At 43.2% G+C, this 129,664-nt stretch overlaps 1 protein-coding gene across 1 annotated transcript; it reads left to right on the top strand.

Moving 5' to 3' along the window:
• Positions 1–9,083: 9,083 nt before the first annotated feature.
• LOC306919559 (uncharacterized protein) lies at positions 9,084–93,954 on the top strand (the record flags this gene model as incomplete). Its single annotated transcript, XM_079532321.1, has 4 exons — positions 9,084–9,438; positions 9,587–9,889; positions 23,255–23,350; positions 93,860–93,954. Exons 1-4 carry the CDS (start codon positions 9,144–9,146, stop codon positions 93,952–93,954), a joined length of 789 nt encoding a protein of 262 aa, XP_079388447.1. The 5' UTR covers positions 9,084–9,143.
• Between the last annotated feature and the right edge of the window lie 35,710 nt (positions 93,955–129,664).

The following is a 129,664-nucleotide window of genomic DNA, read 5'->3' as shown; positions in this document are numbered from 1 at the left end:
TTATATACAATATATATATATTGTTATATTCGTATCATTTGTGGTCAGAAAAAAACAACTTAAGAAACAAACATGGCTATGAGTGACCAAAGATATGTCTAAGTACCCCTATTAATTAATTAATCACTTGCAACAATGAACTTAAGACCTAATTTAAACTTTCGCATGGTGAAAATAGCCGATCGTTGCTTGCATGAAGTAAGAGGTAAGTAAATCTAAAAAATATAAATTGAGGTTAAATTCAAGGTTATGGTAAGTACCATATATGTAAATATTTGTCTCCACCAGGCCGAAGGCATGGGGAGAGAGTATGTTTTGCACTCCGTCCGTCCGTGTGTCCGTCCGTCTGTGAACAGCTAATCTCCGGCACCATTAACCCGGTCGATGCCAAATTTTGCACACACACTCCCTGGGTGCCAACGATGAACCTCTGCCCCAGAATTTCCAGAACGGCCGGTTATAGCGCCACCAGGAGGCCGCTTTGTGCAAAACAAGTTTTTGGACAGTACACCTACAGATTTTGTTCAAACATCACGCAAATTGGTACACAGTCTCTAGAGCCATTCAACGAAACAGGTCTTTCAGATTTCTCAGACACCATCCTGATTGGCTAAGATTGGCTTCCAAAGTTCGCAGGAGTGTTCAGTTTCAAACAAGATACTGCAAATCATGAACACATCGTGTGATTTCCGTGAATTTGTGCACGCACATTCCCACTAGGACGAGGAAGAAATGCCACGTGAACATTTTCAATTCAGCCTCATGGTGGCGCTATAACTGACCGAAAAGTGTTTTTACCTCCAACTGCACAGATCTGTCTAAAACTTTGTATGCACACTCCCTAGAGGCCAAGGAAAAACCTTTGCCTGGAATTTTTCACATCTGCTCTTTTTAGCGCCACCAGGAGGCCGACATATGTAAAACACATTTTCTAATATTACTCCTTCAGATTGTATCCAAATGTCACGCAAATCGGTACACATGCTCTCCATAGTCATGTGATCAAGACGGGTTTGTTTGCTTCTAAACTTTTCAGGAGTAGCCCGCTTTGTACCCGTTTTGTACAAATACTACTCAACGCAGCATCCGATTGCGTTGAAACGGTGCATGCATATTCCCACTAGGCTGAGGAAGAAATGCCACTTGACAGTTTTCAAATCAGCCTCATGGTGGCGCTACAACAGGCCAAGCCGCGTCTCACACACACACACACACACACAGTCACACACACAAAACATGATTATATATTACTCCTAAACATTTTGCCAAACATCACACACACTCCTATCCTCCTGGTGGAGACCTGTGCACTTTTTCTAGTTCACTATGAACTGCACCAAATCCCATGCAACAATAATCTATAAAGACTCACAGCACTGATTAAACCGCTACAGTAAGACGCCTGAGGGAGAGAAGTGACCTCACCCTTGCACGCATCCGCCTCGTTGACGGCAGACTGCTGGGCGAGTGCTGGCGTTTTGGCATGGGGGGTGCCGTGGCACCCTAGAGTGCACTCTAGGGTGCCAAGGCACCCACTTTGAGAAGCCCTGCTTTAGAGCTTGTAGACGGGCTGTTATCCACTTTGAGAAGCCCTGCTTTAGAGCTTGTAGACGGGCTGTTTTCCACTTTGAGAAGCCCTCCTATAGAGCTTGTAGACGGGCTGTTTTCCACTTTGAGAAGCCCTGCTTTAGAGCTTGTAGGCGGGCTGTTTTCCACTTTGAGAAGCCCTCCTTTTAGAGCATGTAGATGGGCTGTTTTCCACTTTGAGAACCCTTTAGAGCTTGTAGATGGGCTGTTTTCCACTTTGAGAAGCCCTGCTTTAGAGCTTGTAGACGGGCTGTTTTCCACTTTGAGAACCCTTTAGAGCTTGTAGATGGGCTGTTTTCCACTTTGAGAAGCCCTGCTTTAGAGCTTGTAGACGGGCTGTTTTCCACTTTGAGAAGCCCTGCTTTAGAGCTTGTAGACAGGCTGTTTTCCAGTGTGCGTGACGGCCGCGCGGCGCGTTGCATAATGCAGCTTTTTCTGCCGTTCTCACTCCATGACCACCATGTTCAACTGACGTCTCTTCTTCATCGTGGCGATGGTCGTTTTACCCAAACGAACCCATAACGCCAGCCTGCTCTGAGAAGGTGGACTCGTTTTACCCCCAAACTCAAATCGGGACTCGAGTCGGGATGCCAACCTGCTCTGAAGGTGGACTTGGGATGCACGCCAAAACAGCAGACTTAAACTCTGACTGAAATGAAGTCGAGGGAGTGGGATCTGCATGGCTAAAATCTGGCCAAAATGTTCAATGAAAGGAGAGAGAGGCGGTCGACGAAATTGTGAACTAAAGAAGCTCGCTCTGCGAGGCAGAGAAAGAGGCAGTGCCGTAAAGGATGTCTATGTTACTGCGTTGGCGCCTTAGAGTATATATGAATAGAGACGGCACCCGGAGGAAACCCTGAGGCGCAATGGACATAGTGGCCGAATTTGGTATTGCAGCATGGGCCAAACTCATGAACGCGCTGGTCCGTTGACTATCATTGCGCACGTTCATGATGACACGTGAACGCGGTTTCAGTGCAATGGCAGCGCGTTCATGAGTTTGGCCCAATCAATCCCAGAATGCACTCTGTTCCTACAAGGAAGGAGGAGTGAAATCGCCTCATGCGCTTTTGAGCAACTTACTGCAAGTGGATGGGAGGAGAACTCGGGTGACGTCTCTATTCATATATACTCTAAAGGTTGGCGCCTCAGCTTTGTCACCTCAGATGTTGCATGACGATACATATCATAGCGTGCTATTTAAGTTTACAACAGGAACATGAACGTGAGCTATAAGTGGTTTTCGACCAGTGGTCCTTGAGAGGGTTCCAGGTGGTCCCCAGCTGACCGATGGAGAGTTTGTAACCAAATGGACCCTTATAGATTTTTAACTCTTGAGAATGTCAAATTAAACCAAATGGTCCATTTTGTGTCACTTTACGCTCTCAAGAGTTACATTATTGTTAAACATCTGCATTACTTCATTTACAAGAAGTCTACACAATTAGAGAATGTAGAAGAATTGTTATTTTGATAAACGTTTGCCAAAAGCATGGAATTGTAGACATAATCTAATCCAACGACAACAAAATATTCTTTAGTTTTGGGTCTGAGAGGCTAAATGTAATCAAATGGTGGGCCTTGGCTCAAAAGCAGAATAAATAATGGGCCTTGAAATGAAAAGGGTTGAAAACCACGACACAGGTGAATGAAACCACGATTGATTCATGGATTTATCCATATATAAATGCATTAAACAATCACACCTGTGTGAAGTGAGTGGTGCAACTCCGTGTGGGGGTCCCCGGGGCGTCCGCGGAAGTTCCAGACCCACAGGAACGCGGCCAAGGTGCCGGCCCGGTTCTGGCGAGCCGCCCCACGTCCGAAAAGGTCAAGAAATGACAGAATTACCATGTGGGGGTCCCCGGGGGGTACCCGGAACATCCAGACCACCAGGAACGTGCCCAGGGGGCTGGGCGGCTGGCCCGGTTCTGGCGAGCCGCACCGGATCCGAAACGGTCGAGAAATGAGAGATATTATGTGGGGGTCCCCGGAACATCCAGGCCACCAGGAACGTGCCTAGGGGGCTGGCCCGGTTCCGGAGAGCCGCCCCACGTTCGAAATGGTTGAGAAATGACAGTTACCGTGTGGGGGTCCCGGCGGTCCCTGGGGGGTCCCTGGAACATCCAGACCCCCAGAAATGCGGCCAGGGGGCCGGGCCGTTTCCGGCGAGCCACCCCGCGTTCCGAAACTGTCGAGAAATTACAGAGTTACCAACCAACAAGCTATTTTCGTGCTTGGACAGACCCAGGGAGGGAGGGACGGAGGGACGGACGGACGGACGGACGGACGGATGGAGACACACACACACACACACACACACACACACACACACAAAATTAAAATCAGTATCTCCTCTCCTGAACAGTTAGGGTCCATTTGGTTTCATTTTACTCTCCATCATTTAACTGCAGGACGCTCTATAGCAGCGGTTTTCAACCAGTGGTCCTTCAGGGCGTTGCAGGTGGTCCCCAGCTAAATGATGGAGAGTTGGTAACCAAATGGACCCTTCTAGATCTTTAACTCTTGAGAGTTCTACACAATTAGAGAATGTAGAAGAATTGTTATTTTGATCAACGACAACAAAATATTCTTTAGTTTTGGTCTGAGAGGCTAAATGGTCCGTGGCTCAAATGCAGAGTATATTTAACGGGCCTTGATATGAAAAAGGTTGAAAAGCACTGCTCAATAAGTTGTGAACCACTTGATTATTGGTCGACAACAGTGTAATTACTCCGTGGCATTTTGTTTTCCGACAGTAAATTGCTCAGGCTTAACCCTGATGGTTAATGGTTGATTCTACAAACATGTCTTCTAAATCCTAAACGTTTTCTGAAAAACCTATGTTTCTATGTCAGTGGTGCTCAAACTATTTCATGTCAAGGACCCCCAGAATTGTCTGTATTTGGCCGTGGTCCAGAAAGATTTGAGTTAAAAGCTCTGAAAGAATATTATATTAAAAGATTTGCACCACATTTTCAAGATTTTAATAAAATAGCAGAAATAATCTACAAGCTCACAGTGCGCCACTATCTATATAAGCTAAAGTAAAACATACTGCTTAAAACACCAAAAGGGGTTCCCGTCCCTTTTTTGTTCTCCTCATGTTGTGAATTTAGTTGTATAATTTCCGGGTATAAATGTGGCTCACATTGGCGTCCATGTTCTTTGTTATATTTGTTGTTGTTTTACTATAAAGTGGATGATAATATGTGAACATTAGTTCATGGTTTACACACGCACACGACACGTGCTGTTACAGGCATACGTAGGTACACGCACGCACGCACACAATGTACAGTATGACTATTATTGTGATCACGGACATTTTATGTCCGTGATTTTATTAATTCCATTTTAACCCTTTCTGTTTTGTTTTTAAGACTAACCGTGAAGCTAGCCTATAGACACTCGGCCAGCTAGCTGCTCTGAGAGACTCCGTCTCAACAGCACTGCTGCTGATTTTTGAGCGGTGCCTCCATTACGCAGCTATGTGTGCGTGCGTGAGTGCTTGCCAGCAACATGGTATAAAACTCTGTCATTTCTCGACCGTTTTGGACGCAGGATTAAGGCTCGCGGGAACTGGGCCGGCCCCCTGGGCGTGTTCCTTGGAGTCAGGATGTTCAGGGGACCCCCACACGGTAGTCATTTCAACTGTTTTGGACGCGGGAAGGCTCGCGGGAACTGGGCCGGCCCCCTGGGCGTGTTCCTTGGGGTCAGGATGTTCAGGGGACCCCCACACGGTAGTCATTTCAACTGTTTTTGAATCCACTTGCTGGCCAGCTGTCGGTATTGAGCAATTTGTTTTATATGGTTTATTTGTGACCATACCATTGACATCCTATATAAGTCAAAAATGTCAAAGTTTCATTATTCTGAATCCATTAGTTTTGCACAAAAAACACTCCTTGGGCTAAAAACGGCAATGTGTCCAATTTGGTCAACAGTCCTATGCAGTCAAGTCCGAGACCCTACCCAAAACCCTAACCTAACCCTAACCGCACGCTGACGACACAGTGATATTTAACCCGCCACGGGTTACTTTTAACCTGCAACACATGTCAGGAGCCACGGGTGATTTTAAACCCACAGCACAGGTTACTTTTAACATGCAGCGCATGTCGGGGAGCGACGGTGTTGTCGGACTAATGACTGTAGGACTGTTGGTGTGTCTAATCAACGCATGCACCCCACGGGCAAGTGGCACGCGGGTGTGTTAGCTAGCTGAGGGGTGATTTCACCCAACACCCGGCAAGCGCCTCTGACACCAGGCTGTTTAGGCCACTGTCGTGTATTTTCACACAACTAACTACCTAAAGTCCTAAACCATAGAGAAGAATGGAGCTCTCTAAAACAAACTGTAGATTAGAGTAGTGAAAACCTTGTCATCAACGCATCAGTCAGATGAAGAAACGCAGGCAGAGAGAGAGAGATTTCCTCGGAGTGTGATGTACCATTATTCAATCAAAGACAGAGTCCAGAATGACAAAATAGCATAGCTTCCCCGTAGGCCCTGGTCGGCCCACGGGAGCACAAGCAAAGCTGACCGTGTGGCCAGCCAGCCCAAGATCCCTTAACATTGCAGTAACGCGACAAAATATACTTTCACATCAAACAGTTGAATTCTCGGTGGAGTTACAGACTTCACATACAGATCAACATATGGTGGTCTCAACAAGTGGTCTCTCAGAAACATCCAGAAGGTTCCTTGTGACAATAGAATGCTAACCCCCTTTCTGAAACCAGCTCCTCGCCACTCGCTCTACACACTTGCCCTCGATATGCGCGTTCACGCGAGGCTGCGCCATATTAAGTGTCGTCCGAAACCAAGTAGCCTTGAGTGGAAGTGGCTTATAAAGCCCTCAAGAGCGAGTCTGTGCCGATCTAGACTTGATTGCCTTGTGCAGCCCTGCTCTGTGTCCGCATGGAAACGCGACCTACAAATGTAAGAACCACCACAAATAAATGATAAATAAACTCCTCCTAAACAATCGTCATCTGATGCAGAATAGACAATGCTCCAACTGATGTTCTCTTTATTTACCCCACCGTGAAAAAACTATAAATGAAACCACACAAACAAAACAACTTTTAACACAATGATTTATAAACACCATGTATGCACTGTATATGTCATTTTTGACAGTCACGCTGTATTTCCTTTTTCCATATTAATGAAATCCACATGTCACACAAACCTACACGATGCAATGCAATATAACTGTACAAACAAAATAACAGGTAACACAATTGCATGATGGTAACCATGGCAACGAATGGTGTCTGTTTCCTGTTTCTGCACAAGGAGGGCGAGTGTATTTCCAAACAGTTTTTTATACCCATGCACCCTAATCAAGGGAACTTGATTCAGCTGGAGGGGAACTTCCTGACGAGGGAACCTCCTGGTCCTCATTCACAACGGCGTTTACGCCAGAGTGTAACGGAAGCGTATACAGATACTAAATATCATCGTATTTCTCTGTCCGATCACGCTGCGATTTGCTCCCGTCTTATTCAGGGAAGCTGGTGTAATCACTTCATTTGTGCGGATCGCAGAGTGTAGCCTTTCCGCATTTTTCCCAAGCGATTCGCCTGGTGTCGCCTGGTTAGAACGCCCATCCCACACCATATAAGGCAACAGGAAATATCGAAATACGTCATCATAGCCTGCACCGGGCTTTAAATTATATACAACAGCCGCGATGAGCTTGTAGAGCAGTTAATTTTGACAGGCGGGTCTCTGCACGGACAGATCTTCAAGCAAACAGCGCGAGTTTTGTATATAATTATAAACGAAACTTGCCAACTTGGCACGCATTGCTTCACTCCTTGTTAAATGTCAGAACGTTAATAAGTTAACTTATATGTTACAGTTACTTTCACATAATGAGAAAGAAGTTAATTTGTACTGTTCACCACACAACCAAATGCTATATTAAAACTCGGCAATGATAAAAGGCCCTATTGATTAGTCTACTGCGGTGATTGATTCCCTGCCCTGCACTGTCGGATTTGGAAAGCAAATATATGGACATGCATGGACACAGGACATATTTTCTTTCTTTTTTTTCTTGTGGGATTTGGACTTAAGGCTATATTTCATCCGATCCAACTACGTTGTATGTTTCCTCAGCTGCAGGTAAGAGTTGGCTATTCTGTGTGGCGTCCGCATGTGATCAATATACATATTATAAATTAATACCACGACGCAAATGGAGGCAGATAGGTGCTTGCAGCAAATGCATTTAGGCCTACGTGAAACTCGAGTCTCTGTCAACATGCTGATCAGCGAGTTACAGTGGTAATAATAATCATCATCAACAGCCTTTCTTGTCTGTCTGTCCGTCATGTTTGTGAACAAGCGCGAGTGGAGGTGAGCTGGCTTAAAACTATGATATGATGACTGAGTGTATGTTCTTATTATAATTGTGAGTTTGTTTTTTAACATGCAGCGCGAGTCCGCGAGACTGCGAGAGCCGATCTACAAGCTCACAGCGCGTTGCACTGCGAGTAGAAAGCTGTCAAGTGAGCAGCGCAATCGCGCATGCTAGAAATATCCTAATAAATAAATAAAAAAGGTGCCGGGCTTGCAGGGGCAGTTTCTGTAAGGCACTCTAGGCTAACCTGCCTATAGAATGCATGCATTTAGGCATACAAGTGATACCTGGCTTTTATTATAGGCTATAATTTTTTTATGTGCGACCAATGTTGGGGACACATGCCTACATATTTTATCTGAGATTTGGGGACTTTTAATTGATTCAGAATGAAGACTAAAGCCTTCTTAATAAATCTACGCAAGCCGTACACGACCATGAGAGGTGGCGCAGCTTTCAGCGGAATTTCCGACCAACCCACGTCACCGTCAAGTTCACGTTCAAGTTCATGAATTCCCACGTAATGTGGCAATCCACGTAAATGCCTGTCCGCTCACGCTCCGCTCACGTAACGTCACTTTATGAGCGTAAACGCCGTTGTGAATGAGGACCACCTCCTGAGAGCACTTCAAGTCAAGGGACTGGTTTCAGAAAGGGCCTAAATGTCTCTCACACCATCCTCACAGAGCCTCAAAGGGTTTATAACAATGGAATTCTCTAGGGTACTTGGCTGAGAACCTCTAGTGAAGGAAGACCCTCAATAAGCACAGAAATTTAGTTGACCATTTGACATAGACATAGCATAATTATGAATATTATGGATTATGGACACCACAGGATCTATTACATCGCTGTACCCACACACTGTACATAATTTGGTGTTCATATATTTGAACGGGTAAGGACTAGTTAGGCCTATCATATTTTTTGAGCAGTGCCATAACCACGTATTGGTTGGAAGAGGGATTTGATATAGCCTAGTAGTAAAGATAGATTTTAGGTTGATCCAAGATTTGGGTCACAAGGTGGCGGTAATGCACCAAAAACTGGTTGCTATGGTTGCCATCTGCCGTAAAGCAAAGAAGAAGCTGCTGCTATTGCGCATGCGTGAACCACGTTGTTGTGCGTGCGTGCGTGTTGTTTTTCATGGCGGCGAGGAACAAATCAGCGTGGTGAAAAATGTCTTACAAACGAGGTCGAGTGTGTCAAACGGACTCTCTAACGCTGAGGCTGTCGATAAATGAACATCTGACGTCGGTGGGAGAGGAGATATTGTGTGTTTTGGAAAAACAGCCGAGTGATGCTGGTCAGCTGAAGCTTGTTAGAGTGTTTGTGTTGGAGCGCCTCGGCACTGCAGCAGGATTCATGTTCAGCCTCTTCCAGAGAGAGATGGAGACACTAGAAACTCTGCTGAAGAGACAAGACAAACTTCTGGACGTCCTTTTACAGCCACAAGTCATATTATACAGACCAGGTTTGTTAAGCTGACAAATCAACAAATGGGAGAATAAATGTCATACGTTTAGAAAAGCACTTTGAGTAGTTATGCTATAGCTCTTCTCTCCTCCTTGTGTCTGTGTGTAAAGAGGTTTCTTCTATCCTCCTTGTGTCTGTGTGTAAAGAGGTTTCCCCTGAACATGAGGAGTGGAGGTCCAGTCTGGTCAAGGAGGAACCACAACCCTCACAACATGAGGAGAGGAGGTCCAGTCTGGTCAAGGAGGAACCACAACCCTCACAACATGAGGAGAGGAGGTCCAGTCTGGTCAAGGAGGAACCACAATCCTCACAACATGAGGAGAGGAGGTCCAGTCTGGTCAAGGAGGAACCACAACCTACACACATTAAAGAGGAAAACATGGAAGAGGAGGTTGATGTGTCAACATTGACATTACTACATGGGAAGACAAGGTGCCACACTCTCTCAGGTAAGAAATAAAAATCACACCCGTGTGAAGTGAGGGGCGCTAATATAATTAAAGTCTAACTCATGTTGATTAGGTGATGTATGTAATGGTGATGTAAAACAAACGGTGCCAACACAAGCATTAAATGCCATTAACAAGAGACAATATGACGTAATGAGGGACAATATGATGTACATTTTCCCTTCATTTTCAATGGCGTTTTTAAAACAAACATTTAACTAAAAACAAACATTAAACCTGTATATAGCGCTCCTCAAAAATAAGCATCACTAATTAATCCAAGTCTAAAAGTCATACTATAGCAGCCCATTCAGTATTTTAGCCATGACGTGAGCGCCCCCTCCAGAGATACTTCCGGGTCCGACTTTTGTGTCGCTTTTGTGTCCCCATAGAGTTATACTGTGATGCTCCGTCGGACTAAATCTGAGACAAACAACCACAAGTCTAATTTTACCGCTTTCCTCGCAAAAACAACAAAGCTGCTGCTCTCCCAAATCTGTCTGCCCCACACGGAATACTATCGCCATTTTATTTCATTGTGTCAACTAAATCATTAATGCAAACTAGATTCAACATACTCAAGCCTGCACACATTCTAAATATGCCACCGAAATATTGTACTGCGCAAATGGACTGTTACCACCTTCAATAATAATGATAAATATAGCTGCAAGCAGCGATAAAGCGGGACCAAGATAGAAGAAGAACAATGCGCAATTAGAACAACATGCACGAATGAGACTGACGAACTGAGTTGTCGGTACCGGGATTTGAACTCACAACCTTGTGGACCGAAGACGGGAGCTTTACTGACTGAGCTACACAGAGACAATCAGTGACTACATTGTATACTGTAAAACCATTCAGTGATTTGGTAACAAGAAGGTGTGTCCTCATTTTGGGCATGTCTTTCCATTACTACAGTGTGTTTTCACGCACAGTTAAAGTGTGTGTGTGTGTGTGTGTGTGTGTGTGTGTGTGTGTGTGTGTGTGTGTGTGTGTGTGTGTGTGTGTGTGTGTGTGTGTGTGTGTGTGTGTGTGTGTGTGTGTGTGTGTGTGTGTGTGTGTGTGTGTGTGTGTGTGTGTGTGTGTGCGCGCGCGCGCGTGCGTGGCATGCGTGGCTGCATGCGTGTGTGTGTGTGCGCGTGCGTGGCATGCGTGGCTGCATGTGTGTGTGTGTGTGCGTGCGCGTGCGTGCGTGCTTGCGTGTGTGCGTGGCTGCATGCGTGTGTGTGCGTGCCTGCCTGCCTGCGTGCGTGCGTGTGTGCGTGGCTGCATGCGTGTGTGTGTTAGGCAGACAATCGTTCATAACCATGGATTTGGATTGAAGATCATCTCTTTAGTTTTTGTGGTGTTTAACATAAGGTGGCTATTATCACACCAGTCTTTAAAGTTATTGATCTCACTGATATAGCCCACAGGGCGTTCAACAATATGTACAAATATGACTGACAAGCTGAGTTGTCAGTAGCTGGATTTGAACACACAACCTTGCGGTCCAAGGGCAAGAGCTCGACTGACTGACCTACACAGAGACAATCAGTGACTATATTGTAAACAGTAAAACCATTCAGTGATTTGGTAACAAGAAGGTGTGTCCTCATTTTGGGCATGTCTTTATCCATTACTACAGTGTGTTTTCACGCTAAGGCTGTCCCCAAACATTCAAGGTTCGAATGTTCGCTCGTTAGGGTTGGCACTCGAATCTTAATTAATGGGCTTGAACCATTCGTTTTTTTTATTTTTATTTTTTTATTAAATAAAAAATATTATTATTTTTTCCCTTTTTTTATTAACTCGAAAATATATCTCGGCGAGAATGCGATATGAGCATGTAAAAAGTAAGTTTCTAGTGCATTCCTGTCAGAAGTTGTGATTTTTTTTAAAGAAATATCTCCTAGTTCTGCTGTCCCATCTCCCGTGCTTGTAATTCGGTGATTGGCCTGCAGCTGAGGTGAATTGAATGGAATGTCTGACGCGTCTCTCTCACACACACACACACACACACACACACACACACACACCAGCATGATCGCTGACAGGGGCCATGATATATTAGCATATGCTCTCTAGAATAACATCACAAAAAGCAGGGAACTCTGATCATTGTTAAGCAAAACGGTCACGGAGGATCTGCTTTTGCCCTGTGCCCACTTCACTTCAATGCGCCTCCCAGAATACACAGGTGGAACAAATAACGAGGTGTGTGTGTGTGTGTGTGTGTGTGTGTGTGTGTGTGTGTGTGTGTGTGTGTGTGTGTGTTGGGAGAGACGAGAGAGATTGATAAAGAGCAGGGGAGACGCGCTGCGCTCTGATCGAGACGGATATCTCAAAGGTTATTTTTTAAATGAATTGGAAACAAATGGTCCGGATGTTCGCTCGGGAATTCCTGCCGAAGTTCGAGTCCAAAAAAAAGGGCTAAGGTACAGCCTTATTTCACGCACAGTTAAAGTGTGTGTGTGTGCGTGCGTGCGTGCGTACAAACTTCTCTTTGTACGCTTTCAGTGCTATTTGGCATGACCCTCTACTATATTACACTATTACACTAAATACACTATTACATTACTATTACACTATTACACTAATTACACTATTACACTTATTACACTATTACACTACTATTACACTATTGCAAAATTAGACTTATTACACTATTTCAGTTACTAGTATCTCCATTATTGTGATGCCATGTCCTAGTGCCTGATGGGTCAAATGTAATCTACTTCAATATTTTTATAGTTGAGTCATCACAAATCTTGCAGCACACAATGCATACACTGAGTTGGATTTGAACACACAACCTTGTGGTCCAACGGCGACAGCTGTACCAACTGAGCTATGCAGACACAGTCAGTTGACTCATTCTAAACAGTAACATCATTCAGTATTAACTTTAGTGTGTGTGTGTGTGTGTGTGTGTGTGTGTGTGTGTGTGTGTGCGTGCGCGCGCAATTTTCATTGGCTCATAAAAAGTTCATTTTTCACTTAGAAAAAATGTGCTACGATTATTTGTCCGTATAAGTCCAAAGTTCATGTGTAGAAGTTTTCGTGCATTTTGAGCAAAGATTCTGGGAGGAGTTACATTTGAACTGTTTTTCATATAATTCAAAATGGCGGGTGATCTAAAGGTCAGGTCAAAAGTCAGAACACGAAAGTTGTTCGGCATGAGGAGACACATATGTGTATCAAAGTGTCATTGCCAACGGTCAAACGGTTCATGAGATATGCACGTTCAAAGTTTGCAAGTTTGCAAGTTTTGCATCAATTGAGTGCTATAGCGCCACCATTTGGCCAATCGTGATGGGCTTCGCATAGTAAAGTGACATAAGCATATGTATTAGAGGCAGAAGAATAATTTTCACAAAACAGCAATTTTCATTGGTTCATAAAAACTTCCTTTTTTCACTTAGAAAAAATGTGCTACGCTTATTTGTCCGTATAGGTCCAAAGTTCACGTGTAGAAGTTTTCGTGCATTTTGAGCAAAGATTCTGGGAGGAGTTACATTTGAACTGTTTTTCATATAATTCAAAATGGCGGGTGATCTAAAGGTCAGAGGTCATAAGTCGGAACACGAAAGTTGTTCGGCATGAGGAGACACATATGTGTATCAAAGTGTCATTGCCAACGGTCAAACGGTTCATGAGATATGCACGTTCAAAGTTTGCAAGTTTTGCAAGTTTTGCATCAATTGAGTGCTATAGCGCCACCATTTGGCCAATCATGATGGGCTTCGCATAGTCACCGTTTGGCATGGTCCTCTATCATGTTGACAAGTTTTGCGAAAACCGACTGCACGGTTCAGTCAGAACAGCTATTTTTGGCGGAAGGAGAAGGAGAAGAAGTACTGATCATATAATTCAAAATGGCGGGTGATCTAAAGGTCAGAGGTCAAAAGTCAGAACTCGGAAGTTGTTCGGCATGAGGAGACACATATGTGTATCAAAGTGTCATTGCCAACGGTCAAACGGTTCATGAGATATGCACGTTCAAAGTTTGCAAGTTTTGCAAGTTTTGCATCAATTGAGTGCTATAGCGCCACCATTTGGCCAATCATGATGGGCTTCACATAGTCACCGTTTGGCATGGTCCTCTATCATGTTGACAAGTTTTGCGCAAACCGACTGCACGGTTCAGTCAGAACAGCTATTTTTGGCAGAAGGAGAAACAAATAAAGTACTGATCATATAATTCAAAATGGCGGGTGATCTAAAGGTCAGAGGTCAAAAGTCAGAACACGAAAGTTGTTCAGCATGAGGAGACGCATATGGGTATCAAAGTGTCATTGCCAACGGTCAAACATATCATGAGCTATGCACGTTCAAAGTTAGCATTTTAAATTGAGCGCTATAGCGCCACCATTTGGCCAATCGTCTTGGGCGTCGCATATTCACCGTTTGGCATGGCCCTCTACCAGATTACCGCGTTTCGCGAAAACCGACTGCACCATTCAGTCAGAACAGCTATTTTTGGCGGAAGAAGGAGAAGAAGAAGGAGAAGAAGAAAAATAAACACAAAAACAAAGAGTGACCAAAGTCACTGCGTGACTTCTTGGTCCCTAATAAACACAAAAACAATAAGTGACCAAATAATAGTCTTTATTGTCTCCACATCATATATTTTTTGTCATGGACACAAAACATTAATAATTCTACTCGAGTTGGAAGCATTAAGACCCATTTTAACCCTCAATGGCTTCCTTTCTGGAAAAATAACATCATTGTAAAAAGATTCACACGTTTAGATATTCTATTTACAATGAGATGCGGACAGGAGCTGGTGCCACTTGGACCCGGACGTAACGTAGCACTACAAAATGACGTCGGACTTAAATACTGAATACATTCTTCTAGGTCAGATGGGGGTGGGTTCAGAAACAAAACAAAATGTTTTGGAGTGAGTGAGTGGCAATGTGAGTTTAATGCAATCCGATGGGACTTTTCTTTTTGGATGTATGGGCTGTCAAGGCCAGAACGTATTTTTTTGCCACTTGTTTCTTCTCACGATCGACCGATACCGATCTTATGCGTAAGGGGAACATTTGAATATTTCTAAAATTACTATATGTCAAAACCCACGTCCAAACGGTTCCTGTGTGTGTGGGGAGGAAGGGGAGAATGTTTAGGCCTGTCACAAAGATGCAAATCGATATTATTGTGACTGCAGGTCGCAAATGGGAAGAAGGCAATAACTAGTGATCGACCGATATGGTTTTTGGCCGATATATCCGATCACCGATTAGTGGACAATCAAAAAGCCCGATAGCTGATATTATGAGCAGATATGAATTTATGTTACTTTTTACAGTAAAATAAATTCCAACACAAGAATTCCGTTAAATGCATTGGAGAATATTTATCGCTTATAAAAAGGAAGTGCAAGAAGCACCAACATCGTTTCATTAACACCCCCCCCCCCCCCCCCTCCATCAAATGCAGCAAACATGTACTGTAGCAGCATATGGAACATAGTCAGGGGTGCACACAACTTTTTTTGGTCTAGTACTCACAGGAGTACCTGGAGGAGTTACTTGGTCCTCCTAAAATGCGGCGACCCGTCTCGCCGGATGGATAAAAGAGGGATGCATGAATAACTTATAGCAAAACGATATTTATTGGATGAGTGGGGAGTCAATAGATTTTTTTTATAATGGGATGAATCTAGAGTTGCAATACCCTCCGTATTGCAACTCTAGATTCATCCCATTATTAAAAAAATCTAGAGTTGCAAATTGCCTCTAGGTCCATGTGTGGTCCAGCCCTATGGAATGCATATTCTAATCAAAACAACTTAATACTAATATTTGGATACATTTTTTATTTAAATAACCGATCTACTAGCTCACCGCGTGTTGCGGAGGCGACACGTTGTGAGCTTCCAGATCAGCTATTTTTTTAAACATGCGACACATCGTACGGCGAAGCATACGTCAGGCTTCCCTTTCGTTTTTAGCCGAGGTGACGTACAGTCAGACAGTCGGACACACATGGATCCTCAGTGCAAAAATAAACAGTGTACACTACCCGACTTTACGATAATAAGGAACAGTATGTCGGGACACGGTGTTGATAAGCTTCATGTTGTGCAGGAGCAGTGCCAGTCCGCAATACTTTAAACCAGGGGTGCCCACACTTTTTTGACTTGAGGTCTACTTTTAAAATTGCCAGCTCAAGGTGATCTACCAACCAAAAAATAATTATCCCATTGCTTAAAATACTCAAAATATGTACCTATATGGCAAAATAAATAACATTAAGGCATTAGGACTGTTTCAAAATCAATTCTATTTATTTACCTTTTCAGTTACCCCACATTGCAATGTTTTGTTAAAGTTACTCTTTGAAATAACATATTGCTCATAGAATGTTACAAATATTAAAAGTATCACACAAAAAAAGCATACACAATCACATGAAGCAATAAGGCACCACTCAACTCAAAGAGCACACTGAATAAAACAGCTCAGTTCTCAGTTGTAAGAACAGTCTCTTACTTCACTCAAGTGACTCATTACCACCAGTCGTCCGTCCGGATGACCAGTTTCTGTCAAATTATTATTCCTGCCTTATATAAACAAGTTTTGGCACTGATTGCTTGAAGCTCTCTGTCTTTCCCACTCTCTCTCTCTCTCTCTTGTTGACTGTCCCTGTGAAAACGACAAAAAGAAAGCAAGGCTAAGAAACCAAATCATATACACAACACATGCATCTTTAAACAACATTTCATTGCTCACTATCTTAAATAGCAGCGCTATTCAGGACACACACACACACACGCGCTCAGATTCCTACCTTAATCAGATGACTGCTTGCACTGAATGGAGTCCGTCAGCGCTGAGTAATCCGGACAGTCACTGCTGACAGCTAGTCTTAAACAGGCCTCCAAATGATCGTCCGTCAACGTGGAACGATATTTGGACTTGATTATCTTCATGTGGGAAAACGCTGATTCACATAAATATGTGGAGCCAAATAACGCTGTGAGCGAGGCTGCACAAGTCCTGATGTTTGGGTACTTTTCCTCCACAAGTAAGTTCCAAAACTCTCCATCGCGGGCGCGCGACTTTAACTGTATGTCAGCCTGCAGTGCCATGATCTCATTCTCCGACGCTTGAATCTTGAAGAGTTCATGTTAAAAAGTGTTGATATTTTCGAGGCAATGGAATCGACAACATCAGTGTCTTCTCTGAAGCTATGCTATGCTATATGAACAATGATGGATAGATATCCCTTTAGTTTGTTTAACAACAGAACAGACCCGACGTTCCCCACACTTGAAAACAAGGCACTGTATTGTGGGGGGTTTTAAAGCCGCCGGCGCGCCGCCGCCTGCCCGAGGCGAGGATTGTTTTTTTGTTTTGTTTTTCATGGCAGGGCCAAGCGGTCTACCTGCGCAGCGCTTGCGATCGACTGGTCGACCGCGATCGACGTAATGGGCACCCCTGCTTTAAACTCTTCCCATTCCACTACGTCGGAACTAAAACCTGTACCCGTAAAAAGTAGGTGGCCGGTGCCTAGGCTGTGAGAGACGGCATCGCACACGAGCAACCATGCTGCTCCAGCACCCGGAAAACAAACACAAGCACAGCGGCGAATGGGAAGAGTGCAAAGCATCCACCAGCATGCCATTTTACACCGGGGACTACAGTAGTTTGCTATCTGAAACGGAGAAGCCGAAACATTTGTGCCAGGTTTTCTCCGTAGTAAACTCCTGTCGTCCTTCTCCTCCCAGCAGCGAGCAGAGCAGCATGGAATCCTCCCTCGTTTGAGTAAGGACCTGCTGTGATTGGCCACAATGGCCAGTGCACTAGTGCAAGACGTGCTGTGATTGGCCAGTAGCCACTTTGAGTGGCAGTCGGTGGGAAATTCTCTCGCCACAGAATGTACTAGTATTCTGGCCATAATAATCATTCTGGGCGGCCCCAGCCCCCAGGTACGCAGAAGCGCTTCCCGGCGCTTGATTGACAGCGCAGAATGAATTTTGACGACGCATGCGCACTGGCGTACCGCTTGTGTGCACCCCTGAACATAGTGCTGTATGCAGTGCAGGCACAGGCTTCAAAAATAAAAAATAAAATTGGGGGGATTAATTTTTTCAATGTCTGTCTGTCTGTCTGTCTGTCTGTCTGTCTGTGTGTAATTGTCCAGAACCGCCCCAAAAAGGCCTCTTTCCGGGCTCTGGACCGGGCCCATGCCCAGCATCCATATATGGAGCTGGCCTGTTCTGACCTCACAGCACTCCATATTTGGGCATGCCTGACACAGAAGACAGAACTCCACAAGCTGGCTGCATATACTCCCTATTTGGGCATGCCTTACAAAGAACTCCATATATGGGCATAAAAGGGAGACAGACATATCTGGGTGGGGCATTCATTTCCAACTTGCATCGTTCCAAGTAGGTCAGTGCCCAATGGGCTGTAGAGGCCCTACGAGCACCGTTCTAGTTTATCAAAATTGGTGATCTACAAGCCCACAGCACATTGCAGCATGACATGTTGAGAGCTTGTAGATCTGCTGCCCAAACTCTCCAAAGCCATGTTGTTTTTACTCCACCACTGAAATTTGCCACTTTCAAGATCACTGGCCACTTTTTTAATGCATGTAGAATTTGTTTTTACCATTCATTGTATAGCAATACGACAATATGTCTCAAAACACTGGCCAACAGTAAAATTATTGGCAACTAAATTAATATGAATTAGAAATTAAGACTGACAATGCTACTGTTCATGCTACTGTTCATTCTTCATTGGCTTGCAGTTAGTTATTGCATATAGCCAACATGCAATAATCATATTAGGATGGTCAGGATGGGGAAAAAAGTTGTCCTTCAGTTGGCTGGCGCATGCACACACACACACACACACACACACACACTAAGGCTGTACCCTAGCCCTTTTTTTAGGACTGTAACTTCGGCAGGAATTTTCGAGCGAACATCCGGACCATTTGTTTCTAATTAATTAAAAAAATAACCTTTGAGATATCAGTCTCGATCAGAGCGCAGCACGTCTCCCCCGCTCTTTATCAATCTCTCTCGTCTCTCCCAACACACACACACACACACACACACACACACACACACACACACACACCTGCAAGCTCATGTGAGCTTGCTGGCAGGCAGCTAAGACGACAGCGTAGCTTGCTCGTTAGCTGTCACTCATTAATTTGTTCCACCTGTGTATTCTCAGAAGCGCATTGAAGTGGGCACAGGGCAAAAGCAGAACCTCCGTGACCGTTTTGCTTAACAATGAGTTCACTGCTTTTTGGCAATAGGCTATGTGATGCTAGAAAGCAAGCATATGCTAATATATCATGGCTGTGTGTGTGTGAGAGACGCGTCAGACATTCCATTCAATGGAACTCTTTTGTTCTCACAGAACAAGGTGAGAAAGGTCATTCACCTCAGCTGCAGGCCAATCACCAAATTAATGTGCACGGGAGATTTTGGAGAAGGACAGAACAAGGAGATATTTTTACATGCTCATATCGCATTCTCGCCAAGATATATTTTCGAGTTAATAAAAAAGGGAAAAAAATATATTTTTTATTTAATAAAAAAACAAATGGTTCAAGCCCATTAATTAAGATTCGAGTGCCAACCCTAACGAGCGAACATTCAAACCTTGAATGTTTGGGGACAGCCTACACACACACACACACACACACACACACACACACACACACACACACACACACACGACAGGCAATCAATAGACAACTTGTTACCAGTGGCGTATCCAGGAATTACGTTTTGGGCAGGCAAGATAAGTGTTAATTGTCGTCTCCCCGGGCACAATCGTAGCACTAAAGGTTTTCAAAGAGATATACCTGCCAGACGAGTAGGATACAAAGGCTGAAAGGCATGCATTTACATTCCAATTGGTGATTGAGGGTCGCGCTCTACCGCAACGGCCAATCGGCTGTCCATTAATAGTTCTCAGGTCTTGTTTTTGTCGTCTTTTTTTCTCATTGTATGGATTTTGGCCAGGCCAGAAATGGATTTGGACAGGCGGACGCCTGCCCTCGCCTTATTGTAGATACGCCTCTGCTTGTTACAGCTGTTGTTTGCAGCGCTAGCAGGCAGCAGCTAGCTTGGCTAACGTAGTTCTACCACTGCTCTCTGTGACTCTGTCCCTCTCACGTGTGGATTTTATTTTGGTTAATTGAAGATGAAAACAGCAAAGCTTTTTATGGTTACAAGGTTAGTAGCCTATAATCCTTTCTCTGCACCCTGCTGTGTGTGTGTGTGTGTGTGTGTGTGTGTGTGTGTGTGTGTGTGTGTGTGTGTGTGTGTGTGTGTGTGTGTGTGTGTGTGTGTGTGTGTGTGTGTCAGTGCAGAGTGTGTGCATCAGTGCAGAGTGTGTCTGTAGAGCCGCGGAGCCGTGTCTACTCTACTCTTCCGGGGGTGGAGCACTGGGAGAGTCAGACACGCAGCTATACATCTCCTTACAACCATACTCTACCGGATTTTCAATGAAAGTGGTTGTTTCACCACGTTTGCGCTTTTTTTTTAGAAATATAATAATCGGCCGTTTTTTTCTCGATTATTTGTTTTTAGCACGATACCGATATTAATTAAAATCATGAATATCGAGATCGATAATCGGCCGTGGCAGATTATCGGTCGATCACTAGCAATAACGGGAGGGCGATACGTTTTTTTTATTTTTTTTACTTTGAAAGGCAAATGGCAACCCATGATGTTTTCATATACATCATGCATGGAAAGTGCAAACTTAGCAACCTGGCTGAGTGGCCCTATTTTTTGATTTGTTTTGATATCCGTATGAAAGCAAGAATGGAGTGGCAATGTTTCTATATACCAAGTTGCTTGGATGTCGCAAATGTGGCAACCTAGCGTGAATAGTGTGTGCTGTACTGTACTTACCTGTGCTGTACTGTACTACTCTAGTCTGTGCTCTACGCTACTGTACTGTACTGCAATCATCTGTACTGTACTGCAGTCCTCTGTACTGTGCTGTACTCCACTGTACTGTACTGTACTGTACTGTACTGTACTGCAGTCCTCTGTACTGTGCTGTACTGTACTGTACTGTACTGTACTGTACTCCTTTGTATGCTACACAACGCTATGCTACTGTACTGTACTGCACTCCTCTGTACTGCAGTCCTGTACTGTACTGTACTCCGCTATGCTGTACTGTATTGCACTGAACCATACTGTACCATACTGTATCATACTGAACTGTGCCATAATGTACGGTACTGTACTGTAGCCTACTGTACTATAACATGCTGTGCTTTACTGTACTGTATTGCAGCATACTGTACGGTACTGTACCTAACCATACTGTACTGTCCTATACTGTACCATACTGTACTCTACTGTAGCCTACTGCACTGTACCATACTGTACTGTGCTGTACTGTATAATACTGTACCGTACTGTACCATACTGTGCCATACTGTACTGTAGCGAACTGTACTGTACTTACCTGTACTGTACTGTACTCATTTGTGCTGTATTGTACTACTCTGTGCTGTACTCTACGCTACTGTAATTACTGTACTGCAATCCCCTGTACTGTACTGTACTGTACTGTAGCAAACTGTACAGTACTGTGCTATTCATTTTAGCTGCCCCGCCCCCTCCCTAACTTAAAACTCCATTTTAACCATGATAGATTCATCGAAAACACCCGACCTATTTTCTGTTGACTGATAATTTCCTTCTAATACGTGAGGGGGCCGTGGTTTGTCATTTACTGTTTTTATTTAGTTTTTTATAATTATTTTTCATTTTGTGAGCAGGAGCTGGAGCTGCGGGCAGCAGGAGGTTCTTTTCCAAAATAATTATTACAAATAAATTAAAACAGTAAATGACAAACCACTGCCCCTCATATTAGAAGGACAATATCAGTCAACAGATAAAAGTTTAGGTGATTTTGATGAATCTATCATGATTTTTAAAACAAATTAAGTTTGTTATAATTTGTATAGGAAGGGGGCGGGGCAGTTAAAATGAATATCAAATATCTAAATACTGAATCAAGCAACTTAGGAACTGCCCGGGGTGTTCACATAAGACTGAGTAGATGATGAAATGACAAAGTTTTTTTGAAAGTGAAATATCCCTAGCCTGAGCCAACGCTAGACATTTCTGGCCTAGATGGGAGGATTTGCGCACACCCTGGATTGGTTCACCGGTCTGTCCCACCCCCCACCCCCCCCCCCCCCCCCGTGCAGCACTGTTATTGTGTCGACCAGAAGCAGAAACCACTGGTTGCTGGAGTATACCATTCTAACGGACTGTCAAAGTTATTTCCACAGAGTCGGCACACAATGGTTTTTTTCTTAGACGGTGTGGTGGGTTCTTCAGCCATTGTCCTCATTTTCCTCGCATAGCCTCGTTTGAAGTTCCACTGGTAATGATTTCCTCACAGTGTTATTTTGAGGGGTGCACACCGCTCAGAGCCCTGACGTCACATCATTTGAAGCGACGCATACGCAGAAAGGTTTAGGCCAGTGCAGCCCATGCCTAAATCCAGGCTTTCATTTTTCGCGCAGACGAAATGAAAGCCTGGGTATCGAGGCTAAAATATCCCTTTAAGTAGCATGTGACATGTCAGACTAAGGGGGTTTCATCATTCTGAATCCATTCCAAGCATTCGTTTTCCACAAATAAACACTCCTTGGGCTAAAATCGGCAAATGTGATGAGGTCAGCACATTTGGGCTATGGCTTGAGCTTGTAGATCGGCTATTTTCAGCATGCAACCAAGTGTAAAATGACTTGTCTGACTTACAGTATACTGGATCTTTTGTCCACTAGTCCCTTTTTGCAGTGAATTGATGTTACATAAATAACTGTAGTCTCACAGAGAAGCTAGTTCAGGTTTTGTATTTTGCATTGACGTCATAGTTCATTAGCACAATCGGTGCCGGGATTCCTTCAAAATAGAAGCTCTGGGGAAAAAGACATGGCCGCTTTGACTTCTGAATTCAGAATATTCTTCTCTCGCCTGATATCATTGAGGATGCACGCGTCGATTGTGTTCCCCCACGTCCTAGGGATGGAAACGGTTCATTGTATATCATATTTGTCAGTTAAGATTATGACATGATTCCATGTTTTGACATGTTTTCACACTTTTGATTCTTAATAAATGGACGTAACGGTTTGTGTTCAAATTAAGAGGATGAGTGGTTGTGCTGTCTGGTGATGCGTACACATACACGTGCTCAGGTGCCATAATGATTATAAATTATCTGCAGCTGCTATTATTACACCATATCACAAGATGACACTATTATACATAATAAAGGCTATTTCCTAGGCATTCCACGTTTCATATTTTTACTTTCTTTATGTTTAAGTCCTTCAATTCCTTCATTCCAGACCAGTGTGTGGAGTCCAGCCTGCAGGTGAACATGAGTTCTCCACAACCAGCCTGCACTGTACAGAAACAGGAACCTGACGACCACCTGGAAACCAGTACGTTTTATTTTATTCTGCTATGTTGTAGGTGTAGGACTAGATCCTTGCCTGGTTTGGCACTTGAAATATTATGTTTATAACAAAGGTGTTTGTGTTTATAACTATTAGAATGGTGCGTTTAGACAGAGTATTTTACTCTTTACAGTTACTGTACTGATTTCTATTGACTGTATTGTATGACAGACAGCTGGAAGTAGTATTCAGATCAGTGCAGTAAAATAAACGTAAATGTGTTGCACCACATTGAAGAACCTCCTTCATTACTTAAAGGATAATTCCATGCTAGAAGGCTTTCTTACCTTTCGTTGCAGTTGTTAGGTCTGCACCAAAGTGGTCCAGGTGTTCTCTCCGAGAGCCTTGTATAGTACAGTGTAGTGTACAGTACAGTGCAGAGCACAGTACAGTACAGAGTACAGTCAAATACAGAGTAGTACAGCACAGAGTACAGTAGAATTGTGGATAAATGAGAATGACGTTTAAGTTGATCGAGTTGATTTTGTTTCTCCTAGCCCTGAAACGTGACTGTCATGACGCTACTGCAGCCTGTTTTGGGCACCTTGCTACATTTACAAAATTTAAGTCTACATAAACATTCAGATTTCAAATATAAAGTGCTCACCCCGGGGCCACGGATGTTAGAATTTTGCTCGGGTGGGTTTTAGCAACTTTGCATTATGCGTTGTTCAATAATTAATATATTTTTTCCCACCGCCGGCAACCATGCTTTCAACTACGCACCCCTATAGGTTGGGAGGTGTATTGCACTCTGATACATAACTTGAGAAAATGGCCACACATCGGATTAAAATGCTTTTTATTGAAGAACACAGGATGCACGGGTGCTAATACCCACCTGAGCACTTAAGATTTTAAATCTGAACGCTCATATACACGTTAGCATTGTAAATGTAGCAAGGCGCTCAAAACAGTGGGAAGGTCTGCCATCATGCTTGTTAAAAACGAGCATCACCATGGCTAATATTTCCTCTGGTAGTTGGAGGAAATGTTTGTCTGAAGTGTTTACTTCCTTGTAGTACAACAGAGGAGCAAGCACGGGAGCAGACACTAGTCCGACATGCGGATGAATGTCGGACTAATGCCCTGTCTGAAAAGCGTCCACCTCCCCTTTTTTGAGGTTTGGGTTGTGTAGTTAACTTGCCATGATGTAACTCCAAATGTGGACAAGAAATTAAAACAAAAAATGTTCCAATGATTAGAAATTCAAAATATGCCCCTCATTGACTTACATTGTACGCTAAAACAGCTCTCAAAGTCACTCTTTTAGTACGTAAACAAACACAAAGTTGATTCAGACAATATAGAGCATCACCAAAACTCATTCTTTCGTTTTATTTTTTCATAAAAATGTTAACTTCCTGTTGATTTTACTATTTGAAGATCTGGATCCGGATCCACGGATCCAGTCCGGGGTTTCTTCCTAATAAAATGGACAAATCAACAGGAAGTTAACATTTTTTATGAAAAAATAAATCCACATAAATGTTTGTTTACATACTAAAATAGTGACTTTGAGAGCTGTTTTAGCATACAATGTAAGTCAATGAGGAGCATAATTATTTTGTAATCACTGGAGCAATTATTTTGTATTTATTGTCCACATTTGGAGTTACATCAAGGTAACTACACAACCCAAACCTCAAAAAAGTGTGGTCTTACCCTTTAAGTTCAACATTTAATGGATTTCTTTCATTTTATCTTTTGCCTAAAGAAGAGCTTTCCCCTGAACATCAGGAGAGGAGGTCCAGTCTGGTCCAGGAGGAACCAGAGTCTTTACAGATTAAACAGAAGCTACTTCAAAGATCAGTGGAGGATGACGGGTCAACATTGACATTACTTGCAGTGCAAAGTGATGATGATGATGATGATGGTGAAGGCAGAGAGACAGAGCCTCTAGCCAGCACTTCAACTCAACACATGAATACACAAGTCGATGTAGAAGACTCATGTGGAACATCACAACCAACTGGTGATAACCAGCTCCTCTCTTTACACTCTTCTGAATCAGACAATGCATCTGACAGTGAGTGGGAGCCAACTAGTGATAACCAGCTCCTCTCTTTAAACTCTTCTGAATCAGACAATAAATCTGACACTGAAGACAGTGATGAGTTAGTGGAGACCAGGGAAGATCCATCAGATTTAAACACACCGACATCACACAAGACACAAAATGTGAAAGGTCAAGCCTGGTCGTTGAGCAACAAGCTGTCCCAGGACCTGAAAACAACAAAACAAACTGATTCCATTAGGAGTCACACAGGGAAGAAAAGGTTTAGTTGTACAGAGTGTGGCAAAATGTGTAATTCGAAGGCACATCTTAACGAGCACATGAGGACTCATACAGGGGAAAAGCCCTTTACTTGTGAAGTTTGTAGCAAAGGCTTTAGTCAAAAGGGTCCTCTAACTTACCACATGAGGACTCATACAGGGGAAAAACCATTTACTTGTAAAGTTTGTAGCAAAGGCTTTAGTCGAAAAAGTAATCTAAAAGTTCACATGAGGACACATACAGGAGAAAATCCCTTTACTTGTAATGTTTGTAGCAAAGGCTTTGGTATTAATCGTTCTCTAACTTACCACATGATGACTCATACAGGACAAAAGCCCTTTACATGTGAAGTTTGTGGCAAAGGCATGTCTCAAATGAAAAGTCTAAAAGTGCACATGAGGACTCATACAGGAGAAAAGCCCTTTACATGTGATGTTTGTAGCAAAGTCTTTGGTGTAGTGCACCATTTAAAAGAGCACATGAGGACTCATACAGGGGAAAAGCCATTTACTTGTAAAGTTTGTAGCAAAGGCTTTGGTTCTAAGCATGGTTTAACTTACCACATGACCACTCATATGAGGGAAATGGAAAAACCATTTACTTGTAAAGTTTGTATCAAAGGCTTTGGTTCTAAAGCTAATCTAAAAGTGCACATGATTACTCATACAGGGGAAAAGCCCTTTGCTTGTAACGTTTGTAGCAAAGGCTTTGGTTATGTGAACCATCTAAGAGATCACATGAGGACGCATACAGGGGAAAAGCCATTTACTTGTAAAGTTTGTAGCAAAGGCTTTGGTACTAAAGGTAATCTAAAAGTGCACATGAGGACTCATACAGGAGAATAGCCCTTTACATGTGACGTTTGTGGGAAAGGCTTTGGTTCTTTGCAAAATCTAAGAAGTCACATGAGGACTCATACAGGGGAAAAGCCCTTTGCTTGTAAAGTTTGTAACAAAAGCTTTTCTGTAGTGCGTACTCTTAAGACACACATGAAGATGCATACAGGGGACATGCCCTTTACTGTAACGTTTGTCGCAAAGGCTTTAGGATAAAGAGTCGTCTAACTTACCACATGAGGACTCGTACAGGGGAAAAGCCCGTTACTCGTAAAGTTTGTAGCAAATGCGTTAGTAAAGTAAATACTTATCACACATGAGCAGTCACACAGGGGAAAAAAAACTTTAGTTAGAGCTTTTGGCAAATGCATTGGTCAATATTACCTGAAACATACAGGTGAGACACTGTCAGTAACAGTAATACTGTTTTGTTTCTCTCCTTTCAAGTACGCCACATGTTTATGATAAATATAGATACTGAAGCATATACAGGTAGGAGTCACACAATATGACAATTACCACATGTTAAACTATGTCAATTTACAATTGTAATTTACCAATTAGTCATTTAGCAGACAATCTTATCCAGAGCTAATTAAAATAAGCAAGGTAAATACTCACTTAGAATGGAGAGAGATGGTGTAGGTAGGGCCTCAATGAACTAGGACACCAGGTGAACCATGAACCTGGCATCTGTCTAAATAACACTGTTGTTGGACACCGGGTAATGGTGGTCCTCCACTGCTGGCCTGATTGATGTGCCTAAAAAAGTGGCAACTAAAAAACAAGGTGAAGCCGCTTTCTGCTTCTACAGGCCAACGGCGTGGAACAAACTCCCACTATACCTTCGACAGGCAGCCTCTGTAGACATTATTGCTCAAGACGTACTTCTACACTCTTGCTTTCACTTGAGCTTTTAACATTAAAAGTTGTTATTCATGTCCTCACTGTATTGCATGCATAACTGCATGCTATTATTTTAATGTTTTATGTCTTTACTTTTCTTTATTTCTCTTGCTTTGTAAAGCATTTCATCCTGAAAAGATGCTCAAATATACAAATAAAGTTTATTTACTTTATTATTATTTTATTGTCATATACAATATATATATATTGTTATATTCGTATCATTTTGTGGTCAGGAAAAAAACAACTTAAGAAACAAACATGGCTATGTGTGACCAAAGATATGTCTAAGTACCCCTATCTTGGTCAATCACTTGCAACAATGAACTTAAGACCTAATTTAAACTTTCGCATGGTGAAAATAGCCGATAGTTGCTTGCATGAAGTAAGAGGTAAGTAAATCTAAAAAATATAAATGGAGGTTAAATTCAAGGTTATGGTAAGTACCATATATGTAAATATATTATTTTGCACTCCGTCCGTCCGTGAGTCCGTGCGTCTGTGAACAGCTAATCTCCGGCACCATTAACCCGGTCGATGCCAAATTTTGCACACACACTCCCTGGGTGCCAACGATGAACCTCTGCCCCAGAATTTCTAGAACGGCCGGTTATAGCGCCACCAGGAGGCCGCTTTGTGCAAAACAAGTTTTTGGACAGTACACCTACAGATTTTGTCCAAACATCACGCAAATTGGTACACAGTCTCTAGAGCCATTCAACGAAACAGGTCTTTCAGATTTCTCAGACGCCATCCTGATTGGCTAAGATTGGCTTCCAAAGTTCGCAGGAGTGCTCAGTTTCAAACAAGATACTGCAAATCATGAACACATCGTGTGATTTCCGTGAATTTGTGCACGCACATTCCCACTAGGACGAGGAAGAAATGCCACATGAACATTTTCAATTCAGCCTCATGGTGGCGCTATAACTGACCGAAAAGTGTTTTTACCTCCAACTGCACAGATCTGTCTAAAACTTTGTATGCACACTCCCTAGAGGCCAAGGAAAAACCTTTGCCTGGAATTTTTCACATCTGCTCTTTTTAGCGCCACCAGGAGGCCGACATATGTAAAACACATTTTCTAATATTACTCCTTCAGATTGTATCCAAATTTCACGCAAATCGGTACACATGCTCTCCATAGTCATGTGATCAATGTTTATGTTTATGTTTATTACGGATCCCCATTAGTCCTCACTACAGTGAAGACTACTCTTCCTGGGGTCCGAACACTCATACAATCAATTTAAAACGTAATACAATGTATTTTTTCATTACATAGTTAAAAACAAAACAAAAGAAAAATAATTGAAGCTTTCTGTCTTCATACATTCTAGAAAATATATTACATTACAACAAATTTATACAACAATTTTACAAACATTGTATATCCTATTAATTGAATCAAACACTCACCAATCTAACTAAACATTATTTCTTTATCACTGCTGCCTTCAATTTCTTTTTAAAGCTTGATTTATTCTCTATATTAATAATATGTGGCGGGAGCTCATTCCAATGGGCTCCTGCTCTATACATTGCTGTTCTCTTAAGTGCATTTGTTCTAGGTATCAAAGGTGGAGTAAAGTGACGACCAACAGCCTGTCTGGTGGCATAGCTATGTCTAGTATTGGTGGGTTGTATCTGTAGAAACAACTGTGTAGGTTTACCAGAATGATATATATTAAACAGAAATGTCACAAGGCTACAAGCCAACCTTTGATCCACTCTCATCCATGACAGGGCAGCATGCATCCACTCAACACTAGTTCTCCCAGAACAGTGCAGAGCGAGGCGTGCTGCCCTGTTCTGAGTGAGCTGAAGTTTTTCCAAATCCTTTTTTTCAAATCAAGACGGGTTTGTTTGATTTCTCATCCACCTTCATTGCCTAAGATTAGCTTCTAAACTTTTCAGGAGTAGCCCGCTTTGTACCCGTTTTGTACAAATCGCCACAACTACTCAACGCAGCATCCGATCGCGTTGAAACGGTGCATGCATATTCCCACTAGGCTGAGGAAGAAATGCCACTTTACAGTTTTCAAATCAGCCTCATGGTGGCGCTACAACAGGCCAAGCCGCGTCTCTCTCTCTCTCTCACACACACACACACACACACACAGTCACACACACAAAACATGATTATATATTACTCCTTACATTTTGCCAAACATCACACACACTCCTGGTGGGAGACCTGTGCCCAGAAGGGCACTTTTTCTAGTTCACTATGAACTGTACCAAATCCCATGCAACAATAATCTATAAAGACTCACAGCACTGATTAAACAGCTACAGTAAGACGCCTGAGGGCGAGAAGTGACCTCACCCTTGTACGCATCCGCCTCGTTGACGGCAGACTGCTGGGCGAGCGCTGGCGTTTTGGCATGGGGGGTGCCGTGGCACCCTAGACTAGAGTGCCAAGGCACCCACTTTGAGAAGCCCGTCTACAAGCTTTAGAGCTTGTAGACGGGCTGTTTTCCACTTTGAGAAGCCCTGCTTTAGAGCTTGTAGACAGGCTGTTTTCCACTTTGAGAAGCCCTGCTTTAGAGCTTGTAGACAGGCTGTTTTCCAGTGTGCGTGACGGCCGCGCGGCGCGTTGCATAATGCAGCTTTTTCTGCCGTTCTCACTCCATGACCACCATGTTCAACTGACGTCTCTTCTTCATCGCGGCGATGGTCGTTTTACCCAAACGAACCCATAATGCCAGCCTGCTCTGAGAAGGTGGACTCGTTTTACCCCAAACTCAAAACGCCACCCTTCTCTGAGAAGGTGGACTCGAGTCGGGATGCCAACCTGCTCTGAAGGTGGACTTGGGATGCACGCCAAAACAGCAGACTTAAACTCTGACTGAAATGAAGTCGAGGGAGTGGGATCTGCATGGCTAAAATCTGGCCAAAATGTTCAGTGAAAGGAGAGAGAGGCGGTCGACGAAATTGTGAACTAAAGGAGCTCGCTCTGCGAGGCAGAGAAAGAGGCAGTGCCGTAAAGGATGTCTATGTTACTGCGTTGGTGCCTTAGAGTATATATGAATAGAGACGGCACCCGGAGGAAACCCTGAGGCGCAATGGACATAGTGGCCGAATTTGGTATTGCAGCGTGGGCCAAACTCATGAACGCGCTGGTCCGTTGACTATCATTGCGCACGTTCATGATGACACGTGAACGCGGTTTCAGTGCAATGGCAGCGCGTTCATGAGTTTGGCCCAATCAATCCCAGAATGCACTCTGTTCCTACAAGGAAGGAGGAGTGAAATCGCCTTATGCGCTTTTGAGCAACTTACTGCAAGTGGATGGGAGGAGAACTCGGGTGACGTCTCTATTCATATATACTCTAAAGGTTGGCGCCTCAGATTTGTCACCTCAGATGTTGCATGACGATACATATCATAGCGTGCTATTTAAGTTTACAACAGGAACATGAACGTGAGCTATAAGTGGTTTTCGACCAGTGGTCCTTGAGAGGGTTCCAGGTGGTCCCCAGCTGACCGATGGAGAGTTTGTAACCAAATGGACCCTTATAGATTTTTAACTCTTGAGAATGTAAAATTAAACCAAATGGTCCATTTTGTGTCACTTTACGCTCTCAAGAGTTACATTATTGTTAAACATCTGCATTACTTCATTTACAAGAAGTCTACACAATTAGAGAATGTAGAAGAATTGTTATTTTGATAAACGTTTGCCAAAAGCATGGAATTGTAGACATAATCTAATCCAACGACAACAAAATATTCTTTAGTTTTACAATTTACAATTTACAATTTAGGCATTTAGCAGACGCTCTTAATCCAGAGCGACTTACATTAAGCAATAACAAAAGCATGGCATACATCACATATATAAAAAGTAGTTATCATGAATCATGCGTAGACTAAGAACGTAACAGTGGAGTATCTATGTAAACTATACATACTATACTATATAATATATTATACATGTGTACTATAAAGTGCTATGACTACATAAAGTGCAATTCTAGAGCTGTCTACGTAACAAGCTATAAGTCTGTTTAAAATACTATCTAAGTCTACATAATGTGCTATCTAAGGGGCTAGGCTAGGGCAAGTGCTACGGGCCATGGTGGAGTCTGAAGAGGTGGGTTTTCAGACTACGGCGGAAGATTGGGAGTGAGGCTGCAGTTCTGACTGTGATGGGAAGTGCATTCCATAGTTTTGGAGCCAGAAGGGAGAAGAGTTTGGGACGTGTGGAGCGCTGTCCCGGCGTTTTTAGTGAAGGTACCTCCAGCTTCCCTGCGTTGGCTGATCTGAGTGCGCGGGAGGGTTTGTAGGGTACGATCATACTTGTGAGATATGGGGGGGCCATGCCTTTGGTTGCTTTGAATGCCAGCATCAGAGTTTTGTATTCTGTGCGGGCAGCGACCGGGAGCCAATGGAGGGAGCGGAGAAGGGGGGTGACGTGTGAGAATTTTAGTTTTGGGTCTGAGAGGCTAAATGTAATCAAATGGTGGGCCTTGGCTCAAAAGCAGAATAAATAATGGGCCTTGAAATGAAAAGGGTTGAAAACCACGTACACGGGTGAATGAAACCACGATTGATTCATGGATTTATCCATATAAATGCATTAAACAATCACACCTGTGTGAAGTGAGTGGTGCAATTCCGTGTGGGGGTCCCCGGGGCGTCCGCGGAAGTTCCAGACCCACAGGAACGCGGCCAAGGTGCCGGCCCGGTTCTGGCGAGCCGCCCCACGTTCGAAACGGTCAAGAAATGACAGAATTACCATGTGGGGGTCCCCGGGGGGTACCCGGAACATCCAGACCACCAGGAACGTGCCCAGGGGGCTGGGCGGCTGGCCCGGTTCTGGCAAGCCGCACCGGATCCGAAACGGTCGAGAAATGAGAGATATTATGTGGGGGTCCCCGGAACATCCAGGCCACCAGGAACGTGCCCAGGGGGCTGGCCCGGTTCCGGAGAGCCGCCCCACGTTCGAAATGGTTGAGAAATGACAGTTACCGTGTGGGGGTCCCGGCGGTCCCTGGGGGGTCCCTGGAACATCCAGACCCCCAGAAATGCGGCCAGGGGGCCGGGCCGTTTCCGGCGAGCCACCCCGCGTTCCGAAACTGTCGAGAAATTACAGAGTTACCAACCAAGCTATTTTCGTGCTTGGACAGACCCAGGGAGGGAGGGAGGGAGGGAGGGACGGACGGACGGACGGACGGACGGACGGATGGAGACACACACACACACACACACACAAAATTTAAATCAGTATCTCCTCTCCTGAACAGTTAGGGTCCATTTGGTTTCATTTTACTCTCCATCATTTAACCGCAGGACGCTCTATAGCAGCGGTTTTCTACCAGTGGTCCTTCAGGGAGTTGCAGGTGGTCCCCAGCTAAATGATGGAGAGTTGGTAACCAAATGGACCCTTCTAGATCTTTAACTCTTGAGAGTTCTACACAATTAGAGAATGTAGAAGAATTGTTATTTTGATCAACGACAACAAAATATTCTTTAGTTTTGGTCTGAGAGGCTAAATGGTCCGTGGCTCAAATGCAGAGTATATTTAACGGGCCTTGATATGAAAAAGGTTGAAAAGCACTGCTCAATAAGTTGTGAACCACTGGATTATTGGTCGACAACAGTGTAATTACTCCGTGGGCTTAACCCAGGCTTAACCCATTTGGATGATTCTACAAACATGTCTTCTAAATCCTAAAAGTTTTCTGAAAAACCTATGTTTCTATGTCAGTGGTGCTCAAACTATTTCATGTCAAGGACCCCCAGAATTGTCTGTATTTGGCCGTGGTCCAGAAAGATTTGAGTTAAAAGCTCTGAAAGAATATTATATTAAAAGATTTGCACCACATTTTCAAGATTTTAATAAAATAGCAGAAATAATCTACAAGCTCACAGTGTGCCACTATCTATATAAGCTAAAGTAAAACATACTGCTTAAAACACCAAAAGGGGTTCCCGTCCCTTTTTTGTTCTCCTCATGTTGTGAATTTAGTTGTATAATTTCCGGGTATAAATGTGGCTCACATTGGCGTCCATGTTCTTTGTTATATTTGTTGTTGTTTTACTATAAAGTGGATGATAATATGTGAACATTAGTTCATGGTTTACACACATACACGACACGTGCTGTTACAGGCATACGTAGGTACACGCACGCACGCACGCACACAATGTACAGTATGACTATTATTGTGAGAACCTCAACATTTTATGTCCGTGATTTTATTAATTCCATTTTAACCCTTTCTGTTTTGTTTTTAAGACTAACGGTGAAGCTAGCCTATAGACACTCGGCCAGCTAGCTGCTCTGAGAGACTCCGTCTCAACAGCACTGCTGCTGATTTTTGAGCGGTGCCTCCATTACGCAGCTATGTGTGCGTGCGTGAGTGCTTGCCAGCAACACGGTATAAAACTCTGTCATTTCTCGACCGTTTTGGACGCAGGATTAAGGCTCGCGGGAACTGGGCCGGCCCCCTGGGCGTGTTCCTTGGGGTCAGGATGTTCAGGGGACCCCCACACGGTAGTCATTTCAACTGTTTTTGAATCCACTTGCTGGCCAGCTGTCGGTATTGAGCAATTTGTTTTATATGGTTTATTTGTGACCATACCATTGACATCCTAGATAAGTCAAAAATGTCAGTTTCATTATTCTGAATCCATTAGTTTTGCACAAAAAACACTCCTTGGGCTAAAAACGGCAATGTGTCCAATTTGGTCAACAGTCCTATGCAGTCAAGTCCGAGACCCTACCCAAAACCCTAACCTAACCCTAACCGCACGCTGACGACACAGTGATATTTAACCCGCCACGGGTTACTTTTAACCTGCAACACATGTCGGGAGCCACGGGTGATTTTAAACCCGCAGCACAGGTTACTTTTAACATGCAGCGCATGTCGGGGAGCGACGGTGTTGTCGGACTAATGACTGCAGGACTGTTGGTATGTCTAATCAACGCATGCACCCCACGGGCAAGTGGCACGCGGGTGTGTTAGCTAGCTGAGGGGTGATTTCACCCAACACCCGGCAAGCGCCTCTGACACCAGGCTGATTAGGCCACTGTCGTGTATTTTCACACAACTAACTACCTAAAGTCCTAAACCATAGAGAAGAATGGAGCTCTCTAAAACAAACTGTAGATTAGAGTAGTGAAAACCTTGTCATCAACGCATCAGTCAGATGAAGAAACGCAGGCAGAGAGAGAGAGATTTCCTCGGAGTGTGATGTACCATTATTCAATCAAAGACAGAGTCCAGAATGACAAAATAGCATAGCTTCCCCGTAGGCCCTGGTCGGCCCATGGGAGCACAAGCAAAGCTGACCGTGTGGCCAGCCAGCCCAAGATCCCTTAACATTGCAGTAACGAGACAAAATATACTTTCACATCAAACAGTTGAATTCTGGGTGGAGTTACAGACTTTACATACAGATCAACATATGGTGGTCTCAACAAGTGGTCTCTCAGAAACATCCAGAAGGTTCCTTGTGACAATAGAATGCTAACCACCTTTCTGAAACCAGCTCCTCGCCACTCGCTCTACACACTTGCCCTCGATATGCGCGTTCACGCGAGGCTGCGCCATATTAAGTGTCGTCCGAAATCAAGCAGCCTTGAGTGGAAGTGGCTTATAAAGCCCTCAAGAGCGAGTCTGTGCCGATCTAGACTTGATTGCCTTGTGCAGCCCTGTCCACATGGAAACGCGACCTACAAATGTAAGAACCACCACAAATAAATTATAAATAAACTCCTCCTAAACAATCGTCATCTGATGCAGAATAGACAATGCTCCAACTGATGTTCACAAGGGCTCTTTATTTACCCCACCGTGAAAAAACTATAAATGAAACCACACAAACAAAACAACTTTTAACACAATGATTTATAAACACCATGTATGCACTGTATATGACATGTCATTTTTGACAGTCACGCTGTATTTCCTTTTTCCATATTAATGAAATCCACATGTCACACAAACCTACACGATGCAATGCAATATAACTGTACAAACAAAATAACAGGTAACACAATTGCATGATGGTAACCATGGCAACGAATGGTGTCTGTTTCCTGTTTCTGCACAAGGAGGGCGAGTGTATTTCCAAACAGTTTTTTATACCCATGCACCCTAATCAAGGGAACTTGATTCAGCTGGAGGGGAACTTCCTGACGAGGGAACCTCCTGAGAGCACTTCAAGTCAAGGGACTGGTTTCAGAAAGGGCCTAAATGTCTCTCACACCATCCTCACAGAGCCTCAAAGGGTTTATAACAATGGAATTCTCTAGGGTACTTGGCTGAGAACCTCTAGTGAAGGAAGACCCTCAATAAGCACAGAAATGTAGTTGACCATTTGACATAGACATAGCATAATTATGAATATTATGGATTATGGACACCACAGGATCTATTACATCGCTGTACCCACACACTGTACATAATTTGGTGTTCATATATTTGAACGGGTAAGGACTAGTTAGGCCTATCATATTTTTTGAGCAGTGCCATAACCACGTATTGGTTGGAAGAGGGATTTGATATAGCCTAGTAGTAAAGATAGATTTTAGGTTGATCCAAGATTTGGGTCACAAGGTGGCGGTAATGCACCAAAAACTGGTTGCTATGGTTGCCATCTGCCGTAAAGCAAAGAAGACGCTGCTGCTATTGCGCATGCGTGAAATGAAATGAAATGAAATCTATATTTACCCAGGGTATCTGGGCTAAGCTCAAGAACTTGTTTCCAGCCAGGCCCTGCTCATAGAACACATTTCATCGTAGTGGTTGATGCCTTGTTCAAGGGCATTTCAGCGGTGGTAATTTTAACGTGTCGGACGGCTGATTCGAACTGGGAACCTTCCGGTATCTAGACCGCGCCGCTATCCGTTCGGCCACCGCTGCCACCGCGTGAACCACGTTGTTGTGCGTGCGTGCGTGTTTTTCATGGCGGCGAGGAACAAATCAGCGTGGTGAAAAATGTCTTACAAACGAGGTCGAGTGTGTCAAACGGACTCTCTAACGCTGAGGCTGTCGATAAATGAACATCTGACGTCGGTGGGAGAGGAGATATTGTGTGTTTTGGAAAAACAGCCGAGTGATGCTGGTCAGCTGAAGCTTGTTAGAGTGTTTGTGTTGGAGCGCCTCGGCACTGCAGCAGGATTCATGTTCAGCCTCTTCCAGAGAGAGATGGAGACACTAGAAACTCTGCTGAAGAGACAAGACAAACTTCTGGACGTCCTTTTACAGCCACAAGTCATATTATACAGACCAGGTTTGTTAAGCTGACAAATCAACAAATGGGAGAATAAATGTCATACGTTTAGAAAAGCACTTTGAGTAGTTGTGCTGATGCTATAGCTCTTCTCTCCTCCTTGTGTCTGTGTGTAAAGAGGTTTCTTCTATCCTCCTTGTGTCTGTGTGTAAAGAGGTTTCCCCTGAACATGAGGAGAGGAGGTCCAGTCTGGTCAAGGAGGAACCACAACCCTCACAACATGAGGAGAGGAGGTCCAGTCTGGTCAAGGAGGAACCACAACCCTCACAACATGAGGAGAGGAGGTCCAGTCTGGTCAAGGAGGAACCACAATCCTCACAACATGAGGAGAGGAGGTCCAGTCTGGTCAAGGAGGAACCACAACCTACACACATTAAAGAGGAAAACATGGAAGAGGAGGTTGATGTGTCAACATTGACATTACTACATGGGAAGACAAGGTGCCACACTCTCTCAGGTAAGAAATAAAAATCACACCCGTGTGAAGTGAGGGGCGCTAATATAATTAAAGTCTAACTCATGTTGATTAGGTGATGTATGTAATGGTAATGTAAAACAAACGGTGCCAACACAAGCATTAAATGCCATTAACAAGAGACAATATGACGTAATGAGGGACAATATGATGTACATTTTCCCTTCATTTTCAATGGCGTTTTTAAAACAAACATTTAACTAAAAACAAACATTAAACCTGTATATAGCGCTCCTCAAAAATAAGCATCACTAATTAATCCAAGTCTAAAAGTCATACTATAGCAACCCATTCAGTATTTTAGCCATGACGTGAGCGCCCCCTCCAGAGATACTTCCGGGTCCGACTTTTGTGTCGCTTTTGTGTCCCCATAGAGTTATACTGTGATGCTCCGTCGGACTAAATCTGAGACAAACAACCACAAGTCTAATTTTACCGCTTTCCTCGCAAAAACAACAAAGCTGCTGCTCTCCCAAATCTGTCTGCCCCACACGGAATACTATCGCCATTTTATTTCATTGTGTCAACTAAATCATTAATGCAAACTAGATTCAACATACTCAAGCCTGCACACATTCTAAATATGCCACCGAAATATTGTACTGCGCAAATGGACTGTTACCACCTTCAATAATAATGATAAATATAGCTGCAAGCAGCGATAAAGCGGGACCAAGATAGAAGAAGAACAATGCGCAATTAGAACAACATGCACGAATGAGACTGACGAACTGAGTTGTCTGTGCCGGGATTTGAACTCACAACCTTGTGGACCGAAGACGGGAGCTTTACTGACTGAGCTACACAGAGACAATCAGTGACTACATTGTAAACTTTAAAACCATTCAGTGATTTGGTAACAAGAAGGTGTGTCCTCATTTTGGGCATGTCTTTCCATTACTACAGTGTGTTTTCACGCACAGTTAAAGTGTGTGTGTGTGTGTGTGTGTGCGTGGCATGCGTGGCTGCATGCGTGTGTGTGTGTGCGCGTGCGTGCGTGCGTGGCATGCGTGGCTGCATGTGTGTATGTGTGTGCGTGCGTGCGTGCGTGCGTGCGCGCGCGCGCGCGCGGCTGCATGCGTGTGTGTGCGTGTGTGCGTGCCTGCCTGCCTGCGTGTGTGCGTGCGTGTGTGCGTGGCTGCATGCGTGTGTGTGTTAGGCAGACAATCGTTCATAACCATGGATTTGGATTGAAGATCATCTCTTTAGTTTTTGTGGTGTTTAACATAAGGTGGCTATTATCACACCAGTCTTTAAAGTTATTGATCTCACTGATATAGCCCACAGGGCGTTCAACAATATGTACAAATATGACTGACAAGCTGAGTTGTCAGTAGCTGGATTTGAACACAACCTTGCGGTCCAAGGGCAAGAGCTCGACTGACTGACCTACACAGAGACAATCAGTGACTATATTGTAAACAGTAAAACCATTCAGTGATTTGGTAACAAGGTGTGTCCTCATTTTGGGCATGTCTTTATCCATTACTACAGTGTGTTTTCACGCTAAGGCTGTCCCCAAACATTCAAGGTTCGAATGTTCGCTCGTTAGGGTTGGCACTCGAATCTTAATTAATGGGCTTGAACCATTCGTTTTTTTTATTTTTATTTTTTTATTAAATAAAAAATATTTTTTCCCTTTTTTTTATTAACTCGAAAATATATCTCGGCGAGAATGCGATATGAGCATGTAAAAAGTAAGTTTCTAGTGCATTCCTGTCAGAAGTTGTGATTTTTTTAAAAGAAATATCTCCTAGTTCTGCTGTCCCATCTCCCGTGCTTGTAATTCGGTGATTGGCCTGCAGCTGAGGTGAATTGAATGGAATGTCTGACGCGTCTCTCTCACACACACACACACACACACACACACACACACACACACACACCAGCATGATCACTGACAGGGGCCATGATATATTAGCATATGCTCTCTAGAATCACATCACAAAAAGCAGGGAACTCTGATCATTGTTAAGCAAAACGGTCACGGAGGATCTGCTTTTGCCCTGTGCCCACTTCACTTCAATGCGCCTCCCAGAATACACAGGTGGAACAAATAACGAGCAATATACGCTGTCTTAGCTGCCTGCCAGCAAGCTCACGTGAGCTTGCAGATCAGCTGTTTTCGCGGAGCCACTTGACTGTGTGTGTGTGTGTGTGTGTGTGTGTGTGTGTGTGTGTGTGTGTGTGTGTGTGTGTGTGTGTGTGTGTGTGTGTGTGTGTGTGTGTGTGTGTGTGTGTGTGTGTGTGTGTGTGTGTGTGTGTGTGTGTTAAGGCTGTCCCCAAACATTCAAGGTTCGAATGTTCGCTCGTTAGGGTTGGCACTCGAATCTTAATTAATGGGCTTGAACCATTCGTTTTTTTTTATTTTTATATATTATTAAAAAATATATTTTTTTTTCCTTTTTTATTAACTCGAAAATATATCTCGGCGAGAATGCGATATGAGCATGTAAAAAAAAGTAAGTTTCTAGTGCATTCCTGTCAGAAGTTATGATATTTTAAAGAAATATCTCCTTGTTCTGCTGTCCCCCAATTTGGTGATTGGCCTGCAGCTGAGGTGATTGACCTTTTTCACCTTGTTCTGTGAGAACAAAAGAGTTCCATTGAATGGAATGTCTGACGTGTCGTGTCTCACACACACACACACACACACACAATGCGCTTCTGAGTAGCTACCGAGCAAGCTCTCGTTTTAGCTGCCTGCCAGCAAGCTTAACAGAGACATTGGAAAGGATTTTTGGTCTGACAAAAAATATGGACAGTCGTACAGGTACTCACAATTACCATGTTTTGGGGGCTGCTTGAGAAATCATGGCTCATTTTTTATGGAATGATGAGCTCGGAGATCAGCTGTTTTCGCGGAGCACATGTCAGAGCCACTTGACGCTCTCTGTGTGTGTGTGTGTGTGTGTGTGTGTGTGTGTGTGTGTGTGTGTGTGTGTGTGTGTGTGTGTGTGTGTGTGTGTGTGTGTGTGTGTGCGTGCATGTGTGCAGCATGTGTGTGTGTTGGGAGAGACGAGAGAGATTCATAAAGAGAGGGCGCTGCGCTCTCTTCAGCGCTGTGCTAATCATGTTCAAGTCGGATATATCGTATTGAATTGCAGCCTGGTTAAAAGCACTCGGAGAAATTAATTAATTGGAAACAAATGGTTCGGATGTTCGCTCGAAAATTCCTGCCGAAGTTCGAGTCCTAAAAACAGGGCTTGGGTACAGCCTTAGTGTGTGTGTGTGTGTGTGTGTGTGTGTGTGTGTGTGTGTGTGTGTGTGTGTGTGTGTGTGTGTGTGTGTGTGTGTGTGTGTGTGTGTGTGTGTGTGTGTGTGTGTGTGTGTGTGTGTGTGTGTGTGTTGGGAGAGACGAGAGAGATTGATAAAGAGCAGGGGAGACGCGCTGCGCTCTGATCGAGACGGATATCTCAAAGGTTATTTTTTAAATGAATTGGAAACAAATGGTCCGGATGTTCGCTCGGGAATTCCTGCCGAAGTTCGAGTCCAAAAAAAAGGGCTAAGGTACAGCCTTATTTCACGCACAGTTAAAGTGTGTGTGTGTGCGTACAAACTTCTCTTTGTACGCTTTCAGTGCTATTTGGCATGACCCTCTACTATATTACACTATTACACTATTACACTAAATACACTATTACACTAATTACACTATTACACTTATTACACTATTACACTACTATTACACTATTACAAAATTAGACTTATTACACTATTTCAGTTACTAGTATCTCCATTATTGTGATGCCATGTCCTAGTGCCTGATGGGTCAAATGTAATCTACTTCAATATTTTTATAGTTGAGTCATCACAAATCTTGCAGCACACAATGCATACACTGAGTTGGATTTGAACACACAACCTTGTGGTCCAACGGCGACAGCTGTACCAACTGAGCTATGCAGACACAGTCAGTTGACTCATTCTAAACAGTAACATCATTCAGTATTAACTTTAGTGTGTGTGTGTGTGTGTGTGTGTGTGTGTGTGTGTGTGTGTGTGTGTGTGTGTGTGCGCGCGCGCGCAATTTTCATTGGCTCATAAAAAGTTCATTTTTCACTTAGAAAAAATGTGCTACGATTATTTGTCCGTATAAGTCCAAAGTTCATGTGTAGAAGTTTTCGTGCATTTTGAGCAAAGATTCTGGGAGGAGTTACATTTGAACTGTTTTTCATATAATTCAAAATGGCGGGTGATCTAAAGGTCAGAGGTCAAAAGTCAGAACACGAAAGTTGTTCGGCATGAGGAGACACATATGTGTATCAAAGTGTCATTGCCAACGGTCAAACGGTTCATGAGATATGCACGTTCAAAGTTTGCAAGTTTTGCATCAATTGAGTGCTATAGCGCCACCATTTGGCCAATCGTGATGGGCTTCGCATAGTAAAGTGACATAAGCATATGTGTGTATTAGAGGCAGAAGAATAATTTTCACAAAACAGCAATTTTCATTGGTTCATAAAAACTTCATTTTTTCACTTAGAAAAAATGTGCTACGATTCTTTGTCCGTATAGGTCCAAAGTTCACGTGTAGAAGTTTTCGTGCATTTTGAGCAAAGATTCTGGGAGGAGTTACATTTGAACTGTTTTTCATATAATTCAAAATGGCGGGTGATCTAAAGGTCAGAGGTCAAAAGTCAGAACACGAAAGTTGTTCGGCATGAGGAGACACATATGCGTATCAAAGTGTCATTGCCAACGGTCAAACGGTTCATGAGATATGCACGTTCAAAGTTTGCAAGTTTGCAAGTTTTGCATCAATTGAGTGCTATAGCGACACCATTTGGCCAATCATGATGGGCTTCGCATAGTCACTGTTTGGCATGGTCCTCTATCATGTTGACAAGTTTTGCGAAAACCGACTGCACGGTTCAGTCAGAACAGCTATTTTTGGCGGAAGGAGAAGAAGTACTGATCATATAATTCAAAATGGCGGGTGATCTAAAGGTCAGAGGTCAAAAGTCAGAACACGAAAGTGGTTCAGCATGTGGAGACGCATATGGGTATCAAAGTGTCATTGCCAACGGTCAAACGGTTCATGAGCTATGCACGTTCAAAGTTAGCATTTTCAATTGAGCGCTATAGCGCCACCATTTGGCCAATCGTCTTGGGCTTCGCATATTCACCGTTTGGCATGGCCCTCTACCAGATTACCACGTTTCGCGAAAACCGACTGCACCATTCAGTCAGAACAGCTATTTTTGGCGGAAGGAGAAGAAGGAGAAGGAGAAGAAAAATAAACACAAAAACAATAAGTGACCAAAGTCACTGCGTGACTTCTTGGTCCCTAAAAAGTGCCCTTCTGGGCACAGGTCTCCACCAGGAGGATAGGAGTGTGTGTGTGATGTTTGGCAAAATGTTTAGGAGCAATATAAACGTGTGTGTGTGTGTGTGTGTGTGTGTGTGTGTGTGTGTGTGTGTGTGTGTGTGTGTGTGTGTGTGTGTGTGTGTGTGTGTGTGTGTGTGTGTGTGTGTGTGTGTGTGTGTGTGTGTGTGTGTGTGTGTGTGTGTGTGTGTGTGTGTGTGTGTGGGTGGGTGGCATTTCTTCCAAAGCCTAGTGGGAATATGCATGCACAATTTCACCACAATTGGACGCTGCGTTGAGTAGTTGTGGCAATTTGTACAAAACGGGTACAAAGCGGGCTACTCCTGAAAAGTTTAGAAGCCAATTGTAGCCAATGAGGGTGGATTATGAGAATTCCAACAAACCCGTCTTGATCACATGACTATGGAGAGCATGTGTACAAATTTGGATAAAATCTGAAGGAGTAATATTAGAAAATGTGTTTTACATTATGTCGGCCTCCTGGTGGCGCTATAAAGAGCAGATGTGAAAAATTCCAGGCAAAGGTTTTTCCTTGGCCTCTAGGGAGTTGGCATACAAAGTTATCCACAGATCCGTGCAGTTGGAGGTAAAAACACTTTTCGGCCAGTTATAGCGCCACCATGAGGCTGAGTTGAAAATGTTCATGTGGCATTTCTTCCTCGGCCTAGTGGGAATGTGCGTGCACAATTTCACGGATATCACACGATGTGTTCATGATTTGCAGCATTTTGTTTGAAACTGAGCACTCCTGCGAACTTTGGAAGCCAATCTTAGCCAATCAGGATGGCGTCTGAGAAATCTGAAAGACCTGTTTCGTTGAATGGCTCTAGAGAGACTGTGTACCATTTCGCGTGATATTTGGACAAAATCTGTAGGTGTACTGTCCAAAAACCTGTTTTGCACAAAGCGGCCTCCTGGTGGCGCTATAACAGGCCGTTCTGGAAATTTTGGGGCAGAGGTTCATCGTTGGCATCCAGGGAGTGTGTGTGCAAAATTTGGCATCGACCGGGTTAACGGTGCCGGAGATTAGCTGTTCACAGACGGAAGGACGGACGGACACACACACGGACACACACACACACGGACACACGGACGGACGGACGGAGTGCAAAACATACTCTCTCCCCATGCCTTCGGCCTGGTGGAGACAATAAGTGACCAAATAATAGTCTTTACTCTTTATTGTCTCCACATCATATATTTTTTGTCATGGACACAAAACATTAATAATTCTACTCGAGTTGGAAGCATTAAGACCCATTTTAACCCTCAATGGCTTCCTTTCTGGAAAAATAACATCATTGTAAAAAGATTCACACGTTTAGATATTCTATTTACAATGAGATGCGGACAGGAGCTGGTGCCACTTGGACCCGGACGTAACGTAGCACTACAAAATGACGTCGGACTTAAATACTGAATACATTATTCTAGGTCAGATGGGGGTGGGTTCAGAAACAAAACAAAATGTTTTGGAGTGAGTGAGTGGCAATGTGAGTTTAATGCAATCCGATGGGACTTTTCTTTTTGGATGTATGGGCTGTCAAGGCCAGAACGTTTTTTTTTGCCACTTGTTTCTTCTCACGATCGACCGATACCGATCTTATGCGTAAGGGGAACATTTGAATATTTCTAAAATGACTATATGTCAAAACCCACATCCAAACGGTTCCTGTGTGTGTGGGGAGGAAGGGGAGAATGTTTAGGCCTGTCACAAAGATGCAAATCGATATTATTGTGACTGCAGGTCGCATTTACTAATGAAAACGTACATTTTCCGTCAGTTAGTTAGTAGATTGTCACCCCAGGCATGACCATTACTAGAATTCCGCGGGCCTCATCCTAGCACCACGCGTCGCAAATGGGAAGAAGGCAATAACTAGTGATCGACCGATATGGTTTTTGGCCGATATATCCGATCACCGATTAGTGGACAATCAAAAAGCCCGATAGCCGATATTATGAGCAGATATGAATTTGTTACTTTTTTACAGTAAAATAAATTCCAACACAAGAATTCCTTTAAATGCATTGGAGAATATTTATCGCTTATAAAAAGGAAGTGCAAGAAGCACCAACATCGTTTCAGTAACACTCCCCCCTCCATCAAATGCAGCAAACATGTACTGTAGCAGCATATGAAACATAGTCAGGCGTGCACACAACTTTTTTGGTCTAGTACTCACAGGAGTACCTGGAGGAGTTACTTGGTCCTCCTAAAATGTGGCGACCCGTCTCGCCGGATGGATAAAAGAGGGATGCATGAATAACTTATAGCAAAACGATATTTATTGGATGAGTGGGGAGTCAATAGATTTTTTTTATAATGGGATGAATCTAGAGTTGCAATACCCTCCGTATTGCAACTCTAGATTCATCCCATTATAAAAAAAATCTAGAGTTGCAAATTGCCTCTAGGTCCATGTGTGGTCCAGCCCTATGGAATGCATATTCTAATCAAAACAACTTAATACTTAATACTAATATTTAGATACATTTTTTATTTAAATAACCGATCTACTAGCTCACCGCGTGTTGCGGAGGCGACACGTTGTGAGCTTGCAGATCAGCTATTTTTTTAAACATGCGACACATCGTACGGCGAAGCATACGTCAGGCTTCCCTTTCGTTTTTAGCCGAGGTGACGTACAGTCAGACACACATGGATCCTCAGTGCAAAAATAAACAGTGTACACTACCCGACTTTACGATAATAAGGGACAGTATGTCGGGACACGGTGTTGATAAGCTTCATGTTGTGCAGGAGCAGTGCCAGTCCGCAATGCTTTAAACTCTTCCCATTCCACTACGTCGGAACTAAAACCTGTACCCGTAAAAAGTAGGTGGCCGGTGCCTAGGCTGTGAGAGACGGCATCGCACACGAGCAACCATGCTGCTCCAGCACCCGGAAAACAAACACAAGCACAGCGGCGAATGGCGGCGAATCCACCAGCATGCCATTTTACACCGGGGACTACAGTAGTTTGCTATCTGAAACGGAGAAGCCGAAACATTTGTGCCAGGTTTTCTCCGTAGTAAACTCCTGTCGTCCTTCTCCCAGCAGCGAGCAGAGCAGCATGGAATCCTCCCTCGTTTGAGTAAGGACCTGCTGTGATTGGCCACAATGGCCAGTGCACTAGTGCAAGACGTGCTGTGATTGGCCAGTAGCCACTTTGAGTGGCAGTCGGTGGGAAATGCTCTCGCCACAGAATGTACTAGTATTCTGGCCATAATAATCATTCTGGGCGGCCCCAGGTACGCAGAAGCGCTTCCCGGCGCTTGATTGACAGCGCAGAATGAATTTTGACGACGCATGCGCACTGGCGTACCGCTTGTGTGCACCCCTGAACATAGTGCTGTATGCAGTGCAGGCACAGGCTTCAAAAATAAAAATAAAATTGGGGGGGTTAATTTTTTCAATGTCTGTCTGTCTGTCTGTGTGTAATTGTCCAGAACCGCCCCAAAAAGGCCTCTTTCCGGGCTCTGGACCGGGCCCATGCCCAGCATCCATATATGGAGCTGGCCTGTTCTGACCTCACAGCACTCCATATTTGGGCATGCCTGACACAGAAGACAGAACTCCACAAGCTGGCTGCATATACTCCCTATTTGGGCATGCCTTACAAAGAACTCCATATATGGGCATAAAAGGGAGACAGACATATCTGGGTGGGGCATTCATTTCCAACTTGCATCGTTCCAAGTAGGTCAGTGCCCAATGGGCTGTAGAGGCCCTACGAGCACCGTTCTAGTTTATCAAAATTGGTGATCTACAAGCCCACAGCACATTGCAGCATGACATGTTGAGAGCTTGTAGATCTGCTGCCCAAACTCTCCAAAGCCATGTTGTTTTTACTCCACCACTGAAATTTCCCACTTTCAAGATCACTGGCCACTTTTTTTAATGCATGTAGAATTTGTTTTTACCATTAATTTTATAGCAATACGACAATATGTCTCAAAACACTGGCCAACAGTAAAATTATTGGCAACTAAATTAATATGAATTAGAAATTAAGACTGACAATGCTACTGTTCATGCTACTGTTCATTCTTCATTGGCTTGCAGTTAGTTATTGCATATAGCCAACATGCAATAGTCATATTAGGATGGTCAGGATGGGGAAAAAAGTTGTCTTTCAGTTGGCTGGCGCACACACACACACACACACACACACACACACACACACACTAAGGCTCTACCTTAGCCCTTTTTTTAGGACTCGAACTTCGGCAGGAATTTTCGAGCGTACATCTGGACCATTTGTTTCTAATTAATTTAAAAAATAACCTTTGAGATATCCGTCTCGATCAGAGCGCAGCACGTCTCCCCCGCTCTTTATCAATCTCTCTCGTCTCTCCCAACACACACACACACACACACACACACACACACACACACACACACACACACACACACACACACACATCTGCAAGCTCATGTGCGCTTGCTGGCAGGCAGCTAAGACGACAGCGTAGCTTGCTCGTTAGCTGTCACTCATTAATTTGTTCCACCTGTGTATTCTCAGAAGCGCATTGAAGTGGGCACAGGGCAAAAGCAGAACCTCCGTGACCGTTTTGCTTAACAATGATCAGAGTTCACTGCTTTTTGGCAATAGGCTATGTGATGCTAGAGAGCAAGCATATGCTAATATATCATGGCTGTGTGTGTGTGAGAGACGCGTCAGACATTCCATTCAATGGAACTATTTTGTTCTCACAGAACAAGGTGAGAAAGGTCAATCACCTCAGCTGCAGGCCAATCACCAAATTAATGTGCACGGGAGATTTTGGAGAAGGACAGAACAAGGAGATATTTTTACATGCTCATATCGCATTCTCGCCGAGATATATTTTCGAGTTAATAAAAAGGAAAAAAAAAAAGGGGATAGTTCAGAGTTTTTGAACTTAAGTTGTATGAAATACTTGCCATTAATATAGTGGTTGCAGCTGTATTAATTGATTGCCCGAGTCCTGTGGTGGGAGTTCTGCTCTGGTTTTGGTGAAATATCAAGTAGTTCCGGTCATTTTGTGGGGGGCACTGGGGGCCACGCAGTAAAAGTAAATTAATCCACAAAACTAACGTAATTTGTATTGTTGACCTATTTCTAAAATATTAGTGCAACTTCCGTTCTTTTTTTACCCCTCTATCACACAGAACTATGTTTTTTGTGTCCATATCGCTACGCCCAAAAAATAGTTCCATGTGATAGAGGGGTCAAAGTTGAACGGAAGTCTCGCTAATATTTTAGAAATAGGTCAACAATACAAATTAGGTTCGTTTTGTGGATTAATTTACTTTTACTGCGTGGCCCCAGTGCCCCCCACAAAATGACCGGAACTACTTAATATTGACCAAAACCAGAGCAGAACTCCCACCATGGGACTCGGGCAATCAATTAATACAGTTGCAACTACTATATTAATGGCAAGTTGTCACGTGGACTGCGGTCACGTGTGTGTTATGATTTGTTATGATTAGTTTTGTTTAATATGATGTAGTATAGATATATATATTTATTGTTAATATTATGTATATATCTATATGAGGTAACTGGGGGTATTGTTATAGTTATATTGTATATATATGTTTGGACCTATCTTTGATATCTCTTATTATATATATCTATGGCTATACATCCAGTAGACTTGTTATGAACACATATGGGGATAGAAAGCGCTTTCTATATTATATGTGTTCTATATTCCACTCCAGGTTGGATTGGCTGTTTACTGCCTTGTAGTACACCAACGAGGGGCCGGCTCTAGCCAGGCGTCTGATCAACGCCTGACTCCCTGATTGGCTGCCGGTCGCGCGCATTCCTTGGCCAGGAATGCGCCGTGCTCTATATAGCCAGTCTGCATCCGACAGCTCGGGGGGAACGTCGCTAGGACCTTCTCCCGATCCGCTACCACCAATGTGTCACCGCTGACTATTGAAATATCTACCTTATTGTTTATTTGTTAAATGTGTTTCCGCACACCCTTCGGAAAGGTGTTTTCTTTATTGTATCTTTTGTTTTGGTGAGCCATTATTGTATAATACGTTGTTTGATTTATTATATATATATTTATTATAATAAATACTCGTATTTTGATCCTGGTGTCTGTTCCCCCTTCGTATGTTACCCACTCATTTACCCCTAGACTTATGATTTGTAACATAAATGGGATCTCGTCCGGTCTTTAAATAACAAGGTTTTTTTTCTTTTCAGTTGGTTATGTGGTTTGGCTGGCTACTATTTTTGGTAGCAGACCTGTGCGGGTCGGTGGAGGCTGCGGCCGATGGTAAGTGTATTGCTCGCTTTCGCGTTGGTTTGAGTATAAGACTTCGTCGCAATGTTATGGCATCTGATTCTGATAGTGCTTGTACGGATATCCTGAAGCTTAGTGAGTTAGAACAGTGTGATTATTGGCAGTTGTGGGCCTTGGCAAAAATATATCACGTTCCTTTCCCGCAACGCACCAGAAAGAAGGATAAAGTGTTTGCTGCTGTAGTGAAGGAGTTGACTAAGCGTGGTATCATTGAGATGAGTGCACGCGATGAGACAGTGGAGGACCTCACTATGACAGAGGCTAATGTCAGTGAAGACGAGGCCCTCAATGGGTCGGATGATGATGAGCCCAAGGCGGCTCCGTCTCAAGTTCATGTTCAAGACCTAGGGCAACACACCAGCCGCGAGCCCACGGGGGCTCAGGCCCAGAGGCGAGGGCATGATGCTAATGTTGGGGGGAGTCCTAACGGGGGAGAGGGGACTCTGCGCCTCCGGGAACTAGAGTTGCAACGGGAGATTGAAAGACTTCGCTTAAGTAGCGAGGAGTGCAAGCTAGAACAGCAGACTATTCAATCGTGCCCGCCCGGATGGACAGGTCTACTTCGAAGGGGGGTCCACAGTGGCGCCCGCCTCCCAGCAGCAGCATCGGCAAGGTGGTGTGTTCAGCCCGAGTTCCAGAGATGTCATCGTTTGATGTGAGCAGACAGATAGCCCTGGTGCCTGCGTTTAAGGAAGGTGAGTTGGACAATTATTTCGCTGCTTTTGAGAGGATTGCTAAAGTAGTTAATTGGCCAAAAGAGTTCTGGAGTCTATTACTCCAATGTAAATTGACAGGGAGAGCCCAGGATATTTGTGGTGCGCTATCAGTTGATGAGAGCTTGGATTATGATGTGGTGAAGGCTGCTATTCTTAGTGGATTCGAGAAAGTGCCGGAGCATTATCGGCAGAAATTTAGATTCGCTGAGAAGTCTGCTACTCAAACTTATGTGGAGTTCGGCCGTGTTCAAAGGCGAACAGTCCACCGAGGGGCGCTGGTGGAGCGTCAGATAACCGTGCATGTTTCTACTGCCATGAAGTAGGCCATTTGGTTTCACGGTGTCCAAAGGCGCCGCCCCGTCAACAAAAGGAATGTGTTGTGAATTCAAGGAAATCAAAAGGTGTAGCTTTTGTACGTTCTGTGCCTCGGTCTGCTCCCCAGACAGTAGTGACTGTCAGGGAGGAGACAGAAGCGTGTTTTGGGCCTTTCATGTTGGAAGGATCAGTGTGTCTGTCAGACGGGGAAGAGGGACGGGTACCTGTCACAATTTTACGCGACACGGGTGCCTCTCAATCCCTCGTTTTACAGAGCACACTGCCTTTCTCGGAGAAATCGTTTTGTGGAGCTGATGTATTGGTGTTGGGAGTTGAGATGCAATCCTCCCGAACGCCACTGCATAAGATCCATTTACGTTCTCCCTTGGTATCTGGCTTTGTGCAAATCGGCCTACGGAAAAGTTTACCGATCGAGGGCGTGATGTTAATTCTGGGGAATGATATCGCCGGGGAGAAAGTGTTTCCTTCACTCGAGGTGGTTGAAAAGCCTGTAGCTGCCTGTGTGCGTGCAGAGCCTGCCGTTGTTTTTCCTGCTTGTGTGGTGACGCGGGCACAAGCGAGAAAATTTGGTGACATAGTTACGTTGAGTGACACGTTGTTGTGTGCCGAGACGCCGCCGGCGGGCGGTGCTTCACGCAGACAGCAGAAGAAGGCTAGACAAAGTTTTCTGCCGGTAAAGGCTGACTTTGATTTCAACGTCGACAGGGGCACGTTTGTAAACGCACAGAAAGGCGACCCCTCGCTTGCTATGTGTTGGGAAGCGGCTGAAAACAAGAATGCTGCTGCGCCCAGCGCATACGGGCTAGAGGACGGTCTTCTGGTGCGTAGATGGTTCCCTGTCGCTGTTGGGGATCTAGGGTGGAATGTCGTAAGCCAAATCGTTGTGCCAAAGGGTTTTCGTTCCCAGATCCTCAGTTTGGCTCATGACAACATCGCTGGTCATTTGGGAATTCGGAAAACGTTTGAGCGTATCCTTCAGTACTTCTATTGGCCTGGGTTGAAATCATTTGTGGTGGAGTTCTGCCGTACCTGTCATGTGTGTCAGATGGCGGGCAAGCCAAACCAAATGATTCCGCCTGCGCCATTGAAACCAATACCTGCTGTAGGAGAGCCATTTGAGCATATAATGATCGATTGTGTTGGACCGTTGCCGAAGACAAAATCTGGTAACGAGTACATTCTGACTGTCATGTGCGTAGCGACACGCTACGTGGAGGCATTTCCTCTGCGCACATTGAAAGTGAAATGTGTTATTAAAGCGCTCACTAACTTTTTTTCTACTTTCGGGTTTGGTCGGTATCTCCAGAGCGATCGTGGCTCTAATTTCATGTCGAAGATTTTTGCGCAAGTTGTCTCTGTGCTGGGCGTTGAGCACAGACAGTCGAGCGCGTACCACCCTGAATCTCAAGGCGCGCTCGAGCGTTTTCATCAGACTCTTAAGGCAATGATGAAGAAGTACTGTCACGAAACAGCACGGTCGTGGGACGAGGGCTTGCCATTTCTCATGCTGGCAATAAGAGAATGTGTGCAAGAGTCGTTGGGCTTTAGCCCTGCCGAGTTAGTGTTTGGCCATACGGTTCGCGGGCCGCTGCGCGCGTTCAGAGAGGGATTGTTGGCCAAGGCTAGTTTGCCTATTACTAACATGTTGGATTACGTTTCTGCGTTTCGCGAGCGCTTGCACAAAGCCAGAGAGCTGGCTAGTCTTTTCTTACGGGAGGCCCAAGGGAAAATGAAAGAGAGATTTGACAGGAAGGCTGTGCAGCGAGAGTTCGCAGTGGGTGAGCTGGTGTTGGTGCTACTCCCACTGCAAGGCTCAGCCTTTCATGCCAAATTCACTGGGCCTTATGCCATTGAGAAGAAGTTAAGTGAAACGGATTATGTGGTTACGACGCCAGATCGTCGTAACAAATCAAGGGTTTGCCATATTAATATGCTCAAGCCCTATCTGACTCGTGGTGACGGCTCAGATACGGCTAGTGTTCCCACGGTTGTCGCCTGCTCTGTATCTCAAACAGCGCCCTCACTCTATTCCCCCGAGAGTGACGGACTGCGTGTTAAATATGCATCTGGGTCACGTTTGCAGAATTCCGAAATTTTGTCTGATTTGGCTGAATACCTAGAGCATTTGGATCCGCTAGCGCGAGCAGACATTATTTCTTTGATTACTGGTAATGCTGATCTGTTTTCAGATACACCATCATGCACTCCAGCCTTTTCTCATGATATTGTGGTGACCAAACGCGACCAACCTCCGATTAAACAACACGCTTATCGGGTTAATCCCACAAAGCGTGCTTTGTTAAAGAAAGAGGTTGACTATCTGCTTGAGAACGGGCTGGCTGTCCAAAGCAGCAGTGCATGGTCGAGTCCGTGTCTGCTCGTGCCCAAATCCGATGGGAGTCAGCGTTTTTGCACTGACTATCGGAAAGTGAATAATATCACACAAGCGGATGGTTATCCACTTCCGCTTATGCTGGATTGTGTTGACAAGGTTGGGGCGGCTAAATTTGTGACAAAGCTGGATATGTTAAAGGGATACTGGCAAATTCCATTAAGTGAGCGTGCCTCGGAGATCAGCGCATTCGTGACACCAGACGGTTTGTACCAATATACCGTAATGCCATTTGGTTTGAGAAATGCGCCAGCGACATTTCAGAGGATGATGAATACAATACTAAGAGGCGTGGACAACTGTGAAATATATCTGGATGACATTGTGGCATTTAATGATACGTGGGATGATCACATCCACACGTTAAGACAAATTTTCGAGCGGTTAGCTGAGGCTAAGTTGACGTTGAATCTATCGAAGTGCGAATTTGGGTGCGCGACTGTCACCTACCTCGGTAAAGAGGTTGGTCAAGGGCAAGTGCGTGCCCTGAATGCAAAAATTGAAGCCATTCTTAATTATCCTGCACCTAGAACTAGGCGTGAGCTCCGCCGTTTTCTAGGCATGGCAGGTTATTATAGGGGGTTCTGTAAGAACTTTGCTGCCGTGGCTGCACCACTGACTACGTTGACTAGTGTGAAGAGGGTGTACAATTGGTCGCCTGCATGTCAACAAGCTTTCCTGTCCTGTAAAGCTTTGCTTTGCAGTACACCGGTGCTGGCTGCTCCTAACTTCGCCAGGCCCTTCAAGCTGGAAGTGGATGCCAGTGCGTGTGGTGCCGGAGCTGCCCTCCTGCAGGAAGACGACGAGGGGATAGACCATCCTGTCTGCTATTATTCTAAAAAATTTAGTTCAGCCCAGGGTAACTACAGTACTGTAGAGAAGGAGGCGCTTGCGTTGCTCCTTGCTTTGCAGTACTTTGAGGTTTATGTGGGATCAAGCACGTTGCCTGTGGTTGTGTTCACTGACCATAACCCTCTTGTTTTTCTTATGCAGATGCAAAATTCTAACCAGAGACTGATGAGATGGTCATTGTTGCTCCAGGATTTTAATGTGGAGATCCGCCACAAGAGGGGTTTGGATAACCTCCTGGCAGATGCATTGTCCAGGATTTAGGTTTTTTTTTTTTGTTTACTTCTCCTGGTGAAGAAGTCATTTGGGGGAATGACTTCTTTTTGGGTGGGGGAGTGTCACGTGGACTGCGGTCACGTGTGTGTTATGATTTGTTATGATTAGTTTTGTTTAATATGATGTAGTATAGATATATATATTTATTGTTAATATTATGTATATATCTATATGAGGTAACTGGGGGTATTGTTATAGTTATATTGTATATATATGTTTGGACCTATCTTTGATATCTCTTATTATATATATCTATGGCTATACATCCAGTAGACTTGTTATGAACACATATGGGGATAGAAAGCGCTTTCTATATTATATGTGTTCTATATTCCACTCCAGGTTGGATTGGCTGTTTACTGCCTTGTAGTACACCAACGAGGGGCCGGCTCTAGCCAGGCGTCTGATCAACGCCTGACTCCCTGATTGGCTGCCGGTCGCGCGCATTCCTTGGCCAGGAATGCGCCGTGCTCTATATAGCCAGTCTGCATCCGACAGCTCGGGGGGAACGTCGCTAGGACCTTCTCCCGATCCGCTACCACCAATGTGTCACCGCTGACTATTGAAATATCTACCTTATTGTTTATTTGTTAAATGTGTTTCCGCACACCCTTCGGAAAGGTGTTTTCTTTATTGTATATTTTGTTTTGGTGAGCCATTATTGTATAATACGTTGTTTGATTTATTATATATATATTTATTATAATAAATACTCGTATTTTGATCCTGGTGTCTGTTCCCCCTTCGTATGTTACCCACTCATTTACCCCTAGACTTATGATTTTTAACATTTCATACAACTTAAGTTCAAAAAATCAGAACTATCCCTTTAATAAAAAAAACGAATGGTTCAAGCCCATTAATTAAGATTTGAGTGCCAACCCTAACGAGCGAACAGTCAAACCTTGAATGTTTGGGGACAGCCTTAACACACACACACACACACACACACACACACACACGACAGGCAATCAATAGACAACTTGTTACCAGTGGCGTATCCAGGAATTACGTTTTGGGCAGGCAAGATAAGTGTTAATTGTCGTCTCCCTCACAATCGTAGCACTAAAGGTTTTCAAAGAGATATACCTGCCAGACGAGTAGGATACAAAGGCTGAAAGGCATGCATTTACATTCCAATTGGTGATTGAGGCTCGCGCTCTACCGCAACGGCCAATCGGCTGTCCATTAATAGTTCTCAGGTCTTGTTTTTGTCGTCTTTTTTTCTCATTGTATGGATTTTGGCCAGGCCAGAAATGGATTTGGACAGGCGGACGCCTGCCCTCGCCTTATTGTAGATACGCCTCTGCTTGTTACAGCTGTTGTTTGCAGCGCTAGCAGGCAGCAGCTAGCTTGGCTAACGTAGTTCTACCACTGCTCTCTGTGACTCTGTCCCTCTCACGTGTGGATTTTATTTTGGTTAATTGAAGATGAAAACAGCAAAGCTTTTTATGGTTACAAGGTTAGTAGCCTATAATCCTTTCTCTGCACCCTGCTGTGTGTGTGTGTGTGTGTGTGTGTGTGTGTGTGTGTGTGTGTGTGTGTGTGTCAGTGCAGAGTGTGTGCATCAGTGCAGAGTGTGTCTGTAGAGCCGCGGAGCCGTGTCTACTCTACTCTTCCGGGGGTGGAGCACTGGGAGAGTCAGACACGCAGCTATACATCTCCTTACAACCATACTCTACCGGATTTTCAATGAAAGTGGTTGTTTCACCACGTTTGCGCTTTTTTTTTAGAAATATAATAATCGGCCGTTTTTTTTCTCGATTATTTGTTTTTAGCACCGATACCGATATTAACTAGAAAGCAGTTCCTGTAGAAACTGCGTGGGCTCGCTAAAAACGCAATGTATAAAGTTATAGCTGTGTCTGTGGGACCACCCACCAAGTCTGAACACTGGAAAAAAGTACAAAAAGTATAAAATTTAAAAAATAATAATAATATAAGCATAAATAACTGCATAAAGCGGAACATATATTTCTAGCATAACGTATGTGGAAGTAGTATGATGCCCAAAAAGTGGCAGAATAAAGTAAGTAAAGTTATAACTGTGTCCACTAATGATTTGTAATGTATGAATAATGCTTTACAATGTATTCTTGATTAATTAAGAAAAGGTAAAAAGAAGCATTAATGAGCAGAAATGGTATTAAATAGCATACTTTTACATGTAAAAAAAAGGGTCAAATAGCATATAGGCCTATCTTTAAAAGCATAAACACAATGATTATTGATAATGGTCTAAGATTTTTCTTTCATTTTTGTGTTTTTAAAAGTTCTTTTAAGTTTTTGTTTTAAGTTTTTGTTTTAAGTTTTTTTAAGTATTTTTTATGTTTTTCTTTAAGTTTTTCATTTTCAAGTTTTCTTTTTGAAGTTTTTTATTTAAGTTTTCTTTTTGAAGTTTTTTATTTTTAAGTTTTTCTTTTGAAGTTTATTTTAAAGTTTTTTTGAAGTTCTTTTTTTAAAAAAAATTAAAGGTTTTTTATTTAAGTTTTTTTTTTAAAGTTTTCTTTTTTAAGTTTATATTAGAGTATTCCTATTGGTGGTGTAAGTCCATAAACAAATTTTCAGGACTGTATCATGCTGCAAACAAGAGTTATAGCTGTGTAAAGGCCAGCCAATAGGAATACAGAGGGGCGGGGCTTAAGCAATTAAGCCATTGCAGCTTGTTCCTCTTGATGGTCTACGTCCATGTAACAAAGTTTGAGGCTGTAGCATGCTGCAAACAAAAGTTAAGAGCTGTGTAAAGGCCAGCCAATGGAAAGACAGAGGGGCGGGGCTTAAGCAATTAATTAAGTACAGCGTGCTCCTATTGGTGGTCTAAGCCCATGGAGCAAATTGCAAGACTGTAGCATGCTGCAAGCAAAAGACTGTGTGTGTGTGTGTGTGTGTGTGTGTGTGTGTGTGTGTGTGTGTGTGTGTGTGTGTGTGTGTGTGTGTGTGTGTGTGTGTGTGTGTGTGTGTGTGTGTGTGTGTGTGTGTGTGTAGCCTAATTGCACAAATAGATCTACAAGCTGCGTGCGTGCGTGGGCATGCATGCATGTGTCTGTGACTCTGTGTGTAGAGCCTAATTGCACAAATAGCAGACCTACAAGCTCACAAGATTTCGCAGAGCAACTCATTGAGATCTTGTAACTCTAATGTCAGCCCTGTAATTAAGCCCTTATGTCTCAGCTGTGGGAGAGTAAAACCATGCCAGCACTATGACTGGGAGATTTCAATGGGCCTGAATAGGGAAAAACCTATGCCCGAACAAATTGCTCTGTCGCAAAAAGTAAAAGTCGAATGCAAATATTTATTTTGCTGTGAGTGGCCTTGAGGTACAACATGTACGATTGTGAAATGAAATGAAATGAAATCTATATTTACCCAGGGTATCTGGGCTAAGCTCAAGAACTTGTTTCCAGCCAGGCCCTGCTCATAGAACACATTTCATCGTAGTGGTTGATGCCTTGTTCAAGGGCATTTCAGCGGTGGTAATTTTAACGTGTCGGACGGCTGATTCGAACTGGGAACCTTCCGGTATCTAGACCGCGCCGCTATCCGTTCGGCCACCGCTGCCACCGCTGTGGTGTTGGTACGATCGAAAATGTGGTTATAAGAGCGAGTTAAGAATGTCTTCATGATAATTTCCTTGTAAGAATTATACAATGGAGGTCAATGGGCAGCTTGACTGTATTTGTGTCACTTAAAAGGCCGTAGTTCACATTCTGTATGTATCTGTGCTTTGGTGGTTACATTGTGTGAAAGAGGACATGTGTGTCAAGTTAATTTCCTGTTCAACTCCAAAGGACTAGAGACAACTCGAGATTTCCAACACAATCCAACTTTTTATTTTCCAACTTTGTTGCTTTTGAACTGTTGGCTTCATTTTGTTGATTGGTTGTTAATCAAGTAGGTTGTAAACCTTTGAAGACAGAAAAACAAAGGTTACAACAATGCCAAACAGATAATATTCTTTTTAAACAGCTCATCACTCATAGGTTACTTTTAACCACTTGTTTTTAAACAATAACATATTTTAAGCAAGCAAATGTCTTTTTAACAATTACATGTATTTTAAACAATTCAATGTTAAATTAAATGACTTAACCTCCAAGCCAATACAATATTTGACAATTAAAGTCAACATTTTAAATGAAACACTTCAAATTAACCATTTAAATGGAAACGATATTTCAAATCAAGTAACTATTTAAGCACTTGGAATAAATAGCTGCTCCTTGAGCTTGTAGATCAGCTCTTTTCTAAATAGGCATTTTAAACCTTTTAACATGTGAACCATGAATTGTCCACATTTTTAGTAGTCTTTTAAATTCTTAAAGTAGTGTAAATTCTTTTAACAGTTTGTCTTATTCTTTTGTAATTTATACTTAAACACAAATTAATTAACTTCCAAAACACTGTGTGAAGTTGTGAACACAGAAGGGTGCCCAATTAATACACACAATGAATGTGTTCTAATGTGTTCCTTAAACCAACTTAAGTCAAACCATGAACACATTAAAGCAGCATTTCAAACAAGTAAATAAACATTTCAACAGACCATTGGCATCTTTGTGCTGAACTCCTGAAATAACTTGTAGTGTCTTCTCTGCCTCCGATTGTTTGAATGGCCTTTTATAGTCTCCAGGTGCTCCTAATGAGCAGCGGCCATCTTTTGTGTTGCACTCTGGGAAGGGTAGTTTTTTTAGATTCCCAGCAAAGGTTCATTACCGAGTTTTGACTCGACAATGTGTGGCTACAAAATGACCAAAGAACATCCGTGTAAAGTGAATATTTTGGCCAGGACGACAATTTGTTTGGTAGATTTCCGAGGGAAGCATTTCAGTTTCCACACTCTACTCAAGGAGGCCCCGCACTCTAAGGGCGCACTAATTAGGCGATACGGCCTGCGATTGAACTGCGATTTCGGAAAAAACATGTAACATATTCGAATACGGTTTGAACCACGAAAAAGTCCACAGTCGTGTGAGCTAGCTAAAGTTTAAATCACGTTTCTACGACAAAGTATGCCAGAGTAATGAGGCTGCAAAAGTGAGGTTGATTTAGAGATTAAATCCCATACATTGTCTATGAGAGAAACATTTTATAAATAAAGTTAAATATTTTAAAAAGTATAAACTTTTTCAAAACAACGTTTTCACCAATGAAAATTCAAAGATAGATGAACATTTTAAAGTTTGAATGGAGTTTCAAAGTGAAAGTATGACTGAGTAATTAGAGCACAAAAAAGTCAACTGTGAAAAATGGGACCTTTCTTCCATCGACTCTCATTATAAAGCATGTAAAACAAAAAGTTAAAAAGTTAAAAAAGTAATAACAATTGTGAAAATAAAAATACAAGCATAAATAACTGCAAAGAGCTGAACAGTTTGAAGTTTGAACAAAATTTCTAGCATAAAGTGTGTGAAAGTAGTAGCAATTCGAAGAAATGAAATCTGTGGATAACAATAGTGTGCTCGCTGAGGCGAGCCCACAATTAAAATCATGAATATCGAGATCGATAATCGGCCGTGGCCGATTATCGGTCGATCACTAGCAATAACGGGAGGGCGATACTTTTTTTTTTTTTTTTTTTTTTTGGAAAGGCAAATGGCAACCCATGATGTTTTCATATACATCATGCTTGGAAAGTGTAAACTTAGCAACCTGGCTGAGTGGCCCTATTTTTTGATTTGTTTTGATTTCCGTATGAAAGCAAGAATGGAGTGGCAATGTTTCTATATACCAAGTTGCTTGGATGTCGCAAATGTGGCAACCTAGCGTGAATAGTGTGTGCTGTACTGTACTTACCTGTGCTGTACTGTACTACTCTAGTCTGTGCTCTACGCTACTGTACTGTACTGCAATCATCTGTACTGTACTGCAGTCCTCTGTACTGTGCTGTACTCCACTGTACTGTACTGTACTGTACTCCTTTGTATGCTACACAACGCTATGCTACTGTACTGTACTGCACTCCTCTGTACTGCAGTCCTGTACTGTACTGTACTCCGCTATGCTGTACTGTATTGTACTGAACCATACTGTATCATACTGAACTGTGCCATACTGTACGGTACTGTGCCATACTGTACTGTAGCCTACTGTACTGTAACATGCTGTGCTTTACTGTATTGCAGCATACTGTACGGTACTGTACCTAACCATACTGTACTGTACAATACTGTCCTATACTGTACCGTACTGTACTCTACTGTAGCCTACTGTACTGTACCATACTGTACTGTGCTGTACTGTACAATACTGTACCGTACTGTACCATACTGTGCCATACTGTACTGTAGCGAACTGTACTGTACTTACCTGTACTGTACTGTACTCATTTGTGCTGTATTGTACTACTCTGTGCTGTACTCTACGCTACTGTAATTACTGTACTGCAATCCTCTGTACTGTACTGTACTGTACTGTAGCAAACTGTACAGTACTGTGCTATTCATTTTAGCTGCCCCGCCCCCTCCCTAACTTAAAACTCCATTTTAACCATGATAGATTCATCGAAAACACCCGACCTGTTTTCTGTTGACTGATAATTTCCTTCTAATACGTGAGGGGGCCGTGGTTTGTCATTTACTGTTTTCATTTAGTTTTTTATAATTATTTTTCATTTTGTGAGCAGGAGCTGGAGCTGCGGGCAGCAGGAGGTTCTTTTCCAAAATAATTATTACAAATAAATTAAAACAGTAAATGACAAACCACTGCCCCTCATATTAGAAGGACAATATCAGTCAACAGATAAAAGTTTAGGTGATTTTGATGAATCTATCATGATTTTTAAAACAAATTAAGTTTGTTATAATTTGTATAGGAAGGGGGCGGGGCAGTTAAAATGAATATCAAATATCTAAATAGTGAATCAAGCAACTTAGGAACTGCCCGGGGTGTTCACATAAGACTGAGTAGATGATGAAATGACAACGTTTTTTTGAAAGTGAAATATCCCTAGCCTGAGCCAACGCTAGACATTTCTTGTGTCGACCAAAGCAGAAACCACTGGTTGCTGGAGTATACCATTCTAACGGACTGTCAAAGTTATTTCCACAGAGTCGGCACACAATGGTTTTTTTCTTAGACGGTGTGGTGGGTTCTTCAGCCATTGTCCTCATTTTCCTCGCATAGCCTCGTTTGAAGTTCCACTGGTAATGATTTCCTCACAGTGTTATTTTGAGGGGTGCACACCGCTCAGAGCCCTGACGTCACATCATTTGAAGCGACGCATACGCAGAAAGGTTTAGGCCAGTGCAGCCCATGCCTAAATCCAGGCTTTCATTTTTCGCGCAGACGAAATGAAAGCCTGGGTATCGAGGCTAAAATATCCCTTTAAGTAGCATGTGACATGTCAGACTAAGGGGGTTTCATCATTCTGAATCCATTCCAAGCATTCGTTTTCCACAAATAAACACTCCTTGGGCTAAAATCGGCAAATGTGATGAGGTCAGCACATTTGGGCTATGGCTTGAGCTTGTAGATCGGCTATTTTCAGCATGCAACCAAGTGTAAAATGACTTGTCTGACTTACAGTATACTGGATCTTTTGTCCACTAGTCCCTTTTTGCAGTGAATTGATGTTACATAAATAACTGTAGTCTCACAGAGAAGCTAGTTCAGGTTTTGTATTTTGCATTGACGTCATAGTTCATTAGCACAATCGGTGCCGGGATTCCTTCAAAATAGAAGCTCTGGGGAAAAAGACATGGCCGCTTTGACTTCTGAATTCAGAATATTCTTCTCTCGCCTGATATCATTGAGGATGCGCTAGGACGTCTACACACGTCCTACGTACGTGTCGATTGTGTTCCCCCACGTCCTAGGGATGGAAACGGTTCATTGTATATCATATTTGTCAGTTAAGATTATGACATGATTCCATGTTTTGACATGTTTTCACACTTTTGATTCTTAATAAATGGACGTAACGGTTTGTGTTCAAATTAAGAAGATGAGTGGTTGTGCTGTCTGGTGATGCGTACACATACACGTGCTCAGGTGCCATAATGATTATAAATTATCTGCAGCTGCTATTATCACACCATATCACAAGATGACACTATTATACATAATAAAGGCTATTTCCTAGGCATTCCACGTTTCATATTTTTACTTTCTTTATGTTTAAGTCCTTCAATTCCTTCATTCCAGACCAGTGTGTGGAGTCCAGCCTGCAGGTGAACATGAGTTCTCCACAACCAGCCTGCACTGTACAGAAACAGGAACCTGACGACCACCTGGAAACCAGTACGTTTTATTTTATTCTGCTATGTTGTAGGTGTAGGACTAGATCCTTGCCTGGTTTGGCACTTGAAATATTATGTTTATAACAAAGGTGTTTGTGTTTATAACTATTAGAATGGTGCGTTTAGACAGAGTATTTTACTCTTTACAGTTACTGTACTGATTTCTATTGACTGTATTGTATGACAGACAGCTGGAAGTAGTATTCAGATCAGTGCAGTAAAATAAACATAAATGTGTTGCACCGCATTGAAGAACCTCCTTCATTACTTAAAGGATAATTCCATGCTAGAAGGCTTTCTTACCTTTCATTGCAGTTGTTAGGTCTGCACCAAAGTGGTCCAGGTGTTCTCTCCGAGAGCCCTGTATAGTACAGTGTAGTGTACAGTACAGAGTACAGTGCAGAGCACAGTACAGTACAGAGTACAGTCAAATACAGAGTAGTACAGCACAGAGTACAGTAGAATTGTGGATAAATGAGAATGACGTTTAAGTTGATCGAGTTGATTTTGTTTCTCCTAGCCCTGAAACGTGACTGTCATGACGCTACTGCAGCCTGTTTTGGGCACCTTGCTACATTTACAAAATTTAAGTCTACATAAACATTCAGATTTCAAATATAAAGTGCTCACCCCGGGGCCACGGATGTTAGAGTTTTGCTCGGGTGGGTTTTAGCAACTTTGCATTATGCGTTGTTCAATAATTAATATATTTTTTCCCACCGCCGGCAACCATGCTTTCAACTACGCACCCCTATAGGTTGGGAGGTGTATTGCACTCTGATACATAACTTGAGAAAATGGCCACACATCGGATTAAAATGCTTTTTATTGAAGAACACAGGATGCACGGGTGCTAATACCCACCTGAGCACTTAAGATTTTAAATCTGAACGCTCATATACACGTTAGCATTGTAAATGTAGCAAGGCGCTCAAAACAGTGGGAAGGTCTGCCATCATGCTTGTTAAAAACGAGCATCACCATGGCTAATATTTCCTCTGGTAGTTGGAGGAAATGTTTGTCTGAAGTGTTTACTTCCTTGTAGTACAACAGAGGAGCAAGCACGGGAGCAGACACTAGTCCGACATGCGGATGAATGTCGGACTAATGCCCTGTCTGAAAAGCGTCCACCTCCCCTTTTTTGAGGTTTGGGTTGTGTAGTTAACTTGCCATGATGTAACTCCAAATGTGGACAAGAAATTAAAACAAAAAATGTTCCAATGATTAGAAATTCAAAATATGCCCCTCATTGACTTACATTGTACGCTAAAACAGCTCTCAAAGTCACTCTTTTAGTACGTAAACAAACACAAAGTTGATTCAGACAATATAGAGCATCACCAAAACTCATTCTTTCGTTTTATTTTTTCATAAAAATGTTAACTTCCTGTTGATTTTACTATTTGAAGATCTGGATCCGGATCCACGGATCCAGTCCGGGGTTTCTTCCTAATAAAATGGACAAATCAACAGGAAGTTAACATTTTTTATGAAAAAATAAATCCACATAAATGTTTGTTTACATACTAAAATAGTGACTTTGAGAGCTGTTTTAGCATACAATGTAAGTCAATGAGGAGCATAATTATTTTGTAATCACTGGAGCAATTATTTTGTATTTATTGTCCACATTTGGAGTTACATCAAGGTAACTACACAACCCAAACCTCAAAAAAGTGTGGTCTTACCCTTTAAGTTCAACATTTAATGGATTTCTTTCATTTTATCTTTTGCCTAAAGAAGAGCTTTCCCCTGAACATCAGGAGAGGAGGTCCAGTCTGGTCCAGGAGGAACCAGAGTCTTTACAGATTAAACAGAAGCTACTTCAAAGATCAGTGGAGGATGACGGGTCAACATTGACATTACTTGCAGTGCAAAGTGATGATGATGATGATGATGGTGAAGGCAGAGAGACAGAGCCTCTAGCCAGCACTTCAACTCAACACATGAATACACAAGTCGATGTAGAAGACTCATGTGGAACATCACAACCAACTGGTGATAACCAGCTCCTCTCTTTACACTCTTCTGAATCAGACAATGCATCTGACAGTGAGTGGGAGCCAACTAGTGATAACCAGCTCCTCTCTTTAAACTCTTCTGAATCAGACAATAAATCTGACACTGAAGACAGTGATGAGTTAGTGGAGACCAGGGAAGATCCATCAGATTTAAACACACCGACATCACACAAGACACAAAATGTGAAAGGTCAAGCCTGGTCGTTGAGCAACAAGCTGTCCCAGGACCTGAAAACAACAAAACAAACTGATTCCATTAGGAGTCACACAGGGAAGAAAAGGTTTAGTTGTACAGAGTGTGGCAAAATGTGTAATTCGAAGGCACATCTTAACGAGCACATGAGGACTCATACAGGGGAAAAGCCCTTTACTTGTGAAGTTTGTAGCAAAGGCTTTAGTCAAAAGGGTCCTCTAACTTACCACATGAGGACTCATACAGGGGAAAAACCATTTACTTGTAAAGTTTGTAGCAAAGGCTTTAGTCGAAAAAGTAATCTAAAAGTTCACATGAGGACACATACAGGAGAAAATCCCTTTACTTGTAATGTTTGTAGCAAAGGCTTTGGTATTAAGCGTTCTCTAACTTACCACATGATGACTCATACAGGACAAAAGCCCTTTACATGTGAAGTTTGTGGCAAAGGCATGTCTCAAATGAAAAGTCTAAAAGTGCACATGAGGACTCATACAGGAGAAAAGCCCTTTACATGTGACGTTTGTAGCAAAGTCTTTGGTGTAGTGCACCATTTAAAAGAGCACATGAGGACTCATACAGGGGAAAAGCCATTTACTTGTAAAGTTTGTAGCAAAGGCTTTGGTTCTAAGCATGGTTTAACTTACCACATGACCACTCATATGAGGGAAATGGAAAAACCATTTACTTGTAAAGTTTGTATCAAAGGCTTTGGTTCTAAAGCTAATCTAAAAGTGCACATGAGGACTCATACAGGGGAAAAGCCCTTTGCTTGTAACGTTTGTAGCAAAGGCTTTGGTTATGTGAACCATCTAAGAGATCACATGACGCATACAGGGGAAAAGCCATTTACTTGTAAAGTTTGTAGCAAAGGCTTTGGTACTAAAGGTAATCTAAAAGTGCACATGAGGACTCATACAGGAGAATAGCCCTTTACATGTGACGTTTGTGGGAAAGGCTTTGGTTCTTTGCAAAATCTAAGAAGTCACATGAGGACTCATACAGGGGAAAAGCCCTTTGCTTGTAAAGTTTGTAACAAAAGCTTTTCTGTAGTGCGTACTCTTAAGACACACATGAAGATGCATACAGGGGACATGCCCTTTACTGTAACGTTTGTCGCAAAGGCTTTAGGATAAAGAGTCGTCTAACTTACCACATGAGGACTCGTACAGGGGAAAAGCCCGTTACTCGTAAAGTTTGTAGCAAATGCGTTAGTAAAGTAAATACTTATCACACATGAGGAGTCACACAGGGGAAAAAAAACTTTAGTTAGAGCTTTTGGCAAATGCATTGGTCAATATTACCTGAAACATACAGGTGAGACACTGTCAGTAACAGTAATACTGTTTTGTTTCTCTCCTTTCAAGTACGCCACATGATAAATATAGATACTGAAGCATATACAGGTAGGAGTCACACAATATGACAATTACCACATGTTAAACTATGTCAATTTACAATTGTAATTTACCAATTAGTCATTTAGCAGACAATCTTATCCAGAGCTAATTAAAATAAGCAAGGTAAATACTCACTTAGAATGGAGAGAGATGGTGTAGGTAGGGCCTCAATGAACTAGGACACCAGGTGAACCATGAACCTGGCATCTGTCTAAATAACACTGTTGTTGGACACCGGGTAATGGTGGTCCTCCACTGCTGGCCTGATTGATGTGCCTAAAAAAGTGGCAACTAAAAAACAAGGTGAAGCCGCTTTCTGCTTCTACAGGCCAACGGCGTGGAACAAACTCCCACTATACCTTCGACAGGCAGCCTCTGTAGACATTATTGCTCAAGACGTACTTCTACACTCTTGCTTTCACTTGAGCTTTTAACATTAAAAGTTGTTATTCATGTCCTCACTGTATTGCATGCATAACTGCATGCTATTATTTTAATGTTTTATGTCTTTACTTTTCTTTATTTCTCTTGCTTTGTAAAGCATTTCATCCTGAAAAGATGCTCAAATATACAAATAAAGTTTATTTACTTTATTATTATTTTATTGTCATATACAATATATATATATTGTTATATTCGTATCATTTGTGGTCAGGAAAAAAACAACTTAAGAAACAAACATGGCTATGTGTGACCAAAGATATGTCTAAGTACCCCTATCTTGGTCAATCACTTGCAACAATGAACTTAAGACCTAATTTAAACTTTCGCATGGTGAAAATAGCCGATAGTTGCTTGCATGAAGTAAGAGGTAAGTAAATCTAAAAAATATAAATGGAGGTTAAATTCAAGGTTATGGTAAGTACCATATATGTAAATATATTATTTTGCACTCCGTCCGTCCGTGAGTCCGTGCGTCTGTGAACAGCTAATCTCCGGCACCATTAACCCGGTCGATGCCAAATTTTGCACACACACTCCCTGGGTGCCAACGATGAACCTCTGCCCCAGAATTTCTAGAACGGCCGGTTATAGCGCCACCAGGAGGCCGCTTTGTGCAAAACAAGTTTTTGGACAGTACACCTACAGATTTTGTCCAAACATCACGCAAATTGGTACACAGTCTCTAGAGCCATTCAACGAAACAGGTCTTTCAGATTTCTCAGACGCCATCCTGATTGGCTAAGATTGGCTTCCAAAGTTCGCAGGAGTGCTCAGTTTCAAACAAGATACTGCAAATCATGAACACATCGTGTGATTTCCGTGAATTTGTGCACGCACATTCCCACTAGGACGAGGAAGAAATGCCACATGAACATTTTCAATTCAGCCTCATGGTGGCGCTATAACTGACCGAAAAGTGTTTTTACCTCCAACTGCACAGATCTGTCTAAAACTTTGTATGCACACTCCCTAGAGGCCAAGGAAAAACCTTTGCCTGGAATTTTTCACATCTGCTCTTTTTAGTGCCACCAGGAGGCCGACATATGTAAAACACATTTTCTAATATTACTCCTTCAGATTGTATCCAAATTTCACGCAAATCGGTACACATGCTCTCCATAGTCATGTGATCAATGTTTATGTTTATGTTTATTACGGATCCCCATTAGTCCTCACTACAGTGAAGACTACTCTTCCTGGGGTCCGAACACTCATACAATCAATTTAAAACGTAATACAATGTATTTTTTCATTACATAGTTAAAAACAAAACAAAAGAAAAATAATTGAAGCTTTCTGTCTTCATACATTCTAGAAAATATATTACATTACAACAAATTTATACAACAATTTTACAAACATTGTATATCCTATTAATTGAATCAAACACTCACCAATCTAACTAAACATTATTTCTTTATCACTGCTGCCTTCAATTTATTTTTAAAGCTTGATTTATTCTCTATATTAATAATATGTGGCGGGAGCTCATTCCAATGGGCTCCTGCTCTATACATTGCTGTTCTCTTAAGTGCATTTGTTCTAGGTATCAAAGGTGGAGTAAAGTGACGACCAACAGCCTGTCTGGTGGCATAGCTATGTCTAGTATTGGTGGGTTGTATCTGTAGAAACAACTGTGTAGGTTTACCAGAATGATATATATTAAACAGAAATGTCACAAGGCTACAAGCCAACCTTTGATCCACTCTCATCCATGACAGGGCAGCATGCATCCACTCAACACTAGTTCTCCCAGAACAGTGCAGAGCGAGGCGTGCTGCCCTGTTCTGAGTGAGCTGAAGTTTTTCCAAATCCTTTTTTTCAAATCAAGACGGGTTTGTTTGATTTCTCATCCACCTTCATTGCCTAAGATTAGCTTCTAAACTTTTCAGGAGTAGCCCGCTTTGTACCCGTTTTGTACAAATCGCCACAACTACTCAACGCAGCATCCGATCGCGTTGAAACGGTGCATGCATATTCCCACTAGGCTGAGGAAGAAATGCCACTTTACAGTTTTCAAATCAGCCTCATGGTGGCGCTACAACAGGCCAAGCCGCGTCTCTCTCTCTCTCTCTCTCTCACACACACACACACACACACACACACACACACACAGTCACACACACAAAACATGATTATATATTACTCCTTACATTTTGCCAAACATCACACACACTCCTGGTGGGAGACCTGTGCCCAGAAGGGCACTTTTTCTAGTTCACTATGAACTGTACCAAATCCCATGCAACAATAATCTATAAAGACTCACAGCACTGATTAAACAGCTACAGTAAGACGCCTGAGGGCGAGAAGTGACCTCACCCTTGTACGCATCCGCCTCGTTGACGGCAGACTGCTGGGCGAGCGCTGGCGTTTTGGCATGGGGGGTGCCGTGGCACCCTAGACTAGAGTGCCAAGGCACCCACTTTGAGAAGCCCGTCTACAAGCTTTAGAGCTTGTAGACGGGCTGTTTTCCACTTTGAGAAGCCCTGCTTTAGAGCTTGTAGACAGGCTGTTTTCCACTTTGAGAAGCCCTGCTTTAGAGCTTGTAGACAGGCTGTTTTCCAGTGTGCGTGACGGCCGCGCGGCGCGTTGCATAATGCAGCTTTTTCTGCCGTTCTCACTCCATGACCACCATGTTCAACTGACGTCTCTTCTTCATCGCGGCGATGGTCGTTTTACCCAAACGAACCCATAATGCCAGCCTGCTCTGAGAAGGTGGACTCGTTTTACCCCAAACTCAAAACGCCACCCTTCTCTGAGAAGGTGGACTCGAGTCGGGATGCCAACCTGCTCTGAAGGTGGACTTGGGATGCACGCCAAAACAGCAGACTTAAACTCTGACTGAAATGAAGTCGAGGGAGTGGGATCTGCATGGCTAAAATCTGGCCAAAATGTTCAGTGAAAGGAGAGAGAGGCGGTCGACGAAATTGTGAACTAAAGGAGCTCGCTCTGCGAGGCAGAGAAAGAGGCAGTGCCGTAAAGGATGTCTATGTTACTGCGTTGGTGCCTTAGAGTATATATGAATAGAGACGGCACCCGGAGGAAACCCTGAGGCGCAATGGACATAGTGGCCGAATTTGGTATTGCAGCGTGGGCCAAACTCATGAACGCGCTGGTCCGTTGACTATCATTGCGCACGTTCATGATGACACGTGAACGCGGTTTCAGTGCAATGGCAGCGCGTTCATGAGTTTGGCCCAATCAATCCCAGAATGCAGAATGTTCCTACAAGGAAGGAGGAGTGAAATCGCCTTATGCGCTTTTGAGCAACTTACTGCAAGTGGATGGGAGGAGAACTCGGGTGACGTCTCTATTCATATATACTCTAAAGGTTGGCGCCTCAGATTTGTCACCTCAGATGTTGCATGACGATACATATCATAGCGTGCTATTTAAGTTTACAACAGGAACATGAACGTGAGCTATAAGTGGTTTTCGACCAGTGGTCCTTGAGAGGGTTCCAGGTGGTCCCCAGCTGACCGATGGAGAGTTTGTAACCAAATGGACCCTTATAGATTTTTAACTCTTGAGAATGTAAAATTAAACCAAATGGTCCATTTTGTGTCACTTTACGCTCTCAAGAGTTACATTATTGTTAAACATCTGCATTACTTCATTTACAAGAAGTCTACACAATTAGAGAATGTAGAAGAATTGTTATTTTGATAAACGTTTGCCAAAAGCATGGAATTGTAGACATAATCTAATCCAACGACAACAAAATATTCTTTAGTTTTACAATTTACAATTTACAATTTAGGCATTTAGCAGACGCTCTTAATCCAGAGCGACTTACATTAAGCAATAACAAAAGCATGGCATACATCACATATATAAAAAGTAGTTATCATGAATCATGCGTAGACTAAGAACGTAACAGTGGAGTATCTATGTAAACTATACATACTATACTATATAATATATTATACATGTGTACTATAAAGTGCTATGACTACATAAAGTGCAATTCTAGAGCTGTCTACGTAACAAGCTATAAGTCTGTTTAAAATACTATCTAAGTCTACATAATGTGCTATCTAAGGGGCTAGGCTAGGGCAAGTGCTACGGGCCATGGTGGAGTCTGAAGAGGTGGGTTTTCAGACTACGGCGGAAGATTGGGAGTGAGGCTGCAGTTCTGACTGTGATGGGAAGTGCATTCCATAGTTTTGGAGCCAGAAGGGAGAAGAGTTTGGGACGTGTGGAGCGCTGTCCCGGCGTTTTTAGTGAAGGTACCTCCAGCTTCCCTGCGTTGGCTGATCTGAGTGCGCGGGAGGGTTTGTAGGGTACGATCATACTTGTGAGATATGGGGGGGCCATGCCTTTGGTTGCTTTGAATGCCAGCATCAGAGTTTTGTATTCTGTGCGGGCAGCGACCGGGAGCCAATGGAGGGAGCGGAGAAGGGGGGTGACGTGTGAGAATTTTAGTTTTGGGTCTGAGAGGCTAAATGTAATCAAATGGTGGGCCTTGGCTCAAAAGCAGAATAAATAATGGGCCTTGAAATGAAAAGGGTTGAAAACCACGTACACGGGTGAATGAAACCACGATTGATTCATGGATTTATCCATATAAATGCATTAAACAATCACACCTGTGTGAAGTGAGTGGTGCAATTCCGTGTGGGGGTCCCCGGGGCGTCCGCGGAAGTTCCAGACCCACAGGAACGCGGCCAAGGTGCCGGCCCGGTTCTGGCGAGCCGCCCCACGTTCGAAACGGTCAAGAAATGACAGAATTACCATGTGGGGGTCCCCGGGGGGTACCCGGAACATCCAGACCACCAGGAACGTGCCCAGGGGGCTGGGCGGCTGGCCCGGTTCTGGCAAGCCGCACCGGATCCGAAACGGTCGAGAAATGAGAGATATTATGTGGGGGTCCCCGGAACATCCAGGCCACCAGGAACGTGCCCAGGGGGCTGGCCCGGTTCCGGAGAGCCGCCCCACGTTCGAAATGGTTGAGAAATGACAGTTACCGTGTGGGGGTCCCGGCGGTCCCTGGGGGGTCCCTGGAACATCCAGACCCCCAGAAATGCGGCCAGGGGGCCGGGCCGGGCCGTTTCCGGCGAGCCACCCCGCGTTCCGAAACTGTCGAGAAATTACAGAGTTACCAACCAAGCTATTTTCGTGCTTGGACAGACCCAGGGAGGGAGGGAGGGAGGGAGGGACGGACGGACGGACGGACGGACGGATGGAGACACACACACACAAAATTTAAATCAGTATCTCCTCTCCTGAACAGTTAGGGTCCATTTGGTTTCATTTTACTCTCCATCATTTAACCGCAGGACGCTCTATAGCAGCGGTTTTCTACCAGTGGTCCTTCAGGGAGTTGCAGGTGGTCCCCAGCTAAATGATGGAGAGTTGGTAACCAAATGGACCCTTCTAGATCTTTAACTCTTGAGAGTTCTACACAATTAGAGAATGTAGAAGAATTGTTATTTTGATCAACGACAACAAAATATTCTTTAGTTTTGGTCTGAGAGGCTAAATGGTCCGTGGCTCAAATGCAGAGTATATTTAACGGGCCTTGATATGAAAAAGGTTGAAAAGCACTGCTCAATAAGTTGTGAACCACTGGATTATTGGTCGACAACAGTGTAATTACTCCGTGGCATTTTGTATTCCTCAGGCTTAACCCATTTGGTTGATTCTACAAACAACTTCTAAATCCTAAAAGTTTTCTGAAAAACCTATGTTTCTATGTCAGTGGTGCTCAAACTATTTCATGTCAAGGACCCCCAGAATTGTCTGTATTTGGCCGTGGTCCAGAAAGATTTGAGTTAAAAGCTCTGAATATTATATTAAAAGATTTGCACCACATTTTCAAGATTTTAATAAAATAGCAGAAATAATCTACAAGCTCACAGTGCGCCACTATCTATATAAGCTAAAGTAAAACATACTGCTTAAAACACCAAAAGGGGTTCCCGTCCCTTTTTTGTTCTCCTCAATTTAGTTGTATAATTTCCGGGTATAAATGTGGCTCACATTGTCGTCCATGTTCTTTGTTATATTTGTTGTTGTTTTACTATAGAGTGGATGATAATATGTGAACATTAGTTCATGGTTTACACACGCACACGACACGTGCTGTTACAGGCATACGTAGGTGCACGCACGCACGCACACAATGTACAGTATGACTATTATTGTGAGAACCTCAACATTTTATGTCCGTGATTTTATTAATTCCATTTTAACCCTTTCTGTTTTGTTTTTAAGACTAACCATGAAGCTAGCCTATAGACACTCGGCCAGCTAGCTGCTCTGAGAGACTCCGTCTCAACAGCACTGCTGCTGATTTTTGAGCGGTGCCTCCATTACGCAGCTATGTGTGCGTGCGTGAGTGCTTGCCAGCAACACGGTATAAAACTCTGTCATTTCTCGACCGTTTTGGACGCAGGAAGGCTCGCGGGAACTGGGCCGGCCCCCTGGGCGTGTTCCTTGGGGTCAGGATGTTCAGGGGACCCCCACACGGTAGTCATTTCAACTGTTTTTGAATCCACTTGCTGGCCAGCTGTCGGTATTGAGCAATTTGTTTTATATGGTTTATTTGTGACCATACCATTGACATCCTATATAAGTCAAAAATGTCAAAGTTTCATTATTCTGAATCCATTAGTTTTGCACAAAAAACACTCCTTGGGCTAAAAACGGCAATGTGTCCAATTTGGTCAACAGTCCTATGCAGTCAAGTCCGAGACCCTACCCAAAACCCTAACCTAACCCTAACCGCACGCTGACGACACAGTGATATTTAACCCGCCACGGGTTACTTTTAACCTGCAGCGCATGTCGGGGAGCGACGGTGTTGTCGGACTAATGACTGTAGGACTGTTGGTATGTCTAATCAACGCATGCACCCCACGGGCAAGTGGCACGCGGGTGTGTTAGCTAGCTGAGGGGTGATTTCACCCAACACCCGGCAAGCGCCTCTGACACCAGGCTGATTAGGCCACTGTTGTGTATTTTCACACAACTAACTACCTAAAGTCCTAAACCATAGAGAAGAATGGAGCTCTCTAAAACAAACTGCAGACTGTAGATTAGAGTAGTGAAAACCTTGTCATCAACGCATCAGTCAGATGAAGAAACGCAGGCAGAGAGAGAGAGATTTCCTCGGAGTGTGATGTACCATTATTCAATCAAAGACAGAGTCCAGAATGACAAAATAGCATAGCTTCCCCGTAGGCCCTAGTCGGCCCACGGGAGCACAAGCAAAGCTGACCGTGTGGCCAGCCAGCCCAAGATCCCTTAACGTTGCAGTAACGAGACAAAATATACTTTCACATCAAACAGTTGAATTCTGGGTGGAGTTACAGACTTTACATACAGATCAACATATGGTGGTCTCAACAAGTGGTCTCTCAGAAACATCCAGAAGGTTCCTTGTGAATGCTATAGAATATATAGAATATATAGAATGCTAACCCCCTTTCTGAAACCAGCTCCTCGCCACTCGCTCTACACACTTGCCCTCGATATGCGCGTTCACGCGAGGCTGCGCCATATTAAGTGTCGTCCGAAACCAAGCAGCCTTGAGTGGAAGTGGCTTATAAAGCCCTCAAGAGCGAGTCTGTGCCGATCTAGACTTGATTGCCTTGTGCAGCCCTGCTCTGTGTCCGCATGGAAACGCGACCTACAAATGTAAGAACCACCACAAATAAATGATAAATAAACTCCTCCTAAACAATCGTCATCTGATGCAGAATAGACAATGCTCCAACTGATGTTCACAAGGGCTCTTTATTTACCCCACCGTGAAAAAACTATAAATGAAACCACACAAACAAAACAACTTTTAACACAATGATTTATAAACACCATGTATGCACTGTATATGACATGTCATTTTTGACAGTCACGCTGTATTTCCTTTTTCCATATTAATGAAATCCACATGTCACACAAACCTACACGATGCAATGCAATATAACTGTACAAACAAAATAACAGGTAACACAATTGCATGATGGTAACCATGGCAACGAATGGTGTCTGTTTCCTGTTTCTGCACAAGGAGGGCGAGTGTATTTCCAAACAGTTTTTTATACCCATGCACCCTAATCAAGGGAACTTGATTCAGCTGGAGGGGAACTTCCTGACGAGGGAACCTCCTGAGAGCACTTCAAGTCAAGGGACTGGTTTCAGAAAGGGCCTAAATGTCTCTCACACCATCCTCACAGAGCCTCAAAGGCTGAGAACCTCTAGTGAAGGAAGACCCTCAATAAGCACAGAAATGTAGTTGACCATTTGACATAGACATAGCATAATTATGAATATTATGGATTATGGACACCACAGGATCTATTACATCGCTGTACCCACACACTGTACATAATTTGGTGTTCATATATTTGAACGGGTAAGGACTAGTTAGGCCTATCATATTTTTTGAGCAGTGCCATAACCACGTATTGGTTGGAAGAGGGATTTGATATAGCCTAGTAGTAAAGATAGATTTTAGGTTGATCCAAGATTTGGGTCACAAGGTGGCGGTAATGCACCAAAAACTGGTTGCTATGGTTGCCATCTGCCGTAAAGCAAAGAAGAAGCTGCTGCTATTGCGCATGCGTGAACCACGTTGTTGTGCGTGCGTGTTGTTTTTCATGGCGGAGAGGAACAAATCAGCGTGGTGAAAAATGTCTTACAAACGAGGTCGAGTGTGTCAAACGGACTCTCTAACGCTGAGGCTGTCGATAAATGAACATCTGACGTCGGTGGGAGAGGAGATATTGTGTGTTTTGGAAAAACAGCCGAGTGATGTTGGTCAGCTGAAGCTTGTCAGAGTGTTTGTGTTGGAGCGCCTCGGCACTGCAGCAGGATTCATGTTCAGCCTCTTCCAGAGAGAGATGGAGACACTAGAAACTCTGCTGAAGAGACAAGACAAACTTCTGGACGTCCTTTTACAGCCACAAGTCATATTATACAGACCAGGTTTGTTAAGCTGACAAATCAACAAATAGGAGAATAAATGTCATACGTTTAGAAAAGCACTTTGAGTAGTTGTGCTGATGCTATAGCTCTTCTCTCCTCCTTGTGTCTGTGTGTAAAGAGGTTTCTTCTATCCTCCTTGTGTCTGTGTGTAAAGAGGTTTCCCCTGAACATGAGGAGAGGAGGTCCAGTCTGGTCAAGGAGGAACCACAACCCTCACAACATGAGGAGAGGAGGTCCAGTCTGGTCAAGGAGGAACCACAACCCTCACAACATGAGGAGAGGAGGTCCAGTCTGGTCAAGGAGGAACCACAACCCTCACAACATGAGGAGAGGAGGTCCAGTCTGGTCAAGGAGGAACCACAACCTACACACATTAAAGAGGAAAACATGGAAGAGGAGGTTGATGTGTCAACATTGACATTACTACATGGGAAGACAAGGTGCCACACTCTCTCAGGTAAGAAATAAAAATCACACCGTGTGAAGTGAGGGGCGCTAATATAATTAAAGTCTAACTCATGTTGATTAGGTGATGTATGTAATGGTGATGTAAAACAAACGGTGCCAACACAAGCATTAAATGCCATTAACAAGAGACAATATGACGTAATGAGGGACAATATGATGTAGATTTTCCCTTCATTTTCAATGGCGTTTTTAAAACAAACATTTAACTAAAAACAAACATTAAACCTGTATATAGCGCTCCTCAAAAATAAGCATCACTAATTAATCCAAGTCTAAAAGTCATACTATAGCAGCCCATTCAGTATTTTAGCCAGAGATACTTCCGGGTCCGACTTTTGTGTCTCTTTTGTGTCCCCATAGAGTTATACTGTGATGCTCCGTCGGACTAAATCTGAGACAAACAACCACGAAAGTCTAATTTTACCGCTTTCCTCACAACAACAAAGCTGCTGCTCTCCCAAATCTGGCTGTGACAGGCCGTCTGCCCCACACGGAATACTATCGCCATTTTATTTCATTGTGTCAACTAAATCATCATTAATGCAAACTAGATTCAACATACTCAAGCCTGCACACATTCTAAATATGCCACCGAAATATTGTACTGCGCAAATGGACTGTTACCACCTTCAATAATAATGATAATAATAGTCTTTATTGTCTCCACATCATATTTTTTTTGTCATGGACACAAAACATTAAAGGGACACTTCACCCTTTTTGCCAAAAAATATATATCAATGACGTTTATAAGATTTAGAACACTTTCCTGGCATTATTTTTTGTGTAATCTCTGGGTTTAGATATTTTAGATTAACGGGTGCCTCTGACGTCAGAGACACTCTTCCGTATTGCTACCGGACTACATTGTCTCCTCACACTGCAGCTAGACCAGCCCCAAAACACAGCCGTCACGGACACTGCGATTTGTTCCACCTACAACCTTCGTTGACCGCACCCCCACATGCGCATTTGTTATTGTGTTTGTGTCATGTCGCCGTCGTCAGCAGAGCAGCACCAGAGAGACGCGCTATGTTGCCACGAATCCCCCCCCCCCCCAACTCTAGATTTATTATAATGATATGAAGTGACTTGCCATAAACCATCCATTAACTCCCCATTCATCCAATTTGCATCTGCTTGTATTAAACAACATTAAACTCACCAACATTGCAGCTGTAGGGAAAGCTTGAATATCCACTTTCAAACTGCAAAGCTTTTGTTTCATAAAAATCCACCGAATCTTTTTCCCACTCAGCTCTGCACTTAGTTTTTCTTCTTTTTTAGTTCTATCTCACTACTAGAACTTTCTGACTCTGAGGTAGATAAGATTTTTGGCTGTCAACAGCATCCATTTGTTTTTTCAATGTTGTGGACCGTGAAATAGTTGCTAAAATACGATCGTACCGTATTTGGCAACTAAAAGACCTGTCCCGTAATGAACCGATACGGGACGCACTTAATCCCGTATTTTTGTCTCGTGGAAAAATGACAGCGCGTTATGGTGATTCTCAGTCACTCGCTCCCATGCAGTAATAAGAAGGGGCAGCCGACTGAGCTATAGGAACAGGAAAGCAAGACACTGGAACCTGGTGTCTGGAAGGGCGCTAGGCTCAGCTCATTGGTCAGTACTCTTCATAGGCATGCAGCAGAGCCAATCACTATGCAGTATCGTATCTTAGCAACTATTTCACCACGCTCCGGTCCACAACATTGAAAAAACAAATGGATGCTGTTGACAGCCAAAAATCTTATCTACCTCGGAGTCAGAACGTTCTAGTAGTGAGATAGAACTAAAAAAGAAGAAAAACTAAGTGCAGAGCTGAGTGGGAAAAAGATTCGGTGGATTTTTATGAAACAAAAGCTTTGCAGTTTGAAAGTGGATATTCAAGCTTTCCCTACAGCTGCAATGTTGGTGAGTTTAATGTTGTTTAATACAAGCAGATGCAAATTGGATGAATGAGGAGTTAATGGATGGTTTATGGCAAGTCACTTCATATCATTATAATAAATCTAGAGTTGGGGGGGGGGGGGATTCGTGGCAACATAGCGCGTCTCTCTGGTGCTGCTCTGCTGACGACGGCGACATGACACAAACACAATAACAAATGCGCATGTGGGGGTGCGGTCAACGAAGGTTGTAGGGGGAACAAATCGCAGTGTCCGTGACGGCTGTGTTTTGGGGCTGGTCTAGCTGCAGTGTGAGGAGACAATGTAGTCCGGTAGCAATACGGAAGAGTGTCTCTGACGTCAGAGCCACCCGTTAATCTAAAATATCTAAACCCAGAGATTACACAAAAAATAATGCCAGGAAAGTGTTCTAAATCTTATAAACGTCATTAATATATATTTTTTGGCAAAAAGGGTGAAGTGTCCCTTTAATAATTCTACTCGAGTTGGAAGCATTAAGACCTATTTTAACCCTCAATGGCTTCCTTTCTGAAAAATAACATCATTGTAAAAAGATTCACACGTTTAGATATTCTATTTACAATGAGATGCGGACAGGAGCTGGTGCCACTTGGACCCGGACGTAACGTAGCACTACAAAATGACGTCGGACTTAAATACTGAATACATTCTTCTAGGTCAGATGGGGGTGGGTTCAGAAACAAAACAAAATGTTTTGGAGTGAGTGAGTGGCAATGTGAGTTTAATGCAATCCGATGGGACTTTTCTTTTTGGATGTATGGGCTGTCACTTTTTTTTTTGTGCCGATACCGATCTTATGCGTAAGGGGAACATTTGAATATTTCTAAAATGACTATATGTCAAAACCCACGTCCAAACGGTTCCTGTGTGTGTGGGGAGGAAGGGGAGACTGTTTAGGCCTGTCACAAAGATGCAAATCGATATTATTGTGACTGCAGGTTGCATTTACTAATGAAAACGTACATTTTCCGTCCGTTAGTTAGTAGATTGTCACCCCAGGCATGATCATTACTAGAATTCCGCGGGCCTCATCCTAGCGCCACGCGTCGCAAATGGGAAGAAGGCAATAACTAGTGATCGACCGATATGGTTTTTGGCCGATATATCCGATCACCGATTAGTGGACAATCAAAAAGCCCGATAGCCGATATTATGAGCAGATATGAATTTATGTTATTACAGTAAAATAAATTCCAACACAAGAATTCCATTAAATGCATTGGAGAATATTTATCGCTTATAAAAAGGTAGTGCAAGAAGCACCAACATCGTTTCAGTAACACTCCCCCCCCCCCCCCTCAATCAAATGCAGCAAACATGTACTGTAGCAGCATATGGAACATAGTCAGGGGTGCACACAACTTTTTTGGTCTAGTACTCACAGGAGTACCTGGAGGAGTTACTTGGTCCTCCTAAAATGCGGCGACCCGTCTCGCCGGATGGATAAAAGAGGGATGCATGAATAACTTATAGCAAAACGATATTTATTGGATGAGGATTGGATTGGGGAGTCAATAGATTTTTTTTATAATGGGATGAATCTAGAGTTGCAATACCCTCCGTATTGCAACTCTAGATTCATCCCATTATTAAAAAAATCTAGAGTTGCAAATTGCCTCTAGGTCCATGTGTGGTCCAGCCCTATGGAATGCATATTCTAATCAAAACAACTTAATACTTAATACTAATATTTAGATACATTTTTTATTTAAATAAGCGATCTACTAGCTCACCGCGTGTTGCGGAGGCGACACGTTGTGAGCTTGCAGATCAGCTATTTTTTTAAACATGCGACACATCGTACGGCGAAGCATACGTCAGGCTTCCCTTTCGTTTTTAGCCGAGGTGACGTACAGTCAGACACACATGGATCCTCAGTGCAAAAATAAACAGTGTACACTACCCGACTTTACGATAATAAGGGACAGTATGTCGGGACACGGTGTTGATAAGCTTCATGTTGTGCAGGAGCAGTGCCAGTCCGCAATGCTTTAAACTCTTCCCATTCCACTACGTCGGAACTAAAACCTGTACCCGTAAAAAGTAGGTGGCCGGTGCCTAGGCTGTGAGAGACGGCATCGCACACGAGCAACCATGCTGCTCCAGCACCCGGAAAACAAACACAAGCACAGCGGCGAATGGGAAGAGTGCAAAGCATCCACCAGCATGCCATTTTACACCGGGGACTACAGTAGTTTGCTATCTGAAACGGAGAAGCCGAAACATTTGTGCCAGGTTTTCTCCGTAGTAAACTCCTGTCGTCCTTCTCCCAGCAGCGAGCAGAGCAGCATGGAATCCTCCCTCGTTTGAGTAAGGACCTGCTGTGATTGGCCACAATGGCCAGTGCACTAGTGCAATACGTGCTGTGATTGGCCAGTAGCCACTTTGAGTGGCAGTCGGTGGGAAATGCTCTCGCCACAGAATGTACTAGTATTCTGGCCATAATAATCATTCTGGGCGGCCCCAGCCCCCAGGTACGCAGAAGCGCTTCCCGGTGCTTGATTGACAGCGCAGAATGAATTTTGACGACGCATGCGCACTGGCGTACCGCTTGTGTGCACCCCTGAACATAGTGCTGTATGCAGTGCAGGCACAGGCTTCAAAAATAAAAATAAAATTGGGGGGGTTAATTTTTTCTCTGTCTGTCTGTCTGTCTGTCTGCCTGTGTGTAATTGTCCAGAACCGCCCCAAAAAGGCCTCTTTCCGTGCTCTGGACCGGGCCCATGCCCAGCATCCATATATGGAGCTGGCCTGTTCTGACCTCACAGCACTCCATATTTGGGCATGCCTGACACAGAAGACAGAACTCCACAAGCTGGCTGCATATACTCCCTATTTGGGCATGCCTTACAAAGAACTCCATATATGGGCATAAAAGGGAGACAGACATATCTGGGTGGGGCATTAATTTCCAACTTGCATCGTTCCAAGTAGGTCAGTGCCCAATGGGCTGTAGAGGCCCTACGAGCACCGTTCTAGTTTATCAAAATTGTTGATCTACAAGCCCACAGCACATTGCAGCATGACATGTTGAGAGCTTGTAGATCTGCTGCCCAAACTCTCCAGACATGTTGTTTTTACTCCACCACTGAAATTTGCCACTTTCAAGATCACTGGCCACTTTTTTAATGCATGTAGAATTGTTTTTTTACCATTCATTTTATAGCAATACGACAATATGTCTCAAAACACTGGCCAACAGTAAAATTATTGGCAACTAAATTAATATGAATTAGAAATTAAGACTGACAATGCTACTGTTCATGCTACTGTTCATTCTTCATTGGCTTGCAGTTAGTTATTGCATATAGCCAACATGCAATAATCATATTAGGATGGTCAGGATGGGGAAAAAAGTTGTCCTTCAGTTGGCTGACACACACACACACACACACACACACACACACACACACTAAGGCTGTACCCTAGCCCTTTTTTTAGGACTCGAACTTCGGCAGGACTTTTCGAGCGAACATCCGGACCATTTGTTTCTAATTAATTTAAAAAATAACCTTTGAGATATCCGTCTCGATCAGAGCGCAGCACGTCTCCCCCGCTCTTTATCAATCTCTCTCGTCTCTCCCAAAACACACACACACACACACACACACCTGCAAGCTCATGTGAGCTTGCTGGCAGGCAGCTAAGACGACAGCGTAGCTTGCTCGTTAGCTGTCACTCATTAATTTGTTCCACCTCTGTATTCTCAGAAGCGCATTGAAGTGGGCACAGGGCAAAAGCAGAACCTCCGTGACCGTTTTGCTTAACAATGATCAGAGTTCACTGCTTTTTGGCAATAGGCTATGTGATGCTAGAGAGCAAGCATATGCTAATATATCATGGCTGTGTGTGTGTGAGAGACGCGTCAGACATTCCATTCAATGGAACTCTTTTGTTCTCACAGAACAAGGTGAGAAAGGTCAATCACCTCAGCTGCAGGCCAATCACCAAATTAATGTGCACGGGAGATTTTGGAGAAGGACAGAACAAGGAGATATTTTTACATGCTCATATCGCATTCTCGCCGAGATATATTTTCAAATTAATAAAAAAGGAAAAAAATATATTTTTTTTTATTTAATAAAAAAACAAATGGTTCAAGCCCATTAATTAAGATTCGAGTGCCAACCCTAACGAGCGAACATTCAAACCTTGAATGTTTGGGGACAGCCTTAACACACACACACACACACACACACACACACACACACACACACACACACACACACACAACAGGCAATCAATAGACAACTTGTTACCAGTGGCGTATCCAGGAATTACGTTTTGGGCAGGCAAGATAAGTGTTAATTGTCGTCTCCCCGGGCACAATCGTAGCACTAAAGGTTTTCAAAGAGATATACCTGCCAGACGAGTAGGATACAAAGGCTGAAAGCCATGCATTTACATTCCAATTGGTGATTGAGGGTCGCGCTCTACCGCAACGGCCAATCGGCTGTCCATTAATAGTTCTCAGGTCTTGTTTTTGTCGTCTTTTTTTTCTCATTGTATGGATTTTGGCCAGGCCAGAAATGGATTTGGACAGGTGGACGCCTGCCCTCGCCTTATTGTAGATACGCCTCTGATTGTTACAGCTGTTGTTTGCAGCGCTAGCAGGCAGCAGCTAGCTTGGCTAACGTAGTTCTACCACTGCTCTCTGTGACTCTGTCCCTCTCACGTGTGGATTTTATTTTGGTTAATTGAAGATGAAAACAGCAAAGCTTTTTATGGTTACAAGGTTAGTAGCCTATAATCCTTTCTCTGGACCCTGCAGAGAGTGAGTGTGTGAGTGTGTGAGTGTGTGAGTGTGTGAGTGTGTGTGTGTGTGTGTGTGTGTGTGTGTGTCTCTGTAGAGCCGCGGAGCCGTGTCTACTCTACTCTTCCGGGGGTGGAGCACTGGGAGAGTCAGACACGCAGCTATACATCTCCTTACAACCATACTCTACCGGATTTTCAATGAAAGTGGTTGTTTCACCACGTTTGCGCTTTTTTTTAGAAATATAATAATCGGCCGTTTTTTTAGTTGTTTTTAGCACCGATACCAATATTAATTAAAATCATGAATATCGAGATCGATAATCGGCCGTGGCCGATTATCGGTCGATCACTAGCAATAACGGGAGGGCGATAAGTTTTATTTATTTTTTTTACTTGGAAAGGCAAATGGCAACCCATGATGTTTTCATATACATCATGCTTGGAAAGTGTAAACTTAGCAACCTGGCTGAGTGGCCCTATTTTTTGTTTTGATTTCCGTATGAAAGCAAGAATGGAGTGGCAATGTTTCTATATACCAAGTTGCTTGGATGTCGCAAATGTGGCAACCTAGCGTGAATAGTGTGTGCTGTACTGTACTTACCTGTGCTGTACTGTACTACTCTAGTCTGTGCTCTACGCTACTGTACTGTACTGCAATCATCTGTACTGTACTGTACTGTACTGTACTGTACTGTACTGTACTGTACTGTACTGTACTGTACTGTACTGTACTGTACTACTCTAGTCTGTGCTCTACGCTACTGTACTGTACTGCAATCATCTGTACTGTACTGCAGTCCTCTGCACTGTACTGTACTGTACTGTACTGTACTGTACTGTACTGTACTGTACTGTACTGTACTGTACTGTACTCCTTTGTATGCTACACGACGCTATGCTACTGTACTGTACTGCACTCCTCTGTACTGCAGTCCTGTACTGTACTCCGCTATGCTGTACTGTATTGTACTGAACCATACTGTACCATACTGAACTGTGCCATACTGTACGGTACTGTACCATACTGTACTGTAGGCTACTGTACTGTAACATGCTGTGCTTTACTGTACTGTATTGCAGCGTACTGTACGGTACTGTACCTAACCATACTGTACTGTACAATACTGTCCTATACTGTACCATACTGTACTCTACTGTAGCCTACTGTACTGTGCCATACTGTACCGTACTGTACAATACTGTACCGTACTGTACCATACTGTGCCATACTGTACTGTAGCGAACTGTACTGTACTTACCTGTACTGTACTGTACTCATTTGTGCTGTATTGTACTACTCTGTGCTGTACTCTACGCTACTGTAATTACTGTACTGTACTGTACTGTACTGTACTGTACTGTACTGTAGCAAACTGTACAGTACTGTGCTATTCATTTTAACTGCCCCGCCCCCTCCCTAACTTAAAACTCCATTTTAACCATGATAGATTCATCGAAAACACCCAACCTATTTTCTGTTGACTGATAATTTCCTTCTAATACGTGAGGGGGCCGTGGTTTGTCATTTACTGTTTTCATTTAGTTTTTTATAATCTTTCATTTTGTGAGCAGGAGCTGGAGCTGCGGGCAGCAGGAGGTTCTTTTCCAAAATAATTTTTACAAATAAATTAAAACAGTAAATGACAAACCACTGCCCCTCATATTAGAAGGACAATATCAGTCAACAGATAAAAGTTTAGGTGTTTTTGATGAATCTATCATGATTTTTTTTTTAAATAAGTTTTAAGTTATAATGGGTTTGTATATATAATTTGTATAGGAAGGGGGCGGGGCAGTTCAAATTAATATCAAATATCTAAATACTGAATCAAGCAACTTAGGAACTGCCCGGGGTGTTCACATAAGACTGAGTAGATGATGAAATGACAAAGTTTTTTTGAAAGGGAAATATCCCCAGCCTGAGCTAACGCTAGACATTTCTGGCCTAGATGGGAGGGCCGCGGCTCAGATTTGCGCACACCCTGGATTGGTTCACCGGTCTGTCCGTCAGCCCCGGTCCCCCCCCCCCCTCCCCCCCAGTGCAGCACTGTTATTGTGTCGACCAGAAGCAGAAACCACTGGTTGCTGGAGTATACCATTCTAACGGACTGTCAAAGTTATTTCCACAGAGTCTGCACACAATGGTTTTTTTCTTAGACGGTGTGGTGGGTTCTTCAGCCATTGTCCTCATTTTCCTCGCATAGCCTCGTTTGAAGTTCCACTGGTAATGATTTCCTCAGTGTTATTTTGAGGGGTGCACACCGCTCAGAGCCCAGAGTCACATCATTTGAAGCGACGCTAGGGCTGCACGATTTTGCCTAAAAAAAAAACCTCGGTTTTTTTCTCTGAAACCTCGATTTCGGTTTCGATTTCGATTTCGATTTTTTCAGTAAAAGAAATACAGTACATTGTCTCAAAATGTTTTTATTTGTTTTAAATGCAAACAAATGTGAATTTTCCTATTGGAATAAAGTCCAAACCTTAAAAGGATCCCTGGCTACAAGACAAATATGCCTTAAAACATTACTCTATGAATAAAAATAAATACAAATATCAATATTTTATTTCTTTCATAAATAGAGAATCTTTCAATCAATAGGGACTGCTCCCATCGCAGGTTGATATATGTCCATGTGTGGCCCAGCCCTATAGAATGCATATGCTAATAAAAACAACGTAATACTTCCTAAGAATAATATGAGCATCAAAGCAATATTTAAATACTTTTTATTAGCATGTGCATTCCATACATTCCCTGGGGCTGACATCCTCAACTTGCGACAGGAGCTGTTCCTATTGAGTGAAAGATAAACAGTGTACACTACCCAACTTTATTTTATGAAAGAAATACAAATATTTAAGGTGTTTTTATTTTTAGTTATAGAGGGCAAGTAGCCTATAGTGTTTTAAGGCATATTTGTCTGGCCAGGGATCCTTTTAAACAAAGAAAGATAAATCCCCTTTGGGATTAAACAAGTGAAAACGTTTACAATATGTCCAAATTAATTCTTAAAAAATAGCCAATTTAATGTTTAGGTGCCCACTCTTCCTGCACCCTTTTGCAATGTGAAATGCCACTGAATCTGTAGGCCTAATCGTTTTCCAGATCAGCTATTTTTAGCACGCTGATGCAACAGGTCGTACGGCGAAACATAAGACAGGCTTCCCCTTGTTTTTAGCCGAGGCGACATACACAGTCAACACAGAGTCAGACACACATGGCTATTGGCTCCTCGATGCAAAATAAACAGTGTACACTACCCAACTGTACGATAATAAGGGACAGTCTGGTCGGGACACGCTATTGATATTAAAGCTTCATGTTCTCCAGCACCCACTCGCTGCTTAGCTCTGGTCCATAGCCCTAATGCTAGGGTAGAATTAGCATTAGGGCTATGGACCAGAGCTACTCGCCGCTATGCCTGTCCATTCTACTCCAGGCGCTGGAACAAGCCACTCGTGCTGCCGTCTCCCACAGGGACCGACCCTCCACTATGTCGGAACTAAAACCTGTCCCCGTAAAAAGTCGGTGCCTGTGAGAGACAGCAACAACACGAGCGTCCCAACCTGCTCCAGCACCCGGAAAACAAATACAAGCACAGCGATGTGTGCAAAGCGCGTGTGCATCCCCTTTTTACAACTTTTACAACGCTGAGTAATTTGCTCCACATCTGAAACGGAGAAGCCGAACCATTTCCAGACGACAGACATTGTCTTGCCTATTTTAGCAACTAAATCCTCGTTCCTATCGCTCCCCGTGGCAGACATGCTAATGCTGCTTTCAGGTTTTCTCTCTGCGCGGCAGTGAGAGGAGGAAGTAACTACGGTAGCCCGGCAGACTGCAGGCGAGTGCGAGAGAGATTTACTGTAAATGCCCTAGTTAAAGGGAAAAACGATTTTCGATTTAATTTTTTTGTCATCGTCCAAATCCAAAAATCGCGATTTCGATTAAAATTCGATTAATCGTGCAGCCCTAAGCGACGCATACGCGGAAAGGTTCACTCCCACGTTTAGGCCAGTGCAGCCCATGCGTAAATCCAGGCTTTCATTTTTCGCGCAGACGAAATGAAAGCCTGGGTATCGAGGCTAAAATATCCCTTTAAGTAGCATGTGACATGTCAAACTAGGGGGGTTTCATCATTCTGAATCCATTCCAAGCATTCGTTTTCCACAAATAAACACTCCTTGGGCTAAAAGCGGCAAATGTGATGAGGTCAGCACATTTGGGCTATGGCTTGAGCTTGTAGATCGGCTATTTTCAGCATGCAACCAAGTGTAAAATGACTTGTCTTACTTACAGTATACTGGATCTTTTGTCCACTAGTCCCTTTTTGCAGTGAATTGATGTTACATAAATAACTGTAGTCTCACAGAGAAGCTAGTTCAGGTTTTGTATTTTGCATTGACGTCATAGTTCATTAACACAATCGGTGCCGGGATTCCTTCAAAATAGAAGCTCTGGGGAAAAAGACATGGCCGTTTTTACTTCTGAATTCAGAATATTCTTCTCTCGCCTGATATCATTGAGGATGCGCTAGGACGTCTACACACGTCCTACGTACGCGTCGATTGTGTTCCCCCACGTCCTAGGGATGGAAACGGTTCATTGTATATCATATTTGTCAGTTAAGATTATGACATGATTCCATGTTTTGACATGTTTTCACACTTTTGATTCTTAATAAATGGACGTAACGGTTTGTGTTCAAATTAAGAGGATGAGTGGTTGTGCTGTCTGGTGATGCGTACACATACATGTGCTCAGGTGCCAGAATGATTATAAATTATCTGCAGCTGCTATTATCACACCATATCACAAGATGACACTATTATACATAATAAAGGCTATTTCCTAGGCATTCCACGTTTCATATTTTTACTTTCTTTATGTTTAAGTCCTTCAATTCCTTCATTCCAGACCAGTGTGTGGAGTCCAGCCTGCAGGTGAACATGAGTTCTCCACAACCAGCCTGCACTGTACAGAAACAGGAACCTGACGACCACCTGGAAACCAGTACGTTTTATTTTATTCTGCTATGTTGTAGGTGTAGGACTAGATCCTTGCCTGGTTTGTCACTTGAAATATTATGTTTATTACAAAGGTGTTTGTGTTTATAACTATTGGAATGGTGCGTTTAGACAGAGTATTTTACTCTTTACAGTTACTGTACTGATTTCTATTGACTGTATTGTACGACAGACAGCTGGAAGTAGTATTCAGATCAGTGCAGTAAAATAAACGTAAATGTGTTGCACCACATTGAAGAACCTCCTTCATTACTTAAAGGATAATTCCGTGCTAGAAGGCTTTCTTACCTTTCATTGCAGTTGTTAGGTCTGCACCAAAGTGGTCCAGGTGTTCTCTCTGAGAGCCTTGTATAGTACAGTGTACAGTACAGAGTACAGTGCAGAGCACAGTACAGTACAGAGTACAGTCAAATACAGAGTAGTACAGCACAGAGTACAGTAGAATTGTGGATAAATGAGAATGACGTTTAAGTTGATCGAGTTGATTTTGTTTCTCCTAGCCCTGAAACGTGACTGTCATGACGCTATTGCAGCCTGTTTTGGGCACCTTGCTACATTTACAAAATTTAAGTCTACATAAACATTCAGATTTCAAATATAAAGTGCTCACCCCGGGGCCACGGATGTTAGAGTTTTGCTCGGGTGGGTTTTAGCAACTTTGCATTATGCGTTGTTCAATAATTAATATATTTTTTCCCACCGCCGGCAACCATGCTTTCAACTACGCACCCCTATAGGTTGGGAGGTGTATTGCACTCTGATACATAACTTGAGAAAATGGCCACACATCGGATTAAAATGCTTTTTATTGAAGAACACAGGATGCACGGGTGCTAATACCCACCTGAGCACTTAAGATTTTAAATCTGAACGCTCATATACACGTTAGCATTGTAAATGTAGCAAGGCGCTCAAAACAGTGGGAAGGTCTGCCATCATGCTTGTTAAAAACGAGCATCACCATGGCTAATATTTCCTCTGGTAGTTGGAGGAAATGTTTGTCTGAAGTGTTTACTTCCTTGTAGTACAACAGAGGAGCAAGCACGGGAGCAGACGCTAGTCCGACATGCGGATGAATGTCGGACTAATGCCCTGTCTGAAAAGCGTCCACCTCCCCTTTTTTGAGGTTTGGGTTGTGTAGTTAACTTTCCATGATGTAACTCCAAATGTGGACAAGAAATTAAAACAAAAAATGTTCCAATGATTAGAAATTCAAAATCTGCCCCTCATTGACTTACATTGTACGCTAAAACAGCTCTCAAAGTCACTCTTTTAGTACGTAAACAAACACAAAGTTGATTCAGACAATATAGAGCATCACCAAAACTCATTCTTTCGTTTTATTTTTTCATAAAAATGTTAACTTCCTGTTGATTTTACTATTTGAAGATCTGGATCCGGATCCACGGATCCAGTCCGGGGTTTCTTCCTAATAAAATGGACAAATCAACAGGAAGTTAACATTTTTTATGAAAAAATAAATCCACATAAATGTTTGTTTACATACTAAAATAGTGACTTTGAGAGCTGTTTTAGCATACAATGTAAGTCAATGAGGAGCATAATTATTTTGTTTTATCAATTTCTAATCACTGGAGCAATTATTTTGTATTTATTGTCCACATTTGGAGTTACATCAAGGTAACTACACAACCCAAACCTAAAAAAAAAGTGGTCTTACCCTTTAAGTTCAACATTTAATGGATTTCTTTCATTTTATCTTTTGCCTAAAGAAGAGCTTTCCCCTGAACATCAGGAGAGGAGGTCCAGTCTGGTCCAGGAGGAACCAGAGTCTTTACAGATTAAACAGAAGCTACTTCAAAGATCAGTGGAGGATAACAGGTCAACATTGACATTACTTGCAGTGCAAAGTGATGATGATGATGATGGTGAAGGCAGAGAGACAGAGCCTCTAGCCAGCACTTCAACTCAACACATGAATACACAAGTCGATGTAGAAGACTCATGTGGAACATCACAACCAACTGGTGATAACCAGCTCCTCTCTTTACACTCTTCTGAATCAGACAATGCATCTGACAGTGAGTGGGAGCCAACTAGTGATAACCAGCTCCTCTTTTTAAACTCTTCTGAATCAGACAATAATTCTGACACTAAAGACAATGATGAGTTAGTGGAGACCAGGGAAGATCCATCAGATTTAAACACACCGACATCACACAAGACACAAAATGTGAAAGGTCAAGCCTGGTCGTTGAGCAACAAGCTGTCCCAGGACCTGAAAACAACAAAACAAACTGATTCCATTAGGAGTCACACAGGGAAGAAAAGGTTTAGTTGTACAGAGTGTGGCAAAATGTGTAATTCGAAGGCACATCTTAACGAGCACATGAGGACTCATACAGGGGAAAAGCCCTTTACTTGTAACGTTTGTAGCAAAGGCTTTGGTTCTAAGCATGGTTTAACTTACCACATGACCACTCATATGAGGGAAATGGAAAAACCATTTACTTGTAAAGTTTGTAGCAAAGGCTTTGGTTTTAAAGCTAATCTAAAAGTGCACATGAGGACTCATACAGGAGAAAAGCCCTTTACATGTGACGTTTGTAGCAAAGGCTTTGGTTATGTGCACCATCTAAGAGATCACATGAGGACGCATACAGGGGAAAAGCCTTTTACTTGTAAAGTTTGTAGCAAAGGCTTTGGTACTAAAGGTAATCTAAAAGTGCACATGAGGACTCATACAGGAGAAAAGCCCTTTACATGTGACGTTTGTGGGAAAGGCTTTGGTCATGTGCAAAATCTAAGAGAGCACATGAGGACTCATACAGGGGAAAAGCCCTTTGCTTGTAACGTTTGTAGCAAAGGCTTTGGTTATGTGCACCATCTAAAAGAGCACATGATGACTCATACAGGGGAAAAGCCATTTACTTGTAAAGTTTGTAACAAAAGCTTTTCTGTAGTGCGTGCTCTTAAGACACACATGAAGATGCATACAGGGGACATGCCCTTTACTTGTAACGTTTGTAGCAAAGGCTTTAAGATAAACAGTCGTCTAAAAGTGCACATGAAGACTCATACAGGAGAAAAGCCCTTTACATGTGACGTTTGTGGGAAAGGCTTTGGTTCTGTGCAAAATCTAAGAAGTCACATGAGGACTCATACAGGGGAAAAGCCCTTTGCTTGTAACGTTTGTAGCAAAGGCTTTGGTTATCTGCACCATCTAAAAGAGCACATGAGGACTCATACAGGGGAAAAGCCCTTTGCTTGTAACGTTTGTAGCAAAGGCTTTGGTAGAGTGCTCAATCTAAGAGAGCACATGAGGACTCATACAGGGGAAAAGCCATTTACTTGTAACGTTTGTAACAAAGGCTTTGGTTTACTGCTCACTCTAAGAGAGCACATGAGGACTCATACAGGGGAAAAGCCATTTACTTGTAAAGTTTGTAACAAAAGCTTTTCTGTGTTGCGTACTCTTAAGACACACATGAAGATGCATACAGGGGACATGCCCTTTACTTGTAACGTTTGTAGCAAAGGCTTTAAGATAAACAGTCATCTAAAAGAGCACATGAGGACTCATACAGGGGAAAAGCCCTTTACTGTAAAGTTTGTAGCAAAGGCTTTAGATTAAAGAGTCGTCTAACTTACCACATGAGAACTCATACAGGGGAAAAGCCTGTACAAGCGTTACTTGTAAAGTTTGTAGCACATGCGTTTGTCACTCCCTCTGGGTATGAACTGGAGACGAAGGCAGTAGTAGCATGTACTGGAAGTTTATTTTGCTCAAAAACCTACGTCAAAACTGACGAAACACAAAGACAAACAATAATCAGTGATCAAATAAGCAACAAATAAAGCATATAACGGAATATAAAGAAAGGAAACATGAACAACTGATTTACCTTACTGACTGCACGTAACTCAAAGGGAATGAACGAATGAATGTGGAATGGACCCGTGAACATGAACAATCAGGACTGAAAGGAAAAACAATAAATACAACGATCAATGAAACTCATAAAGAAACAAAACATAGAAACTTAAATGTTGACAAACAACTTAAAGTATGGGACCAGAAAGAACAAAACGAACCTTGTGGCAGCACGCTTCCATGAAAAACAACAAACAAACTCCCGTCTGCTTGACGTGCAGACGGAAGCTGCAATGACCTGTGAGAGCCGTCAGGCCACTCTACACTCCGGGCGCCGGAAATGACGGCAATATGAAATTGAATATTGAACCTTTACCAAAATATTCATTTAAAAGCGTAGAAACCACATAGAAATGAAAACATACATATGTAGAAAATAACATGTTGTAGAAAACCACAAATGCCAAAATAATAACAAAAATACATTTTGTTATGGCAGCCAAAGCGTTAGTAAAGTAAATACTTATCACACATGAGGAGTCACACAGGGGGAAAAAAACACTTTAGTTAGAGCTTTTGGCAAATGCATTGGTCAATTTCACCTGAAACATACAGGTGAGACTGTCTGTAACAGTAATACTGTTTTGTTTCTCTCCTTTCAAGTACGCCACACGTTACAATATGACAATTACCACATGTTAAACTATGTCAAGTTACAATTGTAATTTACCAATTAGTCATTTAGCAGACAATCTTATCCAGAGCTAATTAAAATAAGCAAGGTAAATAATCACTTAGAATGGAGAGAGATGGTGTAGGTAGGGCCTCAATGAACTAGGACACCAGGTGAACCATGAACCTGGCATCTGTCTAAATAACACTGTTGTTGGACCTCAAGAAAGTCAGACACCGGATAATAGTGGTCCTCCACTGCTGGGCCTGATTGATGTGCCTAAAAAAGTGGCAACTAAAAAACAAGGTGAAGCAGCTTTCTGTTTCTACGGGCCGACAGTGTGGAACAAACTCCCACTATACCTTCGACAGGCAGCCTCTGTAGACATTATCGCTCAAGACGTACTTCTACACTCTTGCTTTCAGTTGAGCTTTTAACATTAAATGTTGTTATTCATGTCCTCACTGTATTGCATGCATAACTGCATGCTATTATTTTAATGTTTTATGTCTTTACTTTTCTTTATTTCTCTTGCTTTGTAAAGCATTTCATGTCATGAAAATATGCTCAAATATACAAATAAAGTTTATTTTTAGTTTATTATTATTTTATTGTTATATTATTTTATTGTTATATACAATATATATATATTGTTATATTCGTATCATTTGTGGTCAGGAAAAAACAACTTAAGAAACAAACATGGCTATGAGTGACCAAAGATATGTCTAAGTACCCCTATTACTTAATTAATTAATCACTTGCAACAATGAACTTAAGACCTAATTTAAACTTTCGCATGGTGAAAATAGCCGATAGTTGCTTGCATGAAGTAAGAGGTAAGTAAATCTAAAAAATATAAATGGAGGTTTAATTCAAGGTTATGGTAAGTACCATATATGTAAATATTTGTCTCCACCAGGCCGAAGGCATGGGGAGAGAGTATGTTTTGCACCATTAACCCGGTCGATGCCAAATTTTGCACACACACTCCCTGGGTGCCAACGATGAACCTCTGCCCCAGAATTTCCAGAACGGCCGGTTATAGCGCCACCAGGAGGCCGCTTTGTGCAAAACAAGTTTTTGGACAGTACACCTACAGATTTTGTTCAAACATCACGCAAATTGGTACACTGTCTCTCTAGAGCCATTCAACGAAACAGGTCTTTCAGATTTCTCAGACGCCATCCTGATTGGCTAAGATTGGCTTCCAAAGTTCGCAGGAGTGCTCAGTTTCAAACAAGATACTGCAAATCATGAACACATCGTGTGATTTCCGTGAATTTGTGCACGCACATTCCCACTAGGACGAGGAAGAAATGCCACGTGAACATTTTCAATTCAGCCTCATGGTGGCGCTATAACTGACCGAAAAGTGTTTTTACCTCCAACTGCACAGATCTGTCTAAAACTTTGTATGCACACTCCCTAGAGGCCAAGGAAAAACCTTTGCCTGGAATTTTTCACATCTGCTCTTTTTAGCGCCACCAGGAGGCCGACATATGTAAAACACATTTTCTAATATTACTCCTTCAGATTGTATCCAAATTTCACGCAAATCGGTACACATGCTCTCCATAGTCATGTGATCAAGACGGGTTTGTTTGCTTCTAAACTTTTCAGGAGTAGCCCGCTTTGTACCCGTTTTGTACAAATACTACTCAACGCAGCATCCGATCGCGTTGAAACGGTGCATGCATATTCCCACTAGGCTGAGGAAGAAATGCCACTTGACAGTTTTCAAATCAGCCTCATGGTGGCACTACAACAGGCCAAGCCGCGTCTCACACACACACACACACACACACACACAGTCACACACACAAAACATGATTATATATTACTCCTAAACATTTTGCCAAACATCACACACACTCCTGGTGGAGACCTGTGCACTTTTTCTAGTTCACTATGAACTGCACCAAATCCCATGCAACAATAATCTATAAAGACTCACAGCACTGATTAAACCGCTACAGTAAGACGCCTGAGGGCGAGAAGTGACCTCACCCTTGCACGCATCCGCCTCGTTGACGGCAGACTGCTGGGCGAGTGCTGGCGTTTTGGCATGGGGGGTGCCGTGGCACCCTAGACTAGAGTGCCAAGGCACCCACTTTGAGAAGCCCGTCTACAAGCTTTAGAGCTTGTAGACGGCCTGTTATCCACTTTGAGAAGCCCTGCTTTAGAGCTTGTAGACGGGCTGTTTTCCACTTTGAGAAGCCCTCCTATAGAGCTTGTAGACAGGCTGTTTTCCACTTTGAAAAGCCCTGCTTTAGAGCTTGTAGGCGGGCTGTTTTCCACTTTGAGAAGCCCTCCTTTTAGAGCTTGTAGATGGGCTGTTTTCCACTTTGAGAACCCTTTAGAGCTTGTAGATGGGCTGTTTTCCACTTTGAGAAGCCCTGCTTTAGAGCTTGTAGACGGGCTGTTTTCCACTTTGAGAAGCCCTGCTTTAGAGCTTGTAGACGGGCTGTTTTCCAGTGTCCGTGACGGCCTCGCGGCGCGTTGCATAATGCAGCTTTTTCTGCCGTTCTCACTCCATGACCACCATGTTCAACTGACGTCTCTTCTTCATCGCGGCGATGGTCGTTTTACCCAAACGAACCCATAACGCCAGCCTGCTCTGAGAAGGTGGACTCGTTTTACCCCAAACTCAAAACGCCACCCTTCTCTGAGAAGGTGGACTCGAGTCGGGATGCCAACCTGCTCTGAAGGTGGACTTGGGATGCACGCCAAAACAGCAGACTTAAACTCTGACTGAAATGAAGTCGAGGGAGTGGGATCTGCATGGCTAAAATCTGGCCAAAATGTTCAGTGAAAGGAGAGAGAGGCGGTCGACGAAATTGTGAACTAAAGGAGCTCGCTCTGCGAGGCAGAGTAAGAGGCAGTGCCGTAAAGGATGTCTATGTTACTGCGTTGGCCTTAGAGTATATATGAATAGAGACGGCACCCGGAGGAAACCCTGAGGCGCAATGGACATAGTGGCCGAATTTGGTATTGCAGCATGGGCCAAACTCATGAACGCGCTGGTCCGTTGACTATCATTGCGAACGTTCATGATGACACGTGAACGCGGTTTCAGTGCAATGGCAGCGCGTTCATGAGTTTGGCCCAATCAATCCCAGAATGCACTCTGTTCCTACAAGGAAGGAGGAGTGAAATTGCCTCATGCGCTTTTGAGCAACTTACTGCAAGTGGATGGGAGGAGAACTCGGGTGACGTCTCTATTCATATATACTCTAAAGGTTGGCGCCTCAGATTTGTCACCTCAGATGTTGCATGACGATACATATCATAGCGTGCTATTTAAGTTTACAACAGGAACATGAACGTGAGCTATAAGTGGTTTTCGACCAGTGGTCCTTGAGAGGGTTCCAGGTGGTCCCCAGCTGACCGATGGAGAGTTTGTAACCAAATGGACCCTTGTAGATTTTTAACTCTTGAGAATGTAAAATTAAACCAAATGGTCCATTTTGTGTCACTTTACGCTCTCAAGAGTTACATTATTATTAAACATCTGCATTACTTCATTTACAAGAAGTCTACACAATTAGAGAATGTAGAAGAATTGTTATTTTGATAAACGTTTGCCAAAAGCATGGAATTGTAGACAAAATCTAATCCAACGACAACAAAATATTCTTTAGTTTTGGGTCTGAGAGGCTAAATGTAATCAAATGGTGGGCCTTGGCTCAAAAGCAGAATAAATAATGGGCCTTGAAATGAAAAGGGTTGAAAACCACGTACACGGGTGAATGAAACCACGATTGATTCATGGATTTATCCATATAAATGCATTAAACAATCACACCTGTGTGAAGTGAGTGGTGCAACTCCGTGTGGGGGTCCCCGGGGGGTCCACGGAAGTTCCAGACCCACAGGAACGCAGCCAAGGTGCCGGCCCGGTTCCGGCGAGCCGCCCCGCGTCCGAAACGGTCAAGAAATGAGAGATATCATGTGGGGGTCCCCGGAACATCCAGACCACCAGGAACGTGCCCAGGGGGCTGGGCGGCTGGCCCGGTTCTGGCGAGCCGCACCGGATCCGAAACGGTCGAGAAATGAGAGATATCATGTGGGGGTCCCTGGAACATCCAGTTACTTTTAACCTGCAACACATGTCGGGAGCCACGGGTGATTTTAAACCCGCAGCACAGGTTACTTTTAACATGCAGCGCATGTCGGGGAGCGACGGTGTTGTCGGACTAATGACTGTAGGACTGTTGGTATGTCTAATCAACGCATGCACCCCACGGGCAAGTGGCACGCGGGTGTGTTAGCTAGCTGAGGGGTGATTTCACCCAACACCCGGCAAGCGCCTCTGACACCAGGCTGATTAGGCCACTGTTGTGTATTTTCACACAACTACCTACCTAAAGTCCTAAACCATAGAGAAGAATGGAGCTCTCTAAAACAAACTGCAGACTGTAGATTAGAGTAGTGAAAACCTTGTCATCAACGCATCAGTCAGATGAAGAAACGCAGGCAGAGAGAGAGAGATTTCCTCGGAGTGTGATGTACCATTATTCAATCAAAGACAGAGTCCAGAATGACAAAATAGCATAGCTTCCCCGTAGGCCCTGGTCGGCCCTGGTCGGCCCACGGGAGCACAAGCAAAGCCACCGTGTGGCCAGCCAGCCCAAGATCCCTTAACATTGCAGTAACGAGACAAAATATACTTTCACATCAAACAGTTGAATTCTGGGTGGAGTTACAGACTTCACATACAGATCAACATATGGTGGTCTCAACAAGTGGTCTCTCAGAAACATCCAGAAGGTTCCTTGTGACAATAGAATGCTAACCCCCTTTCTGAAACCAGCTCCTCGCCACTCGCTCTACACACTTGCCCTCGATATGCGCGTTCACGCGAGGCTGCGCCATATTAAGTGTCGTCCGAAACCAAGCAGCCTTGAGTGGAAGTGGCTTATGAAGCCCTCAAGAGCGAGTCTGTGCCGATCTAGACTTGATTGCCTTGTGCAGCCCTGCTCTGTGTCCGCATGGAAACGCGACCTACAAATGTAAGAACCACCACAAATAAATGATAAATAAACTCCTCCTAAACAATCGTCATCTGATGCAGAATAGACAATGCTCCAACTGATGTTCACAAGGGCTCTTTATTTACCCCACCGTGAAAAAACTATAAATGAAACCACACAAACAAAACAACTTTTAACACAATGATTTATAAACACCATGTATGCACTGTATATGACATGTCATTTTTGACAGTCACATGGAATTTCCTTTTTCCATATTAATGAAATCCACATGTCACACAAACCTACACGATGCAATGCAATATAACTGTAGAAACAAAATAACAGGTAACACAATTGCATGATGGTAACCATGGCAACGAATGGTGTCTGTTTCCTGTTTCTGCACAAGGAGGGCGAGTGTATTTCCAAACCGTTTTTTATACCCATGCACCCTAATCAAGGGAACTTGATTCAGCTGGAGGGGAACTTCCTGACGAGGGAACCTCCTGAGAGCACTTCAAGTCAAGGGACTGGTTTCAGAAAGGGCCTAAATGTCTCTCACACCATCCTCACAGAGCCTCAAAGGGTTTAGAACAATGGAATTCTCTAGGGTACTTGGCTGAGAACCTCTAGTGAAGGAAGACCCTCAATAAGCACAGAAATGTAGTTGACCATTAATGAGTACCACAGACGAATAACAGTCTAAGTCCACACTATTGATCCATAATATATAAATGATAGATAAGGGTTCAGGACAACGAGGCCTTTTCGTGGAGGGGTCAGTCTGAAATTTGGACTTAGACTGTTTTTCGTCTGTGGTACTCAAAGACATAGCTGTAGAGCGACTACAGGAGATTAATGTACAAATAAGTCGCTGAGAGGCGATGGGATGGGCCAGGTTGTCAGACGCGCTCCGCAAACAAAAGAAACTTGCTGGGTCCAAAACAATGCGTTTAAGTGGTTTTATTGAAGCAATGTGAAAGGTGCTCAAACATAAAGCAAAGTAGCCACAGCGATCAAACGTAAATAAAGTAAATAAAACAAAGCAAAATAAGCGGCATAAAGCGGTCAACAAAAGTGTGGCTTCCCACACACCCCCTCTCTCTCACTGTGTGTGAAGGAGGTGAACTTGGTGAGGTATTGAATGAATCAGGTCCGCCCCTATGCCCGTCAATCACACACGTTAATCACCAGTGACAGCCCACTCATTTCATAGACCAATAACGTAAACATAATAAACCAATTCATGGCTCCTACACGCCAGCCCCTAATTATTAGGTTATTACCTAATAATTACATCAAACATAATAGGAGGCATGAAATAACAGTACTCAAATTCCCAACTTTTCTTTTTCTCATGGATATGAAAGTCTCTCTTCAACCGAACGCAAAAAACGAGTAATTGTTCCTGCGCAAAGTCATTTTCAGAGTAAACACTCTCATTGTAAAGTCAATGTCAAAAGTCAAAAAGTCAAGATGAAAGCAATCCAAGTAATTGTAATAGTATTCAACCTGAATTCAACAGGTCATGGAATTGTCCAAACATCGCTCCTCTTCCTCCTGGATCAATCAGATCTTGGTTTTTGGCTGATCGAGGCAGCTGTACACTGTTCATTTCCATCATTGAGCAAAGTGGGTAGGTGTGACCGTCCTCCTTCACACCTTGGCCTTTGTGCAGACCGGAGACGTCCTCTGGGATCCTCTTAACTTGGATGAATTTCATGATTTCCTGTTCCGCCTTCGTATGCTCTTCCACTGACCGGCAACTTGAAACCGTTTCCTTCTTAAATGTCTCCATATCCTTTCCCATTGAACATCTCTTTAGGTCCAAGTCAGACAGTTCAAGGTCCATTTTCACTTCTTGTCCCCTCCTCTCATAAAGAGACAAGAGCCAGGTCATAAAACTTAAGATCCAAGCTGCAGACTTTATCATACGAATCCAAGATTCCAAGTATGGGATCCTGTGATTCAGTGCACTGACCTCCTCCTTGGTCTGTACAGCATTGATCACAACAGATTTCTTGACCTCAGGGTCCTCTAGTTGATGAGTTTCTTCTGGATCAACTTTGAACTTGGAAGTCTCGTTCCTGATGGGTTTAATCACTGACGCACCATCTGTCCAATTTACAGACGAGTCTGGATCCATAAGCTGCTCTTTCCTCCACAAGACATCCATGCGACTTGGCTTGGTAGCAGCAATCACCTTTATTTGCGGGATGGTGATGTCCCTTCTCCTCAATGGTAAGTCGATCTGATATTGACCATTGACCAGTTCCATGAAGGAACAATCTTCTCTTGAGATGCCAGGTTGTTCCTCCCTGCTACGTTCAGGGAAATCCGTCTTAAACTCAGGCTGCTGACCATTTGCGTTCTCGCTGCCTCCTCTCAGCGGTCCGTTCACAGTCCAGCCCAGCATGGTCCTGATGGCATAGGGACCATTATTTACACTGCAAATGACCTGCAATGGTTCTAATGCCTCAGGAACATTCGTCCCTATCAATAGCTCAATGTCAGCATCGATCTCAGGCAGTTGAACATGCTGTAAATGAGGCCATCTCAAGAGATCCTTCTGTTTTGGAATATTCCCCTTGTGGACAGGCATGTACATCTGTGTGTAAGCCTGGGGAAGGTTACAGAAGTGCTCCTCATTCAAACCAGACACTTCCAGTCCGGACACACTGTAGCTAGACACAACTTTATCTTGGCCCATTGTTCTTAACCGAATATTTGTCCTCCTCCCTGTGAGGTCAAGTTTGTGCATCAGGACTTCAGTGCAGAACACGGCAGAGCTTCCCGGGTCCAAGAAAGCGTAGGTGGTAATAATCTTGCTCCCCTTCTTGGACTTAACCTGTACTGGAACGATAGGCAGTTTACAGTCGTCACCAGCCCCAGTAAGGCCACTCGATACCACGGTGCCATCCACTGATATCCCTGACTTCCGATCAGATTGGTCAGACCCTTTGTTCCATTCTTTCTGAGTGATATGAAGGACAGTTGGATGTTTCCAACCACAAGTTTGACAGGTAAGCTTCTTTCTACAGAATTTGTTGACATGTCCAATACTCAGGCATCCGAAACAGACTCCAGCTTCTCTCAAGAAGCCTATCTTCTCTTTGTGGGGTCTTTTCTCCAACTGGGGACACATATCCAATGTGTGTTCTTCTCCACAGCACAGACATGTTTTAATTTCTTCTTGAACACGTTCCTTCTCTTCAAGTCCAACCTGAGTCATGGGTTTCACAGGGATCACAGTGGTGGCATAGCTAGTTCCTCTCATTCCAGATGGAGGTTGTGAAGCGTATTTGCTCCCACCTTTAGTTGTAGTTAGTGATGGAGCATCCTGTATGTTGCCAAATATTGGGTCAGTTAAGATTTTCACCTGTTTCCCAATAAAAGCAGTAATGTCCATAAATGTAGCTCTACGTTTGTGCTTTTCTTGTAGTTCACAGGCTACATTTCTCCACGTATCTCAGAACTTGTATGGCAACTTTCTTATGATGGTCAGCATATTTGCAGGCATGTCTAGCTCATGTAGATATTGCACCTCCTCCATGGCGTTACAGCAGCCTCGGAGGAAAAGACTGTACTCTTGAAGAGATTTTACATCTTCGATTTTAATGAGCGGCCATGAGAGAGCTTTGTCCATGTATGCAGATGCGATTTTCTGCTCGTTTCCAAACTCCTCTTTTAACAGAGCCTTGGCTTTAGCATACCCCCTCACAGGGTCTAAGTGCTGGCAGCTCCTGACAAGTTCCCTGGGAAGACCCTTTGTCTGCTGCTCCAGATAATATAGACGGTCACTGTCCTTTTGAGTATTATTTTCTACTCCATTCTCAAAAGCCTTCACAAAAGCATGGTATTTTAGTGGATCCCCATCAAAGATTGGCACTTCCCTCTTTGGCAAAGAGGAGAGGCTATGTTGCTGTATCAACAGCGTGGTTATTTCGTTTTGCTTTCTCATAATGCTAAGCATCTCATTTTGACAGGCATTTGCATTTCCACAGTTAAAATTTTCAAAATGAGCATTTGCATTTTCAGAACGAGCATTTAGATTTTGAGAATGAGCCTTTGTATTGACATGATTAGTTGCATTTGAATCATTGAAAACATATTGCACTTGTTGAACTGGGCGTGGTCTAGATTCCTGGTGCATAACTGACAGTGGCTGGGATTGTAAATGAATGGATTGAGAGTTATTTGTGCCTTGTTCCTGTATCCACCTGATTTTGTGACATTCTGGGTGCAAATGGATTGGCATCAGCATTGAGGGTTTGTGGTTTTCCTTGTGCTTTTTCCACATAAGAATTCATACCGTCCACATTCGTTGGTTTTGAGGATCTCCCACTTACAACACTTTGCGATTTTAACACATTTAATTTTGCCATTTGTGCTGCAATATCCTCATCCATTTTAAATTGCTCCTTTCTCTTGCGCAACCTTTCCTCCTCAGCTTCAAGTTCATGTTTGTCTTTTAATAGGTTTTGTTTGACTTGCAATGCTGCCAAGTCAGCTTGAGCCTTCAGACATGCAGAGGAAACCCTAGAAGTGATAGATTTCCTTCCTATATCAGAGTTTTGCGTTCCAGATCCCCTTCCCACATTTGACACACTGTCACTTGGTTGCACATCTTCTTGAATGTCGTGTGTTATGGACATGCTTATTGGTGCTGCTTGCGTCCCTGAGGGAGGTTTATCCACTGTGGGAGCGTCCATGTGCAATTGTGAACTCCTGTCAAATTCCGTTTGCCCATCACTCTCAACATGTCCCGCCATTTCCTCTGGCTCATTCAACCATTTTTCCACGTCACCTTTAAATGTATTGCTGTATTTTACAATGCTGAAAAACCATTCGTTTTGTCTTTCACTTTCCTCATCGTCAGGCAATAAAGGCAATAACGTATTGTGAGACATGGTGGCATTTGCATAATGTTCATCCAATGTAACCAACAAAGATTTCACTCTCAAAACGTTTCCCTTTTTTTCCATGAATGATTTTATTTGTGGTATAAGGGATTTCATTTTACTGACAGAAAGGTGGCATTCCCGTTCAAGCTTGTCAATTTTATTCAGCACGGCCTTGGCCGTGAGCATGATGTCTCGTTTTCCACGTTCCATTTCGGATTGAGAACTGGTAACTTCCCCAGTATTTATTTGACTCATATTTCCTCTCAATTTTCCTTTTCAATTATTTGTGCCGTTCGACACATCCACATATAGAAAGGAAACTTATCCACAAAACATCATCATCCATTTAGTATTCACTTTCAGACAGTAGGCTAATATTCGCATCAGCAGCGCAGCAGTTGAGACGGACAAGCAGAACTAAAGAGACAGCGGGTTCCTTTGACAGCTACGAAGTAGGCTATCCTTATGAAACTTCAAACTTTATTCTGAGCGTCAACTCAACCCGCAGGTATACTCGTCCCCAATGGACTATAAAGAACATGCAAGCTGCGTTCCTTCCATATGCAGCTTACAATCGTACCTGACTTTCGTGGGTGACTTTGACCGTGACTCACGGAAATGTTTGTTGTCAGCCATGCATTGATCCTCCGTCCTCGTCCCCGAACGTCTTTCTTAATTCTTGTTGTTGTTGTCCACTTGATCCGATCTTCTGCTGTGTAATGCTGCCGTTGACAAGAGCCACGTTTTGTTGACAATGTAGAGCGACTACAGGAGATTAATGTACAAATAAGTCGCTGAGAGGCGATGGGATGGGCCAGGTTGTCAAACGCGCTCCGCAAACAAAAGAAACTTGCTGGGTCCAAAACAATGCGTTTAAGTGGTTTTATTGAAGCAATGTGAAACATAAAGCAAAGTAGCCACAGCGATCAAACGTAAATAAAGTAAATAAAAGAAAGCAAAATAAGCGGCATAAAGCGGTCAACAAAAGTGTGGCTTCCCACACACCCCCTCTCTCTCACTGTGTGTGAAGGAGGTGAACTCGGTGAGGTATTGAATGAATCAGGTCCGCCCCTATGCCCGTCAATCACACATGTTAATCACCAGTGACATAGACCAATAACGTAAACATAATAAACCAATTCATGGCTCCTACAATAGCATAATTATGAATATTATGTATTATGGACACCACAGGATCTATTACATCGCTGTACCCACACACTGTACATAATTTGGTGTTCATATATTTGAACGGGTAAGGACTAATTAGGCCTATCCAGGGACGGATTAAGCCCACAAGGGCCCCTGGGCCGGTACATTTTTTGGGGCCCCCCTAGCGCGCGTGTACGCAGAATTTTCGAGTTTTTTTGTGTTTTTATAATTTTTTTAACCTAAATTTAACAAAATCAATGGCCAATGAAGGTCCCCAGGAGCTTTTTTCAGGGCCTCAAACCCATTACAGGGCTTTACATTTTCCCAGAAGGGCCCCTGAGAGCCAAGGGCCCCTGGGCCACGGCCCCATTGGCCCAATGGCTAATTTGGCCCTGGGCCTATCATATTTTTTGAGCAGTGCCATAACCACGTATTGGTTGGAAGAGGGATTTGATATAGCCTAGTAGTAAAGATAGATTTTAGGTTGATCCAAGATTTGGGTCACAAGGTGGCGGTAATGCACCAAAAACTGGTTGCTATGGTTGCCATCTGCCGTAAAGCACAGAAGAAGCTGCTGCTATTGCGCATGCGTGAACCACGTTGTTGTGCGTGCGTGTTGTTTTTCATGGCGGCGAGGAACAAATCAGCGTGGTGAAAAATGTCTTACAAACGAGGTCGAGTGTGTCAAACGGACTCTCTAACGCTGAGGCTGTCGATAAATGAACATCTGACGTCGGTGGGAGAGGAGATATTGTGTGTTTTGGAAAAACAGCCGAGTGATGTTGGTCAGCTGAAGCTTGTTAGAGTGTTTGTGTTGGAGCGCCTCGGCACTGCAGCAGGATTCATGTTCAGCCTCTTCCAGAGAGAGATGGAGACACTAGAAACTCTGCTGAAGAGACAAGACAAACTTCTGGACGTCCTTTTACAGCCACAAGTCATATTATACAGACCAGGTTTGTTAAGCTGACAAATCAACAAATAGGAGAATAAATGTCATACGTTTAGAAAAGCACTTTGAGTAGTTGTGCTGATGCTATAGCTCTTCTCTCCTTGTGTCTGTGTGTAAAGAGGTTTCTTCTATCCTCCTTGTGTCTGTGTGTAAAGAGGTTTCCCCTGAACATGAGGAGAGGAGGTCCAGTCTGCTCCAGGAGGAACCACAACCCTCACAACATGAGGAGAGGAGGTCCAGTCTGGTCAAGGAGGAACCACAACATGAGGAGAGGAGGTCCAGTCTGGTCAAGGAGGAACCACAACCCTCACAACATGAGGAGAGGAGGTCCAGTCTGGTCAAGGAGGAACCACAACCTACACACATTAAAGAGGAAAACATGGAAGAGGAGGTTGATGTGTCAACATTGACATTACTACATGGGAAGACAAGGTGCCACACTCTCTCAGGTAAAAAATAAAAATCACACCCGTGTGAAGTGAGGGGCGCTAATATAATTAAAGTCTAACTCATGTTGATTAGGTGATGTATGTAATGGTGATGTAAAACAAACGGTGCCAACACAAGCATTAAATTCCATTAACAATATGACGTAATGAGGGACAATATGATGTACATTTTCCCTTAATTTTCAATGGCGTTTTTAAAACAAACATTTAACTAAAAACAAACATTAAACCTGTATATAGCGCTCCTCAAAAATAAGCATCACTAATTAATCCAAGTCTAAAAGTCATACTATAGCAGCCCATTCAGTATTTTAGCCATGACGTGAGCGCCCCCTCCAGAGATACTTCCGGGTCCGACTTTTGTGTCGCTTTTGTGTCCCCATAGAGTTATACTGTGATGCTCCGTCGGACTAAATCTGAGACAAACAACCACGAAAGTCTAATTTTACCGCTTTCCTCGCAACAACTAAGGCGCGATTCATACTCCCATTTTAGAGCCGAATAAAAGTCGGTTCGGCTCTGTAGAGCCTACAATGTGACGTCATTTGAGGTTCAGGGGGGCGGGTACCGTCCTAAAGTCGGCTCTTCTGTGCTACTGAAAATTTCTGATGAGCCGAAATCATTTCGGCACTACAGCGCCGAAACAGCGGTAAAATAGGAGTATGAATCAGCCCAAAGCTGCTGCTCTCCCAAATCTGGCTGTGACAGGCCGTCTGCCCCACACGGAATACTATCGCCATTTTATTTCATTGTGTCAACTAAATCATCATTAATGATTCAACATACTCAAGCCTGCACACATTCTAAATATGCCACCGAAATATTGTACTGCGCAAATGGACTGTTACCACCTTCAATAATAATGATAAATATAGCTGCAAGCAGCGATAAAGCGGAACCAAGATAGAAGAAGAACAATGCGCAATAAGAACAACATGCACAAATGAGACTGACGAGCTGAGTTGTCGGTACCGGGATTTGAGCTCACAACCTTGTGGACCGAAGGCGGGAGCTCTACTGACTGACCTACACAGAGACAATCAGTGACTACATTGTAAACTTTAAAACCATTCAGTGATTTGGTAACAAGAAGGTGTGTCCTCATTTTGGGCATGTCTTTATCCATTACTACAGTGTGTTTTCACGCACAGTTAAAGTGTGTGTGTGTGTGTGTGTGTGTGTGTGTGTGTGTGTGCGTGTGTGCGTGTGCGCGCGTGCGTACAAACTTATCTTTGTGTGTGTGTGTGTGTGTGCGTGTGTGTGTGTGTGTGTGTGTGTGCGTGCGTGCGTGCGTGCGTTAGGCAGACAATCGTTCATAACCATGGATTTGGATTGAACATCATCTCTTTAGTTTTTGTGGTGTTTAACATAAGGTGGCTATTATCACACCAGTCTTTAAAGTTATTGATCTCACTGATATAGCCCACAGGGCGTTCAACAATATGTACAAATAAGACTGACGAGCTGAGTTGTCTGTACCCGGGTTTGAACACACAACCTTGTGGTCCGAAGGCAAAGCTCTACCGACTGAGCTATGCAGACACAGTCAGTCAACTCATTCTACACAGTAACATCATTCAGTATTCATATAGGTATTAGGTGCAGAAGAAGTTTCACAAAACAGCAATTTTCATTGGTTAATAAAAACTTCATTTTTTCACTTAGAAAAAATGTGCTACGATTATTTTTCCGTATAGGTCCAAAGTTCACGTGTAGAAGTTTTCGTGCATTTTGAGCAAAGATTTTGGGAGGAGCTACATTTGAACTGTTTTTCATATAATTCAAAATGGCGGGTGATCTAAAGGTCAGAGGTCGAAAGTCAGAACACAAAAGTTGTTCGGCATGAGGAGACACATATGTGTATCAAAGTGTCATTGCCAACGGTCAAACGGTTCATGAGATATGCACGTTCAAAGTTTGCAAGTTTGCAAGTTTTGCATCAATTGAGTGCTATAGCGCCACCATTTGGCCAATCGTGATGGGCTTCGCATAGTAAAGTGACATAAGCATATGTGTGTATTAGAGGCAGAAGAATAATTTTCACAAACCAGCAATTTTCATTGGTTCATAAAAACTTCATTTTTTCACTTAGAAAAAATGTGTTACGATTATTTGTCCGTATAGGTCCAAAGTTCACGTGTAGAAGTTTTCGTGCATTTTGAGCAAAGATTCTGGGAGGAGTTACATTTGAACTGTTTTTCATATAATTCAAAATGGCGGGTGATCTAAAGGTCAGAGGTCAGAAGTCAGAACACGAAAGTTGTTCAGCATGAGGAGACGCATATGGGTATCAAAGTGTCATTGCCAACGGTCAAACATATCATGAGCTATGCACGTTCAAAGTTAGCATTTTCAATTGAGCGCTATAGCGCCACCATTTGGCCAATCGTCTTGGGCTTCGCATATTCACCGTTTGGCATGGCCCTCTACCAGATTACCGCGTTTCGCGAAAACCGACTGCACCATTCAGTCAGAACAGCTATTTTTGGCGGAAGAAGGAGAAGGAGAAGGAGAAGAAAAATAAACACAAAAACAATAAGTGACCAAAGTCACTGCGTGACTTCTTGGTCCCTAATAATAGTCTTTATTGTCTCCACCCTATACTTTTTTTGTCATGGACACTTGTACAAAACATTAATAATTCTACTCGAGTTGGAAGCATTAAGACCCATTTTAACCCTCAATGGCTTTAGTGCAGGAAAAAACCCTCTAAAAGAGGCTTAGTTTTTGAGGTACCCCTCCCCGAGGTATAACAAAACGGGACAACGTTTTTTCATATCTTTAGGATGTCCCCTTCATGAAATGGATTGTCCCGAGATTTACTTTTACTGCAAAAGTCATGAAATGAATCCATGAAGTGACTCACCACATAGGCAAAAAAACGCCTATCCTAAAAGAGGGAGTTCCAAGTAAATCCTCATCATACTTGCACAGATGGTCTACAGGTAGTGTGCCTACATCCCAGCACAATCAGAATGCCAATATCTGGTTCTATTGTGAATCAGCAGCCTTTTATATAAGGTATTAAATAGGCGGAAATAGCAAAAAGTTTTCTTTTCTGAGCAACATTCACTTGTCCTACTCTTTATCAGGGGTAGAACTAAATGGGACATAGTTTTTTCATATCTTTAGGATGTCCCCTTCATGAAATGGATTGTCCCAAGTTTTACTTTTACTGCAAAAGTCATGAAATTAATCCATGAAGTGACTCACCACATAATGAAAAAACGCCTCAATCATGAAAGGGGGAGATCCAAGTAATTTTCTACCTGCTGCATGGTTGGTTTTATGTCATGCTTGCACAGATGGTCTAGTCAGGTACATCCTAAAGCAACCTAAATGCCAATATTTGGTTCTATAGTAAATCAGCAGGCTTTAATATAAGGCCTTATTAGAGGCAGAAATAGCCAAAAGCATAGAAACTGCAGTATCAACCATCAATCTATTTACTTTGAATGCAAAAGTCATGCAATTCTTCAATTAACTTTTTGCACCAAAAAAAAGTGCATACAGTGACCCCAGTGTCTACAGGTGTCTGTAGACAGTAGTGTCTACCCTACATGAGCAGGGTTTTATTAGCCTGGCTAATAAGCCAGAACGAATCAGCCGTTGTCAAAAACAATTGCCTCTGGCAATTTGAGTCTGGCTTATTAGCCAGGCTAGGGTTTTATAGGCACTCTGGGTTAGAATCATAGGTGTTACACTCAAGAGTACAGGTCTCCGCCAGACCAATTACAGGTTATTGTGGGCTGGAAGTCAATCTTAGCCAGTCAGGATGGAATATGAAACATCTGAAAGAACTGTTTCTTTATTGAACAGATGAAGGACACACGCGGACGGACAGACAGGGTGAAAAACATAGAGATGACATGCCTTTCGGCCTGGTGGAGACAATATGTTTTTACCCAGCCACTTCATATTCATATAGAATCTATTATTCTCAGATGGACCTAATATCGCTACATCAATAAAGCATCAAGAATGACACATTATTGATGTTCTATTCTATAGGTCCATATAGCCTAAATGCAGTAGGGTTTAATGCTGTAGAATTCACAGCTTTGTGTGTGCGCCATTCTTTTTTTCTTTTAAAATATTTTTTATCCCACGATTTTGTAACCCATTTTTCACCCCTGTGTCAATTATCTAATGTGATCCTGGGCTCTACACACCCTCCGCCAACCTAGTCCCCATATATGGGGGACATGGGGAGAGCAACGGACTTGAACTCATGCTTCCTTCATGCCTGAGTGTCCAAGTTGCTCCTTTACACCTGACAGTGGGAGTTTCCCTGGTTGGACGTAGCACGTGGAAGGAACACGTTATTCCAACCAGTTCCTTTCCCCTCCATCAGGCACCCCGGCTGGCCAAGGGGAGGCAGTTTAGAGACCAGGATTACTGCATGTTTTTTGTGAGGGTACCTACACTAGGGGACACGGGGAAAACATGCAAACTCCACACAGAAAGCCCCTTTCGCCAACCCCTCCTCGGGTATGGGCACTGATGACGCGGAGGAGGAAACACGCCGCCAGCACCCACAGCGCCCCGAGCGGGAATCGAACCCAGGACCTTCTAGCAGTGAGGCGACAGCACTACCAACTGTGCCACCGTGCCCCCGTGTGTGCCATTATTAATGAATAATCAACAATCAGCAGCTTATGGAAACCAATTTGGCCCCAGTCAGCCAGTTCCCCCCACAATGCTCAAGATGACATTGAGAATAAGCTGCTGATTGATAAGTAGTACCATAGAAGACGTTAGGCCTCACTCACACCTATACATCTAGCATACAACAATGTTGCCTTATATAACAATATTTTGTCATTCCAGCTGTTTTGAGGCATAGGCTCGAAACATCCTTAGATTCCACATGAATGTGAGTAAACTAAAAACATGGCATCAAAATATATTTCCTGTTATTAAGTTTGTATAGGCATTTTACAGTATTAGATCAGGATTAGAACATTTAGAAGTAACTCTTGAAAAGAAAACTGTAGATAGATAGATAGATAGATAGATCGATCCACTTATAACCAGTAAGACGCCTGAGGGTGAGAAGCGACCGCGTCATAAAGGGCGAGGTGACGTGCACGCATCCACCTGGGTGACTGCTGGGCGAGCACTGGCGCTTTGGCATGGGGGGTAAGATCAACATATGGAATGAATTCTGTACTGGCCATATATGGAGCATGTCTTGAGTGTACAGGGTTTGATGAGGTCAGATCAACATATGGAATGTCAGAACAGGTCAGCTCCATATAGATCTAAGGGTGGCAGCGGAGGCAGTGTCTTGAGTGTAAAGGGTTTGATGATGGCCCTTGAGCTGGGCCTAAATTTTCAGGCCTGTTGAGAACTCTAGTTTTCGCCGACTGCCGGGCGCGGTTTGAGGTCAGATGTAGAGTTGCTGGCCAATATTGATACATCAGGGATCTCCATATACTGTATGGGCTTAATTGCGACATCAGGTTGTATTTACTATGACATCAGGGATCTCCGATGCCACGTGATGTTATGAGACCTGGGCACCATATATTGGGGCTTTCCCATGTATGGGGATTTAGAGTGTTACACTGACTGACGGACAAAAATGTACGATTTCATAGTAAACGCGACCTGCGGTCACAATAAGGCCTTATATAAACGGTTGCTTATTCACAATAGAACCAAATATTGGCATCCTGGGGGCAGAGAGCACTGAGGGGGAAGGTGCCCAACCCCCAGAAAAGGGCAACATTTTGGGGTGGACTTTTTGTGGGGGTCCCTTGTGCCATTTCACATCAGAAATATCCAACTAGGATGTTCCACAATAACTTGGCCTGTATCATTGGACAGTAAAATAATACATTCTAATTTCCATGTAAACATAAAAATATATAATATTTGTGTGTGTGTGTGTGTGTGTGTGTGTGTGTGTGTGTGTGTGTGTGTGTGTGTGTGTGTGTGTGTGTGTGTGTGTGTGTGTGTGTGTGTGTGTGTGTGTGTGTGTGTGTGTGTGTGTGTGTGTGTGTGTGTGTGTGTGTGTGTGTGTGGTAGGCGTTTCTTTCAGTGGGGATCACTTCATGGATGGATTTAATGACTTTTGCAGTAAAAGTAAACTTCTGACCATCCATTTCATGAAGAGGACATCTTAAAGATATGAAAAAACAATGTCACATTTTGTTGATAAATAGTAGGACCAAAATTACAAGTGAATGTCAGAAAAGTAAACTTTTTGCTATTTCCGCCTATTTAAGGCCTTATATAAAAGGCTGCTGATTCACATTAGAACCAAATATTGGCATTCTGATTGTTCTGGGATGTAGGCACACTACCTGTAGACAATTTGTGCAAGTATGATGTAAAAACAAACAGCAGGTAAAAAATGACTTTAAAAAATGATTTACTTGGAACTCTCTCTTTCAGATAGGCGTTTTTATTGCCTATGTGGTGAGTCACTTCATGGATCAATTTTAAGACTTTTGCAGTAAAAGTAAATCTCGGGACAATCCATTTCATGAACGGGACATCCTAAAGATATGAAAAAACTATGTCCCGTTTTGTTATACCTCGGGGAGGGGTATAGTCAACTTTTGGGGCTTTTGTTCCTGCACTACTTCCTTTCTGAAAAATAACATCATTGTAAAAAGATTCACACGTTTAGATATTCTATTTACAATGAGATGCGGACAGGAGCTGGTGCCACTTGGACCCGGACGTAACGTAGCACTACAAAATGACGTCGGACTTAAATACTGAATACATTCTTCTAGGTCAGATGGGGGTGGGTTCAGAAACAAAACAAAATGTTTTGGAGTGAGTGAGTGGCAATGTGAGTTTAATGCAATCCGATGGGACTTTTCTTTTTGGATGTATGGGCTGTCAAGGCCAGAACGTATTTTTTTGCCACTTGTTTCTTCTCACGATCGACCAATACCGATCTTATGTGTAAGGGGAACATTTGAATATTTCTAAAATGACTATATGTCAAAACCCACGTCCAAACGGTTCCTGTGTGTGTGGGGAGGAAGGGGAGACTGTTTAGGCCTGTCACAAAGATGCAAATCGATATTATTGTGACTGCAGGTCGCATTTACTAATGAAAACGTACATTTTCCGTCAGTTAGTTAGTAGATTGTCACCCCAGGCATGACCATTACTAGAATTCCGCGGGCCTCATCCTAGCGCCACGCGTCGCAAATGGGAAGAAGGCAATAACTAGTGATCGACCGATATGGTTTTTGGCCGATATATCCGATCACCGATTAGTGGACAATCAAAAAGCCCGATAGCCGATATTATGAGCAGATATGAATTTATGTTACTTTTTACAGTAAAATAAATTCCAACACAAGAATTCCTTTAAATGCATTGGAGAATATTTATCGCTTATAAAAAGGAAGTGCAAGAAGCACCAACATCGTTTCAGTAACACTCCCCCCCCCCCCCCCCCCCCTCCATCAAATGCAGCAAACATGTACTGTAGCAGCATATGGAACATAGTCAGGGGTGCACACAACTTCTTTGGTCTAGTACTCACAGGAGTACCTGGAGGAGTTACTTGGTCCTCCTAAAATGCGGCGACCCGTCTCGCCGGATGGATAAAAGAGGGATGCATGAATAACTTATAGCAAAACGATATTTATTGGATGAGTGGGGAGTCAATAGATTTTTTTTATAATGGGATGAATCTAGAGTTGCAATACCCTCCGTATTGCAACTCTAGATTCATCCCATTATTAAAAAAATTGCAAATTGCCTCTAGGTCCATGTGTGGTCCAGCCCTATGGAATGCATATTCTAATCAAAACAACTTAATACTAATATTTAGATACATTTTTTATTTAAATAACCGATCTACTAGCTCACCGCGTGTTGCGGAGGCGACACGTTGTGAGCTTGCAGATCAGCTATTTTTTTCAACATGCGACACATCGTACGGCGAAGCATACGTCAGGCTTCCCTTTCGTTTTTAGCCGAGGTGACGTACAGTCAGACAGTCAGACAGTCAGACACACATGGATCCTCAGTGCAAAAATAAACAGTGTACACTACCCGACTTTACGATAATAAGGGACAGTATGTCGCGACACGGTGTTGATAAGCTTCATGTTGTGCAGGAGCAGTGCCAGTCCGCAATGCTTTAAACTCTAACCATTCCACGACGTCGGAACTAAAACCTGTACCCGTAAAAAGTAGGTGGCCGGTGCCTAGGCTGTGAGAGACGGCATCGCACACGAGCAACCATGCTGCTCCAGCACCCGGAAAACAAACCCAAGCACAGCGGCGAATGGGAAGAGTGCAAAGCATCCACCAGCATGCCATTTTACACCGGGGACTACAGTAGTTTGCTATCTGAATCGGAGAAGCCGAAACATTTGTGCCAGGTTTTCTCCGTAGTAAACTCCTGTCGTCCTTATCCTCCCAGCAGCGAGCAGAGCAGCATGGAATCCTCCCTCGTTTGAGTAAGGACCTGCTGTGATTGGCCACAATGGCCAGTGCACTAGTGCAAGACGTGCTGTGATTGGCCAGTAGCCACTTTGAGTGGCAGTCGGTGGGAAATGCTCTCGCCACAGAATGTACTAGTATTCTGGCCATAATAATCATTCTGGGCGGCCCCAGCCCCCAGGTACGCAGAAGCGCTTCCCGGCGCTTGATTGACAGCGCAGAATGAATTTTGACGACGCATGCGCACTGGCGTACCGCTTGTGTGCACCCCTGAACATAGTGCTGTATGCAGTGCAGGCACAGGCTTCAAAAATAAAAAATAAAATTGGTGGGGTTAATTTTTTCAATGTCTGTCTGTCTGTGTGTAATTGTCCAGAACCGCCCCAAAAAGGCCTCTTTCCGGGCTCTGGACTGGGCCCATGCCCAGCATCCATATATGGAGCTGGCCTGTTCTGACCTCACAGCACTCCATATTTGGGCATGCCTGACACAGAAGACAGAACTCCACAAGCTGGCTGCATATACTCCCTATTTGGGCATGCCTTACAAAGAACTCCATATATGGGCATAAAAGGGAGACAGACATATCTGGGCGGGGCATTCATTTCCAACTTGCATCGTTCCAAGTAGGTCAGTGCCCAATGGGCTGTAGAGGCCCTACGAGCACCGTTCTAGTTTATCAAAATTGGTGATCTACAAGCCCACAGCACATTGCAGCATGACATGTTGAGAGCTTGTAGATCTGCTGCCCAAACTCTCCAAAGCCATGTTGTTTTTACTCCACCACTGAAATTTGCCACTTTCAAGATCACTGGCCACTTTTTTAATGCATGTAGAATTTGTTTTTACCAGTTCATTTTATAGCAATTTGACAATGTCTCAAAACACTGGCCAACAGTAAAATTATTGGCAACTAAATTAATATGAATTAGAAATTAAGACAATGCTACTGTTCATGCTACTGTTCATTCTTCATTGGCTTGCAGTTAGTTATTGCATATAGCCAACATGCAATAATCATATTAGGATGGTCAGGATGGGGAAAAAAGTTGTCCTTCAGTTGGCTGGCGCACACACACACACACACGCTAAGGCTGTACCCTAGCCCTTTTTTTAGGACTCGAACTTCGGCAGGAATTTTCGAGCGAACATCCGGACCATTTGTTTCTAATTAATTTAAAAAATAACCTTTGAGATATCCGTCTCGATCAGAGCGCAGCACGTCTCCCCCGCTCTTTATCAATCTCTCTCGTCTCTCCCAACACACACACACACACACACACACACACACACACACACCTGAAGCTCATGTGAGCTTGCTGGCAGGCAGCTAAGACGACAGCGTAACTTGCTCGTTAGCTGTCACTCATTAATTTGTTCCACCTGTGTATTCTCAGAAGCGCATTAAAGTGGGCACAGGGCAAAAGCAGAACCTCCGTGACCGTTTTGCTTAACAATGATCAGAGTTCACTGCTTTTTGGCAATAGGCTATGTGATGCTAGAGAGCAAGCATATGCTAATATATCATGGCTGTGTGTGTGTGAGAGACGCGTCAGACATTCCATTCAATGGAACTCTTTTGTTCTCACAGAACAAGGTGAGAAAGGTCAATCACCTCAGCTGCAGGCCAATCACCAAATTAATGTGCACGGGAGATTTTGGAGAAGGACAGAACAAGGAGATATTTTTACATGCTCATATCGCATTCTCGCCGAGATATATTTTCGAGTTAATAAAAAAGGGAAAAAAAAGTAAAAATAACAGTACTCAAATTCCCAACTTTTCTTTTTCTCATGGATATGAAAGTCTCTCTTCAACCGAACGCAAAAAACGAGTAATTGTTCCTGCGCAAAGTCCTTTTCAGAGTAAACACTCTCATTGTAAAGTCAATGTCAAAAGTCAAAAAGTCAAGATGAAAGCAATCCAAGTAATTGTAATAGTATTCAACCTGAATTCAACAGGTCATGGAATTGTCCAAACATCGCTCCTCTTCCTCCTGGATCAATCAGATCTTGGTTTTTGGCTGATCGAGGCAGCTGTACACTGTTCATTTCCATCATTGAGCAAAGTGGGTAGGTGTGACCGTCCTCCTTCACACCTTGGCCTTTGTGCAGCCCGGAGACGTCCTCTGGGATCCTCTTAACTTGGATGAATTTCATGATTTCCTGTTCCGCCTTCGTATGCTCTTCCACTGACCGGCAACTTGAAACCGTTTCCTTCTTAAATGTCTCCATATCCTTTCCCATTGAACATCTCTTTAGGTCCAAGTCAGACAGTTCAAGGTCCATTTTCACTTCTTGTCTCCTCCTCTCATAAAGAGACAAGAGCCAGGTCATAAAACTTAAGATCCAAGCTGCAGACTTTATCATACGAATCCAAGATTCCAAGTATGGGATCCTGTGATTCAGTGCACTGACCTCCTCCTTGGTCTGTACAGCATTGATCACAACAGATTTCTTGACCTCAGGGTCCTCTAGTTGATGAGTTTCTTCTGGATCAACTTTGAACTTGGAAGTCTCGTTCCTGATGGGTTTAATCACTGACGCACCATCTGTCCAATTTACAGACGAGTCTGGATCCATAAGCTGCTCTTTCCTCCACAAGACATCCATGCGACTTGGCTTGGTAGCAGCAATCACCTTTATTTGCGGGATGGTGATGTCCCTTCTCCTCAATGGTAAGTCGATCTGATATTGACCATTGACCAGTTCCATGAAGGAACAATCTTCTCTTGAGATGCCAGGTTGTTCCTCCCTGCTGCGTTCAGGGAAATCCGTCTTAAACTCAGGCTGCTGACCATTTGCGTTCTCGCTGCCTCCTCTCAGCGGTCCGTTCACAGTCCAGCCCAGCATGGTCCTGATGGCATAGGGACCATTATTTACACTGCGAATGACCTGCAATGGTTCTAATGCCTCAGGAACATTCGTCCCTATCAATAGCTCAATGTCAGCATCGATCTCAGGCAGTTGAACATGCTGTAAATGAGGCCATCTCAAGAGATCCTTCTGTTTTGGAATATTCCCCTTGTGGACAGGCATGTACATCTGTGTGTAAGCCTGGGGAAGGTTACAGAAGTGCTCCTCATTCAAACCAGACACTTCCAGTCCGGACACACTGTAGCTAGACACAACTTTATCTTGGCCCATTGTTCTTAACCGAATATTTGTCCTCCTCCCTGTGAGGTCAAGTTTGTGCATCAGGGCTTCAGTGCAGAACACGGCAGAGCTTCCCGGGTCCAAGAAAGCGTAGGTGGTAATAATCTTGCTCCCCTTCTTGGTCATCACCATCCCCAGTAAGGCCACTCGATACCACGGTGCCATCCACTGATATCCCTGACTTCCGATCAGATTGGTCAGACCCTTTGTTCCATTCTTTCTGAGTGATATGAAGGACAGTTGGATGTTTCCAACCACAAGTTTGACAGGTAAGCTTCTTTCTACAGAATTTGTTGACATGTCCAATACTCAGGCATCCGAAACAGACTCCAGCTTCTCTCAAGAAGCCTATCTTCTCTTTGTGGGGTCTTTTCTCCAACTGGGGACACATATCCAATGTGTGTTCTTCTCCACAGCACAGACATGTTTTAATTTCTTCTTGAACACGTTCCTTCTCTTCAAGTCCAACCTGAGTCATGGGTTTCACAGGGGTCACAGTGGTGGCATAGCTAGTTCCTCTCATTCCAGATGGAGGTTGTGAAGCGTATTTGCTCCCACCTTTAGTTGTAGTTAGTGATGGAGTATCCTGTATGTTGCCAAATATTGGGTCAGTTAAGATTTTCACCTGTTTCCCAATAAAAGCAGTAAAGTCCATAAATGTAGCTCTACGTTTGTGCTTTTCTTGTAGTTCACAGGCTACATTTCTCTACGTATCTCGGAACTTGTATGGCAACTTTCTTATGATGGTCAGCATATTTGCAGGCATGTCTAGCTCATGTAGATATTGCACCTCCTCCATGGCGTTACAGCAGCCTCGGAGGAAAAGACTGTACTCTTGAAGAGATTTTACATCTTCGATTTTAATGAGCGGCCATGAGAGAGCTTTGTCCATGTATGCAGATGCGATTTTCTGCTCGTTTCCAAACTCCTCTTTTAACAGAGCCTTGGCTTTAGCATACCCCCTCACAGGGTCTAAGTGCTGGCAGCTCCTGACAAGTTCCCTGGGAAGACCCTTTGTCTGCTGCTCCAGATAATATAGACGGTCACTGTCCTTTTGAGTATTATTTTCTACTCCATTCTCAAAAGCCTTCACAAAAGCATGGTATTTTAGTGGATCCCCATCAAAGATTGGCACTTCCCTCTTTGGCAAAGAGGAGAGGCTATGTTGCTGTATCAACAGCGTGGTTATTTCGTTTTGCTTTCTCATAATGCTAAGCATCTCATTTTGACAGGCATTTGCATTTCCACAGTTAAAATTTTCAAAATGAGCATTTGCATTTTCAGAACGAGCATTTAGATTTTGAGAATGAGCCTTTGTATTGACATGATTAGTTGCATTTGAATCATTGAAAACATATTGCACTTGTTGAACTGGGCGTGGTCTAGATTCCTGGTGCATAACTGACAGTGGCTGGGATTGTAAATGAATGGATTGAGAGTTATTTGTGTCTTTAGGCCTTGTTCCTGTATCCACCTGATTTTGTGACATTCTGGGTGCAAATGGATAGGCATCAGCATTGAGGGTTTGTGGTTTTCCTTGTGCTTTTTCCACATAAGAATTCATACCGTCCACATTCGTTGGTTTTGAGGATCTCCCACTTACAACACTGCGATTTTAACACATTTAATTTTGCCATTTGTGCTGCAATATCCTCATCCATTTTAAATTGCTCCTTTCTCTTGCGCAACCTTTCCTCCTCAGCTTCAAGTTCATGTTTGTCTTTTAATAGGTTTTGTTTGACTTGCAATGCTGCCAAGTCAGCTTGAGCCTTCAGACATGCAGAGGAAACCCTAGAAGTGATAGATTTCCTTCCTATATCAGAGTTTTGCGTTCCAGATCCCCTTCCCACATTTGACACACTGTCACTTGGTTGCACATCATCTTGAATGTCGTGTGTTATGGACATGCTTATTGGTGCTGCTTGCGTCCCTGAGGGAGGTTTATCCACTGTGGGAGCGTCCATGTGCAATTGTGAACTCCTGTCAAATTCCGTTTGCACATCACTCTCAACATGTCCCGCCATTTCCTCTGGCTCATTCAACCATTTTTCCACGTCACCTTTAAATGTATTGCTGTATTTTACAATGCTGAAAAACCATTCGTTTTGTCTTTCACTTTCCTCATCGTCAGGCAATAAAGGCAATAACGTATTGTGAGACATGGTGGCATTTGCATAATGTTCATCCAATGTAACCAACAAAGATTTCACTCTCAAAACGTTTCCCTTTTTTTCCATGAATGATTTTATTTGTGGTATAAGGGATTTCATTTTACTGACAGAAAGGTGGCGTTCCCGTTCAAGCTTGTCAATTTTATTCAGCACGGCCTTGGCCGTGAGCATGATGTCTCGTTTTCCACGTTCCATTTCGGATTGAGAACTGGTAACTTCCCCAGTATTTATTTGACTCATATTTCCTCTCAATTTTCCTTTTCAATTATTTGTGCCGTTCGACACATCCACATATAGAAAGGAAACTTATCCACAAAACATCATCATCCATTTAGTATTCACTTTCAGACAGTAGGCTAATATTCGCATCAGCAGCGCAGCAGTTGAGACGGACAAGCAGAACTAAAGAGACAGCGGGTTCCTTTGACAGCTACGAAGTAAGCTATCCTTATGAAACTTCAAACTTTATTCTGAGCGTCAACTCAACCCGCAGGTATACTCGTCCCCAATGGACTATAAAGAACATGCAAGCTGCGTTCCTTCCATATGCAGCTTACAATCGTACCTGACTTTCTTGGGTGACTTTGACCGTGACTCACGGAAATGTTTGTTGTCAGCCATGCATTGATCCTCCGTCCTCGTCCCCGAACGTCTTTCTTAATTCTTGTTGTTGTTGTCCACTTGATCCGATCTTCTGCTGTGTAATGCTGCCGTTGACAAGAGCCACGTTTTGTTGACAATGTAGAGCGACTACAGGAGATTAATGTACAAATAAGTCGCTGAGAGGCGATGGGATGGGCCAGGTTGTCAGACGCGCTCCGCAAACAAAAGAAACTTGCTGGGTCCAAAACAATGCGTTTAAGTGGTTTTATTGAAGCAATGTGAAAGGTGCTCAAACATAAAGCAAAGTAGCCACAGCGATCAAACGTAAATAAAAGAAAGCAAAATAAGCGGCATAAAGCGGTCAACAAAAGTGTGGCTTCCCACACACCCCCTCTCTCTCACTGTGTGTGAAGGAGGTGAACTCGGTGAGGTATTGAATGAATCAGGTCCGCCCCTATGCCCGTCAATCACACACGTTAATCACCAGTGACAGCCCACTCATTTCATAGACCAATAACGTAAACATAATAAACCAATTCATGGCTCCTACAATAGCATAATTATGAATATTATGTATTATGGACACCACAGGATCTATTACATCGCTGTACCCACACACTGTACATAATTTGGTGTTCATATATTTGAACGGGTAAGGACTAATTAGGCCTATCATATTTTTTGAGCAGTGCCATAACCACGTATTGGTTGGAAGAGGGATTTGATATAGCCTAGTAGTAAAGATAGATTTTAGGTTGATCCAAGATTTGGGTCACAAGGTGGCGGTAATGCACCAAAAACTGGTTGCTATGGTTGCCATCTGCCGTAAAGCAAAGAAGAAGCTGCTGCTATTGCGCATGCGTGAACCACGTTGTTGTGCGTGCGTGTTGTTTTTCATGGCGGCGAGGAACAAATCATCGTGGTGAAAAATGTCTTACAAACGAGGTCGAGTGTGTCAAACGGACTCTCTAACGCTGAGGCTGTCGATAAATGAACATCTGACGTCGGTGGGAGAGGAGATATTGTGTGTTTTGGAAAAACAGCCGAGTGATGTTGGTCAGCTGAAGCTTGTTAGAGTGTTTGTGTTGGAGCGCCTCGGCACTGCAGCAGGATTCATGTTCAGCCTCTTCCAGAGAGAGATGGAGACACTAGAAACTCTGCTGAAGAGACAAGACAAACTTCTGGACGTCCTTTTACAGCCACAAGTCATATTATACAGACCAGGTTTGTTAAGCTGACAAATCAACAAATAGGAGAATAAATGTCATACGTTTAGAAAAGCACTTTGAGTAGTTGTGCTGATGCTATAGCTCTTCTCTCCTTGTGTCTGTGTGTAAAGAGGTTTCTTCTATCCTCCTTGTGTCTGTGTGTAAAGAGGTTTCCCCTGAACATGAGGAGAGGAGGTCCAGTCTGCTCCAGGAGGAACCACAACCCTCACAACATGAGGAGAGGAGGTCCAGTCTGGTCAAGGAGGAACCACAACATGAGGAGAGGAGGTCCAGTCTGGTCAAGGAGGAACCACAACCTACACACATTAAAGAGGAAAACATGGAAGAGGAGGTTGATGTGTCAACATTGACATTACTACATGGGAAGACAAGGTGCCACACTCTCTCAGGTAAAAAATAAAAATCACACCGTGTGAAGTGAGGGGCGCTAATATAATTAAAGTCTAACTCATGTTGATTAGGTGATGTATGTAATGGTGATGTAAAACAAACGGTGCCAACACAAGCATTAAATTCCATTAACAATATGACGTAATGAGGGACAATATGATGTACATTTTCCCTTCATTTTCAATGGCGTTTTTAAAACAAACATTTAACTAAAAACAAACATTAAACCTGTATATAGCGCTCCTCAAAAATAAGCATCACTAATTAATCCAAGTCTAAAAGTCATACTATAGCAGCCCATTCAGTATTTTAGCCATGACTTGAGCGCCCCCTCCAGAGATACTTCCGGGTCCGACTTTTGTGTCGCTTTTGTGTCCCCATAGAGTTATACTGTGATGCTCCGTCGGACTAAATCTGAGACAAACAACCACGAAAGTCTAATTTTACCGCTTTCCTCGCAACAACAAAGCTGCTGCTCTCCCAAATCTGGCTGTGACAGGCCGTCTGCCCCACACGGAATACTATCGCCATTTTATTTCATTGTGTCAACTAAATCATCATTAATGATTCAACATACTCAAGCCTGCACACATTCTAAATATGCCACCGAAATATTGTACTGCGCAAATGGACTGTTACCACCTTCAATAATAATGATAAATATAGCTGCAAGCAGCGATAAAGCGGGACCAAGATAGAAGAAGAACAATGCGCAATAAGAACAACATGCACAAATGAGACTGACGAGCTGAGTTGTCGGTACCAGGATTTGAACTCACAACCTTGTGGACCGAAGGCGGGAGCTCTACTGACTGACCTACACAGAGACAATCAGTGACTACATTGTAAACTTTAAAACCATTCAGTGATTTGGTAACAAGAAGGTGTGTCCTCATTTTGGGCATGTCTTTATCCATTACTACAGTGTGTTTTCACGCACAGTTAAAGTGTGTGTGTGTGTGCGCGTGCGTGCGTGCGTACAAACTTCTCTTTGTGTGTGTGTGTGTGTGTGTGTGTGCGTGTGCGTGTGCGTGTGCGTGCGTGCGCGCGCGTGCGTGCGTGCGTGCGTGCGTGCGTGCGTGCGTTAGGCAGACAATCGTTCATAACCATGGATTTGGATTGAAGATCATCTCTTTAGTTTTTGTGGTGTTTAACATAAGGTGGCTATTATCACACCAGTCTTTAAAGTTATTGATCTCACTGATATAGCCCACAGGGCGTTCAACAATATGTACAAATAAGACTGACGAGCTGAGTTGTCTGTACCCGGGTTTGAACACACAACCTTGTGGTCCGAAGGCAAAGCTCTACCGACTGAGCTATGCAGACACAGTCAGTCAACTCATTCTACACAGTAACATCATTCAGTATTCATATAGGTATTAGGTGCAGAAGAAGTTTCACAAAACAGCAATTTTCATTGGTTAATAAAAACTTCATTTTTTCACTTAGAAAAAATGTGCTACGATTATTTTTCCGTATAGGTCCAAAGTTCACGTGTAGAAGTTTTCGTGCATTTTGAGCAAAGATTTTGGGAGGAGCTACATTTGAACTGTTTTTCATATAATTCAAAATGGCGGGTGATCTAAAGGTCAGAGGTCGAAAGTCAGAACACAAAAGTTGTTCGGCATGAGGAGACACATATGTGTATCAAAGTGTCATTGCCAACGGTCAAACGGTTCATGAGATATGCACGTTCAAAGTTTGCAAGTTTTGCATCAATTGAGTGCTATAGCGCCACCATTTGGCCAATCGTGATGGGCTTCGCATAGTAAAGTGACATAAGCATATGTGTGTATTAGAGGCAGAAGAATAATTTTCACAAACCAGCTATTTTCATTGGTTCATAAAAACTTCATTTTTTCACTTAGAAAAAATGTGTTACGATTATTTGTCCGTATAGGTCCAAAGTTCACGTGTAGAAGTTTTCGTGCATTTTGAGCAAAGATTCTGGGAGGAGTTACATTTGAACTGTTTTTCATATAATTCAAAATGGCGGGTGATCTAAAGGTCAGAGGTCAGAAGTCAGAACACGAAAGTTGTTCAGCATGAGGAGACGCATATGGGTATCAAAGTGTCATTGCCAACGGTCAAACATATCATGAGCTATGCACGTTCAAAGTTAGCATTTTCAATTGAGCGCTATAGCGCCACCATTTGGCCAATCGTCTTGGGCTTCGCATATTCACCGTTTGGCATGGCCCTCTAACAGATTACCGCGTTTCGCGAAAACCGACTGCACCATTCAGTCAGAACAGCTATTTTTGGCAGGAGAAGGAGAAGAAAAATAAACACAAAAACAAATATAGCTGCAAGCAGCGATAAAGCGGGACCAAGATAGAAGAAGAACAATGCGCAATAAGAACAACATGCACAAATGAGACTGACGAGCTGAGTTGTCGGTACTGGGATTTGAACTCACAACCTTGTGGACCGAAGGCAGGAGCTCTACTGACTGACCTACACAGAGACAATCAGTGACTATATTGTAAACAGTAAAACCATTCAGTGATTTGGTAACAAGAAGGTGTGTCCTCATTTTAGGCATGTCTTGTGTGTGTGTGCGTGCGTGCCTGCCTGCCTGCCTGCCTGCCTGCCTGCGTGCCTGCGTGCGTGCGTGCGTGCGTGCGTGCGTGGCTGCGTGCGTGGCTGCATGCGTGTGTGTGTTAGGCAGACAATCGTTCATAACCATGGATTTGGATTGAAGATCATCTCTTTAGTTTTTGTGGTGTTTAACATAAGGTGGCTATTATCACACCAGTCTTTAAAGTTATTGATCTCACTGATATAGCCCACAGGGCGTTCAACAATATGTACAAATAAGACTGACAAGCTGAGTTGTCAGTAGCTGGATTTGAACACACAACCTTGTGGTCCAAGGGCAAGAGCTCAACTGACTGAGCTACACGGAGACAATCAGATATTCCATTGTTAACAGGAAAATCATTCAGTGTTAGTTCAGCATACGTACTCAAACTTTGGTGTGTGTGTGTGTGTGTGTGCGTGCGCGCGCAATTTTCATTGGCTCATAAAAACTTCATTTTTTCACTTAGAAAAAATGTGCTACGATTATTTGTCCGTATAGGTCCAAAGTTCACGTGTAGAAGTTTTCGTGCATTTTGAGCAAAGATTCTGGGAGGAGTTACATTTGAACTGTTTTTCATATAATTCAAAATGGCGGGTGATCTAAAGGTCAGAGGTCAGAAGTCAGAACACGAAAGTTGTTCGGCATGAGGAGACACATATGTGTATCAAAGTGTCATTGCCAACGGTCAAACGGTTCATGAGATATGCACGTTCAAAGTTTGCAAGTTTGCAAGTTTTGCATCAATTGAGTGCTATAGCGCCACCATTTGGCCAATCGTGATGGGCTTCGCATAGTAAAGTGACATAAGCATATGTGTGTATTAGAGGCAGAAGAATAATTTTCACAAAACAGCAATTTTTATTGGTTCATAAAAACTTCATTTTTTCACTTAGAAAAAATGTGCTACGATTATTTGTCCGTATAGGTCCAAAGTTCACGTGTAGAAGTTTTCGTGCATTTTGAGCAAAGATTCTGGGAGGAGTTACATTTGAACTGTTTTTCAAATAATTCAAAATGGCGGGTGATCTAAAGGTCAGAGGTCAAAAGTCAGAACATGGAAGTTGTTCGGCATGAGGAGACACATATGTGTATCAAAGTGTCATTGCCAACGGTCAAACGGTTCATGAGATATGCACGTTCAAAGTTTGCAAGTTTGCAAGTTTTGCATCAATTGAGTGCTATAGCGCCACCATTTGGCCAATCATGATGGGCTTCGCATAGTCACCGTTTGGCATGGTCCTCTATCATGTTGACAAGTTTTGCGCAAACCGACTGCACGGTTCAGTCAGAACAGCTAAACAGCAATTTTCATTGGCTCATATAAAGTACTGATCATATAATTCAAAATGGCGGGTGATCTAAAGGTCAGAGGTCAAAAGTCAGAACACGAAAGTTGTTCAGCATGAGGAGACGCATATGGGTATCAAAGTGTCATTGCCAACGGTCAAACGGTTCATGAGCTATGCACGTTCAAAGTTAGCATTTTCAATTGAGCGCTATAGCGCCACCATTTGGCCAATCGTCTTGGGCTTCGCATATTCACCGTTTGGCATGGCCCTCTACCAGATTACCGCGTTTCGCGAAAACCGACTGCACCATTCAGTCAGAACAGCTATTTTTGGCGGAAGAAGGAGAAGAAGAAGAAGAAGAAGGAGAAGAAAAATAAACACAAAAACAATGAGTGACCAAAGTCACTGCGTGACTTCTTGGTCCCTAATAAGTGACCAAAGTCACTGCGTGACTTCTTGGTCCCTAATAATAGTCTTTATTGTCTCCACATCATATTTTTTTTGTCATGGACACTTGTACAAAACATTAATAATTCTACTCGAGTTGGAAGCATTAAGACCCATTTTAACCCTCAACATCATTGTAAAAAGATTCACACGTTTAGATATTCTATTTACAATGAGATGTGGACAGGAGCTGGTGCCACTTGGACCCGGACGTAACGTAGCACTACAAAATGACGTCGGACTTAAATACTGAATACATTCTTCTAGGTCAGATGGGGGTGGGTTCAGAAACAAAACAAAATGTTTTGGAGTGAGTGAGTGGCAATGTGAGTTTAATGCAATCCGATGGGACTTTTCTTTTTGGATGTATGGGCTGTCAAGGCCAGAACGTATTTTTTTGCCACTTGTTTCTTCTCACGATCGACCGATACCGATCTTATGTGTAAGGGGAACATTTGAATATTTCTAAAATGTCAAAACCCACGTCCAAACGGTTCCTGTGTGTGTGGGGAGGAAGGGGAGAATGTTTAGGCCTGTCACAAAGATGCAAATCAATATTATTGTGACTGCAGGTCGCATTTACTAATGAAAACGTACATTTTCTGTCAGTTAGTTAGTAGATTGTCACCCCAGGCATGACCATTACTAGAATTCCGCGGGCCTCATCCTAGCACCACGCGTCGCAAATGGGAAGAAGGCAATAACTAGTGATCGACCGATGGTTTTTGGCCGATATATCCGATCACCGATTAGTGGACAATCAAAAAGCCCGATAGCCGATATTATGAGCAGATATGAATTTATGTTACTTTTTTACAGTAAAATAAATTCCAACACAAGAATTCCTTTAAATGCATTGGAGAATATTTATCGCTTATAAAAAGGAAGTGCAAGAAGCACCAACATCGTTTCAGTAACACTCCCCCCCTCCATCAAATGCAGCAAACATGTACTGTAGCAGCATATGAAACATAGTCAGGCGTGCACACAACTTTTTTGGTCTAGTACTCACAGGAGTACCTGGAGGAGTTACTTGGTCCTCCTAAAATGTGGCGACCCGTCTCGCCGGATGGATAAAAGAGGGATGCATGAATAACTTATAGCAAAACGATATTTATTGGATGAGTGGGGAGTCGATAGATTTTTTTTATAATTGGATGAATCTAGAGTTGCAATACCCTCCGTATTGCAACTCTAGATTCATCCCATTATAAAAAAAATCTAGAGTTGCAAATTGCCTCTAGGTCCATGTGTGGTCCAGCCCTATGGAATGCATATTCTAATCAAAACAACTTAATACTTAATACTAATATTTAGATACATTTTTTATTTAAATAACCGATCTACTAGCTCACCGCGTGTTGCGGAGGCGACACGTTGTGAGCTTGCAGATCAGCTATTTTTTTAAACATGCGACACATCGTACGGCGAAGCATACGTCAGGCTTCCCTTTCGTTTTTAGCCGAGGTGACGTACAGTCAGACACACATGGATCCTCAGTGCAAAAATAAACAGTGTACACTACCCGACTTTACGATAATAAGGGACAGTATGTCGGGACACGGTGTTGATAAGCTTCATGTTGTGCAGGAGCAGTGCCAGTCCGCAATGCTTTAAACTCTTCCCATTCCACTACGTCGGAACTAAAACCTGTACCCGTAAAAAGTAGGTGGCCGGTGCCTAGGCTGTGAGAGACGGCATCGCACACGAGCAACCATGCTGCTCCAGCACCCGGAAAACAAACACAAGCACAGCGGCGAATGGCGGCGAATCCACCAGCATGCCATTTTACACCGGGGACTACAGTAGTTTGCTATCTGAAACGGAGAAGCCGAAACATTTGTGCCAGGTTTTCTCCGTAGTAAACTCCTGTCGTCCTTCTCCTCCCAGCAGCGAGCAGAGCAGCATGGAATCCTCCCTCGTTTGAGTAAGGACCTGCTGTGATTGGCCACAATGGCCAGTGCACTAGTGCAAGACGTGCTGTGATTGGCCAGTAGCCACTTTGAGTGGCAGTCGTTGGGAAATGCTCTCGCCACAGAATGTACTAGTATTCTGGCCATAATAATTATTCTGGCCATAATAATCATTCTGGGCGGCCCCAGCCCCCAGGTACGCAGAAGCGCTTCCCGGCGCTTGATTGACAGCGCAGAATGAATTTTGACGACGCATGCGCACTGGCGTACCGCTTGTGTGCACCCCTGAACATAGTGCTGTATGCAGTGCAGGCACAGGCTTCAAAAATAAAAATAAAATTGGGGGGGTTCATTTTTTCAATGTCTGTCTGTCTGTCTGTGTGTAATTGTCCAGAACCGCCCCAAAAAGGCCTCTTTCCGGGCTCTGGACCGGGCCCATGCCCAGCATCCATATATGGAGCTGGCCTGTTCTGACCTCACAGCACTCCATATTTGGGCATGCCTGACACAGAAGACAGAACTCCACAAGCTGGCTGCATATACTCCCTATTTGGGCATGCCTTACAAAGAACTCCATATATGGGCATAAAAGGGAGACAGACATATCTGGGTGGGGCATTCATTTCCAACTTGCATCGTTCCAAGTAGGTCAGTGCCCAATGGGCTGTAGAGGCCCTACGAGCACCGTTCTAGTTTATCAAAATTGGTGATCTACAAGCCCACAGCACATTGCAGCATGACATGTTGAGAGCTTGTAGATCTGCTGCCCAAACTCTCCAAAGCCATGTTGTTTTTACTCCACCACTGAAATTTGCCACTTTCAAGATCACTGGCCACTTTTTTTAATGCATGTAGAATTTGTTTTTACCATTAATTTTATAGCAATACGACAATATGTCTCAAAACACTGGCCAACAGTAAAATTATTGGCAACTAAATTAATATGAATTAGAAATTAAGACTGACAATGCTACTGTTCATGCTACTGTTCATTCTTCATTGGCTTGCAGTTAGTTATTGCATATAGCCAACATGCAATAATCATATTAGGATGGTCAGGATGGGGAAAAAAGTTGTCTTTCAGTTGGCTGGCGCACACACACACACACACACACACACACACTAAGGCTCTACCTTAGCCCTTTTTTTAGGACTCGAACTTCGGCAGGAATTTTCGAGCGTACATCCGGACCATTTGTTTCTAATTAATTTAAAAAATAACCTTTGAGATATCCGTCTCGATCAGAGCGCAGCACGTCTCCCCCGCTCTTTATCAATCTCTCTCGTCTCTCCCAACACACACACACACACACACACCTGCAAGCTCATGTGCGCTTGCTGGCAGGCAGCTAAGACGACAGCGTAGCTTGTCACTCGCTGTCACTCATTAATTTGTTCCACCTGTGTATTCTCAGAAGCGCATTGAAGTGGGCACAGGGCAAAAGCAGAACCTCCGTGACCGTTTTGCTTAACAATGATCAGAGTTCACTGCTTTTTGGCAATAGGCTATGTGATGCTAGAGAGCAAGCATATGCTAATATATCATGGCTGTGTGTGTGTGAGAGACGCGTCAGACATTCCATTCAATGGAACTATTTTGTTCTCACAGAACAAGGTGAGAAAGGTCAATCACCTCAGCTGCAGGCCAATCACCAAATTAATGTGCACGGGAGATTTTGGAGAAGGACAGAACAAGGAGATATTTTTACATGCTCATATCGCATTCTCGCCGAGATATATTTTCGAGTTAATAAAAAAGGAAAAAAAAAGGGGATAGTTCAGAGTTTTTGAACTTAAGTTGTATGAAATACTTGCCATTAATATAGTGGTTGCAGCTGTATTAATTGATTGCCCGAGTCCTGTGGTGGGAGTTCTGCTCTGGTTTTGGTGAAATATCAAGTAGTTCCGGTCATTTTGTGGGGGGCACTGGGGGCCACGCAGTAAAAGTAAATTAATCCACAAAACTAACGTAATTTGTATTGTTGACCTATTTCTAAAATATTAGTGCAACTTCCGTTCTTTTTTTACCCCTCTATCACACAGAACTATGTTTTTTGTGTCCATATCGCTACGCCCAAAAAATAGTTCCATGTGATAGAGGGGTCAAAGTTGAACGGAAGTCTCGCTAATATTTTAGAAATAGGTCAACAATACAAATTAGGTTCGTTTTGTGGATTAATTTACTTTTACTGCGTGGCCCCAGTGCCCCCCACAAAATGACCGGAACTACTTAATATTGACCAAAACCAGAGCAGAACTCCCACCATGGGACTCGGGCAATCAATTAATACAGTTGCAACTACTATATTAATGGCAAGTATTTCATACAACTTAAGTTCAAAAAATCAGAACTATCCCTTTAATAAAAAAACGAATGGTTCAAGCCCATTAATTAAGATTTGAGTGCCAACCCTAACGAGCGAACATTCAAACCTTGAATGTTTGGGGACAGCCTTAACACACACACACACACACACACACACACACACACACACACACACACACACACACACACACACGACAGGCAATCAATAGACAACTTGTTACCAGTGGCGTATCCAGGAATTACGTTTTGGGCAGGCAAGATAAGTGTTAATTGTCGTCTCCCCGGGCACAATCGTAGCACTAAAGGTTTTCAAAGAGATATACCTGCCAGACGAGTAGGATACAAAGGCTGAAAGGCATGCATTTACATTCCAATTGGTGATTGAGGGTCGCGCTCTACCGCAACGGCCAATCGGCTGTCCATTAATAGTTCTCAGGTCTTGTTTTTGTCGTCTTTTTTTCTCATTGTATGGATTTTGGCCAGGCCAGAAATGGATTTGGACAGGCGGACGCCTGCCCTCGCCTTATTGTAGATACGCCTCTGCTTGTTACAGCTGTTGTTTGCAGCGCTAGCAGGCAGCAGCTAGCTTGGCTAACGTAGTTCTACCACTGCTCTCTGTGACTCTGTCCCTCTCACGTGTGGATTTTATTTTGGTTAATTGAAGATGAAAACAGCAAAGCTTTTTATGGTTACAAGGTTAGTAGCCTATAATCCTTTCTCTGGACCCTGCAGAGTGTGTGTGTGTGTGTGTGTGTGTGTGTGTGTGTGTGTGTGTGTGTGTGTGTGTGTGTGTGTGTGTGTGTGTGTGTGTGTGTGTGTGTGTGTGTGTGTGTGTGTGTGTGTGTGTGTGTGTGTGTGTGTGTGTGTGTGTGTGTGTCTGTGTGTGTCTGTCTGTCTGTCTGTCGAGCCGCAGAGCCGTGTCTACTCTACTCTTCCGGGGGTGGAGCACTGGGAGAGTCAGACACGCAGCTATACATCTCCTTACAACCATACTCTACCGGATTTTCAATGAAAGTGGTTGTTTCACCACGTTTGCGCTTTTTTTTTTTAGAAATATAATAATCGATAATTTGTCGATTATTTGTTTTTATCACCGATACCAATATTAATTAAAATCATGAATATCGAGATCGATAATCGGCCATGGCCGATTATCGGTCGATCACTAGCAATAACGGGAGGGCGTAAAGTTTTATTTATTTGTTTTACTTGGAAAGGCAAATGGCAACCCATGATGTTTTCATATACATCATGCTTGGAAAGTGCAAACTTAGCAACCTGGCTGAGTGGCCCTATTTTTTGTTTTGATTTCCGTATGAAAGCAAGAATGGAGTGGCAATGTTTCTATATACCAAGTTGCTTGGATGTCGCAAATGTGGCAACCTAGCGTGAATAGTGTGTGCTGTACTGTACTTACCTGTGCTGTACTGTACTACTCTAGTCTGTGCTCTA

The sequence above is a fragment of the Electrona antarctica genome (genome assembly GCF_951216825.1).
Source record: "Electrona antarctica genome assembly, contig: scaffold_26, whole genome shotgun sequence".
NCBI classification, from domain to species: domain Eukaryota; kingdom Metazoa; phylum Chordata; class Actinopteri; order Myctophiformes; family Myctophidae; genus Electrona; species Electrona antarctica.
The sequence above is the reverse complement of the archived record's forward strand: the minus strand, read 5'-3'. Positions and strand labels throughout refer to the sequence as shown.